This window comes from Eurosta solidaginis, chromosome 2 (genome assembly GCF_040869045.1).
Source record: "Eurosta solidaginis isolate ZX-2024a chromosome 2, ASM4086904v1, whole genome shotgun sequence".
NCBI classification, from domain to species: domain Eukaryota; kingdom Metazoa; phylum Arthropoda; class Insecta; order Diptera; family Tephritidae; genus Eurosta; species Eurosta solidaginis.
In genome coordinates, this window is record NC_090320.1 from 256601043 (window position 1) to 256745221 (window position 144179).

General features: G+C 37.7%; 1 protein-coding gene, 1 long non-coding RNA gene and 1 pseudogene across 2 annotated transcripts; 1 reads left to right on the plus strand and 2 right to left on the minus strand.

The window, feature by feature from the left end:
- Positions 1-6676: 6676 nt before the first annotated feature.
- Positions 6677-70488, minus strand: LOC137241843 (gustatory and pheromone receptor 32a-like; annotated as a pseudogene).
- On the plus strand, positions 13360-16733 carry LOC137242727 (uncharacterized). The gene is made up of 2 exons (XR_010950350.1): positions 13360-13729; positions 16350-16733. It is a non-coding gene; the product is annotated as an uncharacterized lncRNA (long non-coding RNA).
- Positions 70489-115982: 45494 nt separating the features above from the next.
- LOC137241844 (gustatory and pheromone receptor 32a-like) lies at positions 115983-128139 on the minus strand. The gene is made up of 5 exons (XM_067769223.1): positions 128101-128139; positions 118759-119835; positions 116286-116348; positions 116134-116223; positions 115983-116060 (listed from the first exon to the last, which is right to left on the minus strand). Exons 1-5 carry the CDS (start codon positions 128137-128139, stop codon positions 115983-115985), a joined length of 1347 nt encoding a protein of 448 aa, XP_067625324.1.
- Between the last annotated feature and the right edge of the window lie 16040 nt (positions 128140-144179).

Here is a 144179-nt window from a genome sequence, read left to right on the forward strand (position 1 = left end):
TAAAAGTTCCATGTACTTTGTTTTTGTAAATTCGATGGACAAATGTCAAAATCGTACTGCGCCGGAAGTTGATGTATCAAATCAAATAAAAAAAGTTTATAATAAGCTGTCGCATGCTACCACCTTGTATTGTTCCGTCATGTTGCGAAATGCTGGCCAATCAGTATTGCGAAATTATAGCTTTTACCATCAGGATAGAGCAGGAATTCCCGAACTCCACAATCCCGGCATTTTGGGATTTAAAAACGTATGTTGCGAATTTCTTGGAAGATTATATTTGCATTAAACAAACGAACTTATATCCAACCATATAATTGAGCCATGATCAAAAACTGGACTTTATTTTTTAAATATTGAACAGCAAATCATCAGCTATTAAAACAAAAAAAAAAGTGCAAAGAAAAAATTTGGAATGAAAAAAGTTGCTCACGATCTGCTTCCAACGTCAAATAAAAAAAATTCCGAGCTGCCTTCTTAGTTTTTATTTATTTTTTTATTTATTTACTATATCAACGTCAACACAGACACAAAGCGGTCGACTACTGGATACAAGCCCTCACTAGGGTAGGCACCTTGTCGTTGGTGTGAGGTCTTAGCCGAACTCCATAGCGCCCGACTATGAGGCGGAGCTGTTTAGGACTGACATCTACGCCGTTTCGCCTCATACGAGGGCGGCGGGATGTCGGTGACCAAGAACTGCCAACCCCCTAATCCAGGGTGTTATGCGGACCGTGCCTATTGGACGATTTGCAGCCAGGGGATAAATTCGGCTGTATTCGAACGGAGCCTTCCCGATACCGGGCCACCTCGGGAAGTATTAATGGCCTTAACACAGCAAGGGGCGCTGCTGTGGCGGACGGTTCTTTCCCCGTATATAATACTGGACCGCTGGGCTCGCCTTGTCGGGCAGGTGGTCGTACGACCAAGATGAACGACTCATTAACTGACTGTAATAAGGACGATGTAAAGAGGAGGACTGAGTCGCAATCCAAGGACGACAAATACGAATTAAGCGATGCGTCGGACTCGGGGAGCGAGAGTAGTGCTGATTCAATGAACTCCGTGTTGGAGAAGCACACAAATGAAAACGGAGTAGAAGAGTGGAGAAGGGTACGGAGCAGAGGAAGTAAAAGAGCTCTCTCGCTGTACCGTGCAGCACTAAGAATTGTTCAACGCTTGGGAGCAGTGGTCGACCCAACAGAAGTGGAGATCGAGCGCTTGGAATGGGCCCATGAAGTGGTAGAAGTAGGAGATAAGCCAAACGGAGATAACGCTAAGACTCCGGCTTTCTCGGAGGCGCTAAAGGGAGTTAACGCTAAGACTCAGGCTTTCTCGGAGGTGCCAAAGGGAGATAACACTAAGACTCCTGCTTTTCCCGGGAAGATGAGTGATGTGGCAAAGCAGTCACTGACTGTGGCGCTGGTTGATCGTATCAGTCCTTTCGGACAAATGACTACTGAAAGGTGGAGATCTGTGGAAAGGGAGCTTATTAGCTTAATGCTTAAGATGATGCGGGAACAACCAAGTAAGCCCCTTCCAACCTTTGATTCGGGGGGATGGTATAACGGTGTGAAGATGATAGCGTGCGACAACATCGCTAGCTTGCAGTGGCTGGAGAAAGTGGTTCCAAACCTCCAAAGGCAAGGCACGAACGCGCGGTTTGAGGTGGTGGATAAAGCGCAAATCCCCACGGTACCAAAAGTTAAGGTATGGATACCATGCGTGATGAAGTCGGAGGATACACTGCGACTTCTGCAGAATCAGAATCCGAACATACCGACACAGGATTGGAAGGTACTTACTGTATCTCGGCCTACCGAGGATGGTCAGTTATACATCTTCCAAATAAACAAGCAGGCGGAGGATATTTTGTACACGCAGCTTGGTAAAATGTCCTTCGGCACTGGCAAAATTTACATGCGACTCAGGAAAAGAAGTCCCGAGGATAAAAACCCTAACACGCTAGAGGTGGGCGAAGTCGAAAAGGACCTCAAAAGCCTAAGGGAAAAAAGACAGGTGGAGGTCCCCGACGTCACCACGAACGTGCTAGAAGAGGACCAACCGCTAAATGGTGCTGTGACTCGCACAGAGGAACACCCTGCACAACAGTCACGAGAGGCTGAAGGAGGCCTCGAATACTCTAAACCAAAAGGGCAAGGGGAGGACGACGACGTCAATACGAAGGTGCTGGAGGGGGACAAACAGCACAATGGTGCTGCGAGTCCTACAGATAAACCTCCAACACAGTAAAGTGGCGTCGAGCGAACTCCTCCTAACCCTTGAGGAGGGTTCGTTTGACGTGGCGCTGATCCAGGAGCCGTGGATCTCATTGGGAGGAAAGGTTTCTGGACTTAGCGCGCGCGGATTTGGCGTTTACTACGTGCAAACGGAAGGACGGGTGCGAGCTGTAGTAATGGTAAGGAAACAGCTGCATTCATATATGCTGCCTAATTACACCACTGAGGATATCGTAGCGGTGGCCGTTGAGCAAAAGAATAAGCAGGCATTTATCCTGGCGTCCTGCTACATGGCCCATGCTGCGGAGGTCCCACCGATGGAGTGCAAAAGGCTAGTACAGGAGGAAGGGCGCAAAGGGCGGTTGGTCATAGGCGCAGATGCAAATGCGCACCACAATGCGTGGGGAAGAGCAGATACGAACGAGAGAGGCGAATCTCTGTTTTGTTACATCCTGCAAACCAATTTGCTGATAGCCAACAGGGGAAATGTCCCTACATACATTGGTCCAACATCCAGCAATGTTCTGGATATTACATTGAGCTCCGAGCGTGATATATCAAGGTATGATTGGATGGTTCTTGATAGACCATCCTTCTCCGACCATGCGTATATCAGCTTCAACATCCCCCTAAAGAGGGTAGAGAAGGGAGGAACCTTTAGAAACCCTAGGTCAACGAACTGGAGTAAATTTCAGAAACATGTAGAAACAAAACTGGGACAACCCAAAAAGGTTGCTACTGTAGAGGAACTGGAGGAGTCGAATGAATTCCTAACAAGGACGCTTATGACTGCGTATAACAAAGCTTGCCCTCTAAGAAGATTCAGAGAAAAAGCAAAGCCGCCATGGTGGAGCAATGAGCTGAGTCTTCTAAGAAGACAGGTAAAAGAAATGTTTAAGCTTGCAAAGACCGCGGAAAGTGAAGCGTGTCGGGACGAGTACAGGGATCTACTGAGGATCTACAAGCGTGAAATTACCAGGGCGAAGAGAAACTCATGGAAAAGTTTCTGTACGGACATAGAGTGCTCCAGCGAAACAGCACGGTTGAAAAAAGTCCTAGCAAAGGGAAACATAGTCCAGGGACTAATAAAGAAAGAGAACGGGGAATGGTCACGTAATAGTGAGCAATCCCTTGAGGTGCTTCTCGATACACATTTTCCATCGGGAGACGGTTTAGAGGAGCCAGCAGACATCACTCACACTTCGATCACGGAGCTAGTAGTGCCGGGCTTGGTGACCGATACCAGGATCGAGTGGGCAGTGAAGACGTTTTCTAAGTTTAAATCGCCAGGCCCAGATGGTATATTCCCGGCCATGCTACAAGTCTCAAGTAGGGCGGTCGTGGAATGGCTTAAAATAATATTCGATGGGTGCATACGACTGAATCAGGTACCGCACTCTTGGAGAACTGCTCGTGTAGCTTTTCTACCAAAGGCGGGGAAGATCGGTCACATGTATTCCAAAGACTATAGACCCATTAGCTTAACATCATTTCTGCTCAAAACCTTTGAGAGGCTGATAGATGTGTACATAAAGTCCAACGTGGATGAAAAGCTGCTCTCCACAACACAGCATGCGTACACCAAAGGCAAGTCGGTAGACACCGCATTGCATAGGGTGGTAATAAGCATAGAGAAATCCCTGGAATATAAGGAGTATGCTCTAGGAGTTTTCTTGGACATTGCCGGGGCTTTCAATAATGTTGCAAAATGGGCGATTATGGATGGTCTTAATTACATTAAAGTAAATCCTGCCTTAATCAGATGGATCGGCTGCATGTTAAATTGCAGAAAGATTACATCACAATGGGGATTGTATGAGGCCACGAAATCAGTGGACAGGGGCACGCCACAGGGAGGGGTGCTATCACCTCTGCTGTGGACGCTGGTCATCAACCAACTGCTCAGGCAATTCGATGAGGGACCCGTAAAACTTACGGCTTACGCAGATGACGTTGCAATTGTCATAAGTGGAAAGTGCCTTCTAACGATTAGTTCTTTGATGGATCGGGCGCTTCGCGATATTCATACTTGGGCATCTAATGTCGGGTTGAAAATGCGGAGAAGACGGATATGGTCAAAGACAATGTGTTTACAAAGATGTTTACAAAGAGGTACAAGGTCCCAAATTGGACCAGGCCTAAGTTAGGAGGGATGACCTTACAGGAGAAACCTTGCACAAAATATTTAGGAATCATCCTAGACAGTAAGATGTCATGGAAGCTCAACGTGGAGGAGAGGGTCCAGAAGGCCTCAACGGCACTCTACGCATGTAAAAGAATGCTGGGGTGTACGTGGGGCCTATCGCCCTCTCTTTCTCATTGGGTTTTTACAGCGATTGTAAGCCCTATTCTATACTATGGAGTTCTTGTTTGGTGGAAAGTCACACAAAAAACAACATACCTCAAAAAATTAGAGGGGGTATTCAGACTATCGATACTTAGCATTACGGGAGCCCTGAAAACAACCCCGACGGCTGCACTGTATGCCATTTTACACATCCCACCTGTAGACCTGGTAGCAAAGAACAAAGCGTTAACGACCGCAACCAGGCTCGGTGCTTCGGGGCAGCTTGAGCGCCGACCATATGGCCATAGTAGTATAGCGTCATCAATCACAAGACGAACAGACTACATGATTCCCTATCTGCGCTTCGAGGGAGATCTTAAGGCCACAATAGAGGTGGACGGTTGGCGCAAGGGTGCGCAAATGGCGGACGAGGCGATACATGTGTACACCGATGGTTCCAAAGTAGTGGAAGGAGTAGGGTCTGCGGTATACTGCGCTGATCCAGAAATAAGCAGATCCTACAGGCTGCCGGATTACTGTAGCGTTTTCCAAGCGGAAATATTAGCCGTAGCCAAAGCAGTAGAAACCCTGGAAGAGAATAGCTTAAGCTGCAACCGTGTTAACTTTTATATTGACAGTCAAGCAGCAAGCACAGCATCTAAATAAGTGTTAGAGTGTAAGCAGTCTCTGGAGAGAATCGGGACAGGGAGAAGCATACATCTATATTCGGTCCCAGGGCATATGGCAATAGATGGGAATGAAAAAGCGGACGAACTAGCTAAAAAGGGCGCATCCTTTGAAGCTTGCTCCGTAGATGTCCCAATTAGATTGGGTGAGATTAAGCGAAGGCGAGAGGTGCACATGATCGACCAAGCGGGAAAGGCGTGGGTTCAAGCGCGGGCCTGTAAAGTGTCGAAGATTATGTGTAGGTCTTACAACCTTAGACTAACACAGTTGCTCCTATCATTAAAAAGAGAGGACTGTAGACTCATGACGGGTATTCTGACTGGACACTGCCTTCTGGCGTCACATGCCTTTAAACTAGGCTTGGTCAGTGATAGCAGATGTAGCAAGTGCGGGTTGGAGGAGGAAACGATCGAGCACGTTCTGTGCTCGTGCCCTGCACTTGCCAGGCTAAGACTCCAGCTATTAGGAGTGATACACCTGTCAGATCTAGAAGCAGCAAGTGGCTTAAGTCCTAGGAAGCTTCTAGTATTTGCCAAGAGGACGGAGTTATTTTATAACATAGGTCCTGGTTTTTGATAGGGTTTTTCAGTTTGGTCGTTAAAACAAACTTCTGGTAACACTACGGACTCAATCAGTCTATGTGAGGTCCTCATGGACCGGCCAGTTCAACCTACCTACTGGATACAAGATACAGTACAAATAATAAGAAAAAACATAAGTGCAAAAACAAAATTTAAAATAAAAAACAAAATTATAAACAATAAAATTAACTAAGTTAAATTTTAATTTTAATCAATTTCTAAATCAAAATTAATATTGCAATAAAAATTGACATCTTATTAAAAATCTTTGAAAAATATCATGCCAGACGTGACAACACGGTTTTATTAGAACAATTAGGACTGTAATATAAACCGTAAGATTTAATAATTTAGGTGTAAAGTTTTAATGTTAAAAATATATAATTATGTACAATATGGAATTTTTTTGTCGCAGACGAAAAAGCCTAATTATCGTTAAAGGTTACAATGAACTGAAACTGAAGTGTTATATTTCTTTACAGTCAATTTATTTTTTACTTTTCAGTTAGTTTTATTAACCAATAATAAAAGCTTATTTTTAAAAAAGTTTTTTTTCTTTAATTTTATTTTTTACTTTTTAGTTCGTTTTATTAAGAAGTAATAAAAGCTTGTTCTTAGAAAAGATTTTTTTTAAATTTAATTTAAATATCAATTTTTTTTTTTAATTTTTAGTAGGGGAAAATATTGTTTAAATTAGTTATATAATTTTTACTTAGTTATCTTTAACGTTTCTCATCATATCCATTTCTTTTAATGCATCAACATCACAAGGTTTCTTCGAAGTCAACTTTGAACAGTCAAGTTCTTCATTCGAGTGTTAACTAACTTAAAATCATATTTTATTGTGACTTTGCCTATGTCACGTTCAGTTTACAACTACTCATTGCAGATCCCAGCTCTGTTTTAAAATAAAATTCCAACTTTCGCTTAGCTAAAATTTCATCGCCAAAAATCTGTAAAACAAAATCAAGTGCGCAGAAAAGTATGCAACATTTAGCGATAACAGCCTAACTTCTACGTTCGTTGAATACACAAACAAACCGAAGTTACCTGCGTTCTTGCGGACTTACCCAACAAACATTTAGGTTAGAAAACGATTAGAAGACGAATCGAATTCTAATGTATTTCTCTAAGGTAGAAGGTTAGAATACGATTTGCGAAACTGCCGCGAATTATAGCATTGAGTAAATTTTGAGGTATCTTGATGAAATTTGGTACTTAGGTTCCTGAGCACTCATCTCAGATCGCTATTTAAAATGAACGATATCGGACTATAACCACGCCCACTTTTTCGATATCGAAAATTTCGAAAAACCGAAAAAGTGCGATAATTCATTACAAAGGACAGCTAAAGCGACGAAACTTGGTTGGTGAGTTGAAATTATGACGCAGAATAGAAAATTAGTAAAATTTTGGACAATGGGCGTGGCACCGCCCACTTTTAAAAGAAGGTAATTTAAAATTTTGCAAGCTGTAATTTGGCAGTCGTTGAAGATATCGTGATGAAATTTGGCAGAAACGTTACTCCTATTACTATATGCATGCTTAATAAAAATTAGCAAAATCGGAGAAGGGCCACGCCCACTTTAAAAAAAAAATTTTTTTAAGTAAAATTTTAACAAAAAATTTAATATCTTTACAGTATATAAGTAAATTATGTCAACATTCAACTCCAGTAATGATATGGTGCAACAAAATATAAAAATAACAGAAACTTTCAAAATGGGCGTGGCTCCGCCCTTTTTCATTTAATTTGTCTAGGATACTTTTAACGCCATAAGTCGAACAAAAATTAACCAATCCTTTTGAAATTTGGTAGGGGCATAGATTTTATGACGTTAACTGTTTTCTGTGAAAATAGGCGAAATCGGTTGACGCCACGCCCAGTTTTTATACACAGTCGCCCGTCTGTCCTTCCGCATGGCCTTTAACACGATAACTTGAGCAAAAATCGACATATCTTTAATGAACTTAGTACACGTGCTTACTTGAACTCACTTTATCTTGGTATGAAAAATGAACGAAATCCGACTATGACCACGCCCACTTTTTCGATATCGAAAATTACGAAAAATGAAAAAATGCCATAATTCTATACCAAATATGAAAAAAGGGATGAAACATGGTAAGGTAATTGGATTGTTTTATTGACGCGAAATATAACTTTAGAAAAAACTTTATAAAATGGTTGTGACACCTACCATATTAAGTAGAAGAAAATGAAAAAGTTCTGCAGGGCGAAATAAAAAACCCTTAAAATATTGGCAGGTATTACATATATAAATCAATTAGCGGTATCCAACAGATGATGTTCTGGGTCACCCTGGTCCACATTTTGGTCGATATCTGGAAAACGCCTTCACACCACTCCCTTTTAAAACTCTCATTAATACCTTTAATTTGATACTCATATCGTACAAACTCATTCTAAAGTCACCCCTGGTCCACCTTTATGGCGATATCTCGAAACGGCGTCCACCTATGGAACTAGGGATTACTCCCTTTTAAATACTCATTAACACCTTTCATTTGATACCCATATCTTACAAACGCATTCTAGAGTCACCCCTGGTCTACCTTTATGGCGATATCTCGAAAAGGCGACCACCTATACAACAACCACCACTCCCTTTTAAAACCCTCATTAATACCTTTAATTTGATACCCATATCCCACCCACCTTTATGGCGATATTTCGAAACGGCGTCCACCTATAGAACTAAGGCCCACTCCCTTTTAAAATACTCATTAAAACCTTTCATTTGATACCCATATCGTACAAAAATATTCTAGAGTCACCCCTGGTCCACCTTTATTGCGATACCTCGAAAAGGCGTCCACCTATAGAACTAAGGCCCACTCCTTTTTAAAATACTCATTAACTCCTTTCGTTTGATACCCATATTGTACAAACAAATTCTAGAGTCACTCCTGGTCCACCTTTATGGCGATATTTCGAAAATGCGACCACCTATACAACAACCACCACTCCCTTTTAAAACCCTAATTAATACCTTTAATTTGATACCCATATCGTACAAACACATTCTAGAGTCACCCCTGGTCCACCTTTATGGCGATATTTCGAAACGGCGTCCACCTATAGATCTAAGGCCCACTCCCTTTTAAAATACTCATTAACACCTTTCGTTTGATGCCCATATTGTACAAACAAATTCTAGGGTCACCCCTGGTCCACCTTTATGGCGATATCTCGAAACGGCGTCCACCTATGGAACTAAGGCCCACTCCCTTTTAAAATACTCATTAACTCCTTTCGTTTGATACCCATATTGTACAAACGAATTCTAGAGTCACCTCTGGTCCACCTTTATGGCGATATCTCGAAACGGCGTCCACCTATGGAACTAAGGATTACTCCCTTTTAAAATACTCATTAACACCTTTCTTTTGATACCCATATTGTACAAACAAATTCTAGAGTCACCCCTGGTCCACCTTTATGGCGATATTTCGAAAATGCGAACACGTATACAACAACCACCACTCCCTTTTAAAACCCTCATTAATACCTTTAATTTGATACCCATATCGTACAAACACATTCTAGAGTCACCCCTGGCCCACCTTTATGGCGATATTTCGAAACGGCGTCCACCTATAGATCTAAGGCCCACTCCCTTTTAAAATACTCATTAACACCTTTCGTTTGATGCCCATATTGTACAAACAAATTCTAGGGTCACCCCTGGTCCACCTTTATGGCGATATCTCGAAACGGCGTCCACCTATTGGACTAAGGATTACTCCTTTTAAAATACTTATTAACACCTTTCTTTTGATACCCATATTGTACAAACAAATTCTAGGGTCACCCCTAGTCCACCTTTATGGCGATATCTCGAAACGGCGTCCACCTATGGAACTAAGGATTACTCCCTTTTAAAATACTCATTAACACCTTTCCTTTGATACCCATATCGTACAAACGCATTCTAGAGTCACCCCTGGTCCACCTTTATGGCGATATCTCGAAAAGGCGACCACCTATACAACAACCACCACTCCCTTTTAAAACCCTCATTAATACCTTTAATTTGATACCCATATCGTACAAACACATTCTAGAGTCAACCCTGGTCCACCTTTATGGCGATATTTCGAAACTGCATCCACCTATAGAACTAAGGCCCACTCCCTTTTAAAATACTCATTAACACCATTCGTTTGATGCCCATATTGTACAAACAAATTCTAGGGTCACCCCTGTTCCACCTTTGTGGCGATATCTCGAAACGGCGTCCACCTATGGAACTAAGGATTACTCCCTTTTAAAATACTCATTAACACCTTTAATTTGATACCCATATCGTACAAACGCATTCTAGAGTCAATCCTGATCCACCTTTATGGCTATATCCCTAAATGGCGTCCACCTGTAGAATTATGGCCCACTCCCTCATAAAATACTCTTTAATGCCTTTCATTTGATACACATGTCATACAAACACATTCCAGGGTTTTCCTCGGTTCATTTTCCTGCATGGTTATTTTCCCTTATGTTGTCACCATAGCTCTCAACTGAGTATGTAATGTTCGGTTACACCCGAACTTAACCTTCCTTACTTGTTTTGATTAATTTTCACTTACTAGTATTTATTATTATAAATAAAAAACTTATTTCGCAACTTGTAATATTTCCACTATTTTTATTTTGTTTGTATAACACTAAGAATGAGTGATCATGTCGTGCAAATAATCGATAACTGTGACAATAATCATAACACCGCATTTCTAGTGTTATTCGAATCGTTTCACAGTCGAATTCTAACCTAGTTCTCTAACCTAGTTTTCGATTCGAATTGCATTAGAGAACTACATTAGAATTCTAATGTAAAATTACAATATTTCTCTAATGTTAGAAACTGTGTTTGCTGGGTAGCGAGCACTCTGGCGCTAGCCTTATAGGAAATGAAAATTTAGCTCATTCGAAAATTCGACTGCCGTACAAGTCACAAGCGGGAAAATTTGATAATAGACTTAAAATGATTTTTCGGTATTAAGCGCGGTATCCAGATCAAAAAAAAAAAAAAAAAAAAAAACGCAGAAGAATTTTTGTAATTTTTCTCTTGTAAACCAAACTTGAAAGTTTTTTATTTGAAAATATGTATTTTCCTATTTTATTATTCATTTTCTTTATAAATTGCTTACGAGATGGGTGCTGCAACTATAAATTTAGCCTGGAGGTATTTCTTGGACCCTTGAAAAAATGCTAAAGAAATGCTCAAGAAATCCTTGTATGTTTCAATTGATGAATGCAGAACGCATTTAGAGAGAATGTGAATAATAATAAGGGAAAATACATATTTTCAAATAAAACTACTTAAAGTTTGGCTTACAAAGGTAAAATAAAACAAGTAAATAAAAACGAAAATTATATACTCAGCGTGAGCTTCAATTGTACATTTCAATTAACACGTGGCACCGCCCGTTTAAAAAAAATGTCTCTCCATTTCCTTTTACAATAAAACTTGATAAGTGAAATATCATTGATTCACAACTATTTTTTGCTAAGTTATAGCTTATTATTCTAGTCTACGACCCTTTTAAAGTTGTTTTATATCTAAGTTGCCATGTTCTTTAACTGATCACGTCCATTTTTACTAGAAATATTTTCTGCTTTAAGGAAAATATGTGTTCACAATTTCATTACGATCCGTTAATTTTTCTTCGAGTTATGGCTCCCGAAACAGAATATTTCTTAGTCATAAAAGGGGCGGTGCCACGCCCATTTTCAAAAATTTTAGTATTTTCCAAATTAATGTTATAATTTAATTTAGAAAGTAAAATTCTATTGATATAAAGCTCTGTTTTGCAAATATATAGCTTATTTTATTCGTCCACGACCCTTTTAAAAATCTTTTATATACAAGTTGGCGTGGTCCTTATCCGATTTCGTTAATTTTTCTTCAAAGCATTCCTTATAGTAAAGGCAACCTCCCTGCCGAATTTCGTTACGATAGGTTTAACGATTTTTGATTTATGATTAATAATATTTGTAAAATTGATTTTATCACAAGTGGGCGGTGCCACGCCCATTTACAATTTTTTTTTAAATTTTTATCAAGAGTCTCAATATCAGTCCACACGTCAAATTTTAACATTCTAGGTGTATTATTTACTAAATAATCAGGTTATTTGGGTTTCCAAAATGTTATATATATATAAAAAGTGGGCGTGGTTATCATCCGATTTCGCTCATTTTCAATACCAATCTATTTTGGGCCCAGATAAGCTCGTGTACAAAATTTGGTGAAGATATCCCTATATTTACTCAAGTTATCGTGTTAACGGACAGGCGGACGGACGGACGGACATGGCTCAATCAATTTTTTTTCGATACTGATGATTTTGATATATGGAAGGCTATATCTATCTCGATTCCTTTATACCTGTACAACCAACCGTTATCCAATTAAAGTTAATATACTCTGTGTGCAAAGCACGCTGAGTATAAAAATTCTTGGGAGTTTTCTTATGATGTGAATACCGCGTTCTAAATTAATTTCAAAAACAGCTGTGAAAAGGCATGCAATTTTAATACAAAAAGTAACATTACGTTTGCTCATACACTATTCCACAATAAATCCTCAACAGATCAAAGAGGATAAATTATGATAAGAGACGTCACTCGTTACTCGCAGCCATTTGCTCGATGTTTTCTAAGAGGTAGTAGCTGGTTTTTTTTTTGGCGAGATGTGCATAAAATCTTTCTATACATTTTTGTGGGGTATTTGTATTTATTTTTATGACTGTATTTAATTAATTAATCCTCTTTCAAAAAATCACAGTTGCACAAAGTGCCTACACCGCATGGATAAATGCGAGACAATTCAAAAATGTTCCTCTTATAAAACATTCGGCATCAATTTTTTGATTTTCAGCGAGTTACTCGCCATTCGCAGCAAACTGGTGGCTCTTATCATAATTCATCCTCTTTGAACAGATTATCTACGTGTTTAGATATGTTTCATCCCTAGGAACTAGATTATTTTCTGTAAAATTTTTACGTTTCTCTTTTATTTCGTGCTTCCAACCAGAAAGCAAATCCGCATTTCTAACATTTAATCATAATTACCGATTATCGAAGCGAAAAATTTATATGCAAATCTAGTTATATAATTAACGATTAGGAATTAAGTACCAAGTTGAAGATAATTTCGTGTATATATGTAAACTAGGTCTAAAAAAATCGAACTGGAGAAAAAAATTACATCAAAAAGCAAATATTATGCACAGCTAAGTTTGCAAAGTACTTAGCAAATTGTTTAATGCAACAATTATTTATTTTGTGTTAAAAATCAGGGTTTTTGGCTGGGACAGAAAAAAAAAATATCGCCTAAAAACGGAACACCCTATTGTACTTACGTACATACATATATAGAACATGTTGAAGCTTACTCCAATTAATTCCTATTTTTTTTTAATTATTATACATATAATTATGGTCCAGGCGTTTAAACCCCTCCATATTACCCCACACATGTTCGTACGTACATATATACGCATACAAAGTGAATGAGAAAGAAACTGCGCAATAGTTCGTTATGGATATAGAACAAATTTCTTCAATAATTCATATCTATGCACGTACGCAGGTATAAACCTTACACCCATAAACATCGCGAAATCTTATTAGTAAATTTTTGCAGCTTTTTGTCTAAAAGATAATATTGTCACATACATATGTAGATCACTGTATTGTGTGTGAGTGTGAGTGTTAAAAAAGTTCCGAATTTCACAATCGACCACCAAACGAGAAATTGTGAAATTTACAATGGCGAAATTTAATACTATAAATGGGGTATGGCAGCAACGATGGACACAGTGCTTTTTCAAGAGCAGTGAAAAGTCGTGTTCTTGAAATAAACATAAACATACATATCTACAATATTTGGTAAAAATCTAACTAGAAAGTGAGTATTTAAATACCTGCGTAATTGAAGTGAAAATTTAAAATTTTTAAAATCGAATTGATCAAGTGCTGAAGAATTAAAAAAAAAATAAAATTTGGAAGGAAAATAAGACAGTGAAATATTTTTGAGTACTAAAAACAACTAAAGTGAAACATTTAAAAACAAAAATTGAAAAAGAGTTAAATTTAAATAAAATATTAAAAACTTTATGTTTTATAAGGACTTACGTCAAAAAAAGTAAATTTGAAAGATTGTCTTGCAATTAAATAAAACAATCGATATTACTAAAATAAAATAAAGCCGTAAATGTTTTTAGTACTGAAAAAAAAAACAGTAGCGAAAAATTAAAAAAATTAAATCAAACCAAAGTTTAAACTTTAGTGCTAAATAAAATCAGAAGTATTATTAGCAAGTGTTGACTGACTAAGTCAAAAAAGGATTCTTTTCAACTTTGTACTAAAGTGTAAATAGATACAAATGTTTCAAATATGTTTTAGTACGGAACAAAAATGCAGAACCCTTGTTGAAAATTGAAAAAAAACAGACAAAAATTTAAACGTTCCTAGAAATTTTATTTAGTACTATAACTACCTTGTACTAAAAATTACATCTCTTTAACTTTGTACTTGAGTATTAATAGATATAGCTTTAATTCATTTCGCCTGATCCTGTGCCTTAAATTTCTAACCCAAAAGTGATCTTTCCATAGCCTAACAGCTAGCTTTACAAGGCAGGGTGCATTTGAATAGGTCTAAGTCCGATCGTTAACTTGAACTTGAAGTTTGGCAAGAAAGAGCTCATACGGTAATCTTGATTAAACTTTGAAAGCTTGTTAAGTATCTGCTTAATTTTGGAATGCTATCAATCCCTCAATAGTGCGCATTTGCGTTTGGGTATCCATAAAAGCTTAAAAAAACGCGAAGCTATTGCTATTCCCACTTTGATTTCCCACAAGGCCCAGTGGCGTAGCTACCTTGGGTGGCACCCGATGCGGAAGTTGGTGGTGTCACCCCATCGAAAGTAAAAAGCAATAAATTGTATATGATAAAGGTCATGGACCATTTATTATTTATAATATTGAAGAAATAACAAATCACAATAATAACTAAGACAGGAAAGGAATTGTTATACAATTAAAATTTCTTCTTTCTAGCTTTGACAGCTGCAAACTCAGCAATTATGTACTTCATCGAAATTTATATTTTGTATTGCCTCGTGTTCGATGGCTAGTATACCAAGATTGCTAAGCCGCGATTGGGTCATTGTTTGCCGCAAATAGTTTTTTATTAATTTTAATTTACTGAAAATTCTGTCACATGAAGCTACGGACACGCAAACCGTTATGAACAATTTCAGTGCAATCATAAGAGTAGGAAGAGATTCTGTAAAATTCCATTCTGCAATAAACTTTAAAAAATCTAGAGACACCCACTCAGTAACCGTACCATTAGCGGGTTTAAATGTCATCGCAGTCTTGGTATCTCCAAAACTAATTCGGTTTCTGAGACCTCATCATAAAAATCAATAAATTTAGATGTAGCTAATTTCAGTTCTTCAGTATTCGCCAAAAGCAAAGCATTAGTTTGTACGATCTCGAACAATGAAGCTACATCTTGAAGAGACAATTTAACAATTCACGCCAACCAAACGCAACACACTTCACGAAACAAATAAGAAGTTTTGCAACTGAGATGCCAAAAATCGCGAGTTTGGGACGGGGAATCCCCCAAGACAGCCTCAGACTCTTTTGCGGAAATCCTCGAATTATACATAGAGCTGAGCTAGTGGGGAATCCTAGAAAAAGAAATTAATGTGCTAGCGATTTTTTTTGTTTGTACATTGTTCTTAAAGTGAGAGACCGGGTAAGTGTCACCCCAAAAAAGGTGACATCCGCTGCGGCCCGCCCCGCTGCCCCCTTTGCTACGCCACTGACAAGGCCTAAAACTTTTTAGCTTTTCTTTGGGATTTTTTTTGGTTCCGCAATCCAATTTGAGCTTACAACGTCAGGTAGTGTCCTAATAACTCAAACCTAGCATTTTTTCTAGTCATTGGTGGTTTGGTCCGCCTAACTGTAGTCATTGTAATGTTGCAACGTCGGTGCTCTGAGAGAGTTTCATTCTGTTAAAGGAGTCAAAAGCGTCGAAGATGGGTCGGGCTTTCTCCGGCCGGTTTCTGACCCTTGTGGTTCCTTACAGAGTATCACTTTTAGCGACAACTGTTCATAAGGACCACTTAGTCTCTCAGTTTTGAGTAGTAGGTGCGACTATAAACGTACCATGAAAAGTGGGCAAGCAATTTTTCCGCAAATTATTCCCCCCTCCCACTTATGGAGGGAAAACTTAAGGAAACTTCATTTTCGATGTAAATTAACGTCCGTATTTAAGGCAGCGCCATTTGACAAAGTGAAATTAGGCTGGGTCGTATTTTAATTTTGAGTTTACGCTAGTGGCCTAAGCAACTCTCTTCGGTCATAGAAACATTGAAATAAACTGAAAATGTATAAATATTGTTTAAATTAGTATTTCATTTAACAATGAATAAAAATAAAACAATAAAAATTATCTTAACTTTATTCATATCTTCTACATATTACAATATTTTTCTTTTTTCTTTAACCCAGCAAACAGAAATATTTCACAATGAAAAACAAACGCATCAATCCTGATCTTGTTATTTTGGCTGAAAAATACAATGTGAAGAAAATGGTTTGCCGACGATGTTATGCTCGTTTGCCCGCAAGGGCTACACACTGTCGCAAGAAGGATTGCCACTCAAATGACGTCCGGCCGAAAAAGGAAATAAGGGCCGATAAGTAAACAAAAACTTGATTCTGATAATAATAGTATTAACATACTTTAAATTCTATGATGACTTTCATATCCTTGTAAATATTTTCATAACTGTCTCATTTGTTTTTATGATTTATTTTTGCCATATTCATAATGTTAATAAGTCAAATTTAAAATAAACCAAAAGGGTATCACAATCGTAATACTCGAAATAATTGTTTTTATTTCCAATTAGAGTTTTCGGTAAAATGCCGCAAGAAAGTATTTAAGCCCTAAAAGATGTAAATAGCAAACTGTTTGTACTACTTAGAAAAACTTTCCGATTTTCGTGAAGGAAAAGGCTTTTCGTCGGAACTTAAATGTCTGGACATAAATAAGCGTGAAAGATATTCGAGGATGTTTATGACAAGCTTATGTTTTTCCCTGATGCGCTATCCATTGGGTGATCCGAAATAGCGTTTGAATACTTATCTTGAAGCCACTACGGACAAAAATATGAGATTCTTTGAGTTGTATGGAATTTTTCGAGAAATTGATGTTCAAAGCTCTCATGTGAGCCGATTGTCACTTATCACACTTTTCATCTTACAAAGATTTGATATGATAAATGTGAAAACTACGAAATGGGTTCCCAAAAGTTAAAAAATTACAATTTTTGACTATTTTTTGAAATTCTCACCAAAATATTGATTTTTCCCGAAAGTTTTGTGTACTTACTAATGTTTTTTCCCCTGCAATCGGAAGGTTCAGAAAATTTTAATTAGGCACATCATTTTTGAGACATACCATTTCAAGGTACCAATATCTGCTAACCGATCGAATTAACAAAGATTCAACAAAGAAGAAATATTTGAACATGCAATTGGTATACGTAATTTTTTTGTTTGACCAATATCGAATTTGATTTTGAAATTCGAATAATCGAATAATCATTGAGTTGCGATTATTCGAATAATGCAAGTTAATCAAATATGAACAGTAAAATTCGAATAATAAACGTAGAAAAATTTAAAATCGAATTATTCGAATATTTTCAAGAGCCCTACTGGCTTGTCTACAAATCAAATTTGATAAGGTACAGCCAAAACTGTTCCGAGACTACAGATCAATTTTACACATCTTTTCGTATAGCTTGGTAAGAAAAAGTGGTAGGTATAGCCTCCGACATATGATCAGCCTTTTCGAATCACTAGAATGTATCAATAGTGACAGGAATCAGCCCTAAGTTAGGTTAGGTTGAACTGGCCGGTCCATGGCACCTCACATAGACAACACTAACGACCAAACTGAATAACCCCATCAAAAGCCAGGACCTATGTTTTAATATAACTCTGTCCTCTTGGAGAATACTAGAAGCTTTCTAGGACCTATGCCACTTGCTGCTTCTAGATCTGACAGCCGCGTCACTCCTAATAACTGGATTCTTAGCCTGGCAAGCGCAGGGCACGAGAACAAAACGTTCTGGATCGTTTCCGCCTCCAAAATGTGCTATCACTAACCAAGCCTAATTTACAGGCATGTGACGCCAGAAGGCAGTGTTCAATCAGAATACCCGTCATGAATTTACACTCCTCTCTTTTTAATGATAGTAGTAAATTTGTTAGCCTGAGGTTGTAAGATATTTGATCTGACAAGTCCACAGCACCCATAATAGCGCGGTACGTCTTTACGTTGTAGTAGTGTTTTATTAATGGCAGATGGTTTTATGACGTAATAAACATGCTCCAAGTGGTATATCGATTTTGCCGGAGTCTGTTTGAGGAATTTGTTTTTTTTTGTTTTGACCCGATACCTCCCGTTAGTGCATTGAGCGATGTACAAAGACATGGTTCTTGGAAACAATTTGCGAAAAATTTGATACTTTCTGAGATTTTGCATTCGCGATGGTTACTAACCGATTTTCTTGGAAGAAACGATTTATCCGGTGTGCTCCAAAGAAACGTGGCGACGGGCTCTCCACATATAGCGTTTCCGTGTGCAGGTTGATCGGTTATTCCATCAATAGACATAGACCCCTCGTCACTCAACTAGATATCCTCAGAATTACTGGGAGAATCGTCCCTGTGAGTAATTTTAGCTGACGAAGGACTATAAATAACATCACTACCGTCACTGAAATCAGTTCCTGATTCACTGGCCTCATCGTCGTCTTCTTGAAGAAGTGCACTTAATTCTTCGCAATTTAATTTCAACATTTTTGCAGTCTACTAAGTAGCAAAAAAAAAAAAATATAACTGTATTATACATGATGTGTAACATACTGCTGGGACATATATGTCCATACATAAAACCCTATTGGGACAAATACGTCCCAAAACTACTTCACAAAACACTCAAAAAAGTATTTATTTCCACTTACCAGTATAAGTATAATATTTTGCTATAGAAAAATCAAAGGCACTTAGATATAAACGTGTTATTTTATCAAAATTACGCGTAAATTTGATGCAATTTTACCCGATGCTCATAAACAACTTATCAAATCAAAACAGGATTGAAATTGTATGAAATGTGATTGACGGTAAACTGCCATCATTGCTCATAGCTACTGATTGGATATTTTTGTTTGAGTTTGCAATAAAAAATGCAGGTTTCACGGTCAAATGAACGTGTCGTGGGATACTAGTGTCCCAGAAGTAGCGAAAGGGTTAAGTTAGCTTTTGCAAATTGGTTTAAGCTACGAGCCACTACAGTAGCGGGATCTCCCACAACTTCGAGCAGCAGGGTCAATCTGTTATTGATTCCGCTACTCATCACCTTCACAGCTTTTGCGATAATCTGAAAACCCCACTGTTGCGCAATCTTGACTAAGGTAAAAATTCAAATTATCCTCGAACGCAGATTGGTAGCAACCTAATCTCCTGCGTCATGTCTTATAGAGATGGACTGCAGTTCAGGCGACAAAAAAGTTGAATGAGTGAGTGAGGGTAAGCCTGTGGGGGAAACTCCCGACAACCATTTAATTAAGCTATATGCTATCAATGCAGATGGAAGAATTTTTGGTGGAGGCGTCGAAAGTATATACCAATTCAGCACCCCTCCGTTTCGTAGTTCATACGTTATTCGTTTCGAGTGGAGTTGTCAAAGATTTTTGAAAGATAAAGATGTTGCATGCGCGAACTTCAGTGGAAAGCAGCGGAGCTTCACAAAATTCTAATAGGGCACTTTCACCATACCAAAAACTTTAACACAATTTCTAACATAATTTAAGCACACAAAATACACTGATTGGAGTTTCAGAGAGTAAAAATAAAAATTCTGAACAAATTAGCTGAATGAAAAATGTACAAATAATTGTGAAATCACAAATACAGACAGTTATAGTTTAACACATTCTGCTGTGGTGAGTGGTGAATGTGACCTACTAGAATTTTGTCAAGCTTGCTTCACACTATTTTTCGTCCCTGCAACATCTCTATCTTAAATATCTCTGGAGTTGTATTCACTACGCGTTAGAAAATGCTTGTTAATTCATATGAATGTGTTGTGTTGGCAAAATAAGTATGAAGCTTTTAATACATATACAAAATTTCTTTAAAGTTTGTTATTCTTTTGAGCATGCTGTAGTATTCAAGCTTTTATAAGCACAGCGTACTCAAGCTTATGGATGACATAAACCGGATATAAGAAAACAATTCTCTCCAGTAGCGTAGTTGGAGATTTCAACAGGGTGCTGCTATTTGCTAGAGTGCTTAAAACAATTTATGAATGTAAATATCAGGGATGCACCTTAACGTTAAGCCAGGGATGCACCTTAACGTTAAGCTAATCGTTTATCAAAAAATTTCCACCGTTTCCGTTGAAACACTTCGAAATATTATCGATAAAAAAATTATCAAGATAAATTGTATCTCGTTTTTAACCGAAACGAAAAGCTTTCGTTAACATTAAAAACGTTAACAACAACGTGATACTTTATGTTTTAATTGTGCTGGCAATGCTATAGCCATGGTGAAGCCGTAAGGTGGTAACAACGAGCGCACATACACACACAAACACCATATAATTCGTTTGTGTAATTCGTTGGTGGTAATGTCAAAAACACTCTGAGAAAGATTCGTACTGTCAAAATTCATGAGAAAAGTTGCAATCAGCTTGGCTATTGCTTTCACCTTTAATGACTCCGCCATCAATCAGCTTTGCCAGCATAGTTTGAAATTAATAATGAACATAAACGATTTGATTCCGTTTTGATATGGCAGAAAACGAAACGAAATCATTTCGTTAATTTGACGTTTTTAACGTTAATAAACGAAACGAAATGACTTTGTTTCGTTTATTAACGTTAATTATCGTAACGAAATGATATCGGTTCGTTGGTTAAGCATGCCTGGTAAATATGCAAGAAATTTTTGTTTAGTTTTACAAGTCCGAAATAGGGGAAGGTCGTTTGCTCCAGCTCTTAGCCGACATAGTTGAGCTAAAAAATAGCTAATTCCACTTTCTCCTTGGAGAAGCCGGTTGCGGGAAGGTAATCGCATATGCTGATGACCTTGCGCTGTTAGTTAGCGGGAAGTTTCCGCAGACACTATGCGATGTAATGCAAACAAAGCTGAGACTGGTGGAGAACTGGACCAGGAGTAAAGGTCTAACGGTCAATTCAGCCAAAACTGAACTGGTTCTGTTCACTAGGAAATATAAGATACCTGTGTTGCAGCTGCCGGTGCTAGCGGGTATGACCCTGACGTTAAGGGACTCTGCCAAATACCTAGGAGTAATTTTGGATAGGAAACTATCCTGGAGGGAAAACGCTCAGGAGCGTGTGAAAAAAGGAACGGAGGCACTGTACAGCTGTTACGCGAAGATGGGAATTATAACCGGATATTACCCTGTGGCTCTACACCGCTGTGGTTAGACCAATTCTTTTATACGGGGCAGTGGTCTGGTGGTCGAGCTTAGATACTAAATCAAACCTACGGGTATTCCAGAAGGTACAAAGAAGTGCTCTAATCTGCGTGGGGACTGCTCTGCGCACCACCCCTGCGGAGGCGCCGGACACTATTTTTAATGTGTTGCCAATAGATTTAATGGCCAAGCAAATTGCGGTGGCCTTTTCTGCTCTGCGGCTGCGAGAGTTATCCGGATGGAGAGATAATGTGGATGGCCATGCAGCCATCCTCAAGTATCTGGATTCGTCTTCGTCGGACTATTGCGCTCCGACTGTATTTTTCAATATGAAGTACGAGGTTATTATCCCGGATAGGGGTTATTGGTTGAAGAGAGCCGTTGGATCTGAGCGATAGGCTGCAAATATATACTGACGGCTCCAAACTGAATAATAAGGTGGGTTTGCACCTCAACTAGGGTGGAATCTATAATTTAGCCTACCCGATCATTGCAGCGTCTTTCAGGCGGAGGTGGCTACTATAAATGAGGCCGCTGATCACCTGGGGAAGGCTGCTCACGGCTATAACCAAATTTGTATTTACTCTGACAGCCAGGCTGCGCTAAAAGCACTTGGATCGGTCACATGTAAGTCCAAGACACTAGAGAAGTGCCTTAAATCTCTTAACGAGATCGCTGAGCAAACTTACCTTAGTCTGGTATGGGTGCCTGGACACTCGGATATACCGGGCAATAAGATGGCTGACGAACTTGCAAGAGGGAGCACATCCGTTCCGCTTTCGTCGTCCTGGAAGGGATTGAGCGTGCCGCTCGCTACCTGTAGGCTCATTTTGAAAGGGATTTTCCTTAGGGAAGCGGGTGTGAGATGGAGCAATCTTGAATCCTGCTACCACTCTAAGCTCGTGTGGCTTGAATGGGACACGAGACGCACAAAAAGTCTCCTTCTTTTTGGTAGGGGGGGGGGGGCATATCTCTGGTGGTTGGACTTATGACCGGTCACATAGCAATCGGGAGGCACGCACAACGGCTGGGTGCTCCCTATAATGATTACTGCAGGAGCTGCTAAGACGAAGAGGAGATAGAAACAATCAAAAATTTTCTGTGCGATTGTCCCGCGCTTTGGCACAAGAGGAAGAAATCTCTGGGATCTCCCTTCTTTGACGATCTTTGTGATCTGGCTAAGTTGGAACCTAAGAAACTCCTGACGTTTGCTGTATCGACCTGTTGGTTTGAGTCTCTCCCCTACTCCACTTGGTATCACAATGGGCCCTTTTTGGGCCTAAGTGCACTGGGGCTCGCACCTGTGGCCACTCTAACCTAACCTAACCTAACTTATCTCCAAAAATACTTTTTCGCGTGCCCTACACAACAGAAAGGAAAATAAGTAGACTGACTTCGTGCTCGCTCTCTACTGCTTTACAGCTCCCTCACTCGCTTCTACTCGCCCTTCCTTTCTCTTTACTTGATTATTTTTTCTTACCTCCCTCTCTTTGTTTTATTCATTTTTTATTACCCTCTCTCTTCCACCTCGTTTTGCTTTTTCCTTTCTGTCATCTCCTCCATATTTATGCCCGTACCTCCTCTAACAATTTTTCAGCACCCGCTGCCATTCGACGACCTTCTGGCCCTTCTTTTTTTCGTCATGTTCAGTTCCTTTCTTTTAACCCATTATTTCACTACTATCCCACTACCCTTCCCTTGGCATTTGCCCTTTCTCTTCCTCTTCATCTTACCGCGCCCTCTCTCTTCTTCTGGCCTTTTTCCATTGATACGCCTGGAACATGTTCAGATAGTAATATAGGAAAATTACGGTCTAGTTTCCAAACTAAGAACCCATTCTTTGCGCTAATTTTGTTCGAACGCGCGCGGATAGAACCTGCCGACCGATTAATATAACTGATTAAGAAAGGCCGGATTCCAATCCATTAACCAAATAACCGTGACCTTTTGTAATTTTTTATAGTGATTAATTTGTAGCCAAAGAATACTTGAAAAAGGTAAGAGTAAATGAAATTTAAACAAACATGGGAAAACAAATACAAGGGGAGTCAGATAAGTACGCTACTCTTTGCGCGTTTGCTTAAAGAAAACTTCATGTCAACAAGAGAGGTAGGATTGGAATAATTTAAAGCTTTAATAACGATTTGATGTAAATTTCGAACTGATGAACTTAGGCCGGGTTTCTTTGAATTCTGGTCTACTTAGAGTCTGTTTATATTTTCTGAAACCTACCTTGATGTCTTCTCCGAGCGTCATCTGTGAACAGGGAAGAGGTCGTGTCACTCTGGGGGTAAGTGACGGGTGACTGCGCTTGGGTTGAAGGAGGCTAGGTCGAAAGAGCTGTTGGGGCCAGGGGAATGGACGTCATTGGGTTAGCATAGGAGTACCCAGGAAAGTAATATAGTCCAAGGCAGGAACTGCGAAGCAACCTTCCTTTGCACGTGACACACTGGCAAGAGTGTGACCGTCCTAAAAAGATTCGTTTCCAGCACACGCAAGAAAACCATTTCCCTGTACCGGGATCAGGTTATGGCGCCGAATTGGGCACAATACCTTCCGGGAGCATGAAAATATTGAGCAGACCCGTTGCAAGGGTTTGCTAGAAAGATGACAGTTTGTGGGAGGGACGAAAACAATTAAATGGGGTTACACTGAAATGAAATGAAATGGTCGGACAATTTTTGAATCGCTCCGGTACATAGAACTGCCTTGGGAAGCGAGCGTCATCTGTACTTTCTGAAACCTAGTTTTTTCTGAAAGTTTTAGCTTGGAAAGTGTAAGAATCATTTGTGAATTCTCCTATGGGAACTAGAGATTTAACACTGAGGATAGGCGTGCATCGCATTCCATTAATCGAAGTCACTTGATATATAAAACGGTAAAACGACAACAGGGAACTTAGCTGTGGGTAGTAACTGGTAAAATCAATAAAGTACGGAGAGAGGTGTAGAGTGGATAGTAAGTCACTTCTTAGCGGGATTTATTATGAACAATGTCATCATTGACGTGAATTATTTCATTGAGGGACACATAAACTTAATTACAATGAAGATAATTATTACATAAAAAAAACTTAGAAGTGCCTCGTACCTTAACTAAAACGTGAGCTATATCAGAAATTGAGTCATAATTGAGGTGAAGCAGAGGAATCGTGAAGAAGCTGCTGGTCGTCATTGGTTACAACAGAGAAACGCCTTATGGGGGAGTTTAGAAGATATAAAATATCGGAAGACTCAGTCGTTTGCATTGGATCATTGGAAGGAAGTGAACCAATGACAAATAAGAAGGAAAAGCGTAGAAAGAGTTCCTCCAAATCGAAATACTGAGTAAAATGGAAAGCTTAAGATTAATATTTGGTTGTTTGCATTAAATAACGGAGATCCTACATCATCGAGCACTAATAGTTTTCCCAATAAAAAAGTCTTAGACGTTATCAAAGACTCACATATTCCTCTAGATAAAAGCCGTACGTGAACAAAGGTAACGTAGGATTAGGTAAATTGGCAGTTACCCATACAAAAACAGCGTAAGATTGCAAAAGACACACAAGCGTACACCAATATGGGGTAAAGAAGAATAGTAGATACCTAGATGACCGTATTCGGATACGAAGCCAATTATTCATGACGCTATTTTACAAGCCAAAGGAAGCATTCTGAATCTCGATGCAACTGTGATTCGATCTTCGATTTTTAAACAGAAACACCGCATGGCGTTCAATGGGAAGGTGTGATGCTAGCCTTGAAAGTCACGAGAAACACCTACAAATGCAATCATCGAGGCTCTAACAAAGAACACTATTCTTCGAATATTGACAGTTTCTTCAATTAAATTTCTTGTCTATAAAAAAAATATTTAAAAATTTCATAAATGATATGAAATTACTTACATATAAATAAATGTAAATTAATATTAAAATATTAAACGAATAGTGCAGTCTGTCACTAGTCGAATGCAAGCAAATAATCGAATATTTTACTAAACCACTTCTGATAATCAACTAATCGATTATTCGGGTTACAATTAATCAACTAATTAAAGTGCTCGAGCATCCATCGCACAGCTCAATGGATTTTAAAAACTTTTAACATTAAAATATGCGAAAATGTAAAGTGCAAACGATAAATTATTGGAAATTTACCATGCAAGCATAAAAAAATAATAATAACACTTTTTCTTCAACATTTTTTCCAAGTGACAGTAGTGTTCATGGGCGTTACTTGAAGGCGTGGCGTGAAAGCGGAAAGCTCAATGAAAACTAATTAAACAACATACAAGAAACAAAAAGAAAACAACGTACAGATAAATCACAACAAAATCGAAAGAACGTTTTTGTTTGTGTATTTTGAAATAGCAATGCTGAACTGATTGTGTGAGTGCCCAAGTGTTAAGTAAGAGCATAAAAAAGGGGCGCCAAATGTAGCTGAAAATATAAGGAAATGAAAAGCAATAAAATTAAAAAGCGAAAAATTCAAAAAAATAAAAATAAAACAAGTAAAGGTAAATAAGTTTGGGTGTAACCGAACATTATATACTCAGCGTGAGCTTCAATTGTACATTTCATTTCAGATAAATTACTTTTCTACATAACACACGGCACCGCCCGTTTAAAAAAAATGTCTCTCCATTTCCTCTTACAATAAAACTTGATAAGTGAAATATCTTTGATTCAAAATTATTTTTTGCTAAGTTATAGCTTATTATTCTAGTCTACGACCCTTTCAAATTTGTTTTATATCTAAGTAGCCGTGGTCTTTAACCGATCCCGTCCGTTTTTACTAGAAATATTTTCTGCTATAGGGAAAATTTGTGTACCAAATTTTATTACGATCCATTAATTTTTATTCGAGTTATGGCTCCCGAAACATAGAAAATTGCGTAGTCATAAAAGGGACGGTGCCACACCTATTCTCAAAAATGTATGTATTTTCCAATTTAATGTTATAATTTAATTTAGAAAATAAAATTCTATTGATACAAAACTTTTTTTCGCTAAGATATAGCTTATTATTTTCGTCTACGACCCTTTTAAAAATCTTTTATATAAAGGTGGGCGTGGTCTTTAACCGATCTTGTCCATTTTTTCTAGAAATATTTCCTGCTATAGGGAAAATTTGTGTACCAAATTTTATTACGATCCATTAAGTTTTATTCGAGTTATGGCTCCCGAAACATAGAAAATGGTGCAACGCCCATTTTTTAAATTTGAAGTTTTTCCTATTTACTGTTATAAATACACTTGGGAAATGAAATACTATTGCTATAAAGCTCTTTTTTGCGAAGACATAGCTTATTTTATTCGTCCACGACCCTTTTAAAAATCCTTTATATAAAAGTGGGCGTGGTCTTTAACCGATTTCGTAAATTTTTCTTCAAAGCATTCCTTATAGTAAGTACAACATCTCTGGCGAATTTTGTTATGATAGGTTTAACGAATTTTCATTTATGATTAATAATATTTGTAAAATTGATTTTATCACAAGTTGGCGGTGCCACTCCCATTTTAACAAAAATTTTCAAATTTTTGTCAAGAGTCTCAATATCAGTCCACACGTCAAATTTCAACACTCTGGGTGTATTATTTACTAAATAATCAGGTTTTTTGTGTTCTCCAATATGTAATATATAGAAAAAGTGGGCGTGGTTATCATCCGATTTCGCTCATTTTCAATACCAATATATTCTGGGTACAGATAAGCTCGTGTACCAAATTTGGTTTAGATATCTCAATATTTACTCAAGTTATCGTGTTAACGGGCAGATGGACGAACGGACGGACATGGCTCAATCAATTTTTTTTTTTTTTGAAACTGATGATTTTGATATATGGAAGTCTATATCTATCTCGATTCCTTTATACCTGTACAACCAACCGTTACCCAATTAAAGTTAATCTACTCTGTGTGCAAAGCACTCTGAGTATAAAAACTGCACTTTCAGACTAAACGTGGCTTCGATTGCTGTTGTTGTAGCAACGCGTATTTTGTTGTGGCCCCGGTCAATTATACTAATGCAGTCATTAAGAAATTGAAAATGGCGGTGCAGAGAAATATTACAACAAACAAAAAAAAACCAAGGCAAAATTTAAAAGGAAAATTGTCAGACAGTTGAGAGTAAGCAAAAAATGTGATACACATAAATATATTTGAACACATACATACAAAAGCGCATACAAACTCAGCAGTGAAACAATTAACTAGTCAGATAATCTACTGAATTGTAATTAAAACCTTTTGACTGATATCAAAAAGGTCCGAAAAAACAAAAGTGTTGTCGCCATTTAGTTCCAATAGTTATACTATGTTCAAACAGAAAAATAAATTGAGGGAATTTCCATTTAAATTGTGTGGTGTTCATACAACGCAATTTAGCTTACACAATAGTAATTTGATAGCTGGTTGGCTCATCTCTACAGCAACAACATGACATACCTTTGTTCAAACTGTTAAAATATGCGTGTTGGTATTAGGCGAATAGAATGGAATGAAAACATAAAACTTTGAAATTTTTATGTGTTGTAAGAAAATGTGTTCAATGTTTTGGTTTCATTTTGAGTTTAACATCTTCTTTTGACAATCCCTACTCCAGTGAAATGAAAAAAATAACATCAGCTGATGAGATAAGCCAACCATATAGTTTAGCCATGCGTAACTGACGTTTAAATCTACTCAATAAACACAATTTACAAGGTTGCATTTGCAGTTTGAAACAATTTATTAGGAAATTTTGTTTTAAATTTTTATTATATGGTATAAATGGTATAAATTGCCAATTTGGTGTGTGTTTGTACATAGTATTAGTCCCTTTTACACCATTCAATTATTGAATTCAAGTCTGCCGTGACATTGGCGAAGAGGAGAAAGGAAGAGTACGACAGCATTCGCACCAATGCAAATTCAGTACCAGGTGTTGTTATTCCAACAGCTGATTGCTTCATCTTGATAATTTTGCATTCAACGCTTTGTACCACATATGTCAGTTAATCGAAATCAATGAAAATTTTCTTTTCACTTGACTTTCTCCTGCACGGCGAATTGGTAAATTCGATACAGATTAATCCATACCGTCAAATCGTTTTTTTTTCTATCTTTTCTCTCTATCTGCTTGTATGCCATTTTTTGTTTCACACTTGTTTTCAAGAAAAATTTAATTAAAGTTAACGCGAATAAAAAGCACAAACCGGAGTTGAGTTCTAGAATTGTGTGGTGTAAAACGGAACTTAGGGCAAAGCTAAGAACACATTAGCGGCAGCGGTACTATCCGACCCAACAATGAACAACAATTCCCGTGTCCCATTGGACAGTGACGCAGATTCCGATAAAAATTTAACATGCAAATGTATTGATTCATATGGATCGCATTGTTGTTGCATTTGCATATTATTTTGCTAGTTGAGTAACAAACTATGCATATTTCGTGAAAACTGACGCCAATCGGCAGGACCAAAGGATATCAAGTCTTACTACAGCTGTCTCAGCGGAAGGCTCTCCTTCCCCTACTCATATGCGTGTCAAGAGGATTATCTTTTGAGCCGGATCGTCTTCGTCCGTTCGTATAATATGAACCAGTCAGCAAAGTCGTTGCACTATGCGCGAAGTTCATAAAGCTCATCATTATACTTCTTTCGATACTCGCCGTCTCAAAGGGCCATATGCTATGAGAGAATTATAAAGCTTAATTTTAAATTGTTAAGAGCGGACTTTACCTTTCGGCACAAAGTTACAGTTGTTGGTAAGAGTGATTATTCGTGTTAGAAATACTAGTTGCCAATAAAGAAAATACCGGTGGCTGAATAGTTGACTTGGACTTCATACAACATGAGAGGTAGTTTAATGCTGTTTTCACACAGACGGCTTATTGAATAATAAAGGCAGTTTTCTACATTAAGACGCTTATTGAGCTCAATCTTCCCTACAAAATTCGAATCTATAATTATTTAATTAGTAGCTAATCGAATGCCTAATGAAGTCAAAAGCACAATGCAACTCTGTTGGGAGCGTTCAGTTTCTTAGTTTTTGGTGTGTTCAGTGCTTAAAAATGTCAAAGTAAATGTCATTGTCTGTATGGCGGAACGATACAAGGTGGCCGCATCGAACAGCTGATTATAACCTTTTTTATTTGATTTGATACATCAACTTCCGGCGCAGACCGATTTTGACATTTTTCCATCGAATTTACAAAAACAAAGTACATGTAATTCTTATTTATGTATGTAGGTATGTCACCATGCTGCCACCTTGTATCGTTCCGCGATTATTGTCTATCATATAGCATTGTCATTTTATCCGCTTGACATTTCATCCTTCATACTAATCGAGCAGTTACTTCTGTGTGAAAGCAAAAAATTTACGATTTCATTAGAAGGTGAAATGAGATCATTAAGTTTCTGTGTGAAAACAGTATAAAACCACTTGGGTTGACTGCTGGGTATATTTGTATTTTCTACACATTTATACTGAACACAGCTAGAAGTGTATAAGAGCCTTGGCCATTGTTAGAAGTGCAATACGCCGTGGCGTCCAAATGGAAAAAATTTATAGAAATATAAACAAATCTTACCTTCAAGCACTAAATGGAGGAATGACATAATAAATGGTTCGAAAAAGTTACTTGATTTATTGACAAAAATGCTGAAAGTTTAATTAACTGAGTAATGAGCGAAGCTCTAAAACGGCTCAAAGGAAACTTTTTAATTTCATTATATGGACTTGGAATCTGTATGTATGTATAGGCACGAATATGTTTAGCGAATTTTAGGCTTAGGCATAATGCATATGAACCGATTTGTTGGCAAGGTGCTTCGTTTTTTCGAATTCTTTTTCCAGTTTGTAGTAAGCAGAACTTACAGTAAGGATGTTTAGGCCGATGATGTTAAAGTCGTCAGCATACGCTAGTAATTGCACCCACTCATACTGTTCTAGAGCCGTTAAGCTCTCCGGATAGCATAATGTGGTCCAGTAAGATAGGGGGTCATGCAGTCTGAAACCTCGTTTAGTTTCGAACGCCTCGGAGAGATAGTTCCCAATTCTGACTGAGCTTGTAATATTGCATAACGTCATTTTGTATAAGTTTTGCGGGGATTCAGACATAGCGTCATATAGGCAGCTCCTTTTCGGCTGTCAAGGCGGCTTTAACATCAACGAAGAGGTGATGTGTGCCAATTCTTTTTTTTAGGTTTTCCAAGATCATATTCCCATTTCCATTCCATTCATCATCCCTGAGCGATTTATTGCTTTCTCCATTTAGGAGCACAGACAGTTGTTCCCTATATTTTCTAAGCTCCCTCTGGAAATCGGCTACAATGCCGCCGTTTTCATTTTTACATGCGTTTTCCCAGGGATTAAAACTTTCTGTCAGTCGCTGAATTTTTTGGTAAAGTTTAAGGGCACTATTGTTGTTGTGTTAACGATACAGGCACTCTCCGAAGGTTTTGGGGAGTGTTATCAATGCCGATGGTCCTTTGCCGAATAGAGATCCGTTACGTTCCGGTAACAAAGCACCATTAAGGTACTAGCCCGACCACCTCGGGAAGATTAACAATACCACATTAAACTTTCTAGCTCCTCGCACTCTTGCCTTTCTGCCTCTGATTTTTTCTCTAAAGGCGTCTCGCTTCTCCTCAACTCGCGGTAGGGTTCACACACCCTTTCTGTTGCGTTTGCTTTTAACGTACAGCGTCCTTTCTTTTAGTTGCTACACGACATCGTAGTATTTGCTTTTTCGTGGTCGCCGGTAAAAATTGTTTTCCTCGGCAACGGTATGAAGTGCTTTAGAGAAATACTCCCACAGCTCCTGCATTCCGTCGGATTGACTTGTACTCTCGGAGAGCAGGTATGAGGGTAGAGTTGTGAAATCATTGGCAGTGTGAATAACATGAAAGACAGTAAGATAACATAGTATAAGAAACTGACGGTGAGGTGACATACGGTCAATGGCCAAAAGGTCTATTGACATTATGACCACTTTAAATGACCATAAAATCAATCAAACGGTCCTTTCCGTTTTCACCATATCTGATGACCTGCGGTGAAATCGATAATTATGAATTTTTTATAGAAAAAATTACAAAAATCTACTGTGAATACACGTAAACCAACAAAGCAGCTAACTTTTGTTTACACTAAAATGTTCGTTATGCTTACAGTACTCGGCTTCGTTATGGTGAATAGGTGAAGTTGACGGACTTGGTTAAATTTTGATGGACTTCAAACGCTCGTGTCTTATTTGGCCGTGAGGAAACTTTTGAAGCTTTAAGGCTATAAATTGGGTATAAACATGTACATAAGTGTGTAATCACTACCATAAAGTTTTGGCGAATTTATGCTTTCTATAACTAATATATTGACCTACAATATTTTTGTGAAGTACTAGCTTGACTTAAATCGATTACAACCCTATATGAACTTCCCATCTTAGAAAGGTTGATGCGGCTAAAGACTTTTTGCGCGGGTGGAAGGGAACATTAACATTTACAATCTGTACATTTCCTATATTAACTGGCGCAATACTGCTATCCGTTTCTGTTTCAATTCTTTGTTTTGATATTTTTTGCAGTTTCATTGGTCTTTGCAGTTTCATCCGCTTTCAATTATTCTCGCTAAAACAAATAAATTAAAAACTAAAGTATTAAGAAAAAGCTTTGAAATTAAGAAAAAAGGGATATTAAAGATTTAACAAAGAAATAGTATGCAAAGAAATATGTACAACCATGTTCAGACTAGGGAAGGATGGTTGCCTAATTTCAAGCCATTCTCCTTTATATTCACATACAACAACCTTTGTTGCGCAAAACATGAAAGTGTGGCTTGAATGCAAAAGATTTGGTACTTGTCATGCCTGGTTATGCTTGTCTTCTAAGGTTCAAGGGGTTGTTAAGCGCAACACAGGGCTTTACAAGCTCAAAGCTTTCCCAGTGTAATTGGCATCCCCACCAACGCTAGGCAAATATATTTATGTGGAAACAAATCGGGTATAAGTACAACATACAAAGGACTACTGAGATGGATAACAAAACCTTCACCCCAGCGGGTTAGGGGGCTTAGAATATACCTGTGGTAGCTGTGCCCGTCGTAAGAGGCCATTAAAATACCAAATTGATTCAAGGGGTTGTGTAGCGCAACCCTCTCAAGGGGTTGCCAGCTTCTTCAACTGTCAACCTCGCCTGCCCGTGGCCAATCATGTTTCATTAACAGCCGTGGCTCTGGCGACCCCAAGTTACTCATGGAATCAGGTGATTGGAAGGTCGGGAAGGCCTAGAAGGTTTAATGTGGTCATAAAAATCGTTCCCGAGATGGTCGCGCTAGTACCTTAATGGTGCTTTGTTACCGGAACGTACCGGATCTATATCCGGCAAAGGACCATCAACATCGATAACACTCTACAAAGCTTTCGGGGAGAGTCTTTATCGTTAATACAACAACAACAACATAACAAAACCCTGGGAGTGTTCTTGTCGCTACTACAACAACAGCAACATAACAAAAACCTTCGGGGAGTGTTCTTGTCGCTACTACAACAGTAACAACATACTGGCTTAATAAAATATTCATTTCTGAACACAGCTTAAAGCGTGAAACTTAATGCCGCTCCGTCGGATTTAGTCGATAGCTGTTACAAATTTCGTTATTTCTTTTTTTAAGTGCAGAGCTCACTGAAACTATTACTAACAACATTGCTAATATTTAGCCATTTCAATATGCAATGATGTGAAATTGTAACTGTAAATGCCATTACAAATTTACCATTACTATTGGGTACTGCGTTGCGAGCCAGCTGTGACGCGCCATTCACTCGATCGATTAGTGTAGTAATTAGTTGTGAGCGGATTAAAAGTTGTGCGATGAAAAATAAACAAACAGGAAAAAACAAGAAAAGCAAACAAGTGCAAAGTTTCAACAATGAAGGTAGAAAAGGGGGCAACCAGCTAAACAAATATTGTGGAAACAAACGAAAGAAAAAAAAAATATTTGTGAAATAAAAAGAAAAAATACTTAGAAGCAAAGTAGAAATTACCATCGCAGTTAACCTGCTACCCCGAGACGAACCAGCAATGGCGCACTGTGGTTTGAATTACACTAACAAGCGGATAAATATATATATACGTCACATTTGAATAAAGATATTGTGACGAATGACAAACGCATCACAATGCGAGTCAAAAATGTTTGCTAAAAATAAACATATTTTAACGAATTTTGGGGAAATTCCACTTATTCCAAACCTTCTGCTAACGTTCGAATCGCTAAAACGTTGAAGAAATAACTTGAATATTCAATAATGCAAAATGGTCTTTATTAGACAACTTTGAGAGTACTTCACAATAACACTTATACTTCACAACCAATAGCGTGCTTAAATCAAGCTGCTTAGCCATTCCTCAGCTTGCGCTGCTTTTATACTCTCGGTTTCCTCGTTCACCCATTTCTCCTAAGGTCTAGTAATTTCGTGAACTTCATGATTGGTTACCAGCCATATACATGTATATATGTAGTTTGTAGCCATATGCATGTGTATATGTGAGTGCTACTTAGGCTGATGATGACATGCGTTTGTGAGTATCTCTCCGCTGCCTTGTATGCATGTGTATCATTTACACATTGAATTGTTTACGTACATACGAGTGGCTTGCTTAGTATCGGCATAGTGATGCTAGTATCGCTTAATGATGCTAATATTCGTCACAATGTGGTAACACAACAACAACGACAACGTCAGCACCATACAACGAAAGCTACAGATATACATACATGACTAGACCACCTTTGATTCGAAATGTGATATGCGAACAATCCAGAGAAGAATAAATCCAGTAACATATAGAAACTCTTGCTCTGCGGGCATTTTAAAAGTGAGCTACTGATCGATTTGAGTTTGACGGGTTGTAAAGTATGTGCGAAACAAACGTCGTAGGGTTAAGCTGGTCGAAACATTCTAAGTACTGAAAAGAAAATATTATTCAACCAGACACAGTTGTTGGTGAAAGCGAGACAAAAAGAGACGGCTGTAGGCGTGCTTTGGCCGGGAATTTCTATCAATAATTATCCAAACTTTTTCTGGTACTAATGCTTTCGCAGTTTTTAAAGTGGCTATAATGCGGAGAATCCACTATTCTCGGTAGGTAAGTTGTAACGGGTATTACTGATAATGACATTCCATTGCTGGGCCTGAATTCAATACACTCCCCTACTAGCATCATCTTATCTTATGAAATTCCTGATTATTACGCACCTTCTGTTAACGTTCGATTAGCTGAACTGTCGAATAATAACTCAAATATTTCTCAGCTTTCTGTTGCCTCGTTTGCGTGTTTCCCCTAAGATCCAGACTCTTCGCGAACAGCTGTTTATTTATTTATCCTGTATGTATCTGATATTCACGCTTTATCTTCTATTTATATGCATGTTCATGTGTGAGTAACAGAATCCGCTCTTACCCTGCAAAAATCGCGAGTACTCCATGCATGCATGTATGGAGTACTCGCTATGGACCAACCGAGTGCTCCAAAATTAACCACAATTCATACAAAAAATATGGTCCAATTAACATTGCGATGTCCTAGGACTGGACCATATACTCCAGCTCCGCATTACATCAGAGTAATCCATGTGGTACCCACAGTCCAATAAACATCGTGTAGTGATTACAATCGTTAAAAACGAGCAATGATCGGCTTACAATATGTTCGTGTAGAAACATGAGTTGGTCCATTGCTGCATTACAGTGGAATACAATGGTAAATAATCCAGTGGACCACATGATCCAACGATTTTTGCAGGGTAGCTGCTGCCTACATGTACATATGTATGTGAAATATTATCTTTGCTGTTAGCTTCGCTGCTTGCTTTATTGTTGTTGTGCATTTATTTGAAGCAGCATAGTGATGAACCGAAATACTAATATTCGCCAAAATAATCTGAGTGCATTTTTTAATACCGTGAATTTTAAATCATGCCGATTTTAGCCGCCTCTTTAAAGACTCCGCTTCGATTCAGGTAGATGAGTCACTTTGTAGCAAACAGTGCCTCTTTTGTAATCATTCCTAATTGAAAAGAGAACTTCAGCTCCGGTATTAATTGTGCCCATAGGAATAATATTAAGGAAATTTCTATGCCGTTCCTATATATTCTGCACTCAGATTCCCAATGTCCTAGTGATGTTTGTGTCGCAATTCTGTCTGTAATGTGTTTAATATAGAATCCATTACGGTTTTTACAGCTCTTTCCAAGAACTTCCGTCACACTATAGAGCAGGAATCCTTATTCCATATCACAATTGTGCTCTCATTGCGTGTGAGACAATGCAATCACTTCGAATTTTTGACGATCCTTGATGTAGAGCCACTAGTCGCTATACCTCTGTAAGTGGCTGTTCTATACTGTTTGGTGAAGAGTAGTATATCACAAAACCCTATATATACCCACCTTCTTAAGGCGTTCCAGAGATGAAGATGACAATATTTTTTTAACTTTTAACAGTATGTCAATAAAACTACGAACTATATGTAGTATGGATGATGCAAGCTTTTGTTTTTGTATTAGGAATTTAGGAATTTCGGTAGTATTATCGATATTGAGAGTACTTTGCCAGATATATGTAGATATAGAAAAATACTAAGATGAACGACCAACGATTGATATGATCTTCTCGAACTTAACCACTTTTTTCGTTAACTTAAGGTCGCCAGAGCTCCGTGTAATTGTATATTATATTATATATTTCTAATAGGATTCGCATCGTGTGAGCATTTGGGTTGAAAAAGCTGAGAGATATAAATTTATATCTCAAAGAAGCCTTTGATTTCCAGAGGTGACGCCTCTAGGTTCATGTGCGTTTAAAAAAATTGTTCTCTAGTCTCATATTTCCCTAGCTCAGTTGATATTTCTCGTTAAGAAGTATGGACCAGATTGAATTCCACACGTTTTTCAAAGCATCATCCACAACCCCCGTAAATTTTTTGAGCAGCTCGTAGATTACCCGCCCAGACTATCAGATCCCTTATGTGCTCTTCGTCGGAGATCTAAGAGCCACAACAGATCTGTACTAGATATCGGTGTATTTTGTTTTTTAAACTCCCATACGATTAAGTAGCTAACCAGAGAAAAGGGTAAGCGCAGTTGTATCTTCTTCTTTTTTACTTTAACCACTTCTACAGCACAGTATTGCGTCAGTAATCAGCTAATCTGGTGTATGCAATTAAGTTCTGTTGAAATGAGTTGCTAAGATCGTTCTATATTAAGCACTGAAAAGTGAGACTTTTAAATTACTGAAATTAAAAATGCTACAGGTGCAATTTTAAATTGAACTTCAAACACTGCAAATAAGAAACGCGAAAGGAACTTTACTCAATTCTCTTTGACGCGCTGATTGCTCTTTCTGCCATCAATACATTTAGTTGCGTACAGACATTCTTGATTTTCTTTTAGCAAATTGACTGCAATGTGGCGCTGTACCAATTACAATTCTATTAATTTTAATTCAGTTCAATGCAATTGAAAGTTCATTGATTTCCAATGGCTACTTGATTCGCCCACTTCATTCAATCACTTCAGTTCAAAATGGTTGGATGATGGACAGTGATTGGTGGTGACGTGCGTTATTGAGTTCTGCGAACATATTGGTGCTATTTTGGCTTTACCCAAATATGAAGGATCTTTTTACTTTTTGTGCTAAAAGTAGGAAGCATACTTTAATGTTGGATTTTGAATATATTTTTTGAACTCCAAAGTTTTTACTTGTGGTTATGCTTTCTATATGCATATAAGCTCTTCCAACTCAATAATGTTTTGCAGATTCAGTAGTAGGTTGTATTAATAGAGCTGTAGAACAGTTGGCACTGGTGCAATTGCCATACAAAATTTCGAATATTTTCTCGATTCAGCTGTAAAGTAATACTTAAAGCTCGGGACAAGAAACATGGGATTCGCACTTACATATTTTCACTTTTTCAGCACAAATAAGATCTAGGTCCTTTATAACAGGTCTTATTCGTATAGAGCAAGAATACTCACGAAATGACTCTATTGGCTCTCCAGGCCTTACACCATCGTACACGCGCACCCATTTCAGTGGAGCAACTCGAATATTACAGCTTTTGAACCGCCCTGGTATAGCGAAAGCGCAAAGCAAACGGTACAATAATGGATCGGCTTTCATTGACTTCTGACTATCAATCGTTTTCACTGCTTAGCTGTGCCAATACACATACTGATTTGCTGAATTGCATCACTGACTGCGTCAGTTAAAGTTTCTGAAGGGCCTGTTCTTCAGTATCTTCTTAAATCTTATAAAATAAAGTCGCTAAATGCCATGTAAGCACATAACTTCACACAGAATGCTCCGATTTTAAAACGGTTTTTTGCATTTGAAAGCTTAGCTACGTGAGATGGTACAGTTAATATAATTTGAAGGTATATATTATAGGGGCGTGGCAAATTGCCAAAATGTAGTAAACAATCATAAAATTTTTGTTTACACAGCTATAACTCATAAACTGATGGATGGATTTATAAAATTCTATTTTACAGTAAAACTTTGAAATATTTACCTTCGTTCTGCATCAAAAAAAAAATACGTGATTCCTTTCTTATATCAGCCAAATTGTTTAAACAAAAGTAACATTTTTATCAACAAGTAAGGAAGGCTAAGTTCGGGTGTAACCGAACATTACATACTCAGTTGAGAGCTATGGAGACAAAATAAGGAAAATCACCATGTAGGAAAATGAACCTAGGGTAACCCTGGAATGTGGTTGTATGACATGTGTATCGAATGGAAGGTATTAAAGAGTATTTTAAGAGAGAGTAGGCCATAGTTCTATGGATGGACGCCATTTAGGGATATCGCCATAAAGGTGGATCAGGGCTGGCTCTAGAATTTGTTTGTACGATATGGGTATTAAATGAAAGGTGTTACTGAGCATTTTAAGAGGGAGTGGGCCTTAGGTCTATCGGTGGACGCCTTTTCGAGATATCGCCATTAAGGTGGACCAGGGCTGACTCTAGAATGTGTTTGTATGATATGGGTATCAAATGAAAGATGGTAATGAGTATTTTAAAAGGGAGTAATCCTTAGTTCTATAGGTGGACGCCTTTTCGAGATATCGCCATAAAGGTGGACCAAGGGTGACTCTAGAATGTTTGTACGATATGGGTATCAAACGAAAGGTGTTACTGAGCATTTTAAGAGGAAGTGGGAATGAGGTCTATAGGTGGACGCCTTTTCGAGATATCGTCATTAGGGTGGGCCAGGGGTGACTCTAGAATGTGTTTGTACGATATGGGTATCAAACGAAAGGTGTTACTGAGCATTTTAAGAGGGAGTGGGCATTAGGTCTATAGGTGGACGCCTTTTCGAGATATCGCCATTATATGGGTATCAAACGAAAGGTGTTACTGAGCATTTTAAGAGGGAGTGGGCATTAGGTCTATAGGTGGACGCCTTTTCGAGATATCGCCATTAGGGTGGGCCAGAGGTGACTCTAGAATGTGTTTATACGATATGGGTATCAAATGAAAGGTGGTAATGATATTGCCATAAAGGTGGACCAAGGGCGACTCTAGAATGTTTGTACGATATGGGTATCAAACGAAAGGTGTTACTGAGAATTTTAAGAGGGAGTGGGCATTAGGTCTATAGGTGGACGCCTTTTCGAGATATCGCCATTAGGGTGGGCCAGGGTGACTCTAGAATGTGTTTGTACGATATGGGTATCAAATAAAAGGTGGTAATGAGTATTTTTAAAGGGAGTAATCCTTAGTTCTATAGGTGGACGCCTTTTCGAGATATCGCCATAAAGGTGGACCAAGGGTGACTCTAGAATGTTTGTACGATATGGGTATCAAACGAAAGGTGTTACTGAGCAATTTAAGAAGGAGTGGGCATTAGGTCTATAGGTGGACGCCTTTTCGAGATATCGCCATTAGGGTGGGCCAGGGGTGACTCTAGAATGTTTGTACGATATGGGTATCAAACGAAGTGTATTACTGAGCATTTTAAGAGGGAGTGGGCAATAGGTCTATAGGTGGACGCCTTTTCGAGATATCGCCATTAGGGTGGGCCAGGGGTGACTCTAGAATGTTTGTACGATATGGGTATCAAACGAAAGGTGTTACTGAGCATTTTAAGAGGGAGTGGACATTAGGTCTATAGGTGGACGCCTTTTCGAGATATCACCATTAGGGTGGGCCAGGGATGACTCTAGAATGTTTGTACGATATGGGTATCAAACGAAAGGTGTTACTGAGCATTTTAAGAGGGAGTGGGCATTAGGTCTATAGGTGGACGCCTTTTCGAGATATCGCCATTAGGGTGGGCCAGGGGTGACTCTAGAATGTGTTTGTACGATATGGATATCAAATTAAAGGTATTAATGAGGGTTTTAAAAGCGAGTGGCCTGTTCTCGCGATATCGACCAAAATGTGAACCAGGTGATCCAGAAAATCATCTGTCGGGTACTGCTAATTTATTTATATATGCAATACCACTAACAGTATTCCTGCCAAGATTCCAAGGGCTGTAGATTTCGCCTTGTAGAACTTTTTCATTTTCTTCTACTTAATATGGTAGGTGCCACACCCATTTTCCTAAGTTTTTTCCAAAGTTATATTTTGCGTCAATAAGCCAATCCAGTTACCATGTTTCATCCCTTCCCTTCATCCCTTTTTTATTTGGTATAGAATTATGGCATTTTTTTCATTTTTCGTAATTTTCGATATCGATAAAGTGGGCGTGGTTATGGTCGGATTTCGGCCATTTTTTATACCAAGATAAAGTGAGTTCAGATAAGTACGTGGGCTAAGTTTAGTAAAGATATATTGGTTTTTGCTCAAGTTATTATGTTCACGGCCGAGCGGAAGGACAGACGGTGGACTGTGTATAAAAACTGGGCGTGGCTTCCACCGATTTCGTCCATTTTCACAGAGAATAGTTACCGTTTTAGAATCTATGCCCCTACCAAATTTGAGAAGGATTGGTAAATTTTTGTTCGACTTATGGCATTAAAAGTATTCTAGACAAACTAAATGAAAATGGGCGGAGCCACCCCCATTTTGAAATTTTCTTTTATTTTTGTATTTTGTTGCATCATATCATTACTGGAGTTGAATTTTGACTTAATTTACTTATATACAGTAAAGATATTAAATTTTTTGTTAAAATTTGAATTTAAAAAAATTTTTTTTAAAAAGTGGGCGTGTTCTTCATCCAATTTTGCAAATTTTTATTTAGCACATATATAGTAATAGTAGTAACGTTCCTGCCAAATTTCATCATGATATCTTCAACGACTGCCAAATTACAGCTTGCAAAACTTTTAAATTACCTTCTTGTAAAAGTGGGCGGTGCCACGCCCATTGTCCAAAATCTTACTAATTTTCTATTCTGCGTCATAACGTCAACCCATCTACCAAGTTTCATCGCTTTATCCGTCTTTGGTAATGAATTATCACACTCTTTCTCTTTTTCGAAATTTTTGATATCGAAAAAGTGGGCGTGGTTATAGTCCGATTTCTTTCATTATACCTTTCATGAAAATGAAATGGTATATTAATTTCGTCACGAAACCGAAAATTGTAAGTCCTTAAAGGAAAATAGATAGACCCACCATTAAGTATACCGAAATAATCAGGTTGAAGAGCTGAGTTCATTTAGCCATGTCCGTCTGTCCGTCTGTCTGTTTGTATGCAAACTAGTCCCTCAATTTTTGAGATATTTTGATAAAATTTGGTGAGCGGGTGTATTTGGGTGTCCGATTAGACATTTTACGGAACCGGCCGGATCGGACCACTATAGCATATATCCTCCATACAACCGATTTTTCAGAAAAAAAGGATTTTTGACATATCTTACTCAATTTAACAGATTGAAGCTTCAAACTTCACCATATAATTTCGTATATTGCACATATTGTTGCCTGAAAAAATTGATGAGATCGGTCGTATATATAGTATAGATCCCCCACAACCGATTGTTCAGATAAGAAACTTTTCGTAATTACTGCCCTATTTTAAGAGCTAGAGGCTTCAAATTTCAACGAATGCTTACGTATATAGCATATATTGTTGTTTGAAAAAATCATAAAGGTCGGTGGTATATATAGTATATATATGGTGGTATATATAGTATATATATATAGTATATATATATATTTTCGCAATTTTAGCCCCATTTTAACAGCTAGAAGCTTCAAATTTCACCGAATGCTTACGTATATGGCACATATTGTTGTCTGAAAAAATCATAGAGATCGGTTGTATATATACTATATACCCCATATAAACTGTATTTTTTTGCCCATTTTTTACGGCTAGAAGCTTCAAAATTCATCAAATTTCATCAAATAGTTACGTTTACGTCATATATTTTTGAAATACGTGATTCGTAGTCATAGTTTTTACATGCAGACCACAAAAAACGTGAAGCTTTGCATCCTCACACAAAGAACCTACCTATTTTTATACCTTTCATGAAAATGAAATGGTATATTAATTTCGTCACGAACCCCAAAATTGTAAGTCCTTAAAGGAAAATAGATAGACCCAACATTAAGTATACCGAAATAATCAGGTTGAAGAGCTGAGTTGATTTAGCCATGTCCGTCTGTCCGTCTGTCTGTTTGTATGCAAACTAGTCCCTAAATTTTTGAGATATCTTGATAAAATTTGGTAAGCGGGTGTATTTGGGTGTCCGATTAGACATTTGTCGGAACCGGCCGGATCGGACCACTATAGCATATATCCTCCATACAACCGATTTTTCAGAAAAAAAGGATTTTTGACATATCTTACTCAATTTAACAGATTGAAGCTTCAAACTCCACCATATAATTTCGTATATTGCACATATTGTTGCCTGAAAAAATTTATGAGATCGGTCGTATATATAGTATATATCCCCCACAACCGATTGTTCAGATAAGAAACTTTTCGTAATTACTGCCCTATTTTAAAAGCTAGAGGCTTCAAATTTCAACGAATGCTTACGTATATAGCATATATTGTTGTTTGAAAAAATCATAAAGATTGGTGGTATATATAGTATATATATGGTGGTATATATAGTATATATATAGTATATATATATATATTTTCGCAATTTTAGCCCCATTTTAACAGCTAGAAGCTTCAAATTTCACCGAATGCTTACGTATATGGCACGTATTGTTGTCTGAAAAAATCATAGAGATCGGTTGTATATATAGTATATATCTCATTCAACCTATTGTTCAGATAAGAAACTTTTCGCAATTTCTACCTCATTTTAACAGCTATAAGCTTCAAATTTCACCGATTGCTTACGTATATAGAATATATTGTTGTGTAAAAATCATAGAGATCGGTGATATATATAAAATATATATGATGGTATATATAGTATATATATGTGGAGTACCCTAATAGTCAGCATAACAGCTCTGCATATTCTGTACAAACATTTTTACATATTCGCTTTGTATTGCAAATTTAACTCTCTTTTCTTAAACTTGTTTACATAGTCACCTTTTCAATTAACTTTTTCCAGTACATAGCAATAGCACAAAGACCCATCGTCACACGAAATCCCCACTGGTCAGATATGCTACACCTCAAGGTAGATTTACGCACATCAATATCGATATAGTCGGACCATTTCCCTTATGCGAAGGACAGCGTTACTGCCTCACTATCATCGATCGTTTTACACGATGGCCGGAAGCGGTCCCCATTCCTGATATGACCGCCGAGACTGTCGTCAAGGCGTTAATAACCGTTTGGATATCGAGATTTGGGGTCCCCGAGCGCATAACGTCGGACCGTGGGCGACAATTTGAATCCGCAATATTTCAGGAGCTTATTTCATCATTGGGAGCAACTCATTTGCGTACTACGTCGTATCACCCCCAATCCAACGGAATAGTCGAACGCTGGCACCGTTGTCTGAAATCAGCAATCCTTTGCCAAGGCTCCAGCAAATGGACGCACTATCTGCCTACGATTTTGCTTGGACTTAGAGTGGCATTCAAACCGGATATCGGCGCATCCCCAGCGGAACTGGTCTACGGTACGACGTTAAAAGTTCCTGGAGAATTTTTCCACCCAACTAGGCCAACAGATGTAACAAGTGATACGGTAGCAGAATTTCGTAAGTCAATGGAAAAGCTTCGGGCTAGTGACACTGCCCACCATTCGCCTCCTACTACGTTTGTGTCACAAAAGTTACAAACCGCAACACACGTTTTTATAAGGAATGATTCCGTGCGACCCGCACTAACTAATCCGTACGACGGACCGTTCGCAGTAACGCATAAAACTCCGAAATATTGTACAGTGCTCATTCGAGGGCAACCACGCAACATAAGCATCGATAGACTAAAACCCGCATTTTTAACAAGCTCCGATTATCAATCTCCGTCAACACTCAGAGGGCCACAACAAGCCCCGGAAATAAACGTATCAAAGACGCCTACGCATAGCTCTATCCGAAACCCTCAGCCAGATAAAAACAAAAACAACGCATCGACGAAATTTACACGAAGTGGTCGACAAGTGAAATTCCCCAGTCGGTACATGTAACTTTCGTCTAGGAGGGGAGTAATTTGGAGTACCCTAATAGTCAGCATAACAGCTCTGCATATTCTGTACAAACATTTTTACATATTCGCTTTGTATTGCAAATGCAACTCTCTTTTCTTAAACTTGTTTACACAGTCACCTTTTCAATTAACTTTTTCCAGTACATAGCAATAGCATATAGACCTAGCGGTAACCAAATTCTTTTATGCTGTAACCTTCGTAAAATATGAACAGTAATTTTATCAGGCCACTCGATTTTTGTCCTCTAAATACGTCGGACGTTTTACAAAAGTATTTTGTTAAAATAAAGCAATATTTTTTGTTTAACCTAAAAGGTAAACCGTGCAAGTGTTTTTATTACGACAATAAAAGGTAAAGTCAACCGTCCAACTTCGAAAGCATCAATTTGGTAAGGATTTAGTTCGATCGAATCCTACATATATATTTTTTTTGCGATTTCGGCCCCATTTTAACAGCTAGAAGCTTCAAATTTCACCGAATACTTACGTATATAGCATATATTGTTGTCTGAAAAAATCATAGAGATCGGTTGTATATATACTATATACCCCATATAAACTGTATTTTTTTGCCCCTTTTTTACGGCTAGAAGCTTCAAAATTCATCAAATAGTTACGTTTACGTCATATATTGTTGAAATACGTGATTCGTAGTCATAGTTTTTACACGCAGACCACAAAAAATCTGAAACTTTGCATCCTCACACAAAGTATTTTCTATTTTATATTTATCTTAAAAATCGTTTAGGTATGTAGATCTGTTCATTATACATTTCTTATCTTATACATCCGATTATTCGGAGATTACGAACGGCATACGATTATTGTTCAGCACCATTCATGAAAGGTATGAAGTCTTCGGCACAGCCGAAGACAGTCCCGTCCTTACTTGTTTATTTTATATTTATCTTAAAAATCGTTTAGGTATGTAGATCTGTTCATTATATATTTCTTATCTTATACATCCGATTATCCGGAGATTACGAACGGCATAAGATTATTGTTCAGCCCCATTCATGAAAGGTATGAAGTCTTCGGCACAGCCGAAGACAGTCCCGTCCTTACTTGTTTTACATTAATAATTGGCGATTTAGTGCCTGCTGATAATATTGTCTGGAAACACGTAATAAGAATGGTTAAAATTGTTGATATATTACTTCAAAGCAAATTCGACGATAGTATAATAAATAATCTTTCGATTCTTATACAAAGTCATAACGAAGAGTATATTCGATTGTTTAATAAACCTCTTAAACCAAAATGTCATTTTCCTACGCATTATCCAGAAGTAATAAGAAAAAGTGGTCCTCCAAAGCATCTTTGGAACTTTAGGTTTGAAGCAAAACACAGAGAAGCTGAAATTTATTCCCGAAACTTTATGTGTAGAAAGAACATTATATATTCGTTAAGCATAAAAGCTGCATTAAAGTTTACAACATTTTTAGAACAACAGCAGAATGGCTTTGAAAAGACATTTGAGATTCAGAAATCAGTATTTTGTAATATCGAAACGTCCGATTTTTAATACGCACTGTCACATTTAAACGAAAGCTTTCAAAATATTATAATTGAAAAATTAGTTTATAATGGATTAAATTATAAAAAATATTACTTTTTGGTTCTTAAAAAGAAGGCATTTACTTTACACAAAATCACACATATTATTGTAAGCCATCTCAATCAAATATATATTGTAAGTGAGTGTTATATTATAAAAGGTTTTAATGAACACTACCAATGTTACGAAGTTGGTAATAAAGATAGAGTTTTACACATTAATAGCTTAATATGTTTCAAAGGGTCTCCTATTCATACGTACAACAATGTAAATGGAATGTGTTTTATTCGAATAAAGAAGTTTTAAATTTGAATTGAAGTACTAAACGACTTTTTGTTTGGGAAAGTATTGATTTTCTTGGCAAAAAAAGTGGTATAAATTTTACAAAAGTGAGTATCAATTCAATATATAATAAAATATCAAATTGATAAGGTAAAAGTATCAAACTAATACCAAACAATAGCAAGTATCAATTTAATAAGCACAAGGATCAAATTGATACTCCGTTTTGGGAGAAACAAGTTTCAATTCTATACCAGGGAGTATCAAAATGATACTATTTTAAAAAGTACTAAATTGATAACAACTAGTGTCAAATTTAAAAGTTCGAAAATATCATTTTCACAATTTCGAAAATGTCAATAACATAAGATCATTGATGACGAAAAAAAGATAAGCAAAAATTGCACATTGATGCCTAGATGGCATCGCCTTGATGATAACTTTTTTTTGAGTGTAGGTGTTTCTGAACTCCTTTTTTTGTTTCGTTGCAAGCCATTTGCTAGAATGGATTTTAATGCAAGTTTATTGATGGCCTAATACGTTCACCTGGAAATATGTTACTTGATCATAAAAAATAATACAAAGCTAAGGAATAACAAAAGTCTAGTACTAAAAACATGTCACAATGCCGATAAATGACAATTCGCGCTTAATATGCCAAAAAAAACAACCAAACTCCGTTATAAGGTAAAAGGAAGTTGTAACGGGAAAAACGAAGTAAAGAAAACACAAAGCAATGAAAGGAATTAGTAACGCCAACACGGCCGCTTTTATGGCATTACACGAATAGCGAAAAAAACAAAAGGTGTTTGTTCTAGCCAAAAACAAAAAGGCGCCTATTAAACATAAGCATGAAACATGAAGGATTTCGCTGAGGTAGTAAAAGGGTATGAAATAAGTGTTGGGGAAGCACAACAAATGAGCCAAAAGGAAAAATAAATAACAAAAAAAAAAAAAAAAAAAAATTCAATTCAAAAAGCATTGAAAAAGAGAGTCAAGAATTCGAGGCAAAAATAAAAAAAATTAACAACAGCATTCAGAACAATGAAAATTTGCAACAAAACTGATATTTTTCGGTCCTCTTTGATGGCAAATGGTACGAAAATAAAGAGGAAAAAATGCTAAAAATACAGCATGGAGTCTCAAAAAATTTAGACCAACTGGAGAGAAAAAGCAGAAATAAACAATGCTATTATGGAGATATTTGCGGCTTGCAAAAATAATTAAAAATCATAATCAACAATGGAATAAAAAAAAAAGGAAAAAAACATATATATAGTACATACATGTAATGATTGCAACAGAAACGATAGTGTATATAACCAAATGTAAAGGGAGTGGGAATAATTGCATTGCTCCAGTTTGTTACTACATCGCTAAATTATGACAGAAAATTTCTTTAAACAAATATAGAAAACACAAAAAGAAAAAAAAATTTAAATATGTACGTAGATATAAAATGGAAGCATAGGAATAAAACAAGGGATTCAAGGGGTTGATAAGCGCATTACAAAGCTTTGTAGCTTCAAAGCTTCCGCAACCCAATTGTCAATCTCACCTACGCGAGGGGAATCCTGTTACAAATATGAATGCATCATACACATATTTAGCAGGCGAGGCTCTGGCGACCCCGAGTTCCTCATGGAACTAGGGGGTGGGGAAGGGGGGCATTATAGCGTAGAAAGTTTAATGTGGTTATATAAATTGTTCCCGAGGTGGTCGGGTTAGTACTTTTATGGAGCTTTGTTACCGGAACCTACCGTTTCTATATCCGGCAAAGGACCATCAACATCGATAACACTTACCAAAACCTTCGCGGAGTGTCTTTATCGTTAATACAACAACAAAAATAACAGTAAACCCTTCATCAGTTCTAAAAGGATGTTATATTTGACCAAAACTGCTGCCCTTTCACGAGATATTTTGTCCTTTCATCAATTACTTCGTCATATACTGACGGTGGTATGCTTTTAACATTGCCTTAGACCGGGACTCGCATCTCTTTTTGGAAATGATAAGGTACACTCTGTCGATCGGACACCACGGCGCAATTAATCCCTCTTCGAATACTATCCCCCGGTCTTGAAATACGAGTATAACGTTATCCGTTTAAGTTTATCGGAAAAAATTTCGCGCGCTATTCCTATAAGAAAGCTCACAAGGCTCAATATACTCCTGTTATTTTATTGAGCAGATTGAGGTCGAACTAATCATTTAATTTGAGGTGTATAATATGCGGAAATAGGCACATATTGTCTTCATCCGAGGAATCGCCGTAGTTCTCGTTTTACATAGTATTCAATATACGGTATTCGAGCCCCGCGCACAACGGGCAACGCAATTCGAAGATACTGAATATTTCGACGAGAAAGTAACAAGTTATCCACAGACCGAATACAACTCAGAGCAGTCATGAGGTTGTTTTCCCCAGTAGCTCAAGCATCGTGGAACGTAATCACTTCAAATATTCTCAGTCTAAAGGCAATAGCAAACTTTTTCAACGCTAACTTTCTCTCTTGATCATGTCCTTAATATTTATACTCTAATATTCATATTTCAAAGCATAACTTTCATAGAACTCTGCCCATTTCTCTGAAGTAAAAAGGAAGAGAAATTACTAAAAAAAAAAAAAAAATCAACACAATTAAACTTCTTTGATTTCAATTCAGTTTAGTTAACGTTGGCTCAAAAACTCCTACAGACGAGAGCAGTCGCTTCCAGTTTCTTAGCTGAGCTGAGTAATTGCCACTTTGTGACCACAATCAAGATGATAACGGAGCGGAGTTTACTGACGTTGATGACCTGGACAGTTTTAACCGTAAAGACAAGAAAACTTAGATGAGTAGACAACAAAAACAAAAACAAAGTGAAATCAGATCTAAAAAACACTCATCCACATAACATCAAAGGCAACTGCAAGGAAGTAAAAATTAAGAAATGTGATAAAGTATGTGTCTTTTTTATTAGAGTTACGGTATTTAAGGTGCTCTATATCAAATATAAATTACTACTTTCAACTTGACCAATCACCCATACCGCCAATTTACTAAGTTACCCGTTTACTATTTCCAGGGCTGGACTAACCGTAAGATAGTGTTGGGAGCTTTCCAAGGGCGTCGTTGCTGACAAAGGTCACTCAATGAGGCGGAAAAATGCTTGCCCTTGAAATAAAGTTTTTTGAGTATTGGATGACATGATAGCGGGTGGCCAATGCACATAGTGCTGGATCTTATGCTGGATTTACATAGTAATGTAAAGCATTAAGTTGAAAAAGTGTAGGCTTAATAGCCCATGAGGCTGTTAAAATCACATAGAAATAGGTGAAAGAAGGACTTGTATTGCAGTGACATAAGCGGCTAGTGCTCGTGAGCTATGAATCTACGGACCAAGTACAACATTTTGCAGGGATTCCGGGGGTTGTATGGCGCAACTATCCAAGTGCCTACCAGCGCAATTTATAGCTTCACGAACTCAATTGGTAACCTCATCTACCCCTGGGTAATTATGTTTATTTATAAGGCAAGGCTACGGCGAACCCAAATTCCTCAGGGACGAAAGGAATTGGGGGATCTAGAAGGTGCAACGTGGTCAGATCAAATCGTTCCCGAGATGTTGGTTTAGTACCATAGTGGGTAAAGGAAATTAACCCGACCATCTGTGGAAAGAATTGATAAAACATGTCGAACTTTCAAGATCTATGGATTTTAGTAGCCTCTTAGAAGCATGCCCATCGCGAATATATTCTAAGCCCCTAACTCGCCGGGTCCACTGGTGTAACATTCAGATGGATGGGCTCGGAATGCAATACCTCATGATACAGTTGCAATATCATGAGGCGGAAGAAGTGGCGGAACACCTACTGTGCGAGTGATGAATAGAGTCATGGCAAGGTTGCTCCATCTACCGAACTTACAACCTTTATGGACAGAAATCGAGGTCAAATCATGAAAATATACGCAACATGGTTCCTGGGCAAAAGTAATTGAACTTGATTTATCAACTGAGAACAGCTCAGCATTGTTAGAAAACTGCAGGGTTTCCCCATCAGATTGCTGCAAGAATTAAACGGGACGAATTCTTCAAACTTGTCGTAAGATCGATAAAGTTAACTGGCCCTACACTGACAACGCCAACCCGCTAGATCTGTAACAGTGGACAGACTGCAGCGTACTCTTGCAGCATCAAACAAGAAATTGACCGCCTTTAGTAATCTCGCGAAAAACTACACCCTTTGTGAAACAGGGAGCTTAGGTGGCTTAGAACAAGAGCAAAGAAGGCATGTAACAAGTGATACTTTGGACTAGGTAGGCAATTGAAAGGTCCTCTCTATGCAAACGAAAATCATACTCTACAAGTCACTTATCGTACCCATCCTGCTATATGGTGCTGAAGCATGGACCATGACAACGTCAAATGAAGCGGCTCTGGAAGTGTTTGAGAGAAAAGTTCTTCGAAAGATTTATGGCGTAAAGACGTGCTGGCGATGGCGAATACCGAAGAAGATTTGACCATGCGCTGTACGAGCTCTACGCAGACATCAACATAGTCCAGCGAATTAAAACGCAGCGGCTGCGCTGGCTAGGCTGTGTTATGCGAATGAAAGATGAGGCTCCGGCCAAGAAAGTGCCTTGGTGTGACACATTGTCGCCGGTTGGCAGAGAGAAGAAGCGACTGGCGCGCCTTGTTGGACAGCCATAAAAAGAAATGATGATAAGACATAGACGTACTCAGATGTTGGAGTCCATTGAAATCCAACTCAATGTCGCCTTGACCTACCTCGAGGGCAGTAGGCTAATGAACGAAAACCCCAATGACTATCGATCCATAATCTGTACATACTTCATGTTGAAGACTCTGGAACGTCTTTTGGACATAAGATACGTCAATTTAAACAGCACTGCACGTACACATAAAACCTATAGAAAGAGCACAAGGAATAATTAGAACTAAACAAAAAAAAAAACAAGTAAGGAAGGCTAAGTTCGGGTGTAACAGAACATTACATACTCAGTTGAGAGCTATGGAGACAAAAAAGGGAAAATCACCATGTAGGAAAGTGAACCTAGGGTAACCCTGGAATATGTTTGTATGACATGGGTACCAAATGAAAGGTATTAAAAAGTATTTTAAAAGGGAGTGGGCCATAAATTTATAGGTGGACGCCATTTCGGGATATCGCCACAAAGGTGGCCCAGGCGTGACTCTAGAATGTGTTTGTACGATATGGGTATCAAATGAAAGGTGTTAATGAGTATTTTAATTGGGAGTGGGTTTTAGTTCTATAGGTGGACGCCTTTTCGAGATATCGCCATTAAGGTGGACCATGGGTGACTCTAGAATGTGTTTGTATGATATGGGTAGCAAATGAAAGGTGTTAATGAGTATTTTAAAAGGGAGTGGGCCTTAGTTCTATAGGTGGACGCCTTTTCGCGATATCGCCATTAAGGTGGACCATGGGTGACTCTAGAATGTGTTTGTACGATATGGGTAGCAAATGAAAGGTGTTAATCAGTATTTTAAAAGGGAGTGGGTCTTAGTTCTATAGGTGGACGTCTTTTCGAGATATCGCCATTAAGGTGGACCATGGGTGACTCTAGAATGTGTTTGTATGATATGGGTAGCAAATGAAAGGTGTTAATGAGTATTTTAAAAGGGAGTGGGTCTTAGTTCTATAGGTGGACGCCTTTTCGCGATATCGCCATTAAGGTGGACCATGGGTGACTCTAGAATGTGTTTGTACGATATGGGTAGCAAATGAAAGGTGTTAATCAGTATTTTAAAAGGGAGTGGGCCTTAGTTCTATAGGTGGACTCCTTTTCGAGATATCGCCATAGGGGTGGACCAGGGGTGACTCCAGAATGTGTTTGTACGATATGGGTATCAAATGAAAGGTGTTAATGAGTATTTTAATTGGGAGTGGGTTTTAGTTCTATAGGTGGACGCCTTTTCGAGATATCGCCATTAAGGTGGACCATGGGTGACTCTAGAATGTGTTTGTATGATATGGGTAGCAAATGAAAGGTGTTAATGAGTATTTTAAAAGGGAGTGGGCCTTAGTTCTATAGGTGGACGCCTTTTCGCGATATCGCCATTAAGGTGGACCATGGGTGACTCTAGAATGTGTTTGTACGATATGGGTAGCAAATGAAAGGTGTTAATCAGTATTTTAAAAGGGAGTGGGTCTTAGTTCTATAGGTGGACGTCTTTTCGAGATATCGCCATTAAGGTGGACCATGGGTGACTCTAGAATGTGTTTGTAAGATATGGGTAGCAAATGAAAGGTGTTAATGAGTATTTTAAAAGGGAGTGGGCCTTAGTTCTATAGGTGGACTCCTTTTCGAGATATCGCCATAGTGGTGGGTCAGGGGTGACTCCAGAATGTGTTTGTACGATATGGGATCAAATAAAAGGTGTTAATGAGTATTTTAACAGGGAGTGGTCCTTAGTTCTATAGGTGGACGCCTTTTCGAGATACCGCCATAAAGGTTGACCAGGGTTGACTCTAGAATGTGTTTGTACGATATGGATATCAAATTAAAGGTATTAATGAGGGTTTTAAAAGCGAGTGGCCCTTAGATGTATATGTGAAGGCTTCTCGCGATATCGACCAAATGTGGATCAGGTGATCCAGAAAATCATCTGTCGGGTACTGCTAATTTATTTATATATTCAATAACACTAACAGTATTCCTGCCAAGATTCCAAGGGCTGTTGATTTCGCCTTGTAGAACTTTTTCATTTTCTTCTACTTAATATGGTAGGTGTCACACCCATTTTACAAAGTTTTTTCCAAAGTTATATTTTGCGTCAATAAACCAATCCAGTTACCATGTTTCATCCCTTTTTTCATATTCGGTAGAGAATTATGGCATTTTTTTCATTTTTCGTAATTTTCCATATCGAAAAATTGGGCGTGGTCATAGTCGGATTTCGGCCATTTTTTATACCAAGATAAAGCGAGTTCAGATAAGTACGTGAACTAAGCTTAGTAAAGATATGTCGATTTTTGCTCCAGTTATCGTGTTAACGGCCGAGCGGAAGGACAGACGGTCGACTGTGTATAAAAACTGGGCGTGGCTTAAACCGATTTCGCCCATTTTCGCAGAAAACAGTTTTAGTCATAGAATCTATGCCCCTACCAAATTTCAGAAGGATTGGTAAATTTTTGTTAGAATTATGGCATTAAAAGTATTCTAGACAAATTAAATGAAAAAGGGCGGAGCCACGCCCATTTTGAAATTTTCTTTTATATTTTTATTTTGTGAACCATATCATTACTGGAGTTGAATGTTGACATAATTTACTTATATACTGTAAAGATATTAAATTTTTTGTTAAAATTTGACTTAAAAAATTTTTTTTTTTTAAAAGTGGGCGTTTTCGTACACCGATTTTGCTAATTTTTATTCAGTATACATAAAGTGATAGGAGTAACGTTCCTGCCAAACTTCTTCATGATATCTTCAACGACTGCCAAATTACAGCTTGCAAAACTTTGAAATTACCTTCTTTTAAAAGTGGGCGGTGCCACGCCCAATGTCCAAAATTTTACTAATTTTCTATTCTGCGTCATAAATTCAACCCACCTACCAAGTTTTGTCGCTTTATCTGTCTTTGGTAATGACTTATCAAACTTTTTCGGTTTTTCGAAATTTTCGATATCGAACCAGGAACCTACATAACAAATTTCATCAAGATACCTCAAAATTTATTCAAGTTATCGTGTTAACGGACGGACGGACGGACGGACATGGCTCAATCAAATTTTTTTTCGATACTGATGATTTTGATATATGGAAGTCTATATCTATCTCGATTCCTTTATACCTGTACAACCAACCGTTATCCAATCAAAGTTAATATACTCTGTGAGCTCTGCTCAACTGAGTATAAAAAGAAATCGTGGCCCAAATATTACATCACTTGAGTGGCCCGACCTGGTTAATGAAGCCCTCGCCGTCATATCGTCATACGCCATACACACATACACACTAATGGATGAGACTAATACGCCAACAACAAACATTACTTAATATCTAAACACCAACAAAATTGTTTCAAACCAAAGTGCAGACTAAGAAGAAACCAACTAAAATTGCAGAAAATTATGAAAACAAAAGAGAAGCCAGCAGCAAAAACACAAAAAAGTGCTAAAGAAGAAAAGTGGAAAACTGTGCAACTTTGTTGCAAGTAAACAAGCCAGAAAAGTATGAAAAAAAACAACTATATATATATATAAAAAAAAAAAATTAAAAAACGTACATACAAGAAGAAGCATATTTTTGAAATACCAGACAAGTGCAGCCACAATGTCCAAATTGAGCAACTGGGCTTAGCTTAGCTTTGACAAGCATCTCACCTGTGCTGGGCACACTGAAAAAAACCGGTCTTTAGTAAAGCCTATTAGTTTGCGCTGTGTAAGAAAAGAATGAGGATGTCAGAAAGCTACTAAAACACGTATGTATATAACAGACCATAACAGTACGTACATACCTTTGTATGACTACTGACAACGGAACTCTATAAAAGCGGGCAACAAGCAGGAAGAGTTTATGTTTGTAAATTCTTATCACTAGAAATGGTATAAACATGTAGAACGACTGCCATAACAGGTGGACGTTATACAATACCCTGTGAGAATATTCTACTATCTGTTATTAGGCAATTTGTTTTTACAAACAGAAATTGGGACTGTAAAAGGTTTCCCACACATGGATAACGCCTCCGATTGCATACGACCCAAGCATCTAGTGGTTAGTAATGGAAAACCCATTAGGTGTAGAGCTAAATAGGTGAATTTGACAACCTGGCAAGGCAAAAAAGACATCATCGCATGAAGAGGAAGTTAGCGGATATGACCGACCTTTCAATTTACATCAACTCACCTGGATTAAAGCTGACCGATTTCGCCATTATATGGAGAAAACATAAGAGCATTCACCAAACTGAGCTATATGGCTGTCTCCGCTACCAGACACGCCAAGAGATCGACCATCGAGTACGCAATATCGACTCGAATCACCACCTTGCCTTGGCTAAGAAAGCGTGCAATAAAAATACAAGATAAGGTAGACTTCGGAAAGCTGAAAGCGCGACAAATTCCCATAAACTTCATTCTTAGGCGCTCATATATGCTCTCAGAGGATTTAAGCCTTCCGCCCTGATTATATGAGAAGAGGAAGATTTTCTGACGAAGCTAGTACTGCGCGCAATGAATTGATTTGTTTAAAGGAGTATTTGCAGTTCAATTCCTGTGGACCTCCATATCTGCCTTAATACATAGGACATAGTAAAGCACACAACGGTCACCTTCTACTGCTACTGTGGAGCTGCTGGAAAACCTTAGGCACAATCTCCGATTGCACTGGCTACTTGATTTGATGGCCAACCGAATTACCTTCCAGGGTAAGTTGATCAAGTAAAAAGCACATGAAACTGGCAATCAAACAGCGAATGGTACTGAATTCAATAGTAGGAGCCTTTCGTACATCAATAATTCGGGCTTTTAATTAAATATATTCCCAGAGTAATTTTTAGGAGCGTGCGAACAGCGCAGGCTGTAATTATTCCTCTAGACGCGGTATAGAAACTTTGATACAATGGGCACTCTTCCAATCTTATAAATTTTGTCTTCATCCCTAAAAAGGCAGTTTAAAGTAAATCGGTTTGTGACACGGCTATTAGCTGCACAACCCATTCACGCTCGAAAAAGGCGTGGGTGTGTGCTAATCTAGGACTGGGGCCAAGTAAACATATTTACGTTGGTTCAGAGTTAGACGGAAAGAGCGTGAGTGGTGGTATTCTGTCCCAAAGTCGGAATTCGCCGGAAGTCCAGCCTAACTGTCACTGCAGCAACTTAAAAGCGAAACCATGCTATCCCAGAGCCACCTGTGCTAGGGAGTTTAACACCTACTCGGAGAGTTGGTTGATTATCAAAACGCGGGGTTCCAAAATTGTGCGGAGAGTGCCAGGAGCTTATACTTCCGGAGGTGGATTCCAATAAGGCCTTTCTACTCGCCATTTACAGTCTGCTTTTAGAAATATTCCTCCCAGCAGAGCTAAGCAAGTGATAGGTTAGGTTAGGTTAGGTTGGGTGGTAGCTTCCCTGATAGGGGAAGCTCACTTGGACGACATGAAGGTCCGTTGTGATACCACATATAATAAACTAAACTAACGGTGACGTAGATATAACTACTTAGATAATCGTTGGGTAGCAACGATAAAGTTCCGAATGATCCCGATCTCAACCTTGGATAGCTCCTCGGGAGATCCAAGTGAGTCACGACCGAAATACTTTCGCCTAGTTCTGGCAAAAGCTATGCAGTCAAGCATAAAGTGATATGGTGATTCCAGCTCATCATCCTCCATACAGCTGCATCAGGATGGAGTTTCAAATATATTGAGACGTACCGCATGGATACCCATGAGACAGTGCCCTGTCAAACCCCAATGACCATTGATAGGTGAGCCTTAGTGAACCCAATTATTTCAGCAGACCTCCTGCCATCCACTTTCGACCAGAAAGATCTTGATATCCTGCAAGACGTAGTGTCCGCCCAACCTTTGCTGAGCCGACTCGAGGCCCAGCTATGGAAGAGCAATCCACAGGTGGCTAGCGGAATCCCGAAATCCCTACAGCCATCTTCATCCGGTTCAGTTGTACCGATTCGGGCTAAGAGATCCGCTTGACAGTTACCCGGAATATCACTATGGCCCGGGACCCAGATAATCTTAATTGTATAATAATTCGATGCAATCGCAAGTGAGGTCAGGCACTCCCAGACCACCCTCTATCGCACTGTAGTTGAGATCAAGGCCTTTATAGCCGCTTGGCTATCAGAGTAGATGTTAAGTTCCCTAACCGTAGTAGCGCTGGATAGCATTTCATCCACCGCATCCTTAATCGCAGCAACTTCCCCTTGGAATACACTGCAGTGATCAGCCAACTTAAACTTGCGGCTTACATTTAGCTCTTGACAAAAGACCCCCCCGCCAACCTTTCCGTTCAACTTCGACCTATCCGTGAACAAGTTAACCGGTCCCATGCCCCAGATAATTGCTCTTCTCCACTCCTCCCTCGGGGGAATGACTGAGGTGAAGGTTGTATAGGGAGCGGCCACCGGCATGCAATAGTCCGTCCTGTCCGGGATAAAGTCGAAACTAGTAAGAAGGCTAGAGCGTCCGAAATCAGAAAGCATATAATCCATATCACGAAGCCTGACCAACGACCGGGCCGCGGCTGCCTTTCCCGCAATATCTACTGGATGTATATTCAGCATGACATTCAGTGCCAAGGTAGGTGTTGTTCTCATAGCGCCACTGATACCGATAAGCGCCGTCCGTTGCACTGACACTAACATTTTGGAGGTGCTCGCCGTGTCCAGTGCTTTCCACCAGACCAGCACCCCATAGAGCAGAATCGGTTTGAGCACCATCTCATAAAGCCAGTGTACTACTCCTGGCGAGAGCCCCCATCTCTTTCCGATAGCCCCCCTGCAGCAGTACAAGGCAACCGCGGCCTTCCTGGCCCTATCTTCCACATTGGGCCTCCAGGACAGCTTCTTGTCCAGAACAATTCCCAAATATTTAACCCTGTCAGTAAGTACCAACGGTACCCCTCCAATCCAAGGAGTTCTGAAGTCGGGTATCTTATATCTCCTTGTAAAAAGAACCAATTCTGTTTTTCCCGGATTGACCGCCAATGCACATGATTCAGCCCACCTAGCCACAGTATCCATGTAGCCCTGCAGAACATCGCGCAGGGTGCCCAGAAATTTGCCCCTGACTAGGATAGCGAGGTCATCTGCATAGGCAACCACCCGACAACCTTTGGCTTCCAGCTCCACAAGAAGCTCGTTGACTACCACAACCCAGAGCAGAGGAGATAGGACACCCCCCTGTGGCGTGCCCCTTCACACCTTCCTCCTAATTATGGCCCCTCCCCACTCCGCTGCGACAATTCTGCCGCATAGAAGTTTGCTAATAAATTCAATCAGAGCCGCTTCGACTCCTAAACCCACCAGAGCTCTTCCGATTGCCCCCGGTAAGACATTGTTAAAAGCCCCCTCGATGTCTTTATGTTCTAGAGACCCTCTATTTGCTTTACAATCGAATGGAGAGCCGTTTCCGTAGATCTACCTTTGCAGTACGCATGCTGTGAAGCCGACAGTAACCCCCCAGGTATCCTTTCCCGTAGGTACAGGTCAATCAGCCGCTCAAACGTCTTAAGAAGAAACGGCGAGAGACTGATTGGCCTGAAATCCTTAGGTGACACATGAGAGCTCCTGCCGGCCTTCGGAATGAAGATGACCCTAACCGTGTGCCACGACTTAGGGATATAATTAAGCCTGAGGCAGTTAGTGTAGATAATGGCCAACCAGCGGCAGGAAATCCCTAAAGGCCTTTGAAGTTGCGCAGGAATGATGCCATCCGGGCCGGGTGACTTATAGGGCTTGAACGAATTTATAGCCCAGGATATTTGACTTTCCCGTAGTGGGATGGCAGGCATTTCTGCATGGCCAGCAACCGCCGACCACGCAAGCGAAGATCCCTGCGCAACTGGGACATCGGGAAAATGATTGTCCAGTAAAAGTCTCAGGGACTCCTCGTTACTCATCGACCAGTCCCCACCATCATTTCTCAGATACACCCGAGGGTCGGGATTCCTAGAGAGTATTTTTATAAGCCTCGCGGATTCATTGCAACCATCTACGTTTTCGCAGAAGCTTCGCAATGAATCTCGCTTGGCTATCCTTATTTCATATTTATAAATCCCCAGACTCACCTTATAGAGCTCCCAGTCCGAGGGTAGTTTACTCCTCCTGGCTCTGTTAAAGAGCCGCCTACTGGACACTCTTAGGTCGTCAAGGGAATCAGACCACCAGGGCGGCTTGCCCTTCCCCCTGTAAGTTTTCAGTGGGCAGGACTGTTGAAAGGCGCTATTGCTTGCCAAGGTGAAGTTTTCCACCAGACCGTCTATTTCAGATTCGGACAGGTCCGAACCAACGATAGGCGCCTCAGGCAATAGCTCTCCCAACTTCCTACAATACAAGTCCCAGTTGGTACTGTTAGGGTTCCTAAAAGATATTTTACCGGGACGTTCTTCTTTCACCGAGAACTGAATATATCGGTGATCAGAGAAAGAGTGCTCGTTGAGAACCCTCCAGCCAGATATCCGATCTTCCAGTTCTCTGCTAACCAGGGTGAGGTCCAGGACCTCCTCCCTTACCGCAGTAATAAAAGTCGGGTCATTCCCCCTATTACATATACAAAGTCCCTCATCTACAATAAAAGTAAATAAAGACTCACCTCTGGTGTTCGTATCCGAGCTCCCCCATATGCTATGGTGTGCATTAGCATCGGCACCTATGATTACGCCAACACCTCTCCGCCTTGCTTCAGCGGTGATTTCGCCCAGTATCACAGGCGGTGGTCCCGTTACGTCCCCATGGGGCATATACGCTGAGACCACCCACAATTCGTTACTGCCTCGCTCGAGGCAGACCGTGGTTACGTCAGCATTGCTGAAATTAGAGAGAATAAAAGCTTTAAATTCCTTTTTAATAAGCACACAGGATCTAGGCCTACCTGCCTCCCCATGCACCAAGGTGTTGAATTTTCCCGTCCTTAATCCAGAAATTTTTCCGCCGTTACTACTCAGCCACGGCTCCTGGACAAGGACTATATCCACTCCGCCTTTCTCAAGACAGAGCAACAAGTTTGCGGAAGCCGCCTTAGAATGCTGAAGATTGATTTGACGGATCCTCCTCCCCCCCAAACAGACGACTTACACTGATGACGCATCCCGCCATCGATGATTCGCCCTCGGAGGCTAGGAGCTCCTCCTCTGCCCTATAAGCCAGACGACTAGCATTGATGACAGATCCCGCTATTGACGGGACGTCAACAGTGCTTTCGCTGTCTAAATTAGCGGGGTCAGCATCCACAACCATGGGTACTGGCTCCCCTGCGGACGCCTCCACCTCCCGAACAGTCTCTGGGGGAGAGGAACCATCTCCCCTGGAACCGGCGTGGTAGATTTTGAGAACCACACGCTCGAGGCCATAGGAGATAACCCCCCTCGTGTCAGAGAGAGGATCGGTGGACTCTGCGTTTAACAGAATCAGCACTTGCCGACGTGGCCCAACAGCCTCCTCTACTCTGAGGACCCTCCAGTTATGCGTCGGAAGGTTCGGGTTGCAGTAACGCATTAATTCAAGTATTTTCTCCGGCTGAGATGGCCCGGCAGGCAGCCACACGCGAGCCCTCGGTCGAAGGGGGAGATCCCTCCGTTCCACGGCCTCGAGTCTGGCTCCCCTCCAGACCTCCCCAACCAAAGAAATTATTTTCTTAAAGATACCGGCCGACCGCTCGTCAGCACAAGTAATCAGTCTAAATCCATGATACCACCCCGAGTATTCGAAGCATGGCCGCGTACCTGGGCTCTCCATAACAGCGGTCATATAGGCCGCTGATATGGCGCTGGCGACCCACGGCCACTCCTCTCGGGAGATGGCATCATCCTCCCTACTCCTATCCAGGACCCCGAGGGTGATGGAGCCCGCTCGTTTAGCGATTTCGCTAAACGAAATGCGGTCCCCACCTCCTCGGGCCCTTTTTGTCGTTGAGGCATTCCGCTCATCCGACCTTTACCGCTTCATAGCCCCCAAACCCTGCTGCTCACCCGCATCGTTCGACACCGGTGTGTGGTCGTCGCAAGCTACGACGCTCCTGGCCCACTCCAGCGTCCGGGAATGCTTCTCAGAAGCCTGAGCTGCATCCCTTCCGCCGTAGCGCTCCAGGATCTTCTCAGCTAGGCGCCGATCACCCAGAGCTTTCCTACGCGGCGTCGATCGCCTACCTTTCCCGGCAGGCTTCGACCCCAGGGCTCCCGTTGGGAAAGCTCCTCGCGACAGGGCTTCCTTACTAGTACTGGGCTGGTCCGTCGCATTCGCCGGACCTCTGCCTTTCCCTGTCACAGCCCCATTTGGGCCTGCATTGGGTGTCGGTTTCGACACCCCTCCACTACCCGAACTACCCGTACCTACGGGGTTTGAAACCAAACCCCTGCGCTGATCCGTCTGATCAGCCCTTTTGACCCGCCGGGATTTTTCCCGGCTGGCCGCGACCTGCTTCGGAACACTCTCCGCACCTGTCGCGTCCCTCGCACCATGACGACCTTCGCCGTCACCCCTACCCTCCTTTTTGTTCGTTTTTGTGTCCATTCTAAGAAGTCCCCCCTCAAGGCCGCTATCCGGAGCCAATTGTGTAGTCGCCCTTCAACGGTCCCGTGGTTATCTATGCTGCGCAGGGAGGCCACGCGAGGGTTGACGCATTACCTTATGGGTAATGCGTTCAGAGCCAAACCGGACGCAAAGCGGGAAAATCTTCAACCGCACCTACACCGCCAACTTAACGGCGACGGAGCCGGAACGTACCTTGAGGCCCGCCACGGTTTTAACGGGACGTGGGCAGGTGCAGCATTAGCCTACCAGCCATTTCGATAGGGTTTCACCCCGACCTGCTAAGGTGGCATATGGTGGGGCCATAGTCAAAATCAAGTCCCTAAAAATCCATTTCGTCGCCGTTGAGTACCGATCTTGACCCTTAACAGGGTCCTCCCTCCCCTGAGCTCGGCACAATGACTCTGGGGTGCGGGTTTTATCGAGTTGTCCTCTCTAGATCCGCCATTATCAGTAGAAGCAGGGGCACCTCGTGCAGGACGTGACAACCAATCACGTGTGATAATTCGTCACTATGGCCGGTCTAAGACTGATACCAGTCCCTGATCCAGAGCCTGGAACTACGTATGGTATCCAAGCCAAGTATCTTAACCCCCAAAAAAAAGTGTTACGCTAACACCATCTTCTGCCTGGTGTTGAGATCGTTCGGGCCAGTTGTTGATGCCATGTGCTCAGTGGAACTATTAGCGCTCAATAAGATTCATCTCTAAAAGGCCATTGAAGTATTGATTGCACACTGCCTGATAGAAATCCATGCTGAGTGGCTTAGTTTTCTGGATAATCCGAGCTATGATAGTTGCATAGTAAAGGAAAAGGCTGGAACTTCAAGTCAGCTAATGCTTCACTGCTCGATTTTTGCAAAGACAAGTCTTAAAAGTATCTGAATGGATGCATGCGAATCTATGGGGGAGACATCAATGGTTGTTATTTGCATCTTCCGGAAGTGTATCCTAGCTATGCAGCGATTCACTTATGCTTACAATTGCCGCCAGCTGCTTCCACTTGATTGGAGACGCCACCTAAATTTCGTGAAAAGTTCGAGGTATTGCTGAATCCTCTACGCTCCATTAAAGCAGAATCAAATACAGGGGATGAATAGTTTTGAACAGCGACAACTAAAGACGAAAGAGAATAATAATACGTGTGAAGTGGCGCCAATAATTATTCAACTAAATGGTTATCCCTGGTTTTGAACCAAACTATATACTAAATTTGTATAGATGAACTCGAGCTCCGTCTTGTGGCTCCAAAAGAATAACATAATCATGCTTAACATCCCTGAAGCATTCAGAGCACAAAATGAAAACGAAAGTGCTGTCCACAGAAAACCTTGTTTTTGGCTCCCGGATTATGTGGGACTCCGATGTATTCATCCAAAGGCTTAGAAGTAGTTGTGTGGTACTGCCTGGCACGCAAGGCTGCCTGTCTGTTTGAAAGAATGAGGATACTTCTCGAGGATAAGTATCTCCGTAGGCACGTTTACGAAGAATAAAGTGGTATTACGGGTTGGGGCTAGGATATACTAATAATAAAAAAAGTGAAACTAAATCATTCAGAGCTAAGAAGAATATGTTGCGTATATTGAACAAAATGTACATAGTAAGACGAGTGGAACAAGAAATAGCCAAACATGTAATTTAGCATGATTCGAAAGAACTTGCAACGGAGATGCAAGTAAAATGGGGAAGACAAGAGGCAAAAGTCTTTAGCTACGTTTATAGGAAGAAAGTGGATTGCAAATGAAACAGCAAAGAAGTAGACACCAACTCGTACATACACTGCTATACAAACTTAAATTGAAGAGTTTGAAAGGATGGTGAAGAGTACGAGTATAGCGTTCATACCATGAACACACCGGTCGGTCGGGTTTGCCTATTAAGAACTTTGTTATATAACAACGTATTTAAGTATACATTGTGTAATAGACAATTGCTTACATCAATTTCGTAGCAATACTTGTTGGTGTTATGCTTATCTTATGCTTATCTTGACGTTAGATCCAATTAAGTTTTGACTTTCATTTCTTGTCTCATAAGCTGACTGCCCAAGTTAGAATGTCAGCAATCTTTAGGTTTTTGTTACTGATGCAACGTTTCTGCTGTTGGTATTGTTGTTTCTTGTTGTTGTTGTTATAATGTATTGGCATTTATTTATTTTTAATGCGAACTCTTACATGGATCTGCTAACATCCTCTGTTACTCGTGATAACATCTTCTTACTTTTAAACAATCATTGGAATATTTTGCTTTTTTGGGGGAAATAATAAATTTTGCAGACTTTAATTCACAAATTTTGGATATCTATTTAGATATGAATCTATGAATTACAGTAGATGAGAAGCTCATTTGGAAACTTAATGTCGAGGATGGTGTTAGGAATGCTTCGGTTGCCTTGTACTGCTAAAGGAGGCACTTCGACAAGGCTAGCGATTCTCGAAAAGGGTCACTTGCCATAGTTCGAAGTGGCCTAATACCAATTTTTCTATTGGTCACTACGACACTGTAGTGGGTGTGACATAGTCCCAAGTGAAAAAGGCCCTCCTTTAGTAGTATAAGGAAAGCGGCACCTTTCAAATACCTTTCAAATTAGTTTCTTCTACAAGAAAATTGTTGCCACTAAAAACTCCTCATGACAGAACTTATTCTAAAGGTTTCCCGTAGTGTCCGTTGCTCGAAAAAACTTTTCTAACTTAAAGGAAATCAAATTTCACGCAATACTACGGTTACCTAAACTTTACATAAAATCCAGAGCCCTAGCAAAATCATTGAATCTCATGCAGGCAGCACTTGGAATTAAAGGCAAAAAGAGGCTCATTTCCACTTACAAAGCAATTGGGCGGCCGCTTGCATGCTACGTGTCTCCCATACGGTTGACAAGTCTAAAGGTTACTCACTGGAATAAAATACAGGCCTGCCCTCAGAATCGCTACGGGTTGTCTTCTTATGTCCCCAAAATGCCACATATAGAGTGAAGCGAGAGTACTCCCCATTAGGGAAAAAAATGAAATGCTGAAGAAACAGTTTTTGCTGAATACAAAGCAACCTAGGCACCCCAACAGACATCTGATTGGCTTCAGAGGTCATCTCTGTAAACATTATTAGGAAATACGGCACCTAAGAACACAGTCGTATGTAGAAGAGAAACACAAACAGAACCTCAGTGATATCCACCAAAAACGTCGGCGGTTCTGTATGCCAGGAATTGCCTGGCGAACACCGTTCTTAAAGGTAAATACATTGAGCTTACAAAAGAGGAAATCATTCTTCCTAGGGTGGCGCGCGTCACTCTAGCTCAACTTCGATTTGGATACTGTAACAGGTTGAACTCTTACCAAACCAGAATCAACCCCGACATACATAATGTATGTACTGCTTGTAATGTGTCCCCATATGACACCAAACATATCTTTAATTGCATTGTGGAACCAACGCTTCTAACACCGCTCTCACTCTGGTACACCCCAGAGCACTGCTACACCAACATAAACACTACAGAATTTAAGGTGTTTATCTATACTTGTTCTTTTGAGGCTCAAGAGTAATTTTATTCCAATTGGGACTGTGACACTACAAAAGCTGTGACATAATACCAAATAAAAAAGTGGCAAGGAATTACACACTCAAAGTTTTTTGACTTGGGATTATCTCATGCCTACCGTGCACTGGCTTAGTGAGTTGATGTTCAAGTCAAAACTACTATATGAGATATCGGTCCTTTGGAACGCACTGCATACTGCGACAATACCAAAATGTTTAACAACGAAGAGCGTAGAGTGAAATCAGTTAAGCTCTGAGAACAACAACGATCATTCCTCTGATAGAGAGAGGAATGGAGTGCAGAGACATAATTGGAACAGTGAATCAGTTCACTGAGACACGAATGGATCGAAGTTGGAAGGCAATGTGGGAGAGGAGTTTGTCTCAGGAGCTATAATGGAGTGATCAAGTGTCAACTGGGAGTATCTGGCCTTGCTTGCGATTTCCTTGAATTATTTTAATATTGCCATCATCTGCTTTTCGCCGTATGATCATATCCTATGTATATGTTGCGCGTATCTCTTAGCCTGAATGCGTGTAATTGAACTGGAAGTGAGTGACTGTACGAAGCTTGGAGTTCACTACAGTTGGGCTTCAACTCAGGTCAGCTTAGGCTAGAAAAACACTTCCTCTTTTAGTGTAGAGAGTTCCTTCTAGCTGCAAGTGTGAAGCAGGTGATCTGCCAAGACAATATTTATATTCAATAAGGCTTATTTATTTTTCCTTGTTCGGAGTTCTGATGGGACACTGTTCAACGAAGGTACATGAAATACATGTCCTCCTTCTGCTGCAACTGAGTTTGATCAGCTGGAACTATCGAGATCTTAGAAGAACTATGCGAAAACATCTCAGCATAGTGTAAATAGGATCTTCAGACGGTTAATTTAAGGCCGAGGTCAATCATGTTCGAAACTACGTATATACATCATCGTAACTCAGTGATTTTAACTCGAGGTCGGCCCAAACCTCTGCCTTCTATGGGTCGGATAATCCGTTTAACTTAACTCCACTTAGGGTTCAAGTGCTTTTTTTTGAGTATACGTCAACGGATTACTAGCACCTGCTTCGAGCAAGTACAAAGTATATTCACCACGATGGGGCGGATGACTATTGCTTCTTACTTTCAACGTCTCAAAAAACATGAAGAGTCTAAGGGAAGCTTTTGACCATGCAAAGGAAAAAGTAAGTCCATTCCACGTAACTTTCTACAATTGAAGACGTCTTTCAAGCTTTAGCGGCAGTCCGAAAGATTGTAATTTGCGGAAATGCGACAAGATCCACAGGCAACCTGGCTGGCTCGTGATAAAAAAGCATGCAATAAATTTTTACTTTAAAAGATTTTTTTATATTTTTTTTCTCTACCATTAGGCACTTTATTATGGAAATTTCATTTCCTGCCCGTTGAGAGTTCCAACCACTTGAATTGTATTAATATGACAAGGTAACTGGTGGCAAGTGAAAATATCTTAAAAATATAAAAAAAAAAAATAATTATAATTATCTTTTATATTGATACTAAACTGTTTTAAAGTTTAAGTGAACCTTGAACAGCGTCGAATTGTCAATAGAAAAAAATCCATAAGCAGTGAACCGCACCTCCTGTTTGACACATTTCAATAGGAATTCGTCAATCTAAGGACAACGAAATGTTCAAAACACTATTTCATTAAACTAAATCATATATATTTAATAATTTGGGAAAAATTTAAACAACGTGACATCAGGACGGACAAGACGATAGCTGTTTCGATTATACCTTGTAAATCTCTTCAAAACCTTTTCTCCCGGGAGTGGGAGTCGAACCCGCACTCCTACGATAGTTGAAATGGTTATAAACGCATTCAGCTACGTCATGCCGTAGTTGTTGTAAAGTTTTTCCCAATTGTCTTCTCGTATTTAAAGCGATACGGGCAATCCCCGGTTAACTCATATAAGTATACAACATTTGGTTAATTCGTTGTAGTTCTATAAATAGAACAAAAACAACAACAAATACCAAGTTTCTCTGAAAACCGCCTTACAAACATGCATAACTTCAGCACATAACTACATACGAATTATGTAATATGTAGAAGATAATATATGCGAAGAAGGCAGTTAGGAAAAACTTTACAACAACTACGGCATGACGTAGCTGAATGCGTTTATAACCATTTCAACTACCATAGGAGTGCGGGTTCGACTCCCACTCCCGGGGAAAAGGCTTTGAAGAGATTTACAAGGTATAATCGAAACAGCTGTCGCCTTGTCCGTCTTGATGTCACGTTGTTTAAATTTTTCCCAAATTATTAAATAAATTATAAAATTAAAAATTGCTTGAAATAAATGTTTTCATACATTTAAAGCGACACGGGCAATCCCCGGTTAACTCATATAAATCATATGTAACTACTTACTATGTTTTGATATTCTCTGTCCTTGCCATAGATGCGTGACAATATTCGTGAAGTTTTATTTGCCTGAAAAGTAAAAGGAAAAGTTATTACGCTTGAATTTGAACTCGTAGATTCTTATTCATCAAACAGTTGGTCATGTGAGCATAGCTGGTAACGAAAAGACGGACGAAGGGACAAATGTGAGCGCAACCCTCGAAGCATATATGGTAGATATCCCAATTATATTGGATGAAAGATAAAAGGAGGCAATGTGCAGAGCACATGTTCCATTTTTCCAACCATGGTAAGGGACTGCAAAGTTTCCACTATCGCATGCAAATGATGATGATTTTAGACTAACAAAATAGGTATTATTACTAAAGACCGATGATGCGTGTTATAAGAAGGCTTTTTGGTATTACACTTACACTAATTGACATATTAAGACTGCTGTAAGTGGGATGGTTCTTAAAAACTTCAAGTATGTAGAAACAGAATGTAGTTATTTTATAATAAAGCAGCTGATTCTTAATAAGTTTGGTCGAACCAATTTCTGGTGACTCTATTGACACATTACTTTTATGTGATACGCCCCACGTCGGGTGCAGTTTTTTCTCGTATATAAGATGTGTACAAAAACGAGTAATTGTATACTTTGTTGTCCGAAAAATTTGTTGTTACATTACTCGTGCGGCCACCGTGGTGTGTGCTCCGCCTACCACACTGAAGATCCTGGGTTCACACCCCGGGCAAAGGCAACATCAAAAATTTAGAAAAAAGTGTTTGCCGTGATTTCACAAACACTACGAGTGTATTTCAGCCATGAAAAGCCTCTCAGTGAAAACTCATTTGCTTTGCAGATGCCGTTTGGAGTCGGCGTAAAACATATTGGTCCCGTCTAGCCAATTTGTAAGAAAAATTAACAGGATCACGACGGAAATTAGAAGAAATACTCGACCTCTTGGGAGGTATATCGCGCCTTGTATTTATATTTATTCATTTATTGACAGCCAATTTTATCGTAGAGTTATCGGTTTATTATCGCCTTCTTATGAGTATCTCAGTCGTCGATAACAAATCGATAATACGCCGACAACAAATTGGTGACATACTTATGAAAAATCGATAACCTTTCAAAAAATCGACACTGTTTGATAGATAATTGATAAATTTCGATAAAAAATTGATAATAAATCGAAACATTTACGATAAAAAAACCGATGATACGCCGATAACAAATTGGTAATACTCCAATAACAAATCCATTAATTTTTGATCAAATATCGGTAACCATTTCATAACATATCGATGACATAACGATAACGTTTCCAAAAGCAAATTAATTATTTATTGATATAATATCGAGGACTTTTCGACAACTGATCGTTAGCTTTTCGATAGTAAATCAAAAAAGTTGTCTCCCTCGTTTTTGGCCGTTAGTATCTAAAATGATAAAGTTTTTTTTTTTTTTTTGATTGAGCTCAAGGCCTGGTTTTCTTAAATACATTACTTGGATGTGTATTTTACTTAGGTTTTTATTTTTCAATATTTCGACTTCAGTCTGAAGTCATCCTCAGAAATCTTAAGCTGTGGTTTGAAAAAGCCAAGAATAAAATACACATACAAGTGTTTTATTTAAAAAACCCGGCCCTGAGCTAAATCAAAAAAAAGTTAGTTATTCAATAACGTTTCAATAACTTGGCGAAAAAAAGTCGATAACTTAGTGATATACTTTGCATTGTTATTGATAACAAATCGATACCACATCCATTCTACGTCGATAATACCTCGACTAATTGTTGAAATCATATCGATGAATTTTCGATAAACGATCTATAGCTTTTGAATAGTAAATTAATTACGTTTTGAAAGCTCGGCAAAAAAAATAGATAACTATGTGATATCCTTTGCGTTGTTATCGATAACAAATCGATAATTTGTCTATACTTCGTCGATAAGACATCCATACTAAACCGATAACTCGTCGATAGGAAATGGATAACACGTGCATAAACCGTCGATAACAAACCGAAACCCATCGATTACAAACCATTATATCTTCGATAAAACATCCATAATGCGTCATTCGAGTTCGGTTCCAGCTTTAGTTTAGCTTTGATTGTGAGTTCTTTCCTTTTCGTTTCTTGCTTTGCCTTTTCTTGACTTGCTGTCTGATTTCGCTCATATTAACTAATATCACCACCACGAAAACTGTCTCCATATTACGCTATAGTGACGGCACTAACGCTTACATTCTATATTCCCCACACCCCGATCAAAATTGTTTACACATCACTAAATCGTCTGTACAGGTAAACAATTTATTAAAAATTTTTGGACGGAAAGGAACAGCATATAAAGAAAACTAAAAATACCAATGTTTTTAAGAAAAATTCTAAATGTACCAGAAAATTTTTATCCAAAAAAGGTTTTAAAAAAGTGTAGACTGCTATGTTTCTAGTACTAAAATTCGTTATTTTGTCTTATAATATTTTCGATTCCTCACCTATTTTGTGGCGTTTTCACAATTGTTCACCAACAAAATCAAAATCCCAACATATAGCGGTATCCAAGATAAAACCCAACCAAAACCATACAAATCAACTTTATTTCGAAAATCAATTAGAGATGAGATATAAGCGCAACTCAGCAAAGCATAACAAACATACAAGAGGAATGCAAGTATAGCAAATCCAGCATAACTGTTAATCAACTTGAATATATCCAGCAAATCGTTATGTAAAACATAAAAGAATTTGGAATCTTTGGCAAATAAACGAAAATTCCCCTCACTGTGTTTTTCATGCATTTTTGTTGACACTCTAATATTTGTTTGCGTATAAGCGTTTTTTTCAAAAACTTTATGATTATATTGTGCTAACAGTTGATTAATGAATTCAAAACGTTTTCGAAGTAAATGCATAAGACCAGAAATAAATACAATATAGGCGCAAGAAGCAGCATTCTCTATCTGATAAAATGTCATATATAAAAAAATATGTATAGAGAATAATTCAATAACACTTTTGATACACATTAATGCTATAATAGAAATATAACCGAAAACTGCAAACATGCAAATGTCAAAATAATTATGTTCATATTGTTGTTGCACTGTCGGCGAGTCAGGATATTCTTCGAAAAGTTGATCAATTTTCAAAAAATTATTTAATATTCTAATAATTTTCTTAGCATTCCTCATGCACATAAACGATACGATCATATTACTTAACACACTGAAGGACGAATCGAGCATATCAGAGATGCCATCCGTTTTGCTTTCGGTAAAAAGTAATCGTAGAACTGTTGGTGAAAGCAAAATATAAATATGAAACAAGCATAAAGTTGTTTTAATACAAATTAGTAGTTTATTCAAAAGCATCCATCTTTTGTTGGGTGCTCGGATCTCATAACGGTTGCGTCTCTCGTAGAATGGTATTAAACCAATTGTTTTAAGTATGCGTAGTTGCCACTTGAGGTATGAGAGTACGGAGTGTTCAATTTCTTGTGTTGTTTCTATGCTTTTTTCACTGTATGACGGCGAAACGCTTCTATGAGATTTCATATTCTTTGGCGCTTGGAGCTAGATTTGCCAAGCACGCTTTCCACAGTGCTTCAATTATATAAGTGAGTTCAATGTATGGTTTCGGTTTGGTGGTGCTACTCAGACTGTCGTTAAACACTCTCACAAAGTGACTGATTATATAAGGTATATTATTGTTTTGCAAAGTAATAAGCTTTTAATGTAAACTAAATAAATATACTGAAACCAGCAATGCACGTATGTACTATGTAATTAGAATAGCAAGGGCTGGTACGCGTGTCGCTTTCATGCCAATATTAGCAAAATAAGCTCTCAAAGGTATGGCTAACGTTGGCCCCACGTGAATACTTCCAAATGAAATATCCAAATGAACAAATGATTATTATGTGGGCAATCCAAAAGCAGTGTCTAGTTTTCTTTTTTTTGATGCGTAACTGTAAGGTAAGTTTAAGCGCAAATGTAGCCTTTGGAAGTGATATTAGGTAATAGAGAATGCAAGCTTAAGTGTAGTTGCTACGCCGTAGCATATTGTGACGAATATTAGCAACACTAAGGGATACTATCATCTCTAAGCCGATGCAAAGAAGTCACTTGAATGTACATAAACAAACCAATCATTATATATACACATATGTACATACAAGCAGCGGAGAGATACTCACAAAAGTATGCAATCATCAGAGAAGTAGCACTCACATATACACACGCATATGGCTATGCGAAAGACTATAAACTACAAATTCACATGCATATATCTGAGATACTCACAAAAGTATGCAATCATCGGTGGAAGTATTACTCACATATACACGCGCATATGGCTATGCGAGAGGCTATAAACGTGCATCGGTAGTTTAACGCTGGTAAGTTTATAGCTGGTGACCAGGTAGAGGACTCTAGAAGAAGAAATGTCTAGATATTTGTGAAGACAGTATAAAAGCAGCAGAAGCTGAGTAATTAGTAATCGGTTTGATTTAAGCGCGCTATTGGTTGTGTGAAGTTAAGTAGTCTAATAAAGACCATTTTTGCATTATTGAATATTGGAGTTTTTTATTCAACAGTTTAGCGATTAGAACGTTAGCAGAAGATTTGGAATAAGCGGAATTTCACTAAATTCGTTACAATATTAAAGGACCATTGTACGAGAAAGGAAAGGGAAGGAAAGGAAGGTAAAGGAAAGGAAAGGAAAGGTTTCATGGCAAACCACGAACCAAAATTAAAGTGGTTCATTTGGAAAGGCTGGCAGCGTTTAAATCGAGAGATTTGTTTGATCGGGACGATGGCAGTGTGACAAGTATTAGCAACACTAAGAGATACTATCATCTATAAGCCGATACTAAGCAGTCGCTGGTATGTACATAAACAAATCAATCATTATGTATACACATATGTATATACAAGCAGCGGAGAGATACTCACGAATGTATGCAATCATCAGAGAAGTAACACTCACATATACACACGCATATGGCTATGCGAGAGACTATAAACTACAAATTCACATGTATATATATGAGATACTCACAAAAGTATGCAGCCATCGGTGGAAGTATTACTCAAATATACACGCGCATATGGCTATGCGAGAGGCTATAAACGTGCATCTGTAGTTCATAGCTGGTAAGTTTATAGCTGGTGACCAGGTAGAGGATCCTTGAAGAAGAAATGTCTAGATATTTGGGCAGAGAGTATCAAAGCAGAAGAAGCTGAATAATCAGTAATCAGTTTGATTTAAGTACGTTATTGGTTGGAAAGTTAAGTAGTCTAATAAATACAATTTTTGCATTATTGAATATTGGAGTTATTTATTCAACAATTTAGCGATTCGAACGTTAGCAGAAGATTTGGAATAAGCGGAATTTCACTAAATTCGTTAGAATATTAAAGGACCATTGTACGTAAAATGAAAGGGAAGGAAAAGAAGGTAAAGGAAATGAAAGGGAAGGAAAGGAAAGGAAAGGTATCTTAGAGATATGTTATGGAATCGGTATAGTTGAGTTAACGATTTCGTGTCGTTTCTTATAAATTTGAAATCGATAAATTATCGTTGTTTTTATCACCGCCGTGATGTAATGTGATGCGAAGAACCTGGGTTCACGCCACGGGCAAAGCAACATCAAAATTTTAGAAACAAGATTTTTCAATTATATGCAAATTTTTCTAAGCGGGGTCGCCTCTGGGCAGCGTTTGGCAAGCACTCCGAGTGTATTTCTGTCATAAAAAGCTCTCAGTGAAAACTTATCTCCCTTGCATATACCTTCTGGAGTCAGCATAAAACAATTAGGTCCCGTCACGCCAAATTTTAGGAAAAATTAAAAGGAGCACGACGAAAATTGGAAAAGAAGCTCGTCCTAAAATCTCTTCGCGGGTTCTCGCGCCTTACATTTGGTTATTTGTTTATTATATTTTATAGGTTCGTTGTCGAATATATATCGATTTATTATCGAAAAGTTATCTGTTATTTATTGAAAAACTTATCAATATGTTACCAAAGCTATCGAAAGGAAAGGAAACGAAAGAAGAGAAAAGGAAAGGTAAGAAAATAAAAGCTTTTTTTTCATAGTTAGCGGTATAGTTTCTTTAAAGTGTTATCGCTTCTTATAAACCTGAAATCGATAGCAATATTCATTGATAAAGTCTTCGTTATTTTTATCAACAAGTTAACGGGTTGTTGTCGAAAGAAATATATCGATTTATTATCGAAAAGTTATCTGCTATTCATCGAAAAGTTGACGATATGGTACCAAGAGTTTTAGATTATATGTCGAAAAGCAATCGATTTGTTATCGGAGCAATACCAACTTATTATCGTAAAATTATCGGCTATTTATAGAAAATGTATATATATATTACCGAAGTTTATTGATTTCTTATCGAAAGGTTATCGATTTTTTTATCATAGTGATACCATTTTTGTTATTGAAAAGTTATAAACTAATTCCCGAAAATTTATCGGAAAGTTATCAGTTTGCTATTGAAAAGTTAACGATTTTTTTTTTGATTTGTTGTCGAAGTGGTACCTCTTTATTATAGGGGTGTTACTATTATGTCAATGGCATGTTATCGATTTGATATAAAAAGGCTATCGCTTTTTTATTGATTTTTTAATCAGAGTTTTACCAATTTGTTATCGTCGTCTTAACGATTTTTTAACGACGACTCATCGCTTGGTTGTTAAATAAATACCGATAAAACTTCAATGTAAAATCGATGACACAAAAGGAAACAATAAGAAGCCCCTGATGACCCGACTATAACAAGTTTATAGCAAACCCATTACTCGTCATTCATAATTTATGAACAGGGAAACACGCACTCACTCGATAATAAGTTATGCTCGGCCGGAGGGCATAGCACCTAGTGTATTCAAAGAGAAGATTTATGCAATTCGCGGAAGTTGGCATGAGAGGAAAGTTCAAGCCTCCACTGCTTGTTAGTGGTAGCGGGAGAATCAATTAAAGGGATATTTAAAATGAGAGATATTTAAGGGAAAAATCAACAAGAAGGCAAGTAGAAGAGGAAGGAGAGATGAGATTTATAGAGAGCTTCTCAAATGTTGGCAAACCCATTTTAGATACGCCAACATCTGCCGGTTAAACTGATACTTGATATTTAGAATTGATGATTTTTGTGATTTGTTTCCATCCGGGATTTTCTGGATCTGAAGTTTAATCCCGGGATTGTCCCGAAATTTAACCTGTAAGGATTTCTTTCTGGTTTTTGAAAAAAAATTGCAACCCTATATTCATATACACATAGGTATATACTTACATATATAGATCTAATACAGAAACACACGTTATAGTTTATAAGCAAATAAAGAGTTTCTAAAAACTTGAAATAGACTTTGAAGAGTAGGAGTGGTACTTTCAGGTAGAATAATGATTTTAAAATAATTCCCAGAAGTGACATGGCCTACACATTTACCTTAAAACGTGCTTTCTGAACTACTTGTTGGAATATCACAATGAACAATGAAGTGCCGGGACTTTTTTCACTCCAGATTCGGGTTTACCGTGTCGAAACCTTCGATAAAGTATGATCCTGTTTCTGGTTACAATACTTATTTAGATTTTTGTTGGCCAGTGACATAGCAGAAAGAGACGTTTTTCGCATCGTGAACCGTAAACAATTCGGAAAATCTGACTTCAGATTTGGGTTCTGTGCTTAAAACCATTTAGAAATAATTGAAGTGTAAAGGGATATTTTGGAAAAAGTTTAAAGTTGTTTAAATGGATCCTTGGACAACCTACCGATATTTTTCTCCTTAATATTACAACCTAATAGAGCCCAAAGCTATGTTTGAACCGTCCAGTCATAGGGTTGTCGGGAAGTTCCTTGAAACTCGAAAGCACATTTTCCAAGCTCGAACGATTTTTTGATTATTCACGATCACTGCACAACCTAGCAAAATTTTTTAACCTCATTTTGTCATGGTGTTCTGAAATATGTTCTTAGCTTCAAGAATCCAGTTCTACGGGAAGTTACTCAAATAGCGGTCGCAAAATACCACATGTTATAAATGGACTTTTTAATACATTTAAATATCCCGATCCCTGTCACATCCAGAAAAGTTTTTTAAACTAAGTATGACAACCTTGTAAAGCCCGATACTATTTTTAAAGTTTCAGGTCACCGGGTTATCGGGAACTCCTTAAATAAAACTCGAAAGCAAAGCTTCCAAGTTCGCACGTTTTTTCTAGAATTCTCACGATACCTTGACCACCTAGCGAAGTTTTTATTCCCTAACGTTGAATTGTCACCAAGTTTCGATGTGTGTTACAATAAGACTCCAGCTCTCCGGGAAGTTACTCGGAAATGGTTTGCAATAATCGCCCATTTTGTATGGAAATTGGAGAAAAAAAACGAAACTTTTTTCTAGTTGCTCAAAGGACCCACGTGAAATATTGTACACATTTTTTAAAACGAATAAAATACCCACACCTATTACCTGCGTACAAAAGTATGCATGTCGGTTTATGTGCAAAACTACATAATAACGATGGCTCTTTTTTTTTATTGGTAAATTTAATAGCCTTGTTTAATATAATTTGATGATTTTGATTGAGCTTTAGGCCAGATTATTGAATAAAACTTCTTTTTTAGTAGTATTCAAAATATATTTATTTTTCGATATTTCGACTTCAATCTGAAGTCATCATCAAGAATCTACGAAAAGAAAACAATTAACATTTTTAAACATACATTTCCGTAGCAAAAATACGACTTACACATATGGATATGTATGATCGACTGAACAGAAATTATGACAACATAATTTTAGTAAAAACAAAAGAGCGAAAAATATAAATAAAGATAAATCAAAAACTCCCGCGAATATAAACAATTTCATGTACCGCAAGTGTAAACAAAAAACATATGTATACAATAAAAAATGTGTCAACAAAAAATAAAAATATATATATATATATATGTATGTACGTATTTAATGTATGTTATGCTCTCAGCATTGCTAGAGTTATTGTTCCAGCTTAAGTTTAGTGAGTGTGCTAAACTAACAGCAGCGTGATGTTGTTGTTTTAAGACCAAATTTCTGTAGGTTTGTGCACAATGGTCTACATCTGATTTAAAATTCATTTTTATATCATTAGGGGTGTTCAAAATGTGTAAGGTTTCTAAAATGAAGCGCTTATTATAATGTTTTTCATGTTCCAGAATGGTTACGTTTTCAAAATCTGGATAGTGTCCCGTTTCTTTGCAATGAGCAGCCAATGCTGTCTTGTTTTCTGGATTATTATTTCTCAATTTAATATTCGATTTGTGGGCGGAAAGCCTCGTCTTTAGTTTAAGTTTAGTTGTCCCTACATATACTTGTTCGCATACGTGGGACCCGTCGCCGTTGCATGGAATTTTGTACACCACGTTGGATTTCTCATGATTTGGTATTTTGTCCTTTAAATTACTATAAATTGGTCGTAGAGTGTTGTTGTAAGTAAACGCGATTTCATATTTCTCTTTGTCATATAAATTTGAACCCTTGATTCTTTCAGACACTCCCGGGATATATGTCATTGATTTATAAATTTTATCACCTTTCTCGGTTGTATTATTATTGGCGTTCGCTGTGTGATGTTTGTGAATTAGTTTGTTTATAAGGGACCTGGGAAAAGAATTTTGTTCCAGGGTTTTTCTAATTATGGCTATGTTTTTGTTGTGAAACTTCTTATCACTTATGTTAAGAACCCCTCTTATAAAATGTTTCGCTGTGTTCAAAATAGTGTTGGGTGCGTGTTTGGAATTATAATTGATAATATAATCTAGCCGAAGCTGTTTGTTTTTTATACCAATCAATGTATAACTTATTATTATTTTTGATTATTAATGTGTCAAGGTAGGGAAGTCTGTTGTTTTTCTCCACTTCCATAGTAAATCGTATTGATTTGTAATATGTATACGCATGTTTTCTATTTCGCTGGTTTTGACGATGGCAAATAAGTCGTCAACGTATTTGGTTAGCAATCGGGGTTTGCTTTTTGATTCCATCTCGAATCTTGTTAGCAGTTCATCTAAAACAATGTCAGCTATCACTGGGGAGGCTGGAGATCCCATTGGCATACCTGATCGTTGTTCGTAAATTTTGTCGTTGTATTTAAAATATCTATTGTCCCTCACGCAAAATTTTGATATGTTCCTGAATAATTATTTTGTTAAACATGTGTGCTCTTTAATGTCAGTCCACCTGGAGGCAAAGATGTCGATAGCCGCATCCACGGTAATGCTGGGAAACATAGAAATCACGTCAAACGACACCAAACTCTCATCATCGTAAATGTATGTGTCTTTAACTTTTTCTTTGAACTCTGTGGAATCTTTGACATTGTATTTCGAAGATTTTGTAATATTTTTAAGTATACGGACTACATATTTACACAAGTTATAGGAAGGGGACCCGATGGATGATCAAATCGGGCGCAACGGTATGCCATCTTTATGGATTTTTGGTAAACCATAAATCCTAGGAGGATTTGCAACTTTGGAAATTAGGAAATTCTTTTCTTTTTCTTCTATGTGGCCATTTTTAAACATTTTCATTACTAATTCATTGTTTTTGTCCTGTAGCTTTGTTGTGGGATCTCTTTTTAGGACCCTGTAATCAGAAATATTGTTCACAATAATTTGCATTTTCCTCGTATAATCATTTTTCTCCATCGCTACAGTGACATTGCCCTTATCCGCATTGAGTATCAGAATTTGTTTGTTGGTTTTGAGAAACTTTTTTGTAGAGTGTAAAGTCTCGCACATGAATTTGTCAAGAAATGAGTGTGTACTCTTTTTCATGTGTTCTTGTATCAATACCGTGAAATTGTTTCTTTCGATTTCTTGCCTTTCTTTGTTTTGCACGGTTTGGATAATATTTTCTCCATCGGCTATACATTTGAAAAGGGGGAATTTTTCTTTTTCTAATGGTAAAACATGTTTTGGGCCTAGAGATAAAAGCCATTGTGTGTCTTTGGGGATGTCTAAAGATGTTGTGTTGCAAAAATATTCTGGTACCGCCCTAATGTTGTATTTTTCATTTTCTTTCTCTCTTAAGTTTTCGTATTTAATAATTTGTGTATTTCTCACTTTTTTGCTAAGATTATTTATTAGGAAATCCTCGCTCGGGATTTATTATGAACAATGCCATCATTGACGTGAATTATTTCATTGAGGGACACATAAACTTCATTACAATGAAGATAGTTATTACATAAAAAAAACTTAGAAGTGCCTCGTACCTTGACTAAAACGTGAGGTATAGCAGCAATTGAGTCATAATTGAGGTGAAGCAGAGGAATCGTGAAGAAGATGCTAGCCGTCATTGGTTTCAACGGACAAATGCCTTATGGGGGAGTTTAGAAGATATAAGATATCGGATGACTCAGCCGTTTGCATTGGATCGTTGGAAGGAAGTGTACCAATGATCAAATAAGAAGGAAAAGCGTAGAAAGAGTTCCTCCAAATCGAAATACTGAGTAAAATGGAACAGCTTAAGATTAATATTTCGTTGTTTGCATTAAATAACGGAGATCCTACATCATCGAGCACTAATAGTTTTCCCAATGAAAAAAGTCTTAGACGTTATCAAAGACTCACATATTCCTCTAGATAAAAGCCGTAGGTGAACAAAGATAACGTAGGATTAGGTAAATTGGCAGTTACCCATACAAAAACAGCGTAAGATTGCAAAAGACACACAAGCGTACACCAATATGGGGTAAAGAAGAATAGTAGATACCTAGATGACCGTATTCGGATACGAAGCCAATTATTCATGACGCTATTTTACAAGCCAAAGGAAGCATTCTGAATCTCGATGCAACTGTGATTCGATCTTCGATTTTTAAACAGAAACCCCGCATGGCGTTCAATGGGAAGGTGTGATGCTAGCCTTGAAAGTCACGAGAAACACCTACAAACAAAGAGGATAGATTTATAAGAGGGCGCACTGTAGAGTTTCTACATGGCGTTGAAACAAGTTGGTGTTCCTCTAGAAAAACCAGATTAGGTGTTCACCATGCGTTTTGTTATTCTGTCCGCACCAGCCTGAGCTGTCATTTTTATTTCTTTCTTGTTTTGTTCATGCGCGCGGCCATTTTTGACACTTTTGTTTTGTTTTTTCATTTGCATAGTTTGTTTTGGTTATCCAATAGAAGATAAATGTTATTCTAATTGATCGGTGGAATAGTGAATAAATTTTACAAAGTGAATAATAAATATTAAAATAGCAACATTTTAAGTGATAGTGGTGATTGTGCAAATGTTAACTTGTGCAGTAACATTGTTTAAAAGTAGAAATATGTTGTTACGATGATAAGTGCATAAATGTATGTATGTATATATGTACATATATACTTACATATCAAACCGTTGAAATGCTGACGGTTCTGGGTCCTTTCATTTAAATAAATTTTTATATAAAATTTTTAGAAAAGGTTTAACTGTGATATAAGAAATGTGAATGTGCGTTAAAATTTGCAAAAATGTGACAAATCAGAATATGTGATATGAAGTAAAAATGGTGTATAAACGTATACGTATATGAAATTTATAAAATGCCGACGGCTTTTGTGCATTCAAATGATCCAAAGGTAAAGCGTTAAGATAACTTACGTTTGTTTCTAAAATCCAACAAATTCATTGTACATATTATGTATAGATAGTATGTGCTTAAAAAAATCCATACATATATATATAAGTGTGCAATACTTTGTGTTCATCTAAATCATTATAAATAGACTTTTTTCCAATTGGACTGATTGTATTTTATAAGTTAGCTTTCCCCCCACTACTCCCACTCAAAATGACAAGTGAAAAGTGCGCCAGAATATCAAAAAATTATAACGAATTGTCCAGTTATCTGGAATTCGATTATTCTAAAGTGAATTTATATTGTGCGCGTACGCGAAATTTTTAAAAGTGTTTCTTTAAAAAATAAAAATGCCGATCGACAAAAAATGTGTTGTTTTGGGATGTGGCCGGACAAACCTGTCCACCCCAAGACCAAGATTTTTTAAAATCACCCAGGAGGCAGAGTTGCTGGCAAAATGGACATCCAACTTGGGAGCTGCACCTAATCCTAAGGGATTCATCTGCGATCTCCACTTTGAGGAGAAAGCAATTGGAAAAAAGAAGCTGCTTAGCAATGCAATACCTACGTTGCATTTAGGTAAGTAGATTTTCTTCAAAATATGAATAAAGATAAGTGCATTTGTAAGTACGTTTGAACATCACAGTGTAGCTTTATTAGGGTGCTCCCATATTTTTTGTTTGCGATATTCGTAGTGCCAAGTGAAATGCACAAATAAATATGCATATATGAGCCGTTTATTTTGAAAGTGGCATAAGTCATTTCCAAGTCATGGTCTTAAATGCATTGTTATTTTTGAACGAATGCATATATAGATGGTTCTACAATTATAAAATAATAATAAGAACTGCATCTTTTGGATATTTGACTCTAACAAACTGGAGGCGAGGAGAAATACAAACAAATTATCACTGAACCTAAACGACATGAAATGACTTATGCCACTTTCAAAATAAACGGCTCATATGTAAATGGATTCAATTAATTAGCAAAGGTTGAAATGTAGTGCTTACATTTTTTTATATAAGGTTTAAATCTTTATATGTACTTAAATCCTCAAATTAAATTTTCCTCAGTGTATAGATAAGTAACCCACTCAGCATTTAGGTCATTCAATTTTGAATTTCCCTACATATCAATACAATTTGATTACTCTTTCTGACTAAATAATGAGTTATCATACAATTGAACAAAAGAAATAAGCAAATATGAATACTTTTGATGATGAAAAACTAAACAGCATTTTTCGATTCGAATTTTTTGGAATCATTTTTGAAGTCCTTTAATGACTAAATTTTAATATTTTATAAAAAACAACAAAAAGAATAATCAAATATGCTTACCTTTGATGATCAAAAACTGAATATAGTTTTTCAATCACATTTTTGAATCATATTTGAATCAAATGTTTTTACTTTAGGTGATCAAAAATTTATAATCATTTTTCATTAAGCTTTCTGAATCTTTTATGAATATATTTGTTCACGGCATAATGATTTTTTTACTTGTTGAAATTTTACTTTTCATTAAAAATCTTATTTATTTCACATACACATATTTTTTCAATCATGAAGCTAAGAAAAAATATATAAAAATTTTATTATTTATGCAAAAGATATTCTTCAAGACAAAAATAGTGTAATGCTGCTCGTGAACGAAGATTTCCCCAACCATTTCTCCCCTTCACATAATGATTGAACAATACATAGGTTGTGAGTTATTTGAACTCCAAGTAAGTGAAACTATCTTGACATACCTGGATACGGCTTCAACATCCCGTATCGTATCCGTATTTTAAGATGCAGACGATAATGCTGATGTTGGATGTTGTAGTCGCAGGTGTATATCGGTCAAGTTTGTTTGCGAGTTAGCTGTGGTTCGATTAGCTCACTTTCGCATGCTTTCTTCCAATGATGAAATAAGATTATTATGTAGTATCCTATTTTGAATGAGATATGAAGAATAAATGCATTATAATGGCATTCAAAAATTATTCAAAAATCTCAACCAAAACGATTGAAATATATTCACGAATATGATCAGAAAATGACTGTGAAAAGCAGTCAAATAATACTCTAAAACTATTAAAGCTCAATTTTAAAATAATATCAAATATGAATAAAAAGCGTTTCGAAATAGGAATCATAAATGATTATTCAAGAATAACCACATTTATGGTATATTTTTCTCCCGACGATACGTTAATTTTCGAATAGAAAATGCTTTTAAATTTGAACGTTTTTAAATATTTTTTAATCAAAATTTTCAAAAAATGCTGGCTAGGAAATTTCATAAACTATAAGATTTGCGTCTTGTTGCACTGCCATAACCGTTTAAACGGTTAAGCGCTAATTAAGTAAGTAAAGTACCTACCCAGCAGGCATTTTTTAAAAATAACAACAGACCATATACATATTTACAGTTTCTTTTATGATTTTTAAAATTGAAAAATATACTTTTCATTGCCAATAAAAATAACCAGTCCTGCTCAAAATTGTTTATATGGAAGTGCGAATCACAATACATGTACAAAATTGTATGTGCACTGAAACTTTTTTGTATTTAAAAAACTATATTTGAAATTTTTTTAATTGTTTGAGGTCGGAAAAAGTTTAATATTTGGTTTCATGTTACAAAATATTTGCTTAATATATTATGTCAATAGTTATATCACCAACATACAAAAGCCAATAAATAAAATTCTGAAAGTAGCGAAAAACTACGTTGACCTCTAGCCTCAAGTTTTTTTTGTTTGTTTTCATAGGACACGATGAGGCACCCTTGCACAGCTTTACAAAAGTGTTGAAGCGGGCGTGCTGTGTTCCAAGTTGTCAGCCTACGGAGGGAGTAAAGGTTTTTGAGTTCCCAAAATCCGAGACTGAACGCAATACCTGGGCTTTGGCATGCAACTTAAATTTGTCAGAAATTGCAAATAAAACACTTTACATTTGCGAGCGTCATTTTAAGCGTAGGCATGTGTCAACCAAACGGCTTTTGAACGGTGCTTTTCCGACATTCCATCTAGGGGTAGAAAATGATGAGGCGATTGTTGCAAGCGAGGCTTCTAGCCATCCCTTGTCGCCTAATGATTTAACCCTAGAGGAGTTTCAGCGTTTTTCTGATTTGGAATATAACCGGCAACGTTACGATATACCCTACAGCTATGAAGGTCTCGACGAAGGACTTGAATTGGTTTGTGACCATGAGAAATTTGAAAAGCAGGCTCAGGGTTATCGTAACATTATCCGAGAAAAAGACAATATAATCACAAGTCTTAATAAAGACATTCAAGAAATAAAAGCTAAAATTGAAAAAATGGAAAATGCCTGTATAATTCCTTCAATAAATGCTAGTCCCGATGCTGTGACATTTGCCAAAATGATCGTCAAGTCGAAGCATACTCGGTATTCACCTGAGGAGAAAACATTGGCACAAAACGTCCAATACATGTCCTCTAAAGCATATGGGCTCTTGATTAACGATTTGGGCTTTCGACTGCCTCATAAAAAATCTTTACTGCGATATCGTCCGATACCATATGTCCGCCCGGGCATTGATAATAATATTATAACTAATTCAAAAGAAATGACAAAGACAATGTCAAAAAAAGAAAGAATATGTGAGATTTTGTTTGATGAGGTTGCCATTAAAAAAGATCTCATATTTAATAATAAAGAAGATATTTTTGAAGGCTACGTTGATAGCGGCAATGGTAATCGTAAAAATTTAATCGCAGACAAGTGCCTATTTTTTATGGTAAAAGGTATTTGCAGTTCGTGGAAGTACATTTTATCATATTACGTAGTGCATACCTCTGACAAGGATTATAATCTTTTAGATAAAATTAAGGAAAATATAGATGTCGCAGAAAAGATTGGTCTTAATGTTAAAGCTATTTTATGCGATCAAGGTTCATCCAACCAGAAAGCATTTAAAGAGCTTAACATAAATCAGTCCAATTCTACATGGATTTACAATGGGCAAAAGATACATGTTATGTATGATTATTGCCACTTAATCAAATCTATTAGAAATAACTTTTTAAATAATACAGTACTTCATACACCTGATGGTCCTGTAATGCATGCCGTTGTAGAGAAACTTTACAATATAGATAAAAAAAATGAGAATTTTAAAATATGCCCCAAGTTAACCAGATCCCATGTGCATCCGAGTTCCTTCGAAAGGATGAGTGTATCCAGAGCTACGCAACTATTGAGCAATTCGGTGGCAGCCGGGATCCAAATGTTGAGTGAAAATAATATGCTTGGAAATGAACGGCTTATTTTGAAGAGTGCGAAACCAACTCAACTCTTCATCAAAAGAATGAATGATTTATTCGATGAGCTCGATTCAAAGTATATTGGCCACAAAAATCCCTTGAAATGGCCTCTGAAAAGAGGTGATGTGGATAAAATTGCTCGCATTAAAGATCACATAGCTTACTTCGAACGACTTATCTCAATGCACACGCGGAAATTGCAATGCTTTGAGGGTGTTATTTTAACACTAAAATCTATGTTAAATTTATGCGAAGATATTTTTGAAAATAATAGTGACATTGATTTCGTCATTTTGGGAAAGTTAAATCAGGATGCGCTAGAGAATTTCTTCTATAAGTTACGCGCGAGTCAAGGTGTCAATTGCCACCCAACAGCTAACGAAGTACAGTACATTGTCGCAAGACTGATGTCAATGCAAATTTTACGACACCGGTTCAAGGACAAGGGCAGTAACTGCGAGGATGACGATGATGTGTTTCTCGATTGGGTCGAGAACAAACATCCTCTGAAAGTTACTGGTCAAATCCTTATGGACAATGATATTGATGAAGATCCAGATGACAAACGAGCAACAGAGGATGAAGATCAAGTAGTAGACTATCCCGACACAGAAATAGCCGTTTGTGAAAACACTGGAAAACGAAATTTTATATAAAAATTTATTTAAATGAAAGGACCCAGAACCGTCAGCATTTCAACGGTTTGATATGTAAGTATATATGTACATATATACATACATACATTTATGCACTTATCATCGTAACAACATATTTCTACTTTTAAACAATGTTACTGCACAAGTTAACATTTGCACAATCACCACTATCACTTAAAATGTTGCTATTTTAATATTTATTATTCACTTTGTAAAATTTATTCACTATTCCACCGATCAATTAGAATAACATTTATCTTCTATTGGATAACCAAAACAAACTATGCAAATGAAACAAGTAAGGAAGGCTAAGTTCGGGTGTAACCGAACATAACATACTCAGTTGAGAGCTATGGAGACAAAATAAGGAAAATCAATCTGGGGTAACCCTGGAATGTGGTTGTATAACATGTGTATCAAATGAAAGGTATTAAAGAGTATTTTAAGAGAGAGTAGGCCATAGTTTTATGGATGAACGCCATTTAGGGATATCGCCATAAAGGTAGACCAGGGCTGACTCTAGAATTTGTTTGTACGATATGGGTATCAAATGAAAGGTGTTACTGAGCATTTTAAGAGGGAGTGGGCCTTAGGTCTATCGGTGGACGCCTTTTCGAGATGTCCCCATTAAGGTGGACCAGGGGTGATTCTATAATGTGTTTGTACGATATGGGTATCAAATGAAAGCTGTTAATGAGTATTTTGAAAAGGAGTGATCCTTAGTTCCATAGGTGGACGCCGTTTCGAGATATCGCCATAAAGGTGGACCAGGGGTGTCTGTACGATATGTGCATCAAACGAAAGGTGTTACTGAGCATTTTTAGAGGGAGTGGGCATTAGGTCTATAGGTGGACGCCCTTTCGAGATATCGCCATTAGGGTGGGCCAGGGGTGACTCTAGAATGTTTGTACGATATGGGTATCAAACGAAAGGTGTTACTGAGCATTTTAAGAGGGAGTGGGCATTAGGTCTATAGGTGGACGCCTTTTCGAGATATCGCCATTAGGGTGGGCCAGGGGTGACTCTAGAATGTGTTTGTACGATATGGGTATCAAATGAAAGGTGGTAATGAGTATTTTAAAAGGGAGTAATCCTTAGTTCTATAGGTGGACGCCTTTTCGAGATATCGCCATAAAGCTGGACCAAGGGTGACTCTAGAATGTTTGTACGGTATGGGTATCAAACGAAAGGTGTTACTGAGCATTTTAAGAGGGAGTGGGCATTAGGTCTATAGGTGGACGCCTTTTCGAGATATCGCCATTAGGGTGGGCCAGGGTGACTCTAGAATGTGTTTGTACGATATGGGTATCAAATGAAAGGTGGTAATGAGTATTTTAAAAGGGAGTAATCCTTAGTTCTATAGGTGGACGCCTTTTCGAGATATCGCCATTAGGGTGGGCCAGGTGTGACTCTAGAATGTTTGTACGATATGGGTATCAAACGAAAGGTGTTACTGAGCATTTTAAGAGGGAGTGGGCATTAGGTCTATAGGTGGACGCCTTTTCGAGATATCGCCATTAGGGTCGGACAGGGGTGACTCTAGAATGTTTGTACGATATGGGTATCAAACGAAAGGTGTTACTGAGCATTTTAAGAGGGAGTGGACATTAGGTATATAGGTGGACGCCTTTTCGAGATATCGCCATTAGGGTGGGCCAGGGGTGACTCTAGAATGTTTGTACGATATGGGTATCAAACGAAAGGTGTTACTGAGCATTTTAAGAGGGAGTGGACATTAGGTCTATAGGTGGACGCCTTTTCGAGATATCGCCATTAGGGTGGGCCAGGGTGACTCTAGAATGTGTTTGTACGATATGGGTATCAAATGAAAGGTGGTAATGAGTATTTTAAAAGGGAGTAATCCTTAGTTCTATAGGTGGACGCCTTTTCGAAATATCGCCATTAGGGTGGGCCAGGTGTGACTCTAATATGTTTGTACGATATGGGTATCAAACGAAAGCTGTTACTGAGCATTTTAAGAGGGAGTGGGCATTAGGTCTATAGGTGGACGCCTTTTCGAGATATCGCCATTAGGGTGGGCCAGGGGTGACTCTAGAATGTTTGTACGATATGGGTATCAAACGAAAGGTGTTACTGAGCATTTTAAGAGGGAGTGGACACTAGGTCTATAGGTGGACGCCTTTTCGAGATATCGCCATTAGGGTGGGCCAGGGGTGACTCTAGAATGTTTGTACGATATGGGTATCAAACGAAAGGTGTTACTGAGCATTTTAAGAGGGAGGGGGCATTAGGTCTATAGGTGGACGCCTTTTCGAAATATCGCCATTAGGGTGGGACAGGGTTGACTCTGGTATGTTTTTGTACGATATGGATATCAAATTAACGGTATTAATGAGGGTTTTAAAAGCGAGTGTCCCTTAGATGTATATGTGAAGGCGTTCTCGCGATATCGACCAAAACGTGGACCAGGTGATCCAGAAAATCATCTGTCGGGTACTGCTAATTTATTTATATATGCAATACCACTAACAGTTTCCAAGGGCTGTTGATTTCGCCCTGTAGAACTTTTTCATTTTCTTCTACTTAATATGGTAGGTGTCACACCCATTTTACAAAGGTTTTTCCAAAGTTATATTTTGCGTCAATAAACCAATCCAGTTACCATGTTTCATCCCTTTTTTCGTGTTTGGTATAGAATTATGGCATTTTTTTCATTTTTCGTAATTTTCGATATCGATAAAGTGGGCGTGGTTATGGTTAGATTTCGCCCATTTTTTATACCAAGAAAAAGTGAGCTCAGGTAAGTACGTGGGCTAAGTTTAGTAAAGATATATCGGATTTTGCTCAAGTTATTGTGTTAATGGCCGAGCGGAAGGACAGACGGTGGACTGTGTATAAAAACTGGGCGTGGCTTCCACCGATTTCGCCCATTTTCACAGAGAACAGTTACCGTCATAGAATCTATGCTCCTACCAAATTTGAGAAGGATTGGTAAATTTTTGTTCGACTTATGGCAATAAAAGTATTCTAGACAAACTAAATGAAAATGGGCGGAGCCACGCCCATTTTGAAATTTTCTTTTATTTTTGTATTTTGTTGCATCATATCATTACTGGAGTTGAATTTTGACTTAATTTACTTATATACATTAAAGATATTAAATTTTTTGTTAAAATTTGAATTTAAAAAAATTTTTTTTTAAAAAGTGGGCGTGTTCTTCATCCAATTTTGCTAATTTTTATTTAGCACATATAGAGTAATAGTAGTAACGTTCCTGCCAAATTTCATCATGATATCTTCAACGACTGCCAAATTACAGCTTGCAAAACTTTTAAATTACCTTCTTGTAAAAGTGGGCGGTGCCACGCCCATTGTCCAAAATCTTACTAATTTTCTATTCTGCGTCATAAGTTCAACCCATCTACCAAGTTTCGTCGCTTTATCTGTCTTTTGTAATGAGTTATCGCACTTTTTCGGTTTTTCGAAATTTTCGATATCGAAAAAGTGGGCGTGGTTATAGTCCGATATCGTTCATTTTAAATAGCGATCTGAGATGAGTGCTCAGGAACCTACATACCAAATTTCATCAAGATACCTCAAAATTTACTCAAGTTATCGTGTTAACGGACGGACGGACGGACGGACGGACGGACGGACGGACGGACGGACGGACGGACGGACATGGCTCAATCAAATTTTTTTTCGATCCTGATTATTTTGATATATGGAAGTCTATATCTATCTCGATTCCTTTATATATGTACAACCAACCGTTATCCAATCAAACTTAATATACTCTGTGAGCTCTGCTCAACTGAGTATAAAAACAAAACAAAAGTGTCAAAAATGGCCGCGCGCATGAACAAAACAAGAAAGAAATAAAAATGACAGCTCAGGCTGGTGCGGACAGAATAACAAAACGCATGGTGAACACCTAATCTGGTTTTTCTAGAGGAACACCAACTTGTTTCAACGCCATGTAGAAACTCTACAGTGCGCCCTCTTATAAATCTATCCTCTTTGATTTTATCACAAGTTGGCGGTGCCACTCCCATTTTAACAAAAATTTTCAAATTTTTGTCAAGAGCCTCAATATCAGTCCACACGTCAAATTTCAACACTCTAGGTGTATTATTTACTAAATAATCAGGTTTTTTGTGTTCTCCAATATGTAATATATAGAAAAAGTGGGCGTGGTTATCATCCGATTTCGCTCATTTTCAATACCAATATATTCTGGGTACAGATAAGCTCGTGTACCAAATTTGGTTTAGATATCTCAATATTTACTCAAGTTATCGTGTTAACGGGCAGATGGACGAACGGACGGACATGGCTCAATCAATTTTTTTTTTTGAAACTGATGATTTTGATATATGGAAGTCTATATCTATCTCGATTCCTTTATACCTGTACAACCAACCGTTACCCAATTAAAGTTAATATACTCTGTGTGCAAAGCACTCTGAGTATAAAAACTGCACTTTCAGACTAAACGTGGCTTCGATTGCTGTTGTTGTAGCAACGCGTATTTTGTTGTGGCCCCGGTCAATTATACTAATGCAGTCATTAAGAAATTGAAAATGGCGGTGCAGAGAAATATTACAACAAACAAAAAAAAACCAAAGCAAAATTTAAAAGGAAAATTGTCAGACAGTTGAGAGTAAGCAAAAAATGTGATACACATAAATATATTTGAACACATACATACAAAAGCGCATACAAACTCAGCAGTGAAACAATTAACTAGTCAGATAATCTACTGAATTGTAATTAAAACCTTTTGACTGATATCAAAATGATCCGAAAAAAACAAAAGTGCTGTCGCCATTTAGTTCCAATAGTTATACTATGTTCAAACAGAAAAATAAATTGAGGGAATTTCCATTTAAATTGTGTGGTGTTCATACAACGCAATTTAGCTTATACAATATTAATTTGATAGCTGGTTGGCTCATCTCTACAGCAACAACATACATACCTTTGTTCAAACTGTAAAAATATGCATGTTGGTATTAGGCGAATAGAATGGAATGAAAACATAAAACTTTGAAATTTTTATGTGTTGTAAGAAAATGTGTTCAATGTTTTGGTTTCATTTTGAGTTTCACATCTTCTTTTGACAATCCCTACTCCAGTGAAATGAAAAAAATAACATCAGCTGATGAGATAAGCCAACCATATAGTTTAGCCATGCGTAACTGACGTTTAAATCTACTCAATAAACACAATTTACAAGGTTGCATTTGCAGTTTGAAACAATTTATTAGGAAATTTTGTTTTAAATTTTTATTATATGGTATAAATGGTATAAATTGCCAATTTGGTGTGTGTTTGTACATAGTATTAGTCCCTTTTACACCATTCAATTATTGAATTCAAGTCTGCCGTGACATTGGCGAAGAGGAGAGAGGAAGAGTACGACAGCATTCGCACCAATGCAAATTCAGTACCAGGTGTTGTTATTCCAACAGCTGATTGCTTCATCTTGATAATTTTGCATTCAACGCTTTGTACCACATATGTCAGTTAATCGAAATCAATGAAAATTTTCTTTTCACTTGACATTCTCCTGCACGGCGAATTGGTAAATTCGATACAGATTAATCCATACCGTCAAATCGTTTTTTTTTCTATCTTTTCTCTCTATCTGCTTGTATGCCATTTTTTGTTTCACACTTGTTTTCAAGAAAAATTTAATTAAAGTTAACGCGAATAAAAAGCACAAACCGGAGTTGAGTTCTAGAATTGTGTGGTGTAAAACGGAACTTAGGGCAAAGCTAAGAAAACATTAGCGGCAGCGGTACTATCCGACCCAACAATGAACAACAATTCCCGTGTCCCATTGGACAGTGACGCAGATTCCGATAAAAATTTAACATGCAAATGTATTGATTCATATGGATCGCATTGTTGTTGCATTTGCATATTATTTTGCTAGTTGAGTAACAAACTATGCATATTTCGTGAAAACTGACGCCAATCGGCAGGACCAAAGGATATCAAGTCTTACTACAGCTGTCTCAGCGGAAGGCTCTCCTTCCCCTACTCATATGCGTGTCAAGAGGATTATCTTTTGAGCCGGATCGTCTTCGTCCGTTCGTATAATATGAACCAGTCAGCAAAGTCGTTGCACTATGCGCGAAGTTCATAAAGCTCATCATTATACTTCTTTCGATACTCGCCGTCTCAAAGGGCCATATGCTATGAGAGAATTATAAAGCTTAATTTTAAATTGTTAAGAGCGGACTTTACCTTTCGGCACAAAGTTACAGTTGTTGGTAAGAGTGATTATTCGTGTTAGAAATACTAGTTGCCAATAAAGAAAATACCGGTGGCTGAATAGTTGACTTGGACTTCATACAACATGAGAGGTAGTTTAATGCTGTTTTCACACAGACGGCTTATTGAATAATAAAGGCAGTTTTCTACATTAAGACGCTTATTGAGCTCAATCTTCCCTACAAAATTCGAATCTATAATTATTTAATTAGTAGCTAATCGAATGCCTAATGAAGTCAAAAGCACAATGCAACTCTGTTGGGAGCGTTCAGTTTCTTAGTTTTTGGTGTGTTCAGTGCTTAAAAATGTCATTTGTCAAAGTAAATGTCATTGTCTGTATGGCGGAACGATACAAGGTGGCCGCATCGAACAGCTGATTATAACCTTTTTTATTTGATTTGATACATCAACTTCCGGCGCAGACCGATTTTGACATTTTTCCATCGAATTTACAAAAACAAAGTACATGTAATTCTTATTTATGTATGTAGGTATGTCACCATGCTGCCACCTTGTATCGTTCCGCCATTATTGTCTATCATATAGCATTGTCATTTTATCCGCTTGACATTTCATCCTTCATACTAATCGAGCAGTTACTTCTGTGTGAAAGCAAAAAATTTACGATTTCATTAGAAGGTGAAATGAGATCATTAAGTTTCTGTGTGAAAACAGTATAAAACCACTTGGGTTGACTGCTGGGTATATTTGTATTTTCTACACATTTATACTGAACACAGCTAGAAGTGTATAAGAGCCTTGGCCATTGTTAGAAGTGCAATACGCCGTGGCGTCCAAATGGAAAAAATTTATAGAAATATAAACAAATCTTACCTTCAAGCACTAAATGGAGGAATGACATAATAAATGGTTCGAAAAAGTTACTTGATTTATTGACAAAAATGCTGAAAGTTTAATTAACTGAGTAATGAGCGAAGCTCTAAAACGGCTTAAAGGAAACTTTTTAATTTCATTATATGGACTTGGAATCTGTATGTATGTATAGGCACGAATATGTTTAGCGAATTTTAGGCTTAGGCATAATGCATATGAACCGATTTGTTGGCAAGTTGCTTCGTTTTTTCGAATTCTTTTTCCAGTTTGTAGTAAGCAGAACTTACAGTAAGGATGTTTAGGCCGATGATGTTAAAGTCGTCAGCATACGCTAGTAATTGCACCCACTCATACTGTTCTAGAGCCGTTAAGCTCTCCGGCTAGCATAATGTGGTCCAGTAAGATAGGGGGTCATGCAGTCTGAAACCTCGTTTAGTTTCGAACGCCTCGGAGAGATAGTTCCCAATTCTGACTGAGCTTGTAATATTGCATAACGTCATTTTGTATAAGTTTTGCGGGGATTCAGACATAGCGTCATATAGGCAGCTCCTTTTCGGCTGTCAAGGCGGCTATAACATCAACGAAGAGGTGATGTGTGCCAATTATGTTTTTTAGATTTTCCAAGATCATCTTCTCATTTCCATTCCATTCATAATCCCTGAGCGATTTATTGCTTTCTCCATTTAGGAGCACAGACAGTTGTTCCCTCCATATTCTAAGCTCCCTCTAGAAATCGGCTACAATGTCGTCGTTTTCATTTTTACATGCGTTTTCCCAGGGCTTAAAACTTTCTGTCAGTCGCTGATATTTTTGGTAAAGTTTAAGGACACTATTGTTGTTGTGTTAACGATACAGGCACTTTTCGAAGGTTTTGAGGAATGTTATCAATGCCGTTGGTCCTTTCTCGAATAGAGATCCGTTACGTCCCGGTAACAAAGCACCATTAAGGTACTAGCCCGACCACCTCGGGAACGATTAACATTACCACGTTAAACTTGCGACATCGTAGTAGTTGCTTTTTCGTGGTCGCCGGTAAAAATTGTTTTCCTCGGCAACGGTATGAAGTGCTTTAGAGAAATGCTCCCACTGCTCCTGCATTCCGTCGGATTGACTTGTACTCTCGGAGAGCAGGTATGAGAGTACAGTTGTGAAATCATTGGCAGTCTGAATAACATGACAGACAATAAGATAACATAGTATAAGAAACTGACGGTAAGGTGACATACGGTCAATGGCCAAAAGGTCTATTGACATTATGACCACTTTAAATGACCACAAAATCAATCAAACGGTCCTTTCCGTTTTCACCATATCTGATGACCTGCAGTGAAATCGATAATTGTGAATTTTTTATAGAACAAATTACAAAAATCTACTGTGAATACACGTAAACCAACAAAGCAGCTGACTTTTGTTTACACTAAAATATTCGTTATGCTTATAGTACTCGGCTTTGTTATGGTAAATAGGTGAAGTTGACGGACTTGCTTAAATTTTGATGGACTTCAAACGCTCGTATCTTATTTGACCGTGAGGAAACTTTTGAAGCTTTAAGGTTATAAATTGGGTATACACATGTACATATGTAAGTGTGTCATCACTACCATAAAGTTTTGGCGAATTTATGCTTTCTATAACTAATATAGTGACCTACAATATTTTTGTGAAGTACTAGCTTGACTTAAATCGATTACAACCCCATATGAACTTCCCATCTTAGAAAGGTTGATGCGGCTAAAGACTTTTTGCGCGGGCGGAATGGAACATTAACATTTACAATCTGTACATTTCCTATATTAACTGGCGCAATACTGCTATCCGTTTCTGTTTCAATTCTTTGTTTTGATATTTTTTGCAGTTTCATTGGTCTTTGCAGTTTCATCCGCTTTCAATTATTCTCGCTAAAACAAATAAATTAAAAACTAAAGTATTAATAAAAAGCTTTGAAATTAAGAAAAAAGGGATATTAAAGATTTAACAAAGAAATAGTATGCAAAGAAATATGTACAACCATGTTCAGACTAGGGAAGGATGGTTGCCTAATTTCAAGCCATTCTCCTTTATATTCACATACAACAACCTTTGTTGCGCAAAACATGAAAGTGTGGCTTGAATGCAAAAGATTTGGTACTTGTCATGCCTGGTTATGCTTGTCTTCTAAGGTTCAAGGGGTTGTTAAGCGCAACACAGGGCTTTACAAGCTCAAAGCTTTCCCAGTGTAATTGGCATCCCCACCAACGCTAGGCAAATATATTTATGTGGAAACAAATCGGGTATAAGTACAACATACAAAGGACTACTGAGATGGATAACAAAACCTTCACCCCAGCGGGTTAGGGGGCTTAGAATATACCTGTGGTAGCTGTGCCCGTCGTAAGAGGCCATTAAAATACCAAATTGATTCAAGGGGTTGTGTAGCGCAACCCTCTCAAAGGGTTGCCAGCTTCTCCAACTGTCAACCTTGCCTGCCCGTGGCCAATCATGTTTCATTAACAGCCGTGGCTCTGGCGACCCCAAGTTCCTCATGGAATCAGGTGATTGGAAGGTCGGGAAGGCCTAGAAGGTTTAATGTGGTCATAAAAATCGTTCCCGAGATGGTCGCACTAGTACCTTAATGGTGCTTTGTTACCGGAAGGTACCGGATCTATATCCGGCAAAGGACCATCAACATCGATAACACTCTACAAAGCCTTCGGGAAGAGTCTTTATCGTTAATAAAACAACAACAACATAACAAAACCCTGAGAGTGTTCTTGTCGCTACTACAACAACAGCACCATAACAAAAACCTTCGGGGAGTGTTCTTGTCGCTACTACAACAGTAACAACATACTGGCTTAATAAAATATTCATTTCTGAACACAGCTTAAAGCGTGAAACTTAATGCCGCTCCGTCGGATCTAGTCGATAGCTGTTACAAATTTCGTTATTTCTTTTTTTAAGTGCAGAGCTCACTGAAACTATTACTAACAACATTGCTAATATTTAGCAATTTCAACATGCAATGATGTGAAATTGTAACTGTAAATGCCATTACAAATTTACCATTACTATTGGGTACTGCGTTGCGAGCCAGCTGTCACGCGCCATTCACTCGATCGATTAGTGTAGTAATTAGTTGTGAGCGGATTAAAAGTTGTACGATGAAAAATAAACAAACAGGAAAAAACAAGAAAAGCAAACAAGTGCAAAGTTTCAAAAATGAAGGTAGAAAAGGGGGCAAACAGCTAAACAAAAAGTGTGTAAACAAACGAAAGAAAGAAAATATTTGTGAAATAAAAAGAAAAAAAAACTTAGAAACAAAGTAGAAATTACCATCGAAGTTAACCTGCTACCCCGAGACGAACCAGCAATGGCGCACTGTGGTTTGAATTACACTAAGAAGCGGAGAAAATCTTATATATACGTCACATTTGAATAAAGGTATTGTGACGAAACACAAATGCATCACAATGCGAGTCAAAAATTTTTGCTACAAATAAACATATTGTAACGAATTTTGGGGAAATTCCACTTATTCCAAACCTTCTGCTAACGTTCGAATCGCTAAACTGTGGAATGAAGAACTCCAATATTCAATAATGCAAAATGGTCTTTATTAGACTACTTTGAGGTACTTCACAATAACACTTTTACTTCGCAACCAATAGCGTGCTTAAATCAAACTGCTTAGTCATGCCTCAGTTTGCGCTGCTTTTATACTCTCGGTTTCCTCGTTCACCCATTTCTCCTAAGGTCTAGTAATTTGGTGAATTTCATACTTTGCTACCAGCCATATAGATGTATATTTGTAGTTTGTATCCATATGCGTGTGTATATGTGAGTACTACTTCGGCTGATGATGTCACGCGTTTGTGAGTATCTCTCCGCCGCCTTGTATGTATGTGTGTAAATGATGATTGAATTGTTTACGCTAGTGATGCCAGTATCGCTTATAAATAAAAAATAAATGTAAGGCGCGATAACCTCCGGATCTAACGCCGAGCTTCTCTTCCAATTTGCGTCGTGCTCCTTTTGATTTTCCCTATAAATTGGCCGGACGGGACCTACATGTTTTATGGCGACTCCGAACGGCATCTGCAAGGAAGATGAGTTTTCACTGACTGGTCCACCTTTATGGCGATATCTCGAAACGGCGTCCACCTATGGAACTAAGGATTACTCCCTTTTAAAATACTCATTAACACCTTTCTTTTGATGCCCATATTGTACATAAAAATTCTAGGGTCTCCCCTGGTCCACCTTTATGGCGATATCTCGAAACCGCGTCCACTTATGGAACTAATGATGACTACCTTTTAAAATACTCATTAACACCTTTCATTTGATTCCCATATCGTACAAACGCATTCTAGAGTCACCCCTGGTCCACCTTTATGGCGATATCTCGAAAAGGCGACCATCTATACAACAACGACCACTCCCATTTAAAACCCTCATTAATACCTTTAATTTGATACCCATATCGTATAAACACATTAATACCTCATTAATACCTTTAATTTGATACCCATATCGTATAAACACATTCTAGAGTCACCCCTGGTCCACCTTTATGGCGATATTTGGAAACGGCATCCACCTATAGAACTAAGGCCCACTCCCTTTTAAAATACTCATTAACACCATTCGTTTGATGCCCATATTGGACAAACAAATTCTAGGGTCACCCCTGGTCCACCTTTGTGGCGATATCTCGAAACGGCGTCCACCTATGGAACTAAGGATTACTCCCTTTTAAAATACTCATTAACACCTTTCATTTGATACCCATATTGTACAAACGCATTCTAGAGTCAACCCTGATCCACCGTTATGTCTATATCCCTAAATGGTGTCCACCTATAGAACTATGGCCCACTCCCTCATAAAATACTCTTTAATACCTTTCACTTGATACACATGTCATACAAACACATTCCAGGATTTCCGTCAGTTCATTTTCCTACATGGTTATTTCCCCTTATGTTGTCACCATAGCTCTCAATTGAGTATGTAATGTTCGGTTACACCCGAACTTAACCTTCCTTACTTGTTTACTTTAACCACTTCTAAAGCACAGTATTGCGTCAGCGATCAGCTAATCTGGCGTATGCAATTAAGTTCTGTTGAAATGAGTTGCTAAGATCGTTCTATATTAAGCACTGAAAAGTGAGACTTTTAAATTACTGAAATTAAAAATGCTACAGGTGCAATTTCAAATTGAACTTCAAACACTGCAAATAAGAAACGCGAAAGGAACTAAAAATTATTTCTTGTTAATTTTTTCTTCTTTACTCAATTCTCTTTGACGCGCTGATTGCTCTTTCTGCCATCAATCCATTTAGTTGCGTACAGGCATTCTCGATTTTCTTTTAGCAAGTTGACTGAAATGTGGCGTTGTACCAATTACAATTCTATTAATTTTAATTCAGTTCAATGCAATTGAAAGTTCATTGATTGCCAATGGCTACTTGATTCGCCCACTTCATTCAATCACTTCAGTTCAAAAAGGTTTGATGATGGACAGTGATTGGTGGTGACGTGCGTTATTGAGTTCTGCGAACATATTGGTGCTATTTTGGCTTTACCCAAATATGAAGGATCTTTTTACTTTTTGTGATAAAAGTACGAAGCATACTTTAATGTTGGATTTTGAATATATTTTTTGAACTCCAAAGTTTTTACTTGTGGTTATGCTTTCTATATGCATATAAGCTCTTCCAACTCAATAATGTTTTGCAGATTCAGTAGTAGGTTGTATTAATAGAGAGCTGTAGAACAGTTGGCACTGGTGCAATTGCCATACAAAATTCCGAATATTTTCTCAATTCAGCTGTAAAGTAATACTTAAAGCTCGGGACAAGAAACATGGGATTCGCACTTACAAATTTTCACTTTTTCAGCACAAATAAGATCTAGGTCCTTTATAACAGGCCTTATTCGTATAGACCAAGAATACTCACGAAATGGCTCTCCAGGCCTTACACCATCGTACACGCCCACCCATTTCAGTGGAGCAACTCGAAAATTACAGCTTTTGAACTGCCCTGGTATAGCGAAAGCGCAAAGCAAACGGTCCAAGAATGGATCGGCTTTCATTGACTTCTGACTGTCAATCATTTTCAGTGCTTAGCTGTGCCAATACACATACTGATTTGCTGAATTGCATCACTGACTGCGTCAGTTAAAGTTTCTGAAGGGCCTGTTCTTGAGTATAATAATATAAATACAGTTTAAAAAAACTAAAAAACACGCAAATATGGTGCCGTTTTAGTATCAACAATTCACTTAGATATTTGATGTTGAAAGCACCGTAATAGAGGTTCGTGTCTCCGATATTAAGCACAACTCGTTTTGTAGCGAGTTATTTAACCACCTGCGGCGAGTCTTCAATAATTGCCGCTAGATTGGCCTTTCTCGCTTTTGCGCGCCTAGCCTAGAGAATTACAAACAAGCATACATACAAGTGAAGCTAATATAAGCGTATTAAAAATCAAGTGCAAGTTATGTAAGTTTTTCTAAGCCTTTTAAAAGCTCTCAGTGAAAATTCATCTGCCTTGCAGCTGCCTTTCGTAGTGGGCATAAAATACCTCGTAAGAAACAAAATTTGAAGGAAAAATTAAAAGGAGGAAATTGTAATAGAAGTTCGGCTTAAATCTCCTCGGAAGTATGTATTTTTTTTGCGCTTGGCCAGGGTTTAAAGTTAAACCACAGCAGAAGTAACTTTACCGGAAACAAATAACTTCGGACTTTTGCGAACAGCTTCGTCGGATATTTATTGGTAACAAGCGATACCGACAAGTCATTGTCTTATTATCCACTTTTTTCTATAGCGAACTTTTATTGTCGAGTTATCGGTTTGCTGTGCGCCTGTTATTACCCAGTTATTAGCAGCATATTGGTATCTTATCGACTTTTTATCCACGGGTTGCCGATGTTTCATTGAGTTATATGGAAATTTTGTCGGTATTCGCTTCATAGCAAACCGATGAGTCATCCATAACAAATCTCAAACATGCCGATGAGAAATCGATAGCTTTTCGATATCATATCGATAAATTACTGATATGTTTCGATAACTAGTCGATAAGTTTTCAATATCAAATCGATAACTTTTCGATAATAAATCGAAAATTTTTCAATAAATAGTCGATAATTTTTCAATAAATGGTTGATAACGTTTCGATAAATAATCGATAAGAAACTGAACACTCGCCGATACCCATTGATACAATTTGATATCGATAGAAGATTTATAATACTTCGATAACAACGGTCGTCCTTACCTCATCGATAACACATCTATGTACATGTTCACAACAAAGTAATACTTCTTCGAATAGAAACTGATTACAGCCTATATCCTGTTACAACATCGATAAAAAATTGATAACACGCTGTCCGGTCTCGATCCCGGCTTCTGTCTTGACTTCTTGCCTTGCATTGCCTTAATTTACTGTCCAATTTCCCACACATAATCTCTACATTTACGCTTACTTTCTACATTTCCACATGCAGCACACGAATACCATTCCTCCATATAGCATAGTACTTCCAAAGACTAAGCTTACGCTTACTTACTTACATACTTACTTTATACTACATTTCCGCTGCCCTCAAATGCGTACTTCAAAATGAGTCGCTTAAAATCGTTTACATTCCCCGCAAGACCCGACTGCCGGGCACCAAACCATGACAAGAAGGTGCAGTGACGTAATAATTTAAACAATAGTACGATATAAAAAAAGTAAGGAAGGCTAAGTTTGGGTGTAACCGAACATTACATACTCTGCTGAGAGCTTTGAAGACAAATGTTGGAGTTGAATGTTGACATAATTTACTTATACACTGTAAAGATATTCAATTTTTAAAAAGTGAGCGTGTTCGTCATCCGATTTTGCTAATTTTTATTTAGAACACGTTCCTGCCAAATTTCATCATCGCTTTATCCGTCTTTGGTAATGAATTATCGCACTTTTTTGGTTTTTCGAAATTTTTGATATCGAAAAAGTGGGCGTGGTTATAGTCCGATTTCTTTCATTTTAAATAGCGAGATGAGTGCCCAGGAACTCATATACCAAATTTCATTAAGATACCTCAAAATTTACTCAAGTTATCGTGTTTACGGACAGACGGACGGACGAACATGGCTAAATGAATTTCTTTTTTCGCCCTGATCATTTTGATTTATAGAAGTCTATATCTATCTCGATTAGTTTATGCCGTTACGGGGTACAGTTATGTGAACAAAATTAATATACTCTGTGAGCTCTGTTCAGCTGAGTATAATAAGTAGGTGTCTAAGTTCGGGTGTAACCGAATATTATATACTCAGCGTGAGCTTCAATTGTTCAGTTCATTTCAGTTAAATAACTTTTCTACATAACACGTGGCACCGCCAATTAAAAAAAATTTCTCCAATTTCCTCTATAATAAAACTTGATAAGTGAAATATCATTGATACTCTACTTTTTTCGCTAAGATATAGCTTATTATTCTAGTCTACGACCCATTTAAACTTCTTTTATATAAAAGTAGGCATGGTCTTTAAGCGGTGCCGTCCATTTTTAATTGAAATATTTCCTGTTATGAGGAAAATATGTGTACACCATTTTATTACGATCCGGTAATTTTTCTTCCAGTTATGGCTCCCGAAACATAGAAAATTGTGATAAAAGGGGCGGTGCCGTCCCATTTGCAAAAATTTGCGTTTTTTCCTATTTCTTGTTAACACGCTTTAATTAGCTTGGCCTGTATGTAACGGAATCTTTGAGCTTAATTTTCACCGGTTTCTAGAAGTCTGATTAATTTGAAACTTTGCATACGTATCAAGGACCGATGACAATGCATTAATGTGATGGTGTGGTGATATAAGGTCAACGGCCATAAGGTCAATTGGCCTTATCACCACTTTGAATGGCGATAAGTTTGATTGCAACTTTGCACACCTATCAAGGCTCGATGACAATGCATTAATGTGATGGTGTGGTGACATAAGGTCAACGGCCATAAGATCAATTGGCCTTATTTCCACATAGCCATTTAGCTGATTTTTTCATGTAAAGTGCAAAATCGGCGATTTTTTGAAATGTTTGTATGGTGAACCCCCAGGGGGGTTCCAGGGGATGTGCCACTGGCATCGGTGGGTCGGGCCTCCAAAGTTAGTGGGGGTCGGTCATACATTTGGACTCGATTGGAGCACTCTAAATGGGTCAAAGTGGGATTTTTCAAAATTTGCCCCTACCCAAAAGTTCGACCCAAATTGGGGGACATCAGAATTCGTTTTAGAGGTATGGTTCCTTCGGCAAAGTTTCTTGTTTTGATCCCCAGAATATGATTTTCATAGAGCAATGGGCGATTTTTTTGCCTCCCCACAAATCGACCCGGCCTAGTGTTTATTGAGTAGATTTAAACGTCAGTTGCGCATGGCTTAACTACATGGTTGGCTCATATCATCAGCTGATATTATTTTTTTAATTTCACTGGATTAGGAATTGTGAAAAGAGGATGGCAAACTCAAAATGAAACCAAAACATTGAACACATTTTCTTACAACACACAAAAATTTCAAAGTTTTATGTTTTCATTCCATTCCATTCGCCTAATTCCAACACGCACATTTTGACATTCTGAACAAAGGTATGTTGTTGCTGTAGAGATGAGCCAACCGGCTATAAAATTACTATTGTGTAAGCTAAATTGAGTTGTATGAACACCACTTAATTTAAATTGAAATTGCCTCAATTTATTTTTCTGTTTGAACATAGTATTACGTGAACTCCGAATCTTTCAAGCGAAAATTGTGTAATTTAAAAAAAAATTGTAATTCCCATCAACTTGTTTATTGATGGATTTGAAGTCAATAATCCACTAGGTAGTCATGCTAACTTTGATAACGTATATGGTGTTTATTATACGTTTCCTGTAATACCCCAGCATTTGTTATCAAAATTGAATTATATATGTGTAGCAGCCTATTTTAAAAGTGTCCTTAAAAAAAACTTTGGAAATGATCCATTCTTTCAACCTTTGTTAAATACTTTAAAAAATCTAGAAGAAAAAGGCTTAAATATAAACACAGGAACCGGAAGTAGAAAAATAAATTTTGTATTAGCTAACATTCTTGGAGATAATTTAGGACTTAACGATATACTTGGATTTACTACTTCGTTTAATTGTTATTTTTACTGTCGCTTTTGTATTCGTGAGAAAGAGGACATGACAAAAGATTGTTTAGCTTACCCTCAGTATTCAAGAAGAATAGAAAATTATGAAAATCCGGTATTGCAAAATAATATAAAGTTAACAGGTATTAAATCGAACTGCATATTTAATAATTTGAAGCTTTTTCATGTAACAGATAACTTTGTTGTAGATATTATGAATGACTGGTTTGAGGGTGTTTGCAAGTGCGATATTTGCGAAATTCTCTTGCATTTTATTTTGAATGAAAAATTTTTCACAATAGAAAATTTTAATTTCCGGAAAAATATGTTTGACTACGGTGAAACAGAAATAGGAAACAAATCTATACCTTTTACCTTGCAACAGCTTAAAAATTTTTCAATCAAAACATCTGCTCGGGAAATGATGACTTTAGTGCATTTTTATACCTTTCATGAAAATGAAATGGTATATTAATTTCGTCACGAAACCGAAAATTGTAAGACCTTAAAGGAAAATAGATAGACCCACCATTAAGTATACCGAAATAATCAGGTTGAAGAGCTGAGTTGATTTAGCCATGTCCGTCTGTCCGTCTGTCCGTCTGTCTGTTTGTATGCAAACTAGTCCTTCAATTTTTGAGATATCTTGATAAAATTTGGTGAGCGGGTGTATTTGGGAGTCTGATTAGACATTTGTCGGAACCGACCGGATCGGACCACTATAGCATATATCCTCCATACAACCGATTTTTCAGAAAAAGAGGATTTTTGTAATATCTTACCCAATTTAACAGATTGAAGCTTCAAACTTCACTATATACTTTCGTATATTGCACATATTGTTGCCTGAAAAAATTGATGGGATCGGTCGTATATATAGTATATATCTCATACAACCGATTGTTCAGATAAGAAACTTTTCGCAATTTCTACCCCATTTTAACAGCTATGAGCTTCAAATGTCACCGATTGCTTACGTATATAGTATATATTGTTGTCTGAAAAAATCATAGAGATCGGTTGTATATATAGTATATATCTCATTCAACCTATTGTTCAGATAAGAAACTTTTCGCAATTTCTACCCCATTTTAACAGCTATAAGCTTCAAATTTCACCAAATGCTTACGCGTATAGCATATATTGTTGTCTGAAAAAATCATTGAGATCGGTGGTATATATAGTATATATCTCATACAACCGATTGTTCAGATAAGAAACTTTGCTCAGTTTCTGCCCCATTTTAGCAGCTAGAAGCTTCAAATTTCACCAAATGCTTACGTATATGGCACATATTGTTGTCTGAAAAAATCATAGAGATCGGTTGTATATATAGTATATATCTCATTCAACCTATTGTTCAGATAAGAAACTTTTCGCAATTTCTACCCCATTTTAACAGCTATAAGCTTCAAATTTCACCAAATGCTTACGCGTATAGCATATATTGTTATCTGAAAAAATCATAGAGATCGGTTGTATATATACTATATACCCCATATAAACTGTATTTTTTTGCCCCTTTTTTACGGCTAGAAGCTTCAAAATTCATCAAATAGTTACGTTTACATCATATATTGTTGAAATACGTGATTCGTAGTCATAGTTTTTACACGCAGACCACAAAAAACCTGAAACTTTGCATCCTCACACAAAGTATTTTCTATTTTATATTTATCTTAAAAATCGTTTAGGTATGTAGATCTGTTCATTATATATTTCTTATCTTATACATCCGATTATCCGGAGATTACGAACGGCATAAGATTATTGTTCAGCCCCATTCATGAAAGGTATGAAGTCCCGTCCTTACTTGTTTTACATTAATAATTGGCGATTTAGTGCCTGCTGATAATATTGTCTGGAAACACGTAATAAGAATGGTTAAAATTGTTGATATATTACCTCAAAGCAAATTCGACGATAGTATAATAAATAGTCTTTCGATTCTTATACAAAGTCATAACGAAGAGTATATTCGATTGTTTAATAAACCTCTTAAACGAAAATTTCATTTTCTTACGCATTATCCAGAAGTAATAAGAAAAAGTGGTCCTCCAAAGCATCTTTGGAACTTTAGGTTTGAAGCAAAACACAGAGAAGCTGAAATTTATTCCCGAAACGTTATGTGTAGAAAGAACATTATATATTCGTTAAGCATAAAAGCTGCATTAAAGTTTACAACATTTTTAGAACAACACGAGAATGGCTTTGAAAAGACATTTGAGATTCAGAAATCAGTATTTTGTAATATCGAAACGTTCGATTTTTAATACGCACTGTCACATTTAAACGAAAGCTTTCAAAATATTATAATTGAAAAATTAGTTTATAATGGATTAAATTATAAAAAAGATTACTTTTTGGTTCTTAAAAAGAAGGCATTTACTTTACACAAAATCACACATATTATTGTAAGCCATCTCAATCAAATATATATTGTAAGTGAGTGTTATATTATAAAAGGTTTTAATGAACACTACCAATGTTACGAAGTTGGTAATAAAGATAGAGTTTTACACATTAATAGCTTAATATGTTTCAAAGGGTCTCCTATTCATACGTACAACAATGTAAATGGAATGTGTTTTATTCGAATAAAGAAGTTTTAAATTTGAATTGAAGTACTAAGCGACTTTTTGTTTGGGAAAGTATTGATTTTCTTGGCAAAAAAAGTGGTATAAATTTTACAAAAGTGAGTATCAATTCAATATATAATAAAATATCAAATTGATAAGGTAAAAGTATCAAACTAATACCAAACAATAGCAAGTATCAATTTAATAAGCACAAGGATCAAATTGATACTCCGTTTTGGGAGAAACAAGTTTCAATTCTATACCAGGGAGTATCAAAATGATACTATTAAAAAAGTACTAAATTGATAACAACTAGTGTCAAATTTAAAAGTTCGAAAATATCATTTTCACAATTTCGAAAATGTCAATAACATAAGATCATTGATGACGAAAAAAAGATAAGCAAAAATTGCACATTGATGCCTAGATGGCATCGCCTTGATGATAACTTTTTTTTGAGTGTAGGTGTTTCTGAACTCCTTTTTTTGTTTCGTTGCAGGCCATTTGCTAGAACGGATTTTAATGCAAGTTTATTAATGGCCTAATACGTTCACCTGGAAATATGTTACTTGATCATAAAAAATAATACAAAACTAAGGAATAACAAAAGTCTAGTACTAAAAACATGTCACAATGCCGATAAAAGACAATTCGCGCTTAATATGCCAAAAAAACAACCAAACTCCGTTATAAGGTAAAAGGAAGTTGTAACGGGAAAAACGAAGTAAAGAAAACACAAAACAATGAAAGGAATTAGTAACGCCAACACGGCCGCTTTTATGGCATTACACGAATAGCGAAAAAAACAAAAGGTGTTTGTTCTAGCCAAAAACAAAAAGGCGCCTATTAAACATAAGCATGAAACATGAAGGATTTCGCTGAGGTAGTAAAAGGGTATGAAATAAGTGTTGGGGAAGCACAACAAATGAGCCAAAAGGAAAAATAAATAACAAAAAAAAAAAAAAAAAAAAAAAAATTCAACTCAAAAAGCATTGAAAAAGAGAGTCCAGAATTCGAGGCAAAAATAAAAAAAATTAACAACAGCATTCAGAACAATGAAAATTTGCAACAAAACTGATATTTTTCGGTCCTCTTTGATGGCAAATGGTACGAAAATAAAGAGGAAAAAATGCTAAAAATACAGCATGGAGTCTCAAAAAATTTAGACCAACTGGAGAGAAAAAGCAGAAATAAACAATGCTATTATGGAGATATTTGCGGCTTGCAAAAATAATTAAAAATCATAATCAACAATGGAATAAAAAAAGGAAAAAAAAAAACATATATATAGTACATACATATAATGATTGCAACAGAAATGATAGTATATATAAATAACCAAATGTAAAGGGAGTGGGAATAATTGCATTGCTCCAGTTTGTTACTACATCGCTAAATTATGACAGGAAATTTCTTTAAACAAATAGAAAACACAAAAAGAAAAAAAAATGTAAATATGTACGTAGATATAAAATGGAAGCATAGGAATAAAACAAGGGATCCAAGAGGTTGATAAGCGCATTGCAAAGCTTTGTAGCTTCAAAGCTTCCGCAACCCAATTGTCAATCTCACCTACGCGAGGGGAATCCTGTTACAAATATGAATGTATCATACACATATTTAGCAGGCGAGGCTCTGGCGACCCCAAGTTCCTTATGGAACTAGGGGGTTGGGGAGGGGGGCATTATGGCTTAGAAAATTTAATGTGGTCATATAAATCGTTCCCGAGGTGGTCGGGTTAGTACTTTTATGGAGCTTTGTTACCGGAACATACCGGTTCTATATCCGGCAAAGGACCATCAACACCGATAACAGTTACCAAAACCTTCGGGGAGTGTCTTTATCGTTAATACAACAACAACAATAACAGTAAACCCTTGATCAGTTCTAAAAGGATGTTATATTTGACCAAAACTGCTGTCCTTTCACGAGATACTTTGTCCTTTCATCAATTACTTCGTCATATACTGACGGTGGTATGCTTTTTACATTGCCTTAGACCGCGACTCGCATCTCTTTTTGGAAATGATAATAAACGTTTACTGCCAACCTAAGGTACACTCTGTAGGATGGACACCACGGCGCAATTAATCCCTCTTCGAATACTATCCCCCGGTCTTGAAATACGAGTATAACGTTATCCGTTTAAGTTTATCGGAAAAAATTTCGTACTAATCATTTAATTTGAGGTGTATAATATACGAAAATAGGCACATATTGTCTTCATCCGAGGAATCGCCGTGGTTCTCGTTTTACATGGTATTCAATATACGATCTTCGAGTCCCGCGCACAACGGGCAACGCAATTCGAAGATACTGAATATTTCGACGAGAAAGTAACAAGTTATCCACAGACCGAATACAAATCAGAGCAGTCATGAGGTTGTTTTTCCCAGTAGCTCAAGCATCATGGAACGTAATCACTTCAAATATTCTCAGTCTAAAGGAAATCACAAACTTTTTCAACGCTTACTTTCTCTCGTGATCATGTTCTTAATATTTATACTCTAATATGCATATTTCAAAACATAACTTTCATAGAACTCAGCCCATTTCTCTGAAGTAAAAAGGAAGAGAAATTACTAAAAAAAAAAAAAAAAAATCAACACAATTAAACTTCTTTGATTTCAATTCAGTTAAGTTAACGTTGGCTCAAAAACTCCTACAGACGAGAGCAGTCGCTTCCAGTTTCTTAGCTGAGCTGAGTAATTGCCACTTTGTGACCACAATCAAGATGATAATGGACCGGAGTTTACTGACGTTGATGGCCTGGACAGTTTCAACCGTAAAGACAAGAAAACTTAGATGAGTAGACAACAAAAACAAAAACAAAAACAAAGTGAAATCAGATCTAAAAAACACTCATCCACATAACATCAAAGGCAACTGCAAGGAAGTAAAAATTAAGAAATGTGATAAAGTATGTGTCTTTTTTCTACGGTTACGGTATTTAAGGTGCTCTATATCAAATATAAATTACTACTTTCAACTTGACCAATCACCCATACCGCCAATTTACTAAGTTACCCGTTTACTATTTCCAGGGCTGGACTAACCGTAAGATAGTGTTGGGAGCTTTCCAAGGGCGTCGTTGCTGACAAAGGTCACTCAATGAGGCGGAAAAATGCTTGCCCTTGAAATAAAGTTTTTTGAGTATTGGATGACATGATAGCGGGCGGCCAATGCACATAGTGCTGGACCTTATGCTGGATTTACATAGTAATGTAAAGCATTAAGTTGAAAAAGTATAGGCTTAATAGTCCATTAGACTGTTAAAATCACATAGAAATAGGTGAAAGAAGGACTTGTATTGCAGTGACAAAAGCGGCTAGTGCTCGTGAGCTATGAATCTACGGACCAAGTACAACATTTTGCAGGGATTCCGGGGGTTGTATGGCGCAACTATCCAAGTGCCTACCAGCGCAATTTATAGCTTCACGAACTCAATTGGTAACCTCATCTACCCCTGGGTAATTATGTTTATTTATAAGGCAAGGCTACGGCGAACCCAAATTCCTCAGGGACGAAAGGAATTGGGGGATCTAGAAGGTGCAACGTGGTCAGATCAAATCGTTCCCGAGATGTTGGTTTAGTACCGTAGTGGGTAAAGGAAATTAACCCGACCATCTGTGGAATGAATTGATTAAACATGTCGAACTTTCAAGATCTATGGATTTTAGTAGCCTCTTAGAACAAGCATGCCCATCGCGAATATATTCTAAGCCCCTAACTCGCCGGGTCCACTGGTGTAACATTCAGATGGATGGGTTCGGAATGCAATACCTCATGATACAGTTGCAATATCATGAGGCGGAAGAAGTGGCGGAACACCTACTGTGCGCGTGATGAATAGAGTCATGGCAAGGTTGCTCCATCTACCGAACTTACAACCTTTATGGACAGAAATCGAGGTCAAATCATGAAAATATACGCAACATGGTTCCTGGGCTAAAGTAATTGAACTTGATTTATCAACTGAGAACAGCTCAGCATTGTTAGAAAACTGCAGGGTTTCCCCATCAGATTGCTGCAAGAATTAAACGGGACGAATTCTTCAAACTTGTCGTAAGATCGATAAAGTTGACTGGCCCTACATTGACAACGCCAACCCGCTAGATCTGTAACAGTGGACAGACTGCACCGTACTCTTGCAGCATCAAACAAGAAATTGACCGCCTTTAGTAATCTCGCGAAAAACTACACCCTTTATGAAACAGGGAGCTTAGGTGGCTTAGAACAAGAGCAAAGAAGGCATGTAACAAGTGATACTTTGGACTAGGTAGGCAATTGAAAGGTCCTCTCTATGCAAACGAAAATCATACTCTACAAGTCACTTATCGTACCCATCCTGCTATATGGTGCTGAAGCATGGACCATGACAACGTCAAATGAAGCGGCTCTGGAAGTGTTTGAGAGAAAAGTTCTTCGAAAGATTTATGGCGTAAAGACGTGCTGGCGATGGCGAATACCGAAGAAGATTTGACGATGCGCTGTATGAGCTCTACGCAGACATCAACATAGTCCAGCGAATTAAAACGCAGCGGCTGCGCTGGCTAGGCTATGTTATGCGAATGAAAGATGAGGCTCCAGCCAAGAAAGTGTTTCTAGAGCCAATGGAAGCAGAGGTAGAGGGCGGCTCCCACTCCGCTGGACCAATTGGTGCCGGTTGGTAGAGAAAAGAAGCGACTGGCGCGCCTTGTTGGACAGCCATACAAATAAATGCTGTTAAGACATAGACGAACTCAGATGTTGGAGTCCATTGACATCCAAGTCAATGTCGCCTTGACCTACCTCGAGGGCAGTAGGCTAATGAACGAAAACACCAAAGACTATCGATCCATAATCTGTACATACTTCATGTTGAAGACCCTGGAACGTCTTTTGGACATAAGATAAGTCAACTTAAACAGCCCTGCACGTACACATAAAACCTATAGAAAGAGCACAAGGAACAATTAGAACTAAAAAAAAAAAGAAATCGTGGCCCAAATATTACATCACTTGAGTGGCCCGACCTGGTTAATGAAGCCCTCACCGTCATATCGTCATACGCCATACACACATACACACTAATGGATGAGACTAATACGCCAACAACAAACATTACTTAATATCTAATAAAAACACCAACAAAATTGTTTTAAACCAAAGTGCAGACTAAGAAGAAACCAACTAAAATTGCAGAAATTTATGAAAACAAAAGAGAAGCCTGTAGAAAAAACACAAAAAAAGTGCTGAAGAAGAAAAGTGCAAAACTGTGCAACTTTGTTGCAAGTAAACAAGCCAGAAAAGTATGAAAAAAAACAACTATATATATATATAAAAAAAAAAAATTAAAAAACGTACATACAAGAAGAAGCATATTTTTGAAATACCAGACAAGTGCAGCCACAATGTCCAAATTGAGCAACTGGGCTTAGCTTAGCTTTGACAAGCATCTCACCTGTGCTGGGCACACTGAAAAAAACCGGTCTTTAGTAAAGCCTATTAGTTTGCGCTGTGTAAGAAAAGAATGAGGATGTCAGAAAGCTACTAAAACACGTATGTATATAACAGACCATAACAGTACGTACATACCTTTGTATGACTACTGACAACGGAACTCTATAAAAGCGGGCAACAAGCAGGAAGAGTTTATGTTTGTAAATTCTTATCACTAGAAATGGTATAAACATGTAGAACGACTGCCATAACAGGTGGACGTTATACAATACCCTGTGAGAATATTCTACTATCTGTTATTAGGCAGTTTGTTTTTACAAACAGAAATTGGGACTGTAAAAGGTTTCCCACACATGGATAACGCCTCCGATTGCATACGACCCAAGCATCTAGTGGTTAGTAATGGAAAACCCATTAGGTGTAGAGCTAAATAGGAGAATTTGACAACCTGGCAAGGCAAAAAAGACATCATCGCATGAAGAGGAAGTTAGCGGATATGACCGACCTTTCAATTTACATCAACTCACCTGGATTAAAGCTGACCGATTTCGCCATTATATGGAGAAAACATAAGAGCATTCACCAAATTGAGCTATATGGCTGCCTCCGCTACCAGAAACGCCAAGAGATCGACCATCGAGTACGCAATATCGACTCGAATCACCACCTCGCCTTGGCTAAGAAAGCGTGCAATAAAAATACAAGATAAGGTAGACTTCGGAAAGCTGAAAGCGCGACAAATTCCCATAAACTGCATTTTTAGGCGCTCATATATGCTCTCAGAGGATTTAAGCCTTCCGCCCTGATTATATGAGAAGAGGAAGATTTTCTGACGAAATTAGTACTGCGCGCAATGAACTGATTTGTTTAAAGGAGTATTTGCAGTTCAATTCCTGTGAACCTCCGTATCTGCCTTAATACATAGCACATAGTAAAGAACACCACGGTCGCCCTCTACTGCTACTGTGGAGCTGTTGGAAAACCTTAGGGACACTCTCCGATTGCACTGGTTACTTGATTTGGTGGCCAACCGAATTATCTTCTAGGGTAAGTTGATCAAGTGAAAAGCACATGAAACTGGCAATCAAACAGCGAATGGTACTGAATTCAATAGTCGGAGCCTTCGTAAATCAATAATTCGGGCTTTTATTTAAATATATTCAGGAGTAATTTTTAGGAGCGTGCCAACAGCGCAGGCTGTAATTATTCCTCTAGACGTAGTATAGAAACTTTGATACAATGGGCACTCTTCCAATCTTATAAATTTTGTCTTCATCCGTAAAAAGGCAGTTTAACGTTAACCGGTTTGTGCCACGGCTATTAGCTGCACAACTCATTCACGCTCGAAAAAGGCGTGGGTGTGTGCTCATCTAAGACTGGGGCCAAGTAAACATATTTACGTTGGTTCAGAGTTAGACGGAAAGAGCGTGAGTGGTGGTATTCTGTCCCAAAGTCGGAATCCGCCGGAAGTCCAGCCTAACTGTCACTGCAGCAACTTAAAAGCGAAACCATGCTATCCCAGAGCTACATGTGCTAGGGAGTTTAATACCTACTCGGAAAGTTGGTTGATTATCAAAACGCGGGGTTCCCAAATTGTGCGGAGAGTGTCAGGAGCTTATACTTCCGGAGGTGGATTTCAATAGGGCCTTTAGACTCGCCACTTAAATACTGCTCTTAGAAATATTTCTCCCGGCAGAGTTAAGCAAGTGCTACGCTAACACCACCTTCTGCCTGGTGTTGAGATCGTTCGGGCCAGTTGTTGATGCCATGTGCTCAGTGGAACTACTAGCGCTCAATAAGATTCATCTCTAAAAGGCCATTGAAGTATTGATTGCACACTGCAGAAGTGGCGCCAATAATTGCTCAACTAAATGGATATTCCTGGTTTTGAACCAAACTTTATATTAAATTTTTATAGATGAACTCGAGCTCTGTCTTGCGGCTCCAAAAGAATAACATAATCATGCTTAATATCCCTGTAGCGTTCAGAGCACTCTTAACAAAATAAAAACGAAAGTGCTGTCCACAGAAAACCTTGTTTTTGGCTCCCGAATCATGTAGGACTCCGATGTGTTCATCCATAGGCTTAGAAGTAGTTGTGTGGGACTGCCTGGCACGCAAGGCTGCCTGTCTGTTTGAAAGAATGAGGATACTTCTCGAGGATAAGTATCTCCGTAGGCACGTTTACGAAGAATAAAGTGGTATTACGGGTTGGGGCTAGGATATACTAACAATAAAAAAAGTGAAACTAAATCATTCAGAGCTAAGAAGAATATGCTGCGTATATTGAACAAAATGCTCATAGTAAGACGAGTGGAACAAGAAATAGCCAAACATGTAATTTAGCATGATTCGAAAGAACTTGCAACGGAGATGCAAGTAAAATGGGGAAGACAAGAGGCAAAAGTCTTTAGCTACGTTTATAGGAAGAAAGTGGATTGCAAATGAAACAGCGAAGAAGTAGACACCAACTCGTACATACACTGCTATACAAACTTAAATTGAATAGTTTGAAAGGATGGTGAAGACTACGAGTATAGCGTTCATACCATGAACAGACCGGCCGGTCGGGTTTATTTTTCCAGAACTTTGTTATATAACAACGTATTTACGTATACATTGTGTAATAGACAATTACTTACATGAATTTCGTGGCAATACTTGTTGGTCTTATGCGGCAGTTACCCACCGACGTGTGCCGTTCGTACGGACGTTTGTCGTACGAAGCACGTTTGACCGAACTCTCAAACCCGTAGGAATCAATGTATGCGTCTGTGTACATGTACATAACATATTTGTGTGTGTATTGTTTACAACAAAGCACTGTTGCCATTGGCCAGTTTGCATGCGTGCTTATGGAAACATCAACTTTTTCCAATTTAATTTTTGATATTGTAAAAGGCGGAATACATATTAAATATGTATAAATAGATTATATATTTATAATCAACACTTTTACATAATTATTTCCAATTATTTTCACAATTTTTTACACTTTAATTAGGTGTTTTTGCATAAAATGTGCAAACGGTCAAAAATTAGCGCACAAAAGTTTACTAGGCAACTCTGTCTAGTGAGAGAGCGATCAGCTGACACGTTCTTACGGAAAAAATCAAAATTGTTTTGATTTCTACGTTCCGGGCTACGTACGTACGGGCGTTGCACGTCGGTGAGTTTTCGTTTACATTGCACACTCATAAGATAGGTCGTGTCAGCTGACACGTTTTTGGTACGTACGTTCGTGAGTAACTGCCGCATTATGCTTATCTTGACTTTAGATCCAATTAAGTTTTGACTTTCATTTCTTGTCTCATAAGCTGACTGCCCAAGTTAGAATGTCAGCAATCTTTAGGTTTTTGTTACTGATGCAACGTTTCTGCTGTCGCAGTTATAGTTTGTTGTTGTTGTTGCTATAATTTATTGGCATTTGTTTATTTTAGATGCGTAATCTTACATGGATCTACTAACATCCTCTGTTACTCGTGATAACATCTTCTTACTTTTAAACAATCATTGGAGTATTTTGCTTCTTTGGGTGAAATAATAAATTTTGCAGACTTTAATTCACAAATTTTGGATATCTATTTAGATATGAATCTATGAATTACAGTAGATGAGAAGCTCATTTGGAAACTTAATGTCGAGGATGGTGTTAGGAATGCTTCGGTTGCCTTGTACTGCTAAAGAAGGCCCTTCGACAAGGCTAGCGACTCTCGAAAAGGGTCACTTGCCATAATTCGAAGTGGCCTAATACCAATTTTTCTATTGGTCACTACGACACTGTAGTGGGGGTGACATAGTCCCAAGTGAAAAAGGCCCTACTTTAGTAGTATAAGGGAATCGGCACCTTTCAAATACTTTTCAAATTTGTTTCTTCTACAAGAAAATTGTTGCCACTAAAAACTCCTCATGACAGAACTTAAGGTTTCCCGTGGTGTCCGTTGCTCGAAAAAACTTTTCTAACTTAAAGGAAATCAAATTTCACGCAATACTACGGTTACCTAAACTTTACATAAAATCCAGATCCCTAGCAAAATCATCGAATATCATGCCGGCAGCACTTGGAATTAAAGGCAAAGAGAGGCTAATTTCCACTTACAAAGCAATTGGACGGTCGTTTGCATGCTAGGTGTCTCTCGTACGGTTGACAAGTCTAAAGGTTACTCACTGGAATAAAATACAGGCCTGCCCAAACACTGCTCTCAGAATTGCTACGGGCTGTCTTCTTATGTCCCAAAAATGCCACATACACAATGAGGCGAGAGTACTCCCCATTAGGGGAAAAAATGAAATGCTGAAGAAACAGTTTTTGCTGAATACACAGCAACATAGGCACCCCAACAGACATCTGAGTGAAGAAGCCTCACCTCCCAGTTGGCTTCAGAGGTCATCTTTGTAAACATTATGAGGAAATACGGCACCTAAGAACACAGTCGTATGTAGAAGAGAAAAACAAACAGAACCTCAGTGATATCCACAAAAAAGTCGGCGGTCCTGTATGCCAAGAATTGCCTAGCGAACTCCATTCTTAAAGGTAAATACACTGAGCTTACAGAAGAGGTAATCATTCTTCCCAGGGTGGCGCGCGTCACTCTTGCTCAACTTCGATTTGGATACTGTAACAGGTTAAACTCTTACCAAACCAGAATCAACCCCGACATACATAATATATGTACTGCTTGTAATGTGTCCCCATATGACACCAAACATATCTTTAATTGCATTGTGGAACCAACGCTTCTAACACCGCTCTCACTCTGGTACACCCCAGAGCACTGCTACAGCAACATAAACACTACAGAATTTAAGGTGTTTATCTATACTTGTTCTTTTGAGACTCAAGAGTAATTTTATTCCAATTGGGACTGTGACACTACAAAAGCTGTGACATAATACCAAATAAAAAAGTGGCAAGGAATTACACACTCAAAGTTTTTTGACTTGGGATTATCTCATGCCTACCGTGCACTGGCTTAGTGAGTTGATGTTCAAGTCAAAACTACTGTATGAGATATCGGTCCTTTGGAACGCACTGCATACTGCGACAATACCAAAATGTTTAACAACGAAGAGCGTTGAGTGAAATCAGTTAAGCTCTGAGAACAACAACGATCTTTCCTCTGATAGAGAGAGGAATGGAGTACAGAGACATAATTGGAACAGTGAATCAGTTCACTGAGACACGAATGGATCGAAGTTGGAAGGCAATGTGGGAGAGGAGTTTGTCTCAGGAGCTATAATGGAGTGATCAAGTGTCAACTGGGAGTATCTGGCCTTGCTTGCGATTTCCTTGAATTATTTTAATATTGCCATCACCTGCTTTTCGCCGTATGATCATATCCTATGTATATGTTGCGCGTATCTCTTAGCCTGAATGCGTGTAATTGAACTGGAAGTGAGTGACTGTAGGAAGCTTGGAGTTCACTACAGTTGGGCTTCAACTCAGGTCAGCTTAGGCTAGAAAAACACTTCCTCTTTTAGTGTAGAGAGATCCTCCTAGCTGCAAGTGTGAAGCAGGTGATCTGCCAAGACAATATTTGTATTCAATAAGGCTTATTTATTTTTCCTTGTTCGGAGTTCTGATGGGACACTGTTCAACGGAGGTCCATGAAATACGTGTCCTCCTGCTGCAACTGAGTTTGATCAGTTGGAACTATCGAGATGTTAGAAGAACTATGCGAAAACATCTCAGCATAGGGTAAATAGGATCTTCATACGATTAATTTAAGGTCGAGGTCAATCATGTTCGAAACTACGTATATACATCATCGTAACTCAGTGATTTTAACTTGAGGTCTGCCCAAACCTCTGCCTTTTATGGGTCGGACAATCCGTTTAACTGAACTCCACTATGGGTTCAAGTGCTTGTTTTTGAGTTTACGTCAACGGATTACAAGTACCTGCTTCGAGCAAGTACAAAGTACATCCACCACGATGGGGCGGATGACCAAACTTTGCAAACTATTGCTTATTACTTTCAACGTCTCAAAAAACACGAAGAGTCTAAGGGAAGCTTTTTACCATGCAAAGGAAAAAGTAAGTCCATTCCACGTAACTTTCTACAATTGAAGACGTCTTTCAAGCTTCGCGGCAGTCCGAAAGATTGTAATTTGCGGAAATGCGACAAGATCCACAGGCAACCTGGCTGGCTCGTGATAAAAAAGCATGCAATAAATTTTTACTTTAAAAGATTTTTTTAGATTTTTTTTCTCTACCATTAGGCACTTTATTATGGAAATTTCATTTCCTTCCCGTTGAGAGTTCCAACCACTTGAACTGTATTAATATGACAAGGTAACTGGTGGCAAGTGAAAATATCTTAAAAATATAAAAAAAATAATTATAATTATCTTTAATATTGATACTAAATTGTTTTAAAGTTTAAGTGAACCTTGAACATCGTCGAATTGTCAATAGAAAAAAATCCATAAGCAGTGAATCGCACCTCCTGTTTGACACATTTCAATAGGAATTCGTCAATCTAAGGACAACGAAATGTTCAAAACACTATTTCATTAAACTAAATCTTATATAACTACTTACTATGTTTTGATATTCTCTGTCCTTGCGATAGATGCGTGACAATATTCGTGAAGTTTTATTTGCCTGAAAAGTAAAAGGAAAAGGTATTATGCTTGAATTTGAACTCGCAGATTCTTATTCATCAAATAGTTGGTCATGTGAGCATAGCTGGTAACGAAAAGATGGACGAAAGGGCAAATGTGAGTGCAACCCTCGAAGCACCTATGGTAGACATCCCAATTATATTGGATGAAAGATAAAAGAAGGCAATGTGCAGAGCACATGTTCCATTTTTCCACCCATGGTGAGGGACTGCAAAGTTTCCACTATCGCGTGCAAATGATGATGATTTTAGACTAACAAAATAGGTATTATTACTAAAGACCGATGATGCGTGTTATAAGAAGGCTTTTTGGTATTACACTTACACTAATTGACATATTAAGACTGCTGTAAGTGGGATGGTTCTTAAAAACTTCAAGTATGTAGAAAAAGAATGTAGTTATTTTATAATAAAGCAGCTGATTCTTAATAAGTTTGGTCGAATCAATTTCTGGTGACTCTATGGACACATTACCTTTATGTGATACGCCCCACGTCGGGCGCAGTTTTTTCTCGTATATAAGATGTGTACAAAAACGAGTACTTGTATACTTTGTTGTCCGAAAAATTTGTTGTTACATTACTCGTGCGGCCACCGCGGTGTGTGCTCCGCCTACCACACTGAAGATCCTGGGTTCACACCCCGGGCAAAGGCAACATCAAAAATTTAGAAAAAAGTCTTTGCCGTGATTTGACAAACACTCCGAGTGTATTTCAGCCATGAAAAGCCTATCAGTGAAAACTCATTTGCTTTGCAGATGCCGTTTGGAGTCGGCGTAAAACATATTGGTCCCGTCTAGCCAATTTGTAGGAAAAATTAACAGGAGCACGACGGAAATTAGAAGAAATGCTCGACCTCTTGGGAGGTATATCGCGCCTTGTATTTATATTTATTCATTTATTGACAGCCAATTATTATCGTAGAGTTATCGGTTTATTATCGCCTTCTTATGAGTATCTCAGTCGTTGAGAACAAATCGATAACACGCTGACAACAAATTGGTGACATACTTATGAAAAATCGATAACCCTTCAAAAAATCGACACTGTTTGATAGATAATTGATAAATTTCGATAAAAAATTGATAATAAATCGAAACATTTACGATAAAAAAACCGATGATACGCCGATAACAAATTGGTAATACTCCAATAACAAATCCATTAATTTTTGATCAAATATCGGTAACCTTTTCATAACATATCGATGACATAACGATAACGTTTCCAATAGCAAATTAATTATTTATTGATATAATATCGAGGACTTTTCGACAACTGATCGTTAGCTTTTCGATAGTAAATCAAAAAAGTTCTCTCCCTCGTTTTTGGCCGTTAGTATCTACAATGATAAAGTTTTTTTTTTTGATTGAGCTCAAGGCCTGGTTTTCTTAAATACATTACTTGGATGTGTATTTTACTTAGGTTTTTATTTTTCAATATTTCGACTTCAGTCTGAAGTCATCTTCAGAAATCTTAAGCTGTGGTTTGAAAAAGCCAAAAATAAAATACACATACAAGTGTTTTATTTAAAAAACCCGGCCCTGAGCTAAATCAAAAAAAAAAGTTAGTTATTCAATAACGTTTCAATAACTCGGCGAAAAAAAGTCGATAACTTAGTGATATACTTTGCATTGTTATTGATAACAAATCGATACCACATCCATTCTTCGTCGATAATACCTCGACTAATTGTTGAAATCATATCGATGAATTTTCGATAAACGATCGAAAGCTTTTGAATAGTAAATTAATTACGTTTTGAAAGCTCGGCAAAAAAAATAGATAACTATGTGATATCCTTTGCGTTGTTATCGATAACAAATCGATAATTTGTCTATACTTCGTCGATAAGACATCCATACTAAACCGATAACTCGTCGATAGGAAATGGATAACACGTGCATAAACCGTCGATAACAAACCGAAACCCATCGATTACAAACCATTATATCTTCGATAAAACATCCATAATGCGTCATTCGAGTTCGGTTCCAGCTTTAGTTTAGCTTTGATTGTGAGTTCTTTCCTTTTCGTTTCTTGCTTTGCCTTTTCTTGACTTGCTGTCTGATTTCGCTCATATTAACTAATATCACCACCACGAAAACTGTCTCCATATTACGCTATAGTGACGGCACTAACGCTTACATTCTATATTCCCCACACCCTGATCAAAATTGTTTACACCTCACTAAATCGTAAACAATTTATTAAAAATTTTTGGACGGAAAGGAACAGCCTATAAAGAAAACTAAAAATACCAATGTTTTTAAGAAAAATTCTAAATGTACCAGAAAATTTTTATCCAAAAAAGGTTTTAAAAAAGTGTAGACTGCTATGTTTCTAGTACTAAAATTTGTTATTTTGTCCTATAATATTTTCGATTCCTCACCTCTTTTGTGGCGTTTTCACAATTGTTCACCAACAAAATCAAAATCCCAACATATAGCGGTATCCAAGATAAAACCCAACCAAAACCATACAAATCAACTTTATTTCGAAAATCAATTAGAGATGAGATATAAGCGCAACTCAGCAAAGCATAACAAACATACAAGAGGAATGCAAGTATAGCAAATCCAGCATAACTGTTAATCAACTTGAATATATCCAGCAAATCGTTATGTAAAACATAAAAGAATTTGGAATCTTTGGCAAATAAACGAAAATTCCCCTCACTGTGTTTTTCATGCATTTTTGTTGACACTCTAATATTTGTTTGCGTATAAGCGTTTTTTTCAAAAACTTTATGATTATATTGTGCTAACAGTTGATTAATGAATTCAAAACGTTTTCGAAGTAAATGCATAAGACCAGAAATAAATACAATATAGGCGCAAGAAGCAGCATTCTCTATCTGATAAAATGTCATATATAAAAAAATATGTATAGAGAATAATTCAATAACACGTTTGACACACATTAATGCTATAATAGAAATATAACCGAAAACTGCAAACATGCAAATGTCAAAATAATTATGTTCATATTGTTTTTGCACTGTCGGCGAGTCAGGATATTCTTCGAAAAGTTGATCAATTTTCAAAAAATTATTTAATATTCTAATAATTTTCTTAGCATTCCTCATACACATAAACGATACGATCATATTACTTAACACACTGAAGGACGAATCGAGCATATCAGAGATGCCATCCGTTTTGCTTTCGGTAAAAAGTAATCGTAGAACTGTTGGTGAAATCAAAATATAAATATGAAACAAGCATAAAGTTGTTTTAATACAAATTAGTAGTTTATTCAAAAGCATCCATCTTTTGTTGGGTGCTCGGATCTCATAACGGTTGCGTCTCTCGTAGAATGGTATTAAACCAATTGTTTTAAGTATGCGTAGTTGCCACTTGAGGTATGTGAGTACGGAGTGTTCAATTTCTTGTGTTGTTTCTATGCTTTTTTCACTGTATGACGGCGAAACGCTTCTATGAGATTTCATATTCTTTGGCGCTTTGAGCTAGATTTACAAATCACGCTTTCCACAGTGCTTCAATTATATAAGTGAGTTCAATGTATGGTTTCGGTTTGGTGGTGCTACTCAGACTGTCGTTAAACACTCTCACAAAGTGACTGATTATATAAGGTATATTATTGTTTTGCAAAGTAATAAGCTTTTAATGTAAACTAAATAAATATACTGAAACCAGCAATGCACGTATGTACTATGTAATTAGAATAGCAAGGGCTGGTACGCGTGTCGCTTTCATGCCAATATTAGCAAAATAAGCTCTCAAACGTATGGCTAACGTTGGCCCCACGTGAATATTTCCAAATAAAATATCCAAATGAACAAATGATTATTATGTGGGCAATCCAAAAGCAGTGTCTGTTTTCTTTTTTGGATGCGTAAGGTAAGGTAAGTTTAAGCGCAAATGTAGCCTTTGGAAGTGATATTAGGTAATAGAGAATGGAAGCTTAAGTGTAGTTGCTACGCCGTAGCATATTGTGACGAATATTAGCAACACTAAGGGATACTATCATCTCTAAGCCGATACAAAGAAGTCACTTGAATGTACATAAACAAACCAATCATTATATATACACATATGTACATACAAGCAGCGGAGAGATACTCACAAAAATATGCAATCATCAGAGAAGTAGCACTCACACATACACACGCATATGGCTATGCGAGAGACTATAAACTACAAATTCACATGCATATATCTGAGATACTCACAAAAGTATGCAATCATCGGTGGAAGTATTACTCACATATACACGCGCATATGGCTATGCGAGAGGCTATAAACGTGCATCGGTAGTTTAACGCTGGTAAGTTTATAGCTGGTGACCAGGTAGAAGACTTTGGAAGAAGAAATGTCTAGATATTTGTGAAGATAGTATAAAAGCAGCAGAAGCTGAGTAATTAGTAATCAGTTTGATTTAAGCACACTATTGGTTGTGAAGTCAGGTAGTCTAATAAAGATCATTTTTGCATTATTGAATATTGGAGTTATTTATTCAACAGTTTAGCGATTAGAACGTTAGCAGAAGATTTGGAATAAGCGGAATTTCACTAAATTCGTTACAATATTAAAGGACCATTGTACGAGAAAGGGAAGGAAAGGAAGGTAAAGGAAAGGAAAGGAAAGGTTACTTGGCAAACCACGAACCAAAATTAAAGTGGTTCATTTTGAAAGGCTGGCAGCGTTTAAATCGAGAGATTTGTTTGATCGGGACGAGGGCAGTGTGACGAATATTAGCAATACTAAGGGATACTATCATCTCTAAGCCGATACAAGGAAGTCACTTGTATGTACATAAACAAACCAATCATTATATATACACATATGTACATACAAGCACCGGAGGGATACTCAAAAAAGTATGCAATCATCAAAGAAGTAGCAATCACATATACACACGCATATGGCTATGCGAGAGACAATAAACTACAAATTCACATGCATATATCTGAGATACTCACAAAAGTATGCAGTCATCGGTGGAAGTATTACTCACATATACACGCGCATATGGCTATGCGTGAGGCTATAAACGTGCATCTGTAGTTTAATGCTGGTAAGTTTATAGCTGGTGACCAGGTCGAGGATTCTTGAAGAAGAAATGTCTAGATATTTGGGCAGAGAGTATAAAAGCAGCGGAAGCTGAGTAATTAGTAATCGGTTTGATTTAAGCACGCTATTTGTTATGAAGTTAAGTAGTCTAATAAAGACCATTTTTGCATTATTGAATATTGGAGTTATTTATTCAACAGTTTAGCGATTAGAACGTTAGCAGAAGATTTGGAATAAGCGGAATTTCACTAAATTCGTTACAATAATAAATGCCCATTTACGAGAAAGGAAAGGGAAGGAAAGGAAGGTAAAGGAAAGGTGGTTCATTTGGAAAGGCTGGCAGCGTTTAAATCGAGAGATTTGTTTGATCGGGACGATGGCAGTGTGACAAATATTAGCAACACTAAGGGATACTATCATCTATAAGCCGATACTAAGCAGTCACTGGTATGTACATAAACAAATCAATCATTATGTATACACATATGTACATACAAGCAGCGGAGAGATACTCACGAAAGTATGCAATCATCAGAGAAGTAGCACTCACATATACACACGCATATGGCTATGCGAGAGACTATAAACTACAAATTCACATGCATATATATGAGATACTCACAAAAGTATGCAATCATCGGTGGAAGTATTACTCAAATATACACGCGCATATGGCTATGCGAGAGGCTATAAACGTGCATCTGTAGTTCATAGCTGGTAAGTTTATAGCTGGTGACCAGGTAGAGGATCCTTGAAGAAGAAATGTCTAGATATTTGGGCAGAGAGTACCAAAGCAGCAGAAGCTGAATAATCACAATTATACGAGAGGCTATAAACGTGCATCTGTAGTTCATAGCTGGTAAGTTGATAGCTGGTGACCAGGTAGAGGATCCTTGAAGAAGAAATGTCTAGATATTTGGGCAGAGAGTACCAAAGCAGCAGAAGCTGAATAATCAGTAATCAGTTTGATTGAAGTACGTTATTGGTTGGAAAGTTAAGTAGTCTAATAAATACAATTTTTGCATTATTGAATATTGGAGTTATTTATTCAACAATTTAGCGATTCGAACGTTAGCAGAAGAAATGGAATAAGCGGAATTTCACTAAATTCGTTAGAATATTAAAGGACCATTGTACGTAAAATGAAAGGGAAGGAAAGGAAGGTAAAGGAAATGAAAGGGAAGGAAAGGAAAGGAAAGGTTTCTAAGAGATATGTTATGGAATCGGTATAATTGAGTTAACGATTTCGTGTCGTTTCATATAAATTTGAAATCGATAAATTATCGTTGTTTTTATCACCGCCGTGATGTAATGTGATGCGAAGAACCTGGGTTCACGCCACGGGCAAAGCAACATCAAAATTTTAGAAACAAGGTTTTTCAATTATATGCAAATTTTTCTAAGCGGGGTCGCCTCTGGGCAGCGTTTGGCAAGCACTCCGAGTGTATTTCTGTCATAAAAAGCTTTCAGTGAAAACTCATCTGCCTTGCATATACCTTCTGGAGTCAGCATAAAACAATTAGGTCCCGTCACGCAAAATTTTAGGAAAGATTAAAAGGAGCACGACGAAAATTGGAAAAGAAGCTCGGCCTAAAATCTCTTCGCAGGTTCTCGCGTCTTAGATTTGGTTATTTGTTTATTATAGTTTATAGGTTCGTTGTCGAATATATATCGATTTATTATCGAAAAGTTATCTGTTATTTATTGAAAAACTTATCAATATGTTACCAAAGCTATCGAAAGGAAAGGAAACGAAAGGAGAGAAAAGGAAAGGTAAGAAAATTAAAGCTTTTTTTTCATAGTTAGCGGTATAGTTTCTTTAAAGTGTTATCGCTTCTTATAAACCTGAAATCGATAGTAATATTCATTGATAAAGTCTTCGTTTTTTTATCAACGAGTTAACGGGTTGTTGTCGAAAGAAATATATCGATTTATTATCGAAAAGTTATCGGTTATTCATCGAAAAGTTGACGATATGTTACCAAGAGTTTTAGATTATATGTGGAAAAGCAATCGATTTGTTATCGGAGCAATACCAACTTATTATCGTAAAATTATCGGCTATTTATAGAAAATGTATCTATATTTTACCGAAGTTTATTGATTTCTTATCGAAAGGTTATCGATTTTTTTTATCATAGTGATACCATTTTTGTTATTGAAAAGTTAAAAACTAATTCCCGAAAATTTATCGGAAAGTTATCAGTTTGCTATTGAAAAGTTAACGATTTTTTTTTGATTTGTTGTCGAAGTGGTACCTTTTTATTATAGGGGTGTTACCATTATGTCAATGGCATGTTATCGATTTGATATAGAAAGGCTATCGCTTTTTTATTGATTTTTTATCGGAGTTTTACCAATTTGTTATCGTCGTCTTAACGATTTTTTAACGACGACTCATCGCTGGGTTGTTAAATAAATACCGATAAAACTTCAATGTAAAATCGATGACACATCTGTAACCCGTCGAAGATAAGCCGATAAGGAAACAATAAGAAGCCACTGATGACCCGACTATAACAAGTTTATAGCAAACCCATTACTCGTCATTCATAATTTATGAACAGGGAAACACGCACTCACTCGATAATAAGTTATGCTCGGCTTGAGGGCATAGCACCTAGAGTATTCAAAGAGAAGATTTATGCAATTCGTGGAAGTTGGCATGAGAGGAAAGTTCAAGCCTCCACTGCTTGTTAGTGGTAGCGGGAGAATCAATTAAAGGGATATTTAAAATGAGAGATACTTAAGGGAAAAATCAACAAGAAGGCAAGTAGAAGAGGAAGGAGAAATGAGATTTATAGAGAGCTTCTCAAATGTTGGCAAACCCATTTTAGATACGCCAACATCTGCCGGTTAAACTGATACTTGATATTTAGAATTGATGATTTTTGTGACTTGTTTCCATCCGGGATTTTCGGGATCTGAAAGTTTAATCCCGGGATTGTCCCGAAATTTAACCTGTAAGGATTTCTTTCTGGTTTTTGAAAAAAAAAAATTGCAACCCTATATACATATACACATAGGTATATACTAACATATATAGATCTAATACAGAAACACACGTTATAGTTTATAAGCAAATAAAGACTTTCTAAAAACTTGAAATGGACTTTGAAGAGTAAGAGTGGTACTTTCAGGTAGAATAATGATCTTAAAATAATTCCCAGAAGTGACATGGCCTACACGTTTAACTTAAAACGTGCTTTCTGAACTACTTGTTGGAATATCACAATAAACCAGGCATGCTTAACGAACGAAACGATATCATTTCGTTACGATAATCAACGTTAATAAACGAAACGAAGTCATTTCGTTTCGTTTATTAACGTTAAGAACGCCAAATTAACGTTAATTTGACGATCTTAACGTTAATAAACGAAACGAAGTGACTTCGTTTCGTTTATTAACGTTGATTATCGTAACGAAATCATATCGTTTCGTTCGCTAAGCATGCCTGCAATAAACAATGAAGTGCCGGGACTTTTTTCACTCCAGATTCGGGTTTACCGTGTCGAAACCTTCGATAGAGTATAATCCTGTTTCTGGTTACAATACTTATTTAGATTTTTGTTGGCCAGTGACATAGCAGAAAGAGGCGTTTTTCGCATCGTGAACCTTAAACAATTCGGAAAATCTGACTTCAGATTTGGGTTCTGTGCTTAAAAACATTTAGAAATAATTGAAGTGTAAAGGGATATTTGTGGAAAAAGTTTAAAGTTGTTTAAATGGATCCTTGGACAACCTACCGATATTTTTCTCCTTAATATTACAACCTAATAGAGCCCAAAGCTATGTTTGAACCGTCCAGTCATAGGGTTGTCGGGAAGTTCCTTGAAACTTGAAAGCACATTTTCCAAGCTCGAACGATTTTTTGATTATTCACGATCACTGCACCACCTAGCAACATTTTTTAACCTCATTTTGTCATGGGGTTCTGAAATATGTTCTTAGCTTCAAGAATCCAGCTCTACGGGAAGTTACTCAAATAGCGGTCGCAAAATACCACATGTTATAAATGGACTTTTTAATACCTTTAAATATCCCGATCCCTGTCACATTCAGAAAACTTTTTAAAACTAAGTATTACAACCTTGTAAAGCCCGATACTATGTTTAAAGTTTCAGGTCACCGGGTTATCGGGAAGCTCCTTAAAACTCGAAAGCAAAGTTTCCAAGTTCGAACGTTTTTTCTGGAATTCTCACGATTCCTTGACCACCTAGCAAAGTTTTTATTCCCTAACGTTGAATTGTCACCAAGTTCCGATGTGTGTTGCAAGTTCTAAGACTCCAGCTCTGCGGGAAGTTACTCGGAAATGGTTTGCAATAATCGCCCATTTTGTATGGAAATTGGAGAAAAAAAACGAAACTTTTTTCTAGTTGCTCAAAGGACCCACGTGAAATATTGTACACATTTTTTAAAACGAATAAAATACCCACACCTATTACCTGCTTACAAAAGTATGCATGTCGGTTTATGTGCAAAACTACATAATAACGATGGCCCTTTTTGAATAACTTTTGTTTTTGCTTAACCTCATTTCAACATAACTACAGGGACAAAAGCAATAGTACGGTGAAACCCCGCGGTTACCAACCCATATCATTAAAAAGACATTGCAAACACAACCGTTTTTGCCCAGCAAATTAAAAGAGTTCAACCTATTTCGACATTTACGGCTCGATTCTTAGCGTTACCGGTAAAATAGTACCCAGAACATTATGTAACCGAAAATTGTTACCAGTTGTTTTATTCGCGATTCTGGCCAAAGTGGTAACGCTGTCATCACCGAAAAACTCACCAGTGTCTGTGGAGAACTTTGAAAGGTAGTTTTCTTCGCTTTCACGGTTGCCACTTTGGTCCATTTGGACCAAAAATGGTCCCTTCCAACCCCATTTGGTCCGCTGGTCCCTTTTCTTCAATTTTAGTCCTTTTTAGGCAGTAGCCTCAATTGGTACTTTTCTCTCTTTTTCACTCTGGTAAAAATTCACAATATTGCCCAGAAATTCGCCACTTTTTCGTTAGCCCCCATATAAAAAAAACTCACACTTACTGAATCTAGGCTCTGATATGAAGTGTAAACGTTAAGGGAAAAAATAAGCATCTATAAAAATAGACTAACAAAATTGCCTAGTTTCATTTCTGATTTACTGAGTTTTCCACATACATAGTTCGGCAACACCAGAACGCAAATTTTGAACCGTTTCTTACTAAAACCTAACTGCACTATACATTGTATTTGATTGCAATCAACAACATAATGCTAGAACCAAGAGCTTTGTGACCAAAACTAGGTTCACAACGTTTGGTTGGCGGAAGACATATACATATCCCATGTCAAAATGTAGTACCATTTTTGGTTGCATGCACATATATTTGTTTGTTCAGCTTGAATTCAAGGAAAGTCTTCACTATGTTTAGTAAAATTTTATATGGAAACATCCTAAACTTTTGTATTTTATACTAATAAAATAAAACAAATATTTGGTCCTTTTTTTCGATGAATTTTGGTCCCAAATGAAAACATGGTGTGGCAACCGTGTTCGCTTTACCGAAAATGTCTCACTTGTAGATACGAGGTTAACGAATAAACGCGACGATGTGTATGTATATGCATATTATGCATGATAAGTTTCTACATAGTATATTGTAATTTATTCTGTGAAAGTACATAATGTAAACAAATATGTATAGCAAGCGGTAACACTTTTTTACTATTATCTTTACTTATTTGCGCTTACAATTCTTAATTTTTCAGTTTGTCCGTTTTCTAAGCAACATCTGTTGTGTGTTTATTTCGATGTAACCACCTACTTTTGTGGGTAAAAAATTATCCGGCTACTTTCGCGGGTAGAATACCAAAAGGGTGTAAAAGTTGCCACATGTTTTCGTTACCATGGTGAAGAATGTTGTTACCACACTATAATCGGGGCGTTAGTGGTCCCTTTTGTTGCGTGCGATGCTTTTTTTGTTTTTGTTTAGAAAAAGCAACTAACGCTCTCATAGGATTAATGTAAATATGTATATATGTAGTTATTCAATTAAGTAAAACATTAACATTCCAAACACGATGTTTAACAATTTAGTAGCTTGTTTTTTGGTGAGATGTAGACGACTCATTTGTAAATGCTCATTTATATGTACCATCTATCTGATAGATTCTATCACAATGAATAGACAGAATTGTATATACATATGTATATATGTACATTTGTGTGGAAGTTTTTGTGTGCTTTTGTAACATACAAATGAATGTAATGATATAAATTTCAATGAGATTGACTGGAGATCAAAAGTTTGTTCTAGGCGTGAGCGGAAAAACTTCGGAAATTAAGGACTGTTAAACAAATGCTTGTACTTATGTTTGTACATAGAAGCTTAGGTATGTATGTATGTCCTGCAGTCAAAATAAGAACTTGTTTATTATTCCACAACTACATAGCATGAGTCTAATACGTAAATGGGTAGAAAAATATCCTTTTCCACACTAAGGACTCAACAAAAGTATGCTGTAGAACTAAATATTAGTAAGCATGTTTAGTTTGCAACCTTGAATGAAAATTGGGCATGGAATCGCAAACCTTTTCGATAAACTTTCCCTCTAGTACTCAAATTTCCATCCCATGATACTCACGAGCTATATGAGAACGAACATGATAACAGATTTAAATTTTTGATGTGTAAACATCTTTACTCACGGTAGAGTGTAAGCGTTGTTGTTGTTGTTGTTGTTGCATTAACGATAAAGAAACTCCCTGAAGGTTTTGGGGAGTGTTTTCGATGTTGATGTTACTTTGCCGGATAAAGATCCGGTACGTTCCGGTAAGCATCATTAGGTATTAGCGCGACCATCTCGAGAACGATTAACTTTTTTCTAAATTTTTGATGTTGCTTTGCCCGGGAGTTGAATGCAGGATCTTCGTTGCGGTAGGCGGAACATGCTACCACCACCACACCAAGGCGTATGTGTAGTCATTACATTTAAGCTCAATGTAGGAAATTGTATGTATGTAGGAGGGTTGTTATTGAAATAACACAAATTAAAATAAAAAACAAGTAAGGACGGGACTGTCTTCGGATGTGCCTATTGGAATTATCCATTGTCGAAATAAAGATGGCAACCCTTTTTTCTGTATTCTATTTTTTTTATTTTGGCGACCACCGTGGTGTGATGGTAGCGTGCTCCGCCTATCGCACCGTATGCCCTGGGTTCGCACCCCGGGCAAAGCAACATCAAAATTTTAGAAATAAGGTTTTTCAATTAGAAGACAATTTTTCTAAGCGGGGTCGCCTCTCGGCAGTGTTTGGCAAGCGCTCCGGGGGTATTTCTGCCATGAAAAGCTCTCAGTGAAAACTCATCTGCCTTGCAGATGCCGTTCGGAGTCGGCATAAAACATGTAGGTCCCGTCCGGCCAATTTGTAGGGAAAATCAAGAGGAGCACGACGCATATTGGAAGAGAAGCTCGGCCTTAGATCTCTTCGGAGGTTATCGCGCTTTACATTTATTTTATTTTTTTTTTTATTTTTTTGTTTTACCTTCGTTAACTACAGTTGAAATGTGACGTTTATAGAAGAAGCACTTCAATAAAATTTTCTTTCCATAAAAGCGAATTGTTCAACTGTTAATTAAACGTGTTTTCTTTTGTACGTTTATCTTTTTTATTCACTTAATTGGTTCGGTCAAAAGGACTTCTAAAACATTTAAAAGGTTATGTGCCCAGAGAGCCTTAGTGAATAAATTAAAAGAGATTAATACAACTGAGTCAAGTCGTCGTACTGTATAAAGTTGCGCGCACATTTAGAAAAGAGTCGTCTCGTCGTAGCGTAAATAAAATAGAGCATGTGGAAATAATTGCTGTGTTACAGAGCAAAGAAAGCATTTGCCGCCTTTCAGTGAGTTTTACAGCTCCGGCTCACGTTCAATTCTCACGGGAATGCTCTGGATCATTGAGAGACTTGAGAAGCAGATGTCGTGACATTTTCGCACACGTGAAATGTGATAGGCAGATGTCGCCGCTGTTTTTCATTTAACTCATACGGCGAAAGGCTAAGCAGCGACACCTATTTTTGAAAAAGTAGGTATATTAATGGCCGCGTTGCCAACCTAAAAAGAAGTAATTAACAAATTATCTGGCTCTCAAATTGAACCAGACTTCTATCTGGATTTATCTGGCTCAAATCTTTGTTGTTGCATTTACATGCTAAATTATTTATCTGGCTCAGGATTTTGCCACCGGATGATAGCTATTGTCGCATGAGGTAAAATCTAATTTCACTACCTTAAAAAATTGCATCAACATTATAGGATTCCCGTTATCACATTTGTGCATACAATATTGTACATATATTCGTTCGCAGACTAATGGGCACAACAACAACAAGTTTTATGTAAAGTTGCTTTGTCGTCGCACAACAACTAAAGTTCGGTTAAAATGGATGGAAATAAAAACGAAAACAATTTTAGTGGACACATATTAAATGGTTCAAACTGTCACTTGTGGAAATTCAGATAATGGCTTTCTTAAAAGCACGTAATTTGACCAAGCATATAGAAGGGATAGTACCGGTAGAAAATGCACCAGAGGATGAAAGGAATATTTTCGAAAGGAATGAAGGTAAAGCCATGAATGCTATATTTCAATCGCTGGATATAGAACGCGCAAATCGTGTTCTAACATGCAAAACCGCTAAAGAAATGATGGACAGATTGGAAAGTGTGTACGAAAAAAATTCGGAAATTCGTGCCATGACTTTGTATGAAGAATATTTTTCACTCAAGATGAAGGATGATGAAACTGTCGCTTTGTACGTAGCCAAAGCAAATGAATTAGCATCAGAGATTGAGCAACAGGGTAAAAAACTGTCTGACAAATTGAAGATGGTGCGTTTTATTAGTAGTTTGCCTGTAAAGTTCAACAACTATAAAACTGTTTGGTATAATACAAAAGAAACTCATACAATTGATACGCTTATGGCATCTTTGCAATTAGAGGAGGATAATTTGAATCGAATGAACAATGAACAGATTGGTTCATCAGATGCGGCATTTGTTGCTAGGTTTAAACACAATAAACACAAAGAGTCCAAAAAAGATTTCAAGCCAAAGTCAAATGTTGATGAATTGAAGAAGAGAACGAAATGCAATGCTTATGGTCAAATGGGCCATTGGTCAAAAGATAAAAAATGTCCAAAGAAAACAAATTCGTCGAATAGCAATAAAAGTGCATGTTTATACTTTCTAAATTAAGGGAGACATTGCCAAAAATCTTTCTATCTGAATGATTGGTTGTATGGGATATAACTATATATAGCTTCGATCAAAGTGCTTTTTTCAGGATATCTTCTATGATATATTGCAATATATGTCACCGAGTTTGACATTTATACTTTCAAAATTGCGGCAGGAATGACCAAAATCGTCTTATCTGAACGATCGGTTGTATGGGAGATATATGTTATAGTGGTCCGATCATACCGGATCCAACAAATGTCTAATATAATACAAAATTACATCTTTGTGCCAAATTTCATTGAGATATCTCAAAATTTGAGGGAATAGTTTGCGTTCAAACAGACAGAAGGATGGACAGAAGGACGGACGGACGGACATGGCTATATCAACTCAGTTCGTCGCCCTGATCAATTCGGTATACTTAATGATGAGTCTATCTTTTATATTTCTCAACGTTACAAACATCGGACCAAAGTTGATATACCATTTCATGTTCATGAAAGTTATAATAAAAAATTATTCATCATTTTAAATTTTCTGATTGATGAATAAAAAGTAATTTTTTATTCAAGCAATTCTTGAATAATGAATAACATTTTATCGTTATTCAAAATATTCTTAGTGATGATAAGCGGTCATACTTATTTTTGTAAATTTTGAGTAAAGAGTTGAGTAATTATTCATTATTTAAAAAAATACGGAATAACAACAAAATTTCAATTTTTATCCAGTTATTCAAAAATAAAAAAATAAACCCTCGATATGCCCTGAAATTATACCCATATGCGTAGCGAGTTCGCGTGTAGTTCTAAAGCTTCTGATAGATTTTTGGGGAGTATTTACGGGGGCTTTTGGGGGTAACTTTTCAAAAATATTGTAGCACTGAAAAAATTTTTAATTCAAAATTTATTAATTACGAGGACCATTAAAATTCTTTAAATACTAAAAATAATTTTTTTTTGCAATTTAAAAAAGTTTCAGTGTACATATAATTTTGTATATGTATTGTGAGTTGCACTTCAATATGAAAATTTTTGAACAGCCCTGCTTATTATGCTTCATGAAAAGAAAATGATTGAGAAGCTTTCTTTCACAAAATCCTACAGAAGTTTACACATTAAAATTTTTTAAATCATATAACATATATATGTAATTTTCAATTCCTTAAATCAATCATTGCTCATTGGCGGATTATGAGTTACATAAGAAATAATGTAATGCAGAGATTTTTTCACATTTCAACGAAGCGTTGATTACCATCACCAAGGGCTTACAAGAGCATACAAGCTTACAAGTTAATATGAGAGAAAAATATTTATTGTTTTTCATTATTACAATTTGTATGCTTATTTATATGTTGGTTTATTAAGAATCAAAAGAAAAATGTACGAAATATAAGTATGCAATGCGTGAATCATGAATTTAACTAGTCAACGTGCAATATGGTTTTTATTGCATTTTACATTTATTTTATAAAATATTATTGGAAGGCGGCGATCCAGGTATTGTGTTTCCTTGCTTCCTCGTAGGTTTCAGGTTCAATTTTTTGCCGAGGAGCACCAAAACTATGAATACTTCATACCATTTTATTAAAAGACGATTTGCCCTAGGCAGTGGTCTGTAGCCTTTCCGAGTCGGCACACTAGCTTTATGACCTGGCGATTTTTGGAAAACTTAACCGCAGTATACCACAATTTGCATAAATGTAGACCAAAACATGCTTGAAGATAACTTCTACCCGAAATTATTATATTATTATTACCTTGTACGTATGGAATCCGTGTCCTTACCTTTAAGGATAATTAATTAACAGAAATTGTAAAATATTGTTGACTTGAGTGCCTTTGCTGACCATGTATAAGAGTGAGTGATTTGTACACATATATATCAAAGGCAACAGTGAATAATAGATGGAGAGGTGTGAGAGAAGCAAAAAAGCAAATAATAGAGAAGGCTGTTCATGAAAAGCCTAGACCAAGAGAAATATAGGCGAACAAAGCAACTGAGAGCACGAAAGCAGCGCAAAGAAATATAAGCTAAGGAATAGCCAATCAACTTGATTTTTACACGCTATAAGTGAAGTGCGTGAATACATTAAATTGTGAAGATCTACTACCACAGTAGTGCTGTTAATAAAAAGCATTTTATATAAAGAAAATATGCGCTTATTCATGAGACAGTTCAGTGATTTGAACGATTACAGAAGGCCAGAACTATCGAAAATTTCCTAACACTCGCTACATTATTATAAGGCATCGATGCACTGCGACCGTTCTTTAGACCTCTTGTGCCTGACCTTCAGCCGATTTCTGTATGCGAGGGATTTAAATGTTTTTAAATGCCACTTTAGACTCTTCACTCCATATCACGAGAGGATTCGCTTCCCAAGGCAGCCGGTTCTATGTAACGGAGCGACTCGGAATTTTTTCCGACCAAGGGCTGTCATTTCAGTGTAACCCCATTTAAGTTGCGCTGCTACAACAACAACAACAGAGGATTCAGAGTAACGCTACTTAGATGGAAGAGTCTCTGCCGTGCCAGCGCGACGCATTTGCAGTAATTGTGAACCGGAGTCTCATCCTCCAGCTCACAAAAGCGATGTATTCGATAGATTCGACTTACTAAGTTTATAGCATAGATTACAGTGTCACGTGAAGTACCCAGCGAGAGCTTGTATATTCTCTCTGCTTAGATTAATCAGATTAGCTGATGTTCTCATTGCTTGGAGTATAACTAATGTGGGTTGTCTTTACCGTAGGCATTCAATCTCCTTCCCAGGCGGTGGGCTACATAATTAGCACCTTAATGTATAGTGGTAGATGATTAAGTAGGGATAGAGTGCGTAACATGCTCACACTATTCAGCTAGATCGTCAGATACAATATTGGTCTCAATAAGCAGGTGCGAGAGACGAGTGAAGCTGGCGCAACGTATGCTTCATCAATTCAGTTGTCAGTCTGACCCACTCTTCCAGGAAGGCGGGGATGAATGATTAAAAAGATTCAACACTGTGGTATAAAATAGTTTCCGCTATGCACGGGCTAGTATTTTGATGGTGTTATTTTCCGGAAAGTATTGGATAAATATCTCCTTATGGCTATAAGAAGAATAAGAATATGAGCGTATCTATCACCAGCTGTCTGCGTGTACGTGTTTTAGCTATACAGGGTACTAATGCTTTACTGTTGTCATTCATGACGTGACCTATTTGGTGTTGCAAACAGAAGGCAGTCATGTAGCTTGGTGTATCTTACTGTACTAGAACGTGATACTGAAGATTGTCATATTTTGAGACACGGTGAAGATCATCAACCTCAACCCAATGGCCGATGTGTGCACTGATTTATCCGATTGTAGGGCCGAATACCCCTTCCTTTACCTCCTGTTTTTTTTTTAACTCTCGAGCTTGCAGGTCTGTAGATTTTAGTCGCTTCTTTGACAGCCATGACTACCGTGGAAATACTCTTTGCTCCTTAGGTTGAATGCTATAATAGACAGTGATGACTTTGAATTTCGCTGCGTTATTCCTGACCTCTGCAACAGGTGTCGCAAGGTCCCTTTCCATGTCCATCGTAAATTGGGAAACTGCTCCTTCTCCAACAAGAAACTGACTTAGGCTTCCTCACGTCATAACCCTTAGCATATTTTCTGTAGTTATCATCATCAGAAAAAAAAGATGTCATCTCATTCATTATGGGGAATTTTTACTTGGTTGTTCACAGGCCCAGCGCGCAACTCGGGTACTGAATTTGAATTAAGGCGCCTCTTCGAACAGACATGCCATAACGCTGGTAATTTCTAAGCTCCCATAACCCTCGGCGGGTATTACCACTACTAGGTATAATGAATCTATTAACATGCCTACCCTTAAATGCTGCACTAATTGAGACTAGCACTCTTTGGAGCAGAAAAATATGTTTTTCTTTTACGAAATGCATGAAAAAAAGCTTTGAAATTTTCTTCCAAGTGCTGAAACTTTCACAATCCATGCAACCTCATATCATCCCCTGAAGTCCTTGTGGTCAATATTGTTTTCTCTTTTTTAGTTTATTTCTGCAGCTGTCTTATCGTATGCTGCATAAATTTTCAGGAAAATGAAAGGTATAAATCAGCTTAAGACATTCAAGAAATGCGTAAAAGCCGTCCACATAAGTTTGCATAAGTTCGTGCTGAGTTTATACATTGGGGTACAATAAAAAAATTGTATGCTTTCAAAAACGAAACTTAATTTTATGAAAACTGAAATATTGAATGGCTTGAACTCTGAAACTGAACTTTGGATAAGAGAAGGGTAAATAATAAATAGCAACAGAAGAGAAAGGGGCGAGTGAAATTATAGGTAAAAGGATGCATAAAAGGCAGTGAAAGCGAGAAAAATGAAAAAAGAATGTGGATCGATGTCTTTAAGCTCGTTGAATATTCTAGTTGAAGGCATTACTGTTGTAAAAGGCGACTAAAATCTAGAGACCAGAAGGTTTCCGTTTGGCGAAACAATCATCTCCGAGGCAGTAGGAAGTGCCAAAAGGGGCCAGAGGTTGTCATATTCATATCCGGCAAAGGACTGCTGGAAACGGGCAACACTCCCTTAAACCTTCAGGGAGTGTTATTGCGTGTAAAAAAACAACAGGTACAGTTACGGTTACGATAACTGTTAGTTAATTTGTTACAAACACGAATACGGCTACGGTTCGTATTACAATTACGGTTACGATTACATTTACGTTTACGGTAACGGTTACGATCAAGTTTACGTTTAAGCCTATGATAACAGTTACGATTCTAATAACGATTACAAAAACAGTTACGGTAAGGTTTAAGGTTTACGATTACAGTTACGATCACGATTACGTTGTAAGTTACGGTTAAGGTGCCATTTCAAAACGTAGATAAAAAAATATTTAACTGTTTTTTTAAGAAAAATTTGTGTATTGCATTTCTTAATTTGACATTTTTTGTTTTTGAAGTAATCAAAGATTGATGTGCGCTGAGAGTATTGTGAACGCTCTCACAAATAAAATATTTTATTTCTATCTCCTGAAAAACATATGTATAACTCTTTTTCTTGGCTCAGCGACATAATTTTCTCTCAAGACAATTACCTCCCTCCAGGCTATAAAGATATATAAACTTATTTTGACCTACCTTAATGTAAATGTATTTAAATGATTTCATCTTGTTCTGTTCATTATAAAATTGTCTCATTGTGGAATTTTCAAATGAAAATATGCTATGCACGCTATGCTCTTGTAAGTAAATTAATTTATTGATTTTAAAAGTGACATTTAATAAGATTTTTAAATTAAATTAAAAAGAAAGACAATGCATATTTTAATAGGGTAATTCCATCTCAATTAACCAGCGATGGTAATAACATTTCTCCGTTACGAAAAATATTTGGAAACAATTTTCTTTCGACTATTAATGGGTATGATTAGACGGTTGGATGGATCGAACTCGTGATAAGTTCATCTTATCACGTGCTTTCCACGGTGCCATAAAAAAACTTACGGCTATGCCACTTGGGATTATGTCACTCTCACTTCAGTGAAATAACCCCAAGTTTTTTGCCTACCCCGTCAGGGGCAGGAAAAGTGTTTGGCCCTTTGAATCTGTCGATTTTCGTCGCCTTTTACTTTCTGGTATTATTATGGTCGGACAGGACTATCAACTCTCTATAGAAGCTAAAACCGAAACCAAAGAAAATATCGAAAGTAGTACTGAAACTGGTATTGGAATCGGGACCGAATACCGATACTTAAAATGAATCGCAACCGAATTTGAGACAGGCGACCGAAATCGTTACCGAAACTGAAAAGGAGAGAAAAATACTCTCCGAAACGGTGGCAACATGCAAGACAGAACCGAAACTGGTGTCGAGAGTTGTGCTGAGAACTAAATTAGATTCGATTCGAAACCGGAACAAAGTTGAGAGCCAAACTGGCACCAAAACAGGCACCGGAACCGATATCAACATCGAAAATGAATGCAAATACCAAACCGGAACGAAACCCGCAACCGTTTTCGAAGCCCAAACTGAAACCCCGAACAATAACCATAGCTTAATCTTGAACTGAATAGTGCCGCGGTGCTAAAACCAAAGTGGAAATGGCAAAGCAACTAAGTAAATACTAGTATATCGACACTGAAACTGAAACCAAAATTGAAACTGGAACCAACTAGTCACGAAAGCTGACTAAAACTGGGACTTGAACTGGAGCCGTATTAAAATCAGCACTGAAAGTGAACCGGATTCCAAGTAGCAACAAGAAAAACTAAGACCGAAACTCTCAACAGAGCGAATGGAGAACCATAACTGTAACCGAATCCGTAACCGTAGCCGAAAACAACACAGTCAAAACCAAATCTCTAACCGAAGCCAAAACTGGTACCATAACCGAACTAAGGACCGGATGGGGCGTTAGAAAAAGACAGACAGGAAGTTCTGAGCCGGAAGTTAGGGTGATACTCCAAAAATAAAAGTTAATTAATAATAATAAACCGATGAGCAATCGATAACAAATCGATAGCATACCAATAATGAACAAGTGACACCAACAAAAAATCGATAATTTTCATTAACAACTCGATATCTTTTGTTGATAACACGATAATTTTTCAATGACAAATCGCTAGCTTTTCGATGACTATTCGATAACATGCAGATAGTCAACCGATAACTTTTCAATAAAAAATCTGTGTATTTTCGGCAAATAATTTATTACTTTTTAAAGTAAATCCATAACTTATCGATAACATTTTGACAATATATCGTTAAATAAATAAAATAAGAAATAAAGTAAAATCAACGCAATTCGAAGATAGTTTATTCCACTGATTGGCTCACCTGAGTTGGAATGGCTCACAAAAATAATTTTTCCAACTTTTAATATTGAATTCCGTGAAAAATTTCTTATAAGAATATATGTACCTACATATAAAAACGCCTTCAAACATAAATGTGTATGTGTGATTAAATAAAAGTTTAAAATAACACTTGTGTGCGTACATTTTTCCCACGCACTTGCACACACACACACTTACTCATTTGCATATTACTTTTTTTCATCGATAAAAACCTTCGACTCACCTTAGCAACTTCCTTAATGGCCCTGTGTCGTCAACTGAAATTTTTTGCATAAGTTTGTATGCAACTCTGAGGGCGTATGTACGTATGTATGTACGCATGCATGTGCATTGCCCTGCTCATGCAACGTGAATTTTGTGTGGCCCATCAATGAAGCGGTTGTTGGTTGTTGTTGTAATAAGAATAAGAAATGTGTTTATATTTAACTTATTATACTCAGTTGAGCAGAGCTCACAGAGTATATTAACTTTGATTGGATAACGGTTGGTTGTACAGGTATAAAGGAATCGAGATAGATATAGACTTCCATATATCAAAATCATCGGTATCGAAAAAAAATTTGATTAAGCCATGTCCGTCCGTCCGTTAACACGATAACTTGAGTAAATTTTGAGGTATCTTGACGAAATTTGGTATGTAGGTTCCTAGGCGCTCATCTCAGATCGCTATTTAAAATGAACGATATCGGACTATAACCACGCCCACTTTTTCGATATCGAAAATTTCGAAAAATCGAAAAAGTGCGATAATTCAATACCAAAGACGGATAAAGCGATGAAACTTGGTAGGTGGGTTAAACTTATGACGCAAAATAGAAAACAAGTAAAATTTTGGACAATGGGCGTAGCACCGCCCACTTTTAAAAGAAGGTAATTTAGAAGTTTTGCAAGCTGTAATTTGGCAGCCGTTGAAGATATCATGATGAAATTTGGCAGGAACGTTACTTGTATTACTATATGTATGCTTTATAAAAATTAGCAAAATCGGAGAACGACCACGCCCACTTTAAAAAAAATTTTTTTTTAAAGTGAAATTTTTACAAAAAATTTAATATCTTTACAGTATATAAGTAAATTATGTCAACATTCAACTCCAGTAATGATATGGTGCAACAAAATACAAAAACAAAAGAAAATTTAAAAATGGGCGTGGCTCCGCCCTTTTTCATTTGATTTGTCTAGGATACATTTAATGCCATAAGTCGAACAAATATTTACCAATCCTTCTGAAATTTGGTAGGCGCTTAGATTCTAGGACGATAACTGTTTTCTGTGAAAAAGCGTGAAATCGGTTGGAGCCACTCCCAGTTTTTATACACAGTATATCGTCTGTCCTTCCGCTCGGCCGTTAACACGATAACTCGAGCAAAAATCGATATATCTTTACTAAACTCAGTCCACATAATTATCTGAGCAAACTTTATATTGGTATAAAAAATGGCCGAGCTCCGACTATGACCACGCCCACTTCTTCAATTTCGAAAATTACGAAAAATCAAAAAAATGCCATAATTCTATACCAAATACGAAAAAAGGGATGAAACATGGTAATTAGATTGGTCTATTGACGCAAAATATAACTTTAGAAAAAAGCTTTGTAAAATGGGTGTAACACCTACCATTATTAAGTAGAAGAAAATGAAAAAGTTCTGCAGGGCGAAATCGAAAGCCCTTGGAATAATGGCAGGAATACTGTTCGTGATATTACATATATAAATAAATTAGCGGTACCCGACAGATGATGTTCTGGGTCACCCTGGTCCACATTTTGGTCGAAATCTCGAAAACGCCTTCACACATACAACTACCACCACTCCCTTTTAAAATTGTTATTAATACCTTTAATTTGACACCCATATTGTACAAACATATTATAGAGTCACCCCTGGTCCACCTTTATGGCGATATATCGAAAAGGCGTCCACCTATAGAACTAAGGCCCACTCCCTTTTAAAATACTCATTATCCCCTTTCTTTTGATACTCATAATGTACAAACGCATTCTATAGTCAATCCTGGCCCACCTTTATAACGATATCCCGAAAAGGCGTCCACCTATGGAACTAAGGCCCACTCCCTTTTAAAATACCCATTAACACCTTTCATTTGATACCCATATCGTACAAACAAATTCTAGAATCACCCCTGGTCCACCTTTATATCGATGTTTCGAAAAGGCGTCCACCCATAGAACTAAGGCCCACTCCCTTTTAAAATACTCATTACTTTCATTTGATACCCATATCGTACAAACAAATTCTAGAGTCACCCCTGGTCCACCTTTATATCGATATTTCGAAAAGGCGTCCACCCATAGAACTAAGGCCCTCTCCCTTTTAAAATACTCATTAATACCTTTCATTTGATACCCATATCGTACAAACAAATTCTAGAGTCACCCCTGGTCCACCTTTGTGGCGGTATCTAGAAAAGGCGTCCACCCATAGAACTAAGGCCCACTCTCTTTTAAAATACTCATTAACACCTTTCATTTGATACCCATATCGTACAAACAATTTCTAGAGTCACCCCTGGTCCACCTTTATGGCAATATCTCAAAAAGGCGTCCACCCATAGAACTAAGGCCCACTCCCTTTTAAAACACTCATTAACTTCTTTCGTTTGACACCCATATTGTACAAACGCATTCTAGAGTCACCCCTGGTCCACCTTTATAACGATATCCCGAAAAGGCGTTCACCTATAGAGCTAAGGCCCACTCCCTTTTAAAATACTCATTAACACCTTTCATTTGATACCCATATCGTACAAACAACACATTCCAGGGTTACCCTAGGTTCAGTTTCCTACATGGTGATTTTCTCTTATTTTGTCTTCATAGCTCTCAACTGAGTATGTAATGTTCGGTTACACCCGAACTTAGCCTTCCTTACTTGTTATGTTTTAAATTTTCTGTCTCTGGTCTTAAACTCAATTCAATTTGTTTGCAAGCAAAAGCAGTTAAGTACAATGTCATAAACGTCCACGCTCTTTCCATTGTTGCAACTTGCACTTGCAAAAAATATAAAAAAATCAGCCCGAAAATAAGAAGAAAAAGAAACCCAACCAACAAAAATGGCTTTTAAGAGCAGCGAACCGAAAACGTGCCCAAAAACAACAAAACCAACAAATGAGTTGAATCTATTTTGTGTAAGTATACTGCGCGCCACACAGGTCATGCAATTGTTGCAAGTCAAATGTTACATGTTGTTGCATTATGCGAAGGGCGCCCTTACTCTGCGCCTTCACTTTAAACTTCAACTTTACTTTAACTTCAACAATTCAATATGAAAGTGAATTACTTGTACGTGCGCGTCCAGCAGCATTGTTTTAAAGAAAATTTATTTGTTTTTTTGTTTTGTACAACTTACATTCTTTGTTTTACTTACATTGTTGTTGGTGGGGTTTACTTTGTCTCACGTGCAAAACATTATATGATTTTGCATATTTTTCTTAAGACATCATGCTTGACTGCTAACGTCATTCCCTTCATTATTAAACCATTATGTACACAAATGCTTTTGGGGAAGTTTGGAAAAAAAAAGATTTCACGATTCATCATACCTGTAGGAAGTATGTATATATGTACATTAAGGTGAGCCAAATATATTGTAGATCGTCCTTCCTGAATGGTTAAACGCAGGGGCTATCTCCCAAAATGGTATAATGGACATTTAATACTGTTGTGAAGCCAATTGTCACATATGCTTCTTTAATTTGGTGGCCGAAGTCCTCGCAAAATACAGCAATAACAAAATTAAACAAACTGCATCGGCTAGTTTGTATTGGCAAAACGGTTTAGATGAGAACGTCAAATGCTGATGCAGTGAGTGCTTAGGGTAGAATACCTCCCTTCCCTATTTTTATAGAGAAAGAGGCAATATTTGGTGCACTAAATATGTCTGAGCTAAAGAGCGGAGTATTAATTGTTATGCTAGCCAAAAACAAATTTTTGTTAGGATGTGCTCTCGGGCATCAGGGACATGAAGGTAATGAACAGGCAGACTACCTGTACTTTAGCAGCATTCTAGGGTCCAGAGCTCCTCTGTGGGCTCACATTAGGAAAGCTATAAGTAACTGTGAAAAGAGGCAGTTCAGACGACACTGGGCAGGGGCAGGCCACATAATTTATACTCCCAAAGTAAGTTAAATCCATCCGATACACAAATCCGTCGCTTTTGTAAGCTGGAGGGTGAAACGCCGGATCACATTCGCTGTCTTCCATCTAAGTGGCGTGAAGCCTGAAGCCTGAACACATTAAAAACCTTCGCTTACAATAATCGGTTGAAAAGTAAAGCTTAATAGACCTAAATAAATGTCGCAGTGCATCGAGGCATAATGATAATGGCAATATGTATATTAATCTTCAGCAGCAAACAGAAAAATAGCAGTGGAACTTTTTTTCATACTTCTTCGTAAATTAAATTCCTCTAATTTTTATTTTCGGTATTTGAAGAAAAAACTGCAATGTATTTCCTTTTATATAATATAAAATTTTTACACTTTGCATAGATGGAAATCTTAAACACCCTTCGAACAAACTATGCCTACATTGTTTCGAGAAAGTTCTAGAACAATCTTGATGGGGACCTAAATAATCTGCTATAAAATTATGAAATGATAACGCAAAAAATTTCTAAATTATTCATAAGGATCTCGGGAATAATCCCGACATTAACCTGAAATAGTGCCGAAAAATTTCGAAAACAATTCGTAAGCAAAGAAAGTCTCGAAATAGTTCCAAAATCTATGAAATTAGCCCCAAATAGTCATGGAATTATTAAGTTTCGAAATGATCCGCAGATAGGCTCGATAAGATGCCGATAAGTTTTCGGAATGATTTCGATAACTCCGTAAATATTGTTATATATGCTGCAAATGATAACGATAAAAATCTTGAAAAATTATACACAGTAAGCTAAGAACTGATTCCGAAAACTAAAACAACAAACTTAACCGAAAATAGTTGCAACAAAATTCTGCCTTCAACCGAAGGAAATCATCCCACAAACAAACCTGATATTGGTAGATATATTTAAGAGGTGCCGGCAACAAGTTTTTTTCGGTTCGATTTCATGAAAAACAAAGCTCGATTTTTGCAGCTTACCCTAATATTCATATGTGTGTATGTGTATTGCGTGCGAAATTGAAAAATGATATTTATTGGCATGGGAACAATTGCTAGCCATATAATTTTAAATTTCATCATTTTATGCTTAATGTGATACATAATTCTTACAAATTGTTTGTGTTATGCATAAATGTTAATTTGAAAATAAATCGCATGAGAATTTTTAGTTCGTTGGATGTTTTTCTTTTTGGACATGGCTATGTGGAATGTCTGCCACCAAATTTCAAGGGTAATATTGCTTTGAGCACTTTGCCATTTAAGACCACATGTCTTTGGAACTACGAGTACTGCGGCCCAATAAGTCGAGTATATGCCGGCGGTAAGCAATGGCTGTCCCACCCGCGCTGTTAGTTCTGCTTACTCCAAACTGGAAAAAGAAGCGGTAAAGATGGGTTTGATGGTGAATGAGGACAAAACGAAGTACCTGCTGTCATCCAGCAAAGAGTCAGCGCATACGCGCCTTGGCAACCACGCTACTGTTGGCAGCCATAATTTCGAAATAGTAATAGACTTCGTTTATTTGGGAACCAGCATCAACACTAGAAACAACATCAGCACTGAAATCCAGCGAAGAATCAATCTTGCCAATAAATGCTACTTTGGACTAGGTAGGCAATTGAAAAGTAAAGTCCTCTCTCGGCGAACGAAAATCATACTCTACAAGTCACTTATCGTACCCGTCCTGCTATTTGCGGCAGAAGCGTGGACCATGACAACAGCAGATGAAGCTGCTTTGGGATTGTTCGAGAGAAAACTTCTTGGAAAGATTTATGGACCTCTACGCGTTGGCGATAACGAGTACCGAAGAAGATTTAATGATGAGCTGTACGAGCTATACGCAGACATCAACATAGTCCAGCGAATTAAAACGCAGCGGATGCGCTGGCTAGGACATGTTATGCGAATGGAAGATGATACTCCGGCCAAGAAAGTGTTTCTATCGGAATCCGCCTATGGAAGCAGAGGTAGAGGGCGGCCCCCACTCCGTTGGAAGGACCAGGTGGAAAACGATTTAAACTCCCTTGGTGTAACCAATTGGCGCCGGTTGGCTGAGCGAAGGAGCGAATGGCGCGCCTTGTTGAACGGCCATAACCGTTTAGACGGTTAAGCGCCAACTAAGTAAGTAAGTAAGCAATGGCTGTCATGAAAGGAAGCTTAGATGCACCTTGTGCTAGCTACTTATCAAATTACATCTTTTAGCGCGAAGTAAGAACTCACCTCCTTGCCAACGTAGGTAGTTTTTCAAAGCGTAGCCAAAAAAAATACTCCAGGTAGAAATCACTTATATGGAAGTCCAAAGCAGGCAAGGAATAAACAGTTCCGTTATGGAAATACTGCTAAAGTTTTACACTTGCTTCTCAATAATTGGGATGGAATGTTGGCGCGACATTGGAACCGACCTACTGATTGTGCCACAGTTATCTTATACTGTTTTCACACAGAAACTTAATGATCTCAATTCACCTGCTAATGAAATCGTAAATTTTATGCTTTCACACAGAAGTAACTGCTCGATTAGTATGAAGGTTGAGACAGACAATCATGGCGGA

What these genes read in the sequence shown, in the direction of transcription:
- LOC137241844 (XM_067769223.1), bottom strand. Translation starts at nt 128,139, where the DNA reads ATGCAACAACAACAACAACAACAACGCTTACACTCTACC. An exon ending in GTGAAAACGCCACAAAAGAG is followed by an intron (nt 116,349 to 118,758) that starts GTGAGGAATCGA and finishes TTTACTTTTCAG; the next exon opens with GCAAATAAAACTTCACGAAT. An exon ending in ACAGAGAATATCAAAACATA is followed by an intron (nt 116,224 to 116,285) that starts GTAAGTAGTTAT and finishes CGTTGTCCTTAG; the next exon opens with ATTGACGAATTCCTATTGAA.